At 43.0% G+C, this 122,698-nt stretch overlaps 5 protein-coding genes across 21 annotated transcripts; 1 reads left to right on the forward strand and 4 right to left on the reverse strand.

The window, feature by feature from the left end:
- Nucleotides 1-2,047: 2,047 nt before the first annotated feature.
- Nucleotides 2,048-8,473, reverse strand: REEP2 (receptor accessory protein 2). 2 transcript variants are annotated; one of them, XM_036315267.1, is made up of 8 exons: nucleotides 8,211-8,473; nucleotides 6,445-6,517; nucleotides 6,081-6,157; nucleotides 4,372-4,492; nucleotides 4,040-4,153; nucleotides 3,542-3,683; nucleotides 3,320-3,450; nucleotides 2,048-3,236 (listed from the first exon to the last, which is right to left on the reverse strand). In XM_036315267.1, exons 1-8 carry the CDS (start codon nucleotides 8,240-8,242, stop codon nucleotides 3,168-3,170), a joined length of 759 nt encoding a protein of 252 aa, XP_036171160.1. In that variant the 5' UTR covers nucleotides 8,243-8,473; the 3' UTR covers nucleotides 2,048-3,167. The 2 variants fall into 2 exon arrangements, with proteins under 2 accessions (XP_036171160.1, XP_036171159.1); XM_036315266.1 differs by having other exon boundaries at nucleotides 3,542-3,689; nucleotides 8,211-8,424.
- Nucleotides 8,474-10,319: 1,846 nt separating this feature from the next.
- Nucleotides 10,320-72,750, reverse strand: KDM3B (lysine demethylase 3B). 5 transcript variants are annotated; one of them, XM_036314747.1, is made up of 24 exons: nucleotides 72,479-72,748; nucleotides 55,004-55,171; nucleotides 50,728-50,841; nucleotides 49,059-49,164; nucleotides 45,254-45,378; nucleotides 43,331-43,405; nucleotides 40,055-40,654; nucleotides 35,039-36,275; nucleotides 33,986-34,187; nucleotides 30,559-30,773; nucleotides 29,645-29,797; nucleotides 27,111-27,218; nucleotides 26,106-26,233; nucleotides 24,325-24,598; nucleotides 23,340-23,596; nucleotides 20,443-20,709; nucleotides 19,279-19,450; nucleotides 18,759-18,849; nucleotides 18,497-18,627; nucleotides 16,816-16,935; nucleotides 14,788-14,927; nucleotides 14,356-14,532; nucleotides 13,537-13,671; nucleotides 10,320-11,741 (listed from the first exon to the last, which is right to left on the reverse strand). In XM_036314747.1, the coding sequence occupies exons 1-24, from the start codon at nucleotides 72,665-72,667 to the stop codon at nucleotides 11,661-11,663; spliced, it is 5,265 nt and encodes a 1,754-aa protein (XP_036170640.1). In that variant the 5' UTR covers nucleotides 72,668-72,748; the 3' UTR covers nucleotides 10,320-11,660. The 5 variants fall into 5 exon arrangements, with proteins under 5 accessions (XP_036170640.1, XP_036170641.1, XP_036170642.1 ...); XM_036314748.1 differs by lacking the exon at nucleotides 72,479-72,748 and adding an exon at nucleotides 56,973-57,110; XM_036314749.1 differs by lacking the exon at nucleotides 16,816-16,935 and having other exon boundaries at nucleotides 72,479-72,750.
- Nucleotides 72,751-75,798: 3,048 nt separating this feature from the next.
- Nucleotides 75,799-84,894, reverse strand: FAM53C (family with sequence similarity 53 member C). 10 transcript variants are annotated; one of them, XM_036314765.1, is made up of 7 exons: nucleotides 84,842-84,881; nucleotides 84,386-84,657; nucleotides 81,264-81,493; nucleotides 80,815-80,872; nucleotides 80,350-80,383; nucleotides 78,527-79,311; nucleotides 75,799-77,369 (listed from the first exon to the last, which is right to left on the reverse strand). In XM_036314765.1, exons 4-7 carry the CDS (start codon nucleotides 80,857-80,859, stop codon nucleotides 77,112-77,114), a joined length of 1,122 nt encoding a protein of 373 aa, XP_036170658.1. In that variant the 5' UTR covers nucleotides 80,860-80,872; nucleotides 81,264-81,493; nucleotides 84,386-84,657; nucleotides 84,842-84,881; the 3' UTR covers nucleotides 75,799-77,111. The 10 variants fall into 10 exon arrangements, with proteins under 10 accessions (XP_036170658.1, XP_036170656.1, XP_036170653.1 ...); XM_036314763.1 differs by lacking the exon at nucleotides 80,350-80,383 and having other exon boundaries at nucleotides 78,527-79,308; nucleotides 84,842-84,863; XM_036314760.1 differs by lacking the exons at nucleotides 80,350-80,383; nucleotides 84,842-84,881 and adding an exon at nucleotides 83,694-83,862.
- Nucleotides 84,895-85,145: 251 nt separating this feature from the next.
- LOC118658934 (histone RNA hairpin-binding protein-like) lies at nucleotides 85,146-89,485 on the reverse strand. The gene is made up of 6 exons (XM_036314767.1): nucleotides 89,293-89,485; nucleotides 87,799-87,879; nucleotides 87,588-87,692; nucleotides 86,791-86,943; nucleotides 86,525-86,647; nucleotides 85,146-85,779 (listed from the first exon to the last, which is right to left on the reverse strand). The coding sequence occupies exons 1-6, from the start codon at nucleotides 89,334-89,336 to the stop codon at nucleotides 85,758-85,760; spliced, it is 528 nt and encodes a 175-aa protein (XP_036170660.1). The 5' UTR covers nucleotides 89,337-89,485; the 3' UTR covers nucleotides 85,146-85,757.
- Nucleotides 89,486-89,831: 346 nt separating this feature from the next.
- CDC25C (cell division cycle 25C) lies at nucleotides 89,832-116,595 on the forward strand. Of its 3 annotated transcripts, none has more exons than XM_036314752.1 (14): nucleotides 89,833-90,004; nucleotides 90,417-90,640; nucleotides 91,634-91,743; nucleotides 92,721-92,766; nucleotides 93,839-93,872; nucleotides 94,054-94,143; nucleotides 95,081-95,179; nucleotides 100,621-100,779; nucleotides 108,095-108,196; nucleotides 111,877-111,939; nucleotides 114,617-114,715; nucleotides 115,266-115,399; nucleotides 115,771-115,882; nucleotides 116,080-116,595. In XM_036314752.1, the coding sequence occupies exons 2-14, from the start codon at nucleotides 90,447-90,449 to the stop codon at nucleotides 116,230-116,232; spliced, it is 1,395 nt and encodes a 464-aa protein (XP_036170645.1). In that variant the 5' UTR covers nucleotides 89,833-90,004; nucleotides 90,417-90,446; the 3' UTR covers nucleotides 116,233-116,595. The 3 variants fall into 3 exon arrangements, with proteins under 3 accessions (XP_036170648.1, XP_036170645.1, XP_036170647.1); XM_036314754.1 differs by having other exon boundaries at nucleotides 91,634-91,728; XM_036314755.1 differs by lacking the exon at nucleotides 108,095-108,196 and having other exon boundaries at nucleotides 89,832-90,004.
- The last annotated feature ends 6,103 nt before the right edge of the window (nucleotides 116,596-122,698 follow it).

A 122,698-nucleotide genomic window follows, 5' to 3' on the forward strand; every position in this document is an offset into this window, starting at 1 on the left:
GGGGAGCCGGCTGAAGAGGCTCCAGGCCTGTGGCCATTCCAGCCAGAAACTTGAGGCTTAGAGGGCTGCCCAGTGTCCCCAAGGTGGTGTGGCTGTGGGACACAGGGCTAGACCTCAGCCCCCACTTCAGAACTAATGATCCCTCAACGCCCACTGGGGACCCAGGCCGTGATTGGCACCCTCCACATAGCTCTAGCCACACACCTCGGTGTGACTTCTCTGCCCTACTCTCCTGGCCTAGAGGGACCTACTAGGGGAGAGGGCAGGTGGTCCCAGGGAATGAGGTAGCAAGGGCTCACCAGCCTGCTGCCAGGAGACTTCCCACTCATTTTTTGTCACTCTCCATCTCTCTTCTCCTCCCCTGCACTACAGTGGCCAGGCCTTGTGCCAAGTTCTAGGAGATGATTGTCTCCATGGCAACAGACCAATGAGCTTAGAAATCTGAGCATGTCTCTGTTGACACAGGGAAACCCAGATGTGCATGGAGAGCCTGGCAATGCTGAGTCTGGGCAGTGAGGTCCTTAGCTACTGGTCACTGTGGGTGCAAGTGTGTGCCTGTGTGTGTGTGTGTAATGCAGCAAATAGAATTTAGGTTAGAGGGGGCCTAGCCTGGTTTCCTGGCCTTATGGTAGCTGCTAACATGAGACTTTAACATCTTGCTCTCTGGAGATCTTTCTAGAACAAGGGAGTCCCTCCCCTGAATTCTGCCCTAACCCTTCCTCTCCCTTCTGACATGGAAAGGGGCCCATTTGCTCAGAGGCCAGTGGTGAAAGGAGTGACCTTGAGGCGGCTGTGGACTGGAAAAGGCATCCCACACCTCCCCTCCCCGCAGCCTCAGTCTGGCCCTTCGTGGCCAGCGTGGCTCAAGTGCGGCTGGAGGTCATACCCTATGGTGCCAGGGAGGAAGAGAAAAGCCTGGTGTAGGGGCACCTTGCCAATCTTGGAGCCAGAGGCTGGGGCTAGGTCCCCGCACTCCCTACCCCAGACCGTGCTCTGCTTCCTCCATTTTCCTCCCATGAGGCTGAGCCGTTCTTTCTCTGCTCCTTTCTCCCTCCCTCATCCTTCCCTCTCCATTCTTTTCTTTTATATCTTCTGATGCTGCTTCTGCTCCTCTGCCGTCTTTTCCGTTCCCTCGAGTCCTGCCTTCCAGGGTCTCATCTCAGCCAGTTGGGTCCCTTGGCCCCTGGATCTTCTTCCCAAGGGCTCAGATCCCATGTCCCGCCGTCTCCCCCTGTCCTCCCACCTAGCCCAGCAGCTCAGGGCTCAATCCCTCGCTTCTGGGGCCACATGGACGGCTTCTTTGGCTCCAGTCCTTGGGTACCTGTCTCCTTGTCTGTTCCCAGGGTCAGACATGGGCCTTGGGACTGGTTCCTATCTCCACCTCTTTCTTCCACCCACCTGTCTCCTCCTTTCAGTCTCACATTCCCCCTCCAACATTTCTTAGCCTTTGTAGGCACTGCGGCCATCCAACCCTCCTGTCCTGCCTGGGAGGCCTCATTGGGGTCTTTGTCCCCAGAGTTTACACCTGGCACTTCTCATGAGGTACCAGAAAGTCCATGTGGGGAGGGGTCTCAGGGCAGGAGGCCCTAGAGCAGTGGTTCTCAACCTTCTGGCCCTTTAAATACAGTTCCTCATGTGGTGACCCAACCATAAAATTATTTTCGTTGCTACTTCATAACTGTAATGTTGCTACTGTTATCAATCGTAATGTAAATATCTGATATGCAGGATGGCCTTAGGCGACCCCTGTGAAAGGGTCGTTCACCGCCAAAGGGATCGCGACCCACAGGTTGAGAACCGCTACTCTAGAGGGTTGAGGCCCCTAACTGTTCTTAATTCCTGACCCCTCTTGGTCCCCTGACTCTATCTTGAACCCAAAACCATTTCCCCGGAACTCTTGATGCTCACATTCTGGTCCTGAGTCCCACTCCCTCCCACGGCTGGGTCCTGAGTCCCACTCCCTCCCACGGCTGGGTCCTGAGTCCCACTTCAGGTCCTTCCCCCCGGGACTGGGTGGGGCGAGAACAAGCACAGAGGCTGAAATTAGTCAAGTGCCAGAGTTTGGTTTATTGGCTCATCCAGTGCCAGAGGTCCAATGAGCATCCACTCTCCACCAAACTGGGAGACCCTTGGCTCCTGAATTTCTTTTTCTTCTTCCCATATTCCTCCTGGCTCTGACTGAAATGGCGGCAGAAGCTGGGGCAGGGTGTGGAGCACAGGCTGGGCTCTGACAGGGTCTGCTCACATGGGGCCTAGTCTGCTGGGCACAGGAAGAGGACCCTGGGAGAAAGGAGGATGGGCCTCTGGGTGTGGAGCAAAGGAGCTGGCTCCCCAGGGGCCTCTACTGTGGGCCCTGAGGCGTAGAGGAGCCCAGTCCAGGGGCAGGAAAGGGAAGAGGCAAAAAAGAACTGAGGGCAGAGAAGGAGGTGAGCGGCTCCTCGCAGCCCCATTACCTCATGGGCTGTAGTCCTCTGAGGCTCAGAGACTAGGAAGGAGGGCTGAGGGCGGGAGGAGGTCACTGCTGGAGGGAAAGTCCTTTACCCCAAATACCCACAGCCCTAGACCCAGAAACACACACACGCTCATACGCACACCCCTGGAACCCCACCTCTGTTCAGTGGGGACACGTAGCACACAGTTCATCCAATGCCCCAGCTCCAGCTCCAGCCTGGCCGTCCCGTCGCTTAAACACACACTAAGGCCCTGTCCTCCCTTCAGGGCCGTGGCCTGGAGCCCCTGCCCAGGTTCCCCGAGGCTTCCCCACTCCCGCCCTCCCCAGGTGCCTGCAGGCCCGGCTCTGGTCCATGGGGGCTATGACTGTCCCCGACCCAGGGAGAGCAGCAGGTGCACAGTAGGACCGCAGAGAAGCTGATGGCCATGGCTTTCAGCAAGGCACTGGGTGGGCACACAGAGCTGGAGTGGGGACAATGGCAGTTCAGGTTCTGAGGAGCCCCCAACTCCTTGGGTGGCTCAGCCCTCAGCTCCAGGCCCAGCCTCTACCTTCAAACCCCACCCCCCCCAACAGGACCTCCCTCCTCTTTTCCAAGCCCGTCCAAACAAGTGGCCTCTGGGCAGGCACCAGAAACAGCCGTCTGACGGCCCTGGGCCTGAGACACACGGGCGGGCACAGTGTGGAGCAGGGCTCTGTGGCCTGAGGGGTCGAAACCTCAAGCCGAGTCACCCCCGCCAGAGGTCTTCTTCTTGGGCCGGGTCTTCACCGTCTTGGAAGCCAGTGGCTGTGGGGAGGAGGGAGGAAGACAGAGAACGCTCAGCCTGGAGACACAACCCCTCCCCGTCTCCCCCACTTCTGGGCTCTCACCTCGGTTTTGGGCACTTTTTTGATGGGTTTGAGCCTCTTAGGGGCCTTGTCTCCCCCATCATCCTCAGAGGTTTCTGTCCGGGAATCTGCCTGGTTCGTGCTAGACCTTAAACTCAGGGCAGGGTCGTCTCCTGGTGGTGAGGAGAAAAGGAGAACAGGGGTCCCGGTGTCTCTCCCACCGGGTCACCTCCGTGCCCTCATGCCCGGCTGTCCAGCCTATACCTAGGTCCTCAATGGTGTCCAGGAGGCTGCCGGGGCCGGGCCGGAGGTGGCCTTCAGGCCCGTGCAGGGGCAGGGAGTCCTCGTCCCGGATCAGGGTCAGGTCCTGCATGCTGAAGCTTCGGAGCTTCTCTGACAGCACCCCCTGGCCCTAGGGTCGCCACCACGCACCGGGAGAACCGGAGGAAGGGGCGGGGTGGAGAGAGTGGTCACCAAGGGGCACTGGGAAGCCATTGGGCTCAGTGCCTTCCCCACGCTGTCCCCATCCAGTCCTAAGGTGGCACTGACAGGCTGGGGCCACCCTTTCCCTTTGGGCAGATGAGGAAACTGGCTCGGGGAGCGGAAGTCACTTGGCTGGAGTGTGGGAGACCTAGGACTGGCACCCCAGCTGCACAAGCCCCAAACCTTCCCAGCCCTGAGGACAGCGTGGAGGCAGGACCTAACCAGGGGGACGAGATGAACAGGTGGGGCCCCAGGAGCTTGGGTCTGCCCCCATCTCACCTTGGCAGCAGCTGTGACCGCAGCATTGGCGGCCAGGTTCAGGCCCCTCTTGCCCACCCTCATCATGGTCTCATAGCTCTTGTCTCGGGCCTGAGTGATGTACTCGTCGATCTCCTTGAGGGGTCAGAGGGGAGCGAGGAAGAGGTGAGGACTGGCCCCCTTGGCCAGGGCCTGCCCTGCTCTCGTTCACACCTGGGCAAGGCACCGCCTGCTGCAGAAGGCCAGGGCCCTGCCAGGTCACTTCAGGCCCTGGGAGGGCCAGGAATGTACGTGGCTGCAGGCACAGGGCTGCCTTGGCCTGTGGCGGGCGGGGAAGCAGAGTGGGAGCAAACCTTCTCCTTGTTGGACAGTGTCGGGTGCACGAACTTGCGGTAGAGCACGCTGGAGCCCTTGGTATAAGGGGACAGCAGCCATATCACAAAGGCGATCTTGAGCTCAAAGTAGAAGGGGAACCTGTTGTGGGGACAGAGGCAAAGCCGGGGCAGGGAGTCAGGAGGTGCGCTGATGCCCCGTATGACTCTGGCGAGCCCCCCACCACTAAGTGCACTGGGGTCCCCATGTGGCTTAGGAGACTGGTCATTTCAAATCTCAAGGGGACTGGGAGGCCCAGCCATGACCCCAGTGGGAAGGTGAGAAGTGAGCCCAGTAGGAGGTCCCCTTGGCAGTGGCTCCCTTGCCCTCTTCTCTCTTGGGAGACCCCAGTCCCTCTCACCCTGAAAGAAGACCCCCTACTCCTCTGTTCTGGGGTCAACACCCGGGGTGCTCCCTAACCTTCTAGGTCTACTGTGCCCTCACCCCCTTCTTCCCTGCCCTTTCCCCCCATGAAGACAGGGGCTTCTCCAGCTGTGATCTGGGTGCTCTCTCTTGCTGCCAAGACATGCCCCTTGCTTTTAAGGACTATCCTCCTTCCCCACGGTTCCCTCTCTCAGAGCACAAACTCCTTCAGGCATGTCTCCTACAGCCTCACAAAGCATCCATCAAAGCTCTCTCCTGTGCCTGTGTTAGTCGAGAGGCATCTATACTCACTGCCCTCAATTTTCAACCCACTTTCCTTCCTGTGCTAAAATTATTCTTCTCACAGGCCATAGGCCCTTGTACAGCAGGTCTTGAAATAACTCCTCATTCAATGCTATTTTGTTATAACGTTGATGAGCTGCTCTAGGAACTTAATTCTTATTAATATATCAATTAGCCTGTGGTAAAATTGGTTTTGTTATATGTTGCTTCGCTTAAAGTTGCAGAACCTGCCCTAGCCAGTTTGGCTCAGTGGATAGAGCATTGGCCTGTGGACTGAAGGGTCCTGGGTTCGATTCCAGTGAAGGGCACATGCCCAGGTTGTGGGCTCCATCCCCAGAAGGGGGAGTGCAGGAGGCAGCCAATCAATGATTCTCTCTCATCATTGATGTTTCTATCTCTCTACCCCTCTCCCTTCCTCTCTGAAATCAATAAAAATATATATTTTTTAAAATTGCAGAACCTGTCAATGATGTTAAGTGAGGGATAACTGTAATCTATAAATGCAACCATCTTTTGTCCTCTACCTCTCCCTAAAACTCCCTTGACTTCCAGTGTACTGTGTGTGCTATGCTAGTCTTCTCTTCCAAACGCATTTGCCCATCTAATAAACATTTTTGAGCTCCTGCTGTGAACATACAGATGATTAAGACATGCCCTCCCTGTCCTCACAGTGTTTATACATAGTCTAGTAGTGTCTGAAAAATGTCTTTGAAGTACAATCATCCAATGTGTATGGGACTGAAACATTTATAAATGGGGAAACTGAGGCTAGAGAGGTGTGGCCTGCCAAACGCCACAGGAAGCCTGGCAGAAACAGCTTTCCTGAATTCTATTGTGGTGCTCTGGCTGCCACCAAAAAGAAATGTGAAGGGTATGTTTGTTCTTATTCTGCTGATCAAGGCAGGCCTGGATGGGGTGGGGGAGGGCATCCGGGACCCCACAGAACTGTGGCCTCATGGCTGGCTGGGCAGAGAAAGCCAGATGCCCTGGACCCAAGGTGCAGGGGGGGGTTGCTGGACCTCACCAGGAGAGCACGATGTCCGTGAGCGTCTCGGCCGTGGTGAAGAAGGCAAAGACGATCCAGTACATCATCCATTTCACCTGAGGGGACAGAGGGCCGCGTTGGCTGGGGCCGGGGAGGTGGGCGGGGGGGGCTCTGCCTGCCAACGACACTGGGCGTTCTGTGGGGAAGGGAACACGCAGGACCCCAGCTTTGCCTGAGGGTCACACCTGGGCCGGGGGAGAGGAACACACAGGAATCGCCTTTGAACCAGGGTCTCATTAGTGCCAATAGCATTGGGACAGTCCCCCCCTTTATACGATGACCCACTGCCCTCCCCTGTGTCTGCCATGGGGGTTGGGTGGGAGCGGAAGGGTCATACACTCACATATTCCTTCACGTTTTTAGTCTTCACGGCTTTGTAGGAAGAATAGGCGGGGTACAGTGTGCCAAAGACAAGCCTAGGGAGGCAGGCATGGTTACTGGGCCCTCGGCCAAGGGCAGGGCCTCTCCCTCCCAGCTCTGCATCAGCCCCTGGGTAGGTAACCGGAGCTGCACTGATGAACTCAAGGCCAGGTCACACACAAGCATGGAAGTCCTAGCCAACTAAGGTGCTGTCCCTTCCCCGCTCTATCATTCAGTTTCTCTCCAGCCCCTGAGATACAGAAAGACCCAGAGGCCAGAGGGTCCCATGTGGTCTCTTCAGCCATGATCCTTTGTTATGCACAAACCTGTGTGGGAGTGGGTGTCTAGTTACCGCCATAAGGGTGTCTTCCTTCTCCAAACACCATGTTCATTCGTGCCCATCTGCCCTGTCTCACAGCCATACCGGGCATGGCCAGGTCGGCAAGGGTTCCCGATACTCTAACAGGGCACTCACTCTACCTGGCAGTCAGTGGCACCACTGTGGCCCTGGGAGCAGAGGGCATAGGGGCAGGAAGCCCTGTGAGGGGCAAGGAGGTTTATTGCCCCATGCAAACCCTCCTGGGACCAGTCTCAGGGGAGGACCCGGGCCCTCGCTGGAGTGGACCTGGTGGTGATCCCACTAGAGACCACACACAGGCCTCAGGGGAGGGGAGCAGAGGGCTCTGCCCCTCAGGGAGCTCATCCCGACAAGAGAGCAGCAGCCACTCCGACGGCCACATGAAACGAGGCCCCTGGATTCCCTCTGGGTGGGACGGGAAAGAGGAAGGAAGGGGATTCTGGTCTAGAGGAAGCCAGGACACAAACATATGGCAGCGCTGAATGGGAAGAAGGCACAGGGAGGGGATTCTGGGGTGTCAGTCCCGTGGAAGCTGAGGGCCAGGGTCCTGAGATAGGGCAGGGCTGGCTGAGGCTCCTGTGGAGCCCTTGCAGGCCCAACCCTTCCACAATGCAGGGGCACTGCCTGTTCCCACATGGACCCGCCTTACAGACCGGGGGACTTCCAACCTGGCCTGGAGGGCTGGCTGGGCGTGGGATCCCCAAGGACAAAACCTGGGGTTGTGGGAACACGTTCCTCCTGGAGCGGGATGTGGAATGAAGGCCACCCAACGCCCGGCTCCTGGCTTTCTCAGTCCCAGGCTGAGCACATACATCCTCTCTGGGTCACCTCCCACACTTTGTCCCCAAGCGTCTCTGCTTCCCCACATCCAGATGGGACCCCTGGGGGGCCTTCAGAGAATGTGCCCTCCTCCCCCACCCCTGACAGTCAGTGGAAGAGGGAGGAGGGACCCAGCCCTTTGGGGAGGCCAAGGCCGCTGCCATGGCCCTAAAGTAGGGAATGACGAGGCCCTGCCCTGCTCCCCATCTTCCATTAGCTCCCCCCAGGGAGATGAGGGCCCAGACCGAGCAGCTCCTGCAGACATATCTGTCAGGTGGGGGAAGGGCCATGCCCGCCTCCCCCATAAATCAATCCATGCTGCCCAGCCCTAGATGAGGGCGGGCGAAGGAGCAGGGAAATTCAAGATAAAAGGGGTAGCAGCCAGGCCTGCCAGGCTCCTCAATATCCCCCCGCCCCCCGTCCTGGGTCCCACCTCGATGTCTCTGGGGACCGCAAATGGGGGCGATGTGTCTTTAGGTGCCTGTGCGGTGGGAAGCCCCAGCGGTCCATCCCGGCTCCAATACCCGCAGCCCCCACCCAGGCCCGGCCCCTCCGCCCGCCGCGGCACTCACACCACCAGGCGAGAGATGATCCAGGACACCATGGCGGGCGCGGGGCGCGGACCCCGCCAGGGCCGAGGATGCAGCTGCCGCGGTCGAACTGTGACAGCAGGAGCCGCAGTAGCAGCAGCAGCAGCAGCAGCCGCGGCGGCCGCGGAGCAACCAGCCCCTGCGTTAAAGGGGAGGTCCCTGCCGCAGCGGCGGGCCGTGGGCGGTGGCGGTTCTTAAAGGGGAGGCCGCGCGCCCCCCGCACCTGCTGTCCCGGGCATGCGCCTTTGACCTGAGCCTGGCCTTCCCCTCTGCTCTCGCCTTCTTGGGTGCCAAGCCCAGGTGGAGGTCCTCCGAGGCCTTCGCGGTGGGTCCCTCCTGAGAGCCCAGCCCGCCCCCTGCCCTGCCCACATCGTGCCTCGGGCTCAAACATCCCACGAGGAGTAACAGCCATGGCTTTGAGTGCTTGTTGTGTGCCGGGCCCTGTGCTAAGAGCTTCGCATGCATTATTTCAGTGAATCCTCACGCCCATCCTCTGAGGAAGAGGTTATAATTATCCTTATTTCAAAGATAAAGAAATGGGAAGCTTATGGAGGTTCAATAATTTGCCAAGTGTCACAAAACCACTAAGTCATGCGCTTGAGATACGAACCCAGGCTACTTCTCCCAACTGATGACTTGCAACCCCCCCCCCTCCCCCATCCCAAGCCCTGTAAAGACATCTACCCAAGAACTCCTGAAGTCTAAGGTATAGCTGCACCTGTCCACCCCCCAATCTGACCTGCTTTTTTTTTAGCACTGTCGGTTCCTAAGCTTTGCAGGGGAGCCCTGTGCTCTCAAGGTGAATACTCTGGGGGAGGGGAGTCAGACCTTCCTGGAAGGCCTGGGGTCCTAGGTAGGAGGTGGATCCGGAAGCTCCATCCAGTTTCACTTCCATCAGCAAGCACTGGCAGCTGTGTATGCCCTAATTCTGGACTTTTATATCCAGAATGTAGGCTAGCCCTAGCCCGCCTTCTGACTTTCACCAAAGCAACAAAGCACCAACCTGCACAACTCCCCTTCTCCCCGCTGCTTTCCTTTCCCGGCCCATTTCAGAGCTGCATTCATCTACCCTTGATGTGGAGGTGAAATCAGGGTGATCAGAGCATCAACCCGTGCCTGTCCAGGCTCAAAGGATATGCTCAGAGCTCTGTATTTGTTATGGTCCTATTCAAACTCGTTATCTTTGAACCACACAGCCATCTATTTCCACCCTGATAATTGTATTTCCAGGCTTAAACACGTTGGAAGTCGTTTTCCAACAGGCTTGAGAAGTGGCCTCTAATGACCCCTCTTGCTATTCTTTACAACTTCCTCTTAAAAAGGCCTTTTCTAATTAGAGACTAGTCTGTCCTAACTCTTCAAGCCATTTTCATTGCTGCTTGATTAAAAACAAATCCCTTTTGGGTCTTCTCCCGCCAACTCTGAAATGGATCTAGAACCACGTTTCCTATGTGGGCAGCCCGGCTTTCTGCTTTGAAGACACCCCCCCCCCCCTTTCCCACTGATTGCCCAGAACCTTATCAGGTGGTCCCCATGAGCCTTCACCCCCCCGCACCCCCCCCCCACGAACTTCCCCGGGAAGGTAGGACCCCACCTTCCCCACTCCATTCCTCTAAATATAAATTACCCCTCCTCCCATCCTCTAACTGATGTGGCGCCCTTCCCTTCACCCTACGCCCTCAAACCACAATGACCTGGCACTTCCCTCTCCCAATCAGGAACAAATTCAGAAGCAAAGGATAATAATTGGATGTAGTAATGTAATGAAGATCTGAAAACAAATCATCCTCCACTTCCAACCCCACCCTCTACCTGGCCTTGCTTATTATTTTTTTTTGGTATTTTTTATTGATTTCAGAGAGCAAGGGAGAGGGAGAGATAGAAACATCAATGATGAAAGAATCACAGATCAGCTGCCACCTGCACTCCCCCTACTGGGGACTGAGCCCACAAACCCAAGCATGTGTCCTGAATGGGAATGAAACGGTGACCTCCTGGTTCATAGGTTGATGCTCAAGCATTGAGCTACAACAGCCAGGCTGGTCTTGGTTTTAGAATGGCTGGCACAAGAAGAATTTAGTCCACTCCAAATAGATTTGTTAGATTTTTAATAAGAACATGGAAATCCCAATCAGCCCTTCAACAAAATTAAAATACAGAAAGTGAAATTAAAGGTATTCTACAGTAAATGACTTTTATTTAAAAAACAAACAAACAAAACAAACAAACAAAAAAAAAAACTGTGAACATATAAACAAGCCTTCAGGGCACTACAGTACAGCCAGAAAGAAGATACATTTTCCAATGTACCCATGGGCCAATGAATTCCATTATTTTCAAATAAATTCTTAATAAAACTCCACTGCGTTTTGCTGAAAATATTTCTGGACAAAAAACAAAAAGCCTCATGTAGGAAAATCACTTTCCCTCGAATTTGGAACTGTTAAGAGGAGTCCGTCCCAAGGGAACGCTGGTAACAGATGGAAATGGTTCCTGGAGTCACCAGTGTCTGTATGTGTGAAACATACCACAGCTCAGACAGGACAATGTTCTCAGATGGCTGTTCCCTCAAGATAGGACTGAGATGGGAGGGGGAGAAACAAAAAGAATCCTAAAACGCCAATTCTTTTAAATTCTGCTTTGGCTGATTTTGTGCTATAATGGGCAGTTGATTTCTAAAAATCATATTTCTTCAAAGTGTTTTATCGAAAGGAAGACTAAATGTAATGTGCCTTTCCTCATAATCCAGGAAAAACTGTGGTATTTCAAAAATTCTAAAAATATCTACTTTCATGAAATAGTAACTATTTCACTACAAACCTATTTTTCACTAAATACACACGTTTCCTAATCCTGGAGCCTCCTGGGAAAAGCAGTGGGTCCTCCCTGGGTCCTGCAAGACTCCAGTGTTCATGGGAGAGATTGTGGGGAACGGCTTCACCCTGTCTCCTGGGATGGGCTGTGTCAGAGGTCGCGTGCAGAGACACTGTCAGGCTTCCACCAGGCATGTTTAAGCAATTAGCCCCTACGTGTAACAGTTATGTGATTCCCCATACCTCCAAACATTCCCAATTAACTAGGCACGAGAGAAAAAAAAAGAAAGGTGTGCCCACATTCCTGGTTTCCACAAATCCCAGATCATAAGACTTCAGGAAAGCCCAGCGATGTTCAGGCAATTCAGAGTCCCAAAAGACCACAGGATGGGCATGTGGCACCCTCAGCTTGGAGTCTGAAACTGTGTGTGAACAGTGCGACTTTCCTGTGTCAACAACCTTCAGTGTTGAGGCAGCGTAGAAAAGAGTGGCTGGAGAGTTTGTAATACTGACCACACTGGCTCCAAGTGAAGCACCTCTGCTCCAGCAGAGAACCCTGCCGTTCCCTGTTTGTGTGAGTGAAAGTCCTGCTTCACGGGGGAGTTTGGAATTTCTCCGCCTAAGACCTTGCCAGTTTGGATTCATGAGCCTTGAGGGTGCCAACAGCATCTTTCACTGCATGATAGATGATGTTCTTCACCTGGAGAGAGCAAACAGCAGTCAGCACGGCAGCCCCCTGTTGTCTTCTGCAAGTGAAAACGTGTGCTCTCAGTTGCCTATAAGCCCCCTGGTTAGTGAGGAAGCCCCTCAACCAGGACTGGGTGCTTCCCATCCCCATCCCAGACCACATGGGACATAATGTCTATATTCAAAAAGGAATGATGAAATCATTTGAAAGGCTATGTGCTTGCTATGTGCTGGGCACCTGCTAAGCTCTTTATGTGGACTTTCATTTACTTCTTACCATAATCCCATGAGGTACATCATATTATTTTCTCCCATTTACAGACGAGAAACTGAAGAAATCAAGATTCTATACCTCAGAACCTCGCCTAAGGTCCTGCAGCGAATAAGAATGCGCTCAAACAACGTGGGCAGGTAGGATTATTGGCTATTTTTCCCTTTTGTGCTTATATGTATTTTCTAATTTGTTTAAAATGAGGTAAGAAGATAGAGTAGGAGTTACTGAAATAAAGTGAATAAACTAAAGATAGTTTTAAACCAAGATGGTGATTATTCTGAGGAAGGCAAGTGGGGAGATGGAATGGAGACTTCAACCATGTTTATCTTGTATATATGTATGCATATATATGTTTTATTTCGTAAGCTGTGTGATGGGCACACAAGCCCCCTTGTGCTACTCTCTACTACATTTTTTGTATTAATTCAACAAATATTTACTGAGTACCTACTATACAACTAATATTGTGCTAGGGAAAAGCAGTGAATAAAATGGTAAAAATCCCTGCCTTCATAGAGTTTAAATAGCTTACATTCTAGTAGGGATAGAAACCAACAGATAAAATACAATATTAGGTGGTAAAAAAAATACCACAGAAAATATAAAGCAGAGGATGGGAAGTGCTGGAGGTAACCTGGTAGAAGTTGAAACCTAATGGAGGTGGGGTCTGAAATATGTATGCCTGAATATTTGCACTATGTCTATAATGTCAATGTTATCTATTTATCAATATGATTATACTTTGTATAAGAACTTGAGGGTTGAAATGGTTTATAATTTTGAAAAAGGAACAAGGTGACTGAAAATACCAACAACCAAGAAAAATCTCCAACTTCACTGGTCACTGACCAAAGAAGCACCTGAGCCACAGGCTGGTGGAGGAAACGAGCCCTAAGCGAGAGGCTGGAGTGTGCACTCAGACTGCTGAAGCTCTGCTCAGGCTATCTTGCTTCTTTCTTCTTATGTGCTACTAACGCACCCAAATGTACTCACAATGAAATTCTGCCCTTAAAGTTCTAATCCACTTTAGGTGCAGAGGAAAACCGAATCTGATTGTCTGGCTTAGGTCTCCAAGGGGAGAACAGTCCCCACTCCCTTTAGGGCCATAGACTGCAGTCATTAGCAGAGCTCTAAGGAACTGAGTCTGCACAGAAATTTGCTCTGAGAAGCCACTCCAGAGAAATATCCCTTCTCAGAAACATTCTCAGAACAAACTCCCACAGTGCTTTTCTCACCTGACTGGGGAAGTCAGTCTAGTCGCAGTTAACACGGAAACATTCTATATCCCAGGGGCGGAGAAATAGAAGACTATTACACTGTAAATGATTAGGTTAAAACATGAGTATTCTCTAAAACCAAATCTGAAGAGGAGTGATTAAATACTTCCTTGGGGGAGGACTCCATACCCCCAGACATAGTTCCCTTTATCATCTCTCCACAGTTTTACCTCCCAGAGAATATCCTCAGAAAACAGAATGTGCCTCCTGTGTATGTAATCCAGTAAGAGATGGGAAGTGAAGGAGGAGCTATTTACCTGCAGTTTATCCTCATGATTTGTATGAGTGTTAGAGAGATGCCTGAATTCCTGCGTTAGGCGGAAACAGTGCTTTACATGTTCTGGAGATACAAAATCTTCTGCTACTTTTATGCAACTGTATAGATTGTGCACCTGGGAGGGGAAAAGTACAGAAGGAAAATATCAGGCATTAGAAATTTAGTAACACATGCAAAATTATATAGTTAAACAACTTTAGAAATACTTATAATAATTTCATTTTTATAAAGAATACTTGTGGAAAAACTGCAATATAAATTTATAAATAAAACATTAGTATATGCATAAAAAAGTATCTAGAAAAATATATACCAAACTATTAACAGTAGGCTACCTCGAAGGAAGGCAGGATCAAAAAGGGGTATGGGAGCCCGACTAGCATGGCTCAGTGGTTGAGCGTCTACCTATGAACCAGGAGGTCACGGTTCAATTCCGAGTCAGGGCACAGGCCCAGTGGGGACATGCAGGAGGCAGCCAATCAATGATTCTTTCTCATCATTGCCGTTTCTATCTCTTTCTCCCCCTCTGAAATCAATAAAGCTGAGCCTTTCATTTTTTCTTTAAGAGTCTCCATTGTTTAAAAAATTCTAAATGAGCATTTAAAAACCAAACATAAGTTGTAGTTTAAGAGCAATCTATCTTGCCCTAACCGGTTTGGCTCAGTGGATAGAGAATCGGCCTGCAGACTGAAAGAGCAATCTATCTAATCCAGCCATTTATATTTATTGTCAGATTAGTAAGAAAGAAATAAGGAAGCTCATGGAACTGTGAGGCCCAGCTCCCGAAAATGGAACCCACCTGGTGTGGGGCTCCAGCAGGTATGAAGACGGCATCTCCCAGGAACTGAACAATGGCCCAGCCTTGCACGCCATACTCTTCATAGAGTCGCTTACGGAGGGTCTGGTCCAGGTACCAACTTTGGTCATGAATTGGGTCATGATCAGGGGGATTCTCTTGGCCTTGCTCTTCTCCAACCTGAAGCCATGACCAAAACACAAAGACGGAAAAATCAATAAATTATGAACAGCGTAAATCCAACTTGTTGCAGCAGTGTCCCTCGTGGGCCAAAGCTTTATTCTAAACAACATCCTCTTGGTGTAGATTCAGGCCTTTGGGGAATTTTGACAAGAGGTACAGGTCTGTAATTCTAGGGGCCCCACGTGAAAAACCCTAGGCAGGCTGTCTCTGCATCCCCAGATCTTTAATCTGTGAACTGGGTGCCCACCTCACCTTTCTGAGCAGCTCTCGGATCTTTTCTGCATCCTTGGCTGCATAGATGTGCCACAAAGCACCGGGCTTCTCCTTTCCATCGTGAATCCTCTGCTTTGTCACCTCATCAGCATCTCCCTCGTCAATTGTCTTGAGTACTTCTGAAAAGAGCAAAATGCCACTTTTCAATGTAACCAGCCATTTTAGTACCTCTGAGTGAAGCAAAATGTCTAATTCAAACAAGTTTAGTCTCCACTATTCTTATGTCTCTGGAATAATACAAGGTAGAATCAAAGAATCAAAACTCATATAGGTCTAAGCTTCCTAAACACAGGAGGAGCAATCTTAATCTTTCTTACTTCACAGAGACTCAGCATTTTTTGGAGGCATAGCTTTCCTTTAAAACATTTCTTTTTAAAAAAATATTTTTATTGATTTTAGAGAGGAAAGGAGGGGGAGAGAGAGAGATAGAAACATCAATGATGAGGGGGAATCATCGATTGGCTGACTCCTGCATGCTTCCTACTGGGGATTGTGCCCACAATCCGAGCATGTGCCTTTGACTGTAATCGAACCTGGGACCCTTTAGTCCACAGGCCGATGCTCTATCCACTGAGCAAACCGGCTAGGGCCCTTTAAAACATACCTCTTGTTCAAACTGTGAAATCATATCTCATGTTCAAACTGCAGGTTAGTTCCTGCTGCAAGTAGATGAACTCTGTACTTTCTCAAGACCTCTTCTAAATGCTATGGATTCTATAGGTTTAACGTCATGAAGCATAAAGCTTCTCTTGCAAGTTAAGAGGGCTGGCTTCTAATGCTTATATATTACAACCTCTCAAAGGACAACACAGTGGAAGGATCTGTAGATGTGCAGCATCAAAAGCAAATCTATGGCAGGACATATACCAAAGTAATGATACTGATTATCCCTGAACCTTGAGATTTTGTTACTTATTTTCTTCTTTAAAATTGCCTATGTTTCCTAAAACTTCCATAATTAACACATATTAATCTTATACTGAGATAGCAGGGAGTGTAACTGCAGCAAAATACACTTTTATGCTTCATTCTGTGCAAGTGGCCTGTCTTCATCATCTGTCATTTACAGCTGATCTGGCGGATGACCAAGTAGGCTGGTTTGCCGTTCCTTCCTCATTCCTCTTTGTGGTGCTACACATTCTCCCAGAAGGAGAATGACTGGTCAGATACACAAGAAGCCTCTTCTCTGCTAAAACCTCCCTTTGTCTAAAAACATCCCCTGGGCACCATATTAGGCTTGGCAGAAATTTAAGAAAAAGCCACTGCCTGGCTGGCATGGCTCAGTGGTTGAGTGTTGACCTATGAACCAGGAGGTGATGGTTTGATTCCCGGGCAGGGTACATGCTTGGGTTGCAGGCTCGATCCCCAGTGTGGGGTGTGCAGGAGGCTGTGCCATGCCAGCACGACCAAGGGTGATCCCGAGTGGGGGGGGTGAAAGGATTAAGGAAAGACAGACAAGAGAATAATAGCTGGGTCTAGGTGGGACGCTGCTCCCTGATGAGGAGACACTGACAGCACCCACAATCCGTGTCTTTATTTTATAGCAGATGCCACAAGGCAAAGTAGGGCGTGACCACGTTGTCTACAGCATTCTCGTGAGTTTCAACCTCACTTAACTACATGCACCTGAACTCTATCACAAGGCACGTGGGGCTACGTGTTCGGACCATAGGTTCAAGCTCCCAACCACAGCCGTTAGCTATGATTGTGCTGGGAGGGCCCTGCCCTCCAGCTGGGACTTGCACGTGGCAATGAGAGGACCCTGTCCTTTCATTAGTCCGAGGCTTGAACCTGGCCAAAACACCGTAACCACGCCCCACAGGAGGCAACCGATCAATGATTCGCTCTCATCATTGATGTTTCTGTCTCTCTCTTCCTCTCTGAAATCAATAAAATTAAAAAATAAGTAAAAGAAAAAGCCACTGGCCCTGACTGAGGGGAAGAAACCCAATTCTATTCCCAAGGCCAGGCCTCACATCCTGAAGCAGTGGATTCTAGAAATCGTACCTTCATCATGAGCACCCTCCCCGACGGGGATCCCAACATACACCATCACGTTAACTGCATCAGACACATCCAAGTGAAGATTTGTTGTGCCAACTCTTCTATCTTCTGCTGTTATCAAGCCTGAAGGCAAAAGATGTGCAAGGTAAAAGAGAGCATTTTGAAGAATCCATATAGACCCTGCAAGTGAAAGCATACTCAAAGATACTTTTAATTGAGTAACATTGGAAGAATGAAGAATATCTTGTTTATGACTTTCATCTCTTTTCTAGCATTTTAAGACTGATTTCTAGCTTGGCTAATACTACTGTTTCACTAGCTTTGGCCACTGAACCAATTTCACCCCTCAAAAAATGACCTTTTCATTTTTTAGAAGAGGGAGAGAGAGGGAGAGAGAAAGAGAGAGAAACATTGATAGGTTGCCTCCCATATGTGCCCCGACTGAGGACTAAACCTGCGACCCTTCGGTGCATGGGAGGATGCTCCAACGAACTTCAGCCACACTGGCCAGGACAAAAATTATCACTTCTTTCTTTTTTAAAGATTTTAAAATTGATTTTTAGAGATAGGAAAGGAAAGGGAGGGAGGGAGAGAAACATTGATGTGGGAACAAAGCATTGATTGGCTGCCTCCTGCATGCTCCCACTGGGGAATCCAGCCCACAACTTGGGCATGTGCCCTGACCAGGAGTTGAACTGGCAACCTTTCTGTGCACAGGATGATGCCCCACCAACTGAGTCACTCCAGCCAGGGCAAAAATGATTTCTTCTTCAGAAGCAAAACAGATATAGGCATTAGGACATATACCAAATATAGCTTGGGCCTAGCTGGTTTGGCTCAGTGGACAGAGTGTCAGCCTGCGGACCAAAGGGTCCTAGGTTCAAATATGATCAAGGGCACGTACATCAGTTGCAGGCTCCTCCCTGGCCCAGAGCCCTGGTTGGGGCTCGTGCAGGAGGCAACCAATCGATGTGTTTCTCTCATATCAATATTTCTCTCTGTCTTTCCCTTTCTCTAAAAATCAATGTAAAAATATCCTCAGGTGAAGATTAAAAAAATAAATAAATAAAATAAACACATATAGCTTGGTTTTCACAGTGATTTAGGGCATTATTGAAACTTCACAAAGAGCTGGTTGGGTAGCATGGTACTCAGACTTCTTCACTGTTATTTTACCAAGTCTCTTAAAAAACCAAGAATCATGTCTCCTTGGATAGAATTTTTTTTTTTTTTTAATTTCTTTTTTATTGATTTCAGAGAGGAAGGGAGAGGGAGAAAGAGATAGAAACATCAATGATGAGAGAGAATCACCGACCGGAATGCCTCCTGCACGCCCCCAACTGGGGATCGAACCCACAACCTGGGCATATGCCCTGATAGGGAATCGAACCAGTGACCTCTTGGTTCCTAGGTCAACGCTCTACCGCTGAGCCACACCCAGCTGGGCTGGATAGAATTTTTTTGAGAGGATACTTTCTAACCACCACAGCCATACAAGCTTCTGACTGGACCCATATGGATATTACGCAAACTAGTATGACGAAAGCAAACATATTCAAAACCATCTTGGATACTATTAACTTCTCTAGCACCTGACACTGCCCGCTATCATCTCTATACTCCCTTTATAGGTGAAATGGGAATAATAATGTCCAAAAAGAGCAATATGGCCTCACTCTCATACCATAGGCATTGTACATCTTGGGGCCCAGATCAGGCCTTACAAAGTAGCTGGGTAGCCTAGAGGCCAGATTGAGTCTGCCATCTCGTTTGGTATATTCTGGTAGAGGAAGGTTCTCCATCAGATCTTCAAACCTACAAAAAAAGCAGGGAAGATGACTTAATTTGTTAACCGGGGAAAAGGCAAAGTTCATTTTTCTGTAATGACTCTGTGATGGCTTCAGCAAGGAAAGGTCTCTCAAGATGACCCATTGTAATTCACTAACCTTGTTGGCATCATGTCCCGAAAATCTTCCCCAGGAGGCCAGTCCTTGAGTTTGAGCACCATTGGCTGTCCATCTTCTGACCTTAATCGTTCTGGAAGACAGAAACACTCTCACAAACATCTGATGGGTTGGCTGTTGCCTGATTTTCCAGGGACTACAAAATTTAGGAGACTAAGAGAAGACTAAGCTCTTATTTTAAGACTTGTCAACTTCCATAATGGACTAGATGGGCTGTTTTCTCACCCACTGCTTTAGTACACCCTATAATTTTCCACCTCAGAGGAATTCTATCTCCCTTACTTAGGGTGAAAATGTGCTCCACTCACTCTGTGGATCACATGCTTAAGCTCAGATGAGCTCTGGGAGTCATGCGATTGCCAAGCTAGCTACCTGGTTAGCACCAGGCAAAAATGTTCCTCCTGCCAGGAGGCTATACGTTGCTATTCCGTGGGCATAACTGAACACAGAGATGCTTACTTCCCAGTTTGCCATTACTGAACTAGATATAAGAGCTACTTACTACATATGATCTCGAAGCCATCCCAGAAATCCCGAACTTTCACATCGGAAATTATAGCACAGTTCCTGCAGTTCACCAAGTCCACATCCTGGTCTCCAAATTCTTGGCTAAAGGCTTCTGGCTTCCAGAGTTCAGACTTGAGCTTTTTATGTACCCCTGAAACCAGCACTGGCTGTGGAAAGAAAAATATCCCACTTAGCAAATATTTTGAGCTCAGGGCTAAGGAATGAAATAGAAGGGTTTCCTGGGGGCCAACTTTTCTTGTCCATGATGATTTATTGTTCCTTCTCAGTTTCAGAATCTATTTCAACTTGTCACCTACAGCAAATGAAAACTACTCCTACTCCATTATACTTCACTCTCACCCCTGGGAATGTGCCATGGAAATCACTTCTGTTGCCGTGGTATCTATCACTATTTTGAGGTGAGAGGACAAAAGCTGACACATGCAGCTTTTAGAATACTTCCTCACAGTGAGAATGAAAAAAAAAAAAAAAAATCCAGACAATTCCATAACCTTTCCCTTCCTTAAGCAGCTTCTAAAGTATAAAAATTAGGCAGTGTTACAAAAACAAAACAAAAAAGTCTTTTATAATAAAAGGATAATATGCAAAGTGTCCCACTGGGAGTTCGACACCTCGCTATGACATGCGCTGACCACCAGGGGATGGCGCAGAACAAAGGAAGGCCCTGATCGGCCCTGATTGCCGGCCAGGCCTAGGGACCCTACCTGTGCACAAATTTTGTGCACCTGGCCTCTAGTAAGTAAGTAAGTAAGTAAGTAAATAAATAAGGCAGTGTTATCACACTATCACAAAAACTTGTATGGCCTTAAAATATTTACCTAGAAAAAGTACCACTGACTTCCACCCACCTTGGTCTCACCCCACACATCACACTTAAGGATTTTCCCCTAAAGGTGTCATTAATGCTAGCTCACCACCTAACAGGAATTTCAACTGCCCTATTAAGAACAGAGCTCTACAGCTTAGAAATAAAAGAATCCATAATGTATTCTCAGGAATCTTTGATTTTTAAAAATCCAAGAAAACTCGAAGTAGCAAGACTGTCTATAATGAACTTACTTATAGCTCAGAGAGACCTGCAACTTTCCTGGTGGCTGTGGCAGACAGGCAGCACAGGGAACTGCTTATTCTTGCTTACCTGGCCTTGCTTCCAACACTCTCGGAAGATCTTCCAATTGTTTTTGTTGCTGGGGTCATGGAGACAGAGAAGTCTCCCATCACAGAGCCAGGAGTGAGAGGTATGGGGGTCCAGCACATTTAACCCCATCACCATCTCCTTCACCTCCTTTTGGGTATCAGTCAAGTTGCAGGCCCGCTTTGCAGCATCTGAGGTTTTCTTATTTTCTACCACTGAGGCAATGATGTGGTCAAGGAAGTTGGGTAGACTGGCCTTGTTCTTCACTCCCTGCCAGACACAAATCCATCAGGTAAGTTTGACTGAGGCAGCATGAAAAGAGCATTCACAAATTTATCTAACAGTTGTATTCATAAGAAGGAGTTCTACCTACTTGATTAGATTTCATAAAGTTAAAGTGTCTTTTATAATTGGAGGAGGAAACCTATGAAGTCAGTATCTTAAATTTCCCTTTCCTTCATATTTGCTTCATGTAATGAAAGAAAAGTACAAATTGATCCCCTGTGCCTCAAGAGATTTGATACCTAAGAATATCTTTGCATTCAGCCCTTACTTTGTATTAAGCATATGCATGTAGACCAGGGGGAATCACAAAATACTGTAAATGAGTGAAAAAGATAATACCCAAGGGATACATAAAATAATTGGGCTTTAATAAACTTAATAATCCTATGCCTGCTATATCTGAAGTGTTACTAATCATTATCTCTATAGGCTACACGTAATCATAAAACATCCTGAGAAAATTTAAAAATAAAAACTGGAAGGGGGAGGGGGACCTAAGAGCAAGTATAAAAAAAAAAAGCGCCAAAGTAATTTCTTTAAAGTCATTTATCCAAAAGAGACAAATAACCCACACTGTACAAGGTTCAACCACTCACAGTTCATCACATTTCAGCTATTAATCATAAAAATAGGCCGAAACCGGTTTGGCTCAGTGGATAGAGCGTCAGCCTGCAGACTGAAAGGTCCCAGGTTCGATTCCGGTTAAGGGCATGTACCTGGGTTGCGGGCACATCCTCAGTGGGAGATGTGCAGGAGGCAGCGGATCGATGTTTCTCTCTCATTGATGTTTCTAGCTCTCTATCTCTCTCCCTTCCTCTCTGTAAAAAATCAATAAAATATATTAAAAAAATAAATAAATAAAATAAAATAGAATAAGAAACATGTTTATGTACTAAGTTTGAAATGATCTTCAAGATATATAAACTGGAAACAAAAAAATACTCTGTAGAACATTTGTGTAAAAAGAGGGGAAAAAGCTATGTACACACGATAACGTCCCTGAAAGGACACAACAGTGACCTCTAGGCAGGGAAACATGTGGCTGGGAGACACCAGGGAAGGAGATTTTTCACTGTATCTTTAAAATTGTGTACCTTGTGAATTCACTTGTTCAGTAAATGCTTACTAAACACCTACTATGTATCAAACACTGTGGCACTAGGGATATAGTGGGGAATAAAACAATAAAAAATGCCTTTAAGGAGAGGCGATCAGACAATAAAACATACAGTAAGTCAGATGGCAATTAAGTGCTATGGTAAAAATAGTAAGTATAGAAAAAAACAAATATGAGTGGAGGATGGGACTTTTTAAAAGGTGATCTAAGAAGTCTTACTGAGAAGGTGACATTTTGGGAGGGAGGAGAAGTTGATGAAGCAAGCCATGTGGTCACCCGAGAAAGAAAGCTCCAGGTGGAGGAAAGGACAAGTGCAAGGGCTCTGAAGAGGTGCATGCCGGACCAAGTTCAAGGAACAGCAAGAAGATGTTGTGCGTGGCCGGAAGAAGGTGAACAAGAGGGATAGTGATAGTTGAAGTCAAAGAAGTGAGGAGAAGACATACAGATGGTGTGGAGCCTTAAAGTCCACTGAAAGGACACTGCTTATGAGAGAAACAGGAAGTCCATAAAGGATTTTAGGCAGAGGTGACATGATTTGACCTATATTTAATTAATTAATTTATTTAAATATATTTTTATTGTTTTCAGAGAGGAAGGGAGAGGGAGAGAAACATCAATGATGAGAGAGAATCATTGACCGGCTGCCTCCTGCATGGCCCCTACTGGGGATTGAGCCTGCAACCTGAGCATGTGCCCTTGACCAGAACTGAACCTGGGTCCTTTCAGTCTGCAGGCTGACACCCTATCCACTGAGCCAAACCAGCTAGGGCTTGACCTGTATTTTAAAAGGATTACCTAGCTGCTGTGTAAAATAGACTGCAGAGTGAAAAGGGAAACAATAAAGAGGGCCTGAATAAGGAATTCACTGCAAAATACACTCAAGAGGATGTTGGCTCAGACCAGAGGGAAAGTAACGGACCTGATGAGAAATGAGTGGACTCTATACATTTTGAAGATCAAACTGAAAGGATCTGCTGACAGATTAGTTATGAAATGTGAGAGAGGGGAGTCCCAAATGACAGCAAAATTGGAGAATGGAGATCCAACTGACCAATAAAAAAACTAAAGGAGAAGCAAGCAGGCTTACAGGTAGATCAGGAGTGTGGTCTTAAGAAGTGTTAGGTTTGTGCTCGCTTTGGCAGCACATATACTAAAAAGAAGTGTTAGGTTTGAGGTATCTGTTAGATATCCAAGAGAATACAATACCAATGTACTGCCTAGATAAAAAAAAAATAAATAAAAATTAATGCCTGTAAAGAAAACAAAGTAGTTTCTACGAATGATAGATAATTTCAATGTCTCATTTCTACTGACTTCCTAACATGGCACAAAAGGTTCACTACTTAAAAGGATCCCAAACTTTACGTGAAGAAAGATTGTTGGCTGGACAATCTAGCGAACACAAGTCACCCACATCCGCTCTAACCCAGTTATCAGATTTCTGATGGTTCTCTCATGGAAAAGCAGCAACAGCTAGAGTTGTAGAGAGGACACTTACTGCTGAGGATGTAGAGAAGACCGGGGGGAAGGGTATGCCTGTGTCCAAGGGGGTCTGAGGAAGCTTTCCGGGACCGGAGTGAAGGAGGTCTCGAAGGCTAGAGCCTTCGGTTTTGTTGTTGGAGGCAGTGGGACCCAGTAACAGACTGTTAAAAAGCTTTGGAGTCAACGGAGAGACCTTTGCAGTGGAGTTGAACGAGTCCAGCCCAAAGGGTGAATGAGACTCTTTACTGAGCACCGACCTCAGGGACCCTGCTTCTGTAAGAACATAACCGGGAATAGCATTAGCACAACAAGAACACCCAGCAGACAAATGACTCCTAAAAATCAGCCAAGTGGGTAGGAGGAAAGACTTCCTCTCCCCTGCCCCCAGACTATGTATGGTTTGTCTGGGCCAGGCCTGATGAGCTGTAACTATGGTAGGGTTCATGGCCAAGGAGAAGCTCTCCTACTTCTTCCTTTCTTTTCCAGATCTGGATTTCTAACTTCTTTTGTTCCCATCCACCTTTCATTTCCCCCACTTTCTAAGACAGTGTTTCTTCCAGTGGGTCTCCAGATCACTTGAAGTGGGGAATCACCTGAAGTGCTTGTTAAAAATGGAGATTCTTGGTCTTATCCTCATTTAATAGTTCTGGTGGGGCACATGGAATCTGCATTTTTAATGAATCCCCAGGTAATTCTTGTGCCCATTGAAAACTGTTTAGCCCTCAGCCCTGGCTGCATAACAGAGCCATTTGGGAAGCTTATTAAAAATCTTGCATCAATTTTGATGAAAAGGGGTCTGGGGTAGAGACCAGGCATGTGCCTTTTTTTAAAAGCTCCACTTTTAGAAAAAGTCACATGAGATTCCCTTGTTTTATGCGATCAGCCAGAGAAAGCAAGTGGCATGTTTCATAAATGTGGATGGTAATGTGTGAGTCTGAAGAATCCAAGAATAACTCAAGTGTTCCACCCACAGGCAGGGCAGAGGCTTCTGTTCATCTCACCTTTTGTTTCTTCTTTAGCTTTCTGAGTTGCCAAATCCGCCAACCAGTGCAGGGCAGAGGAGGGTGGGGCTGTGTCAGGACAAAGGGGCCTGATGGCTTTTAGCTCACTATTGCTGTTTGATGCCAAGCTGTCTGCTTTTGGAGGCTCATCAGCTCTGATGTCAGTGCTGTCGGCTTTGGGATCGGGCTCTGGAGTTGTTACTGCTGCAGTTCCTCCTCCACCTGAGAAGGTAGTTTCACTTCCAGAAGAGGCACTAGGGTTTACACTAGGAAGCTAAAACACAGAAGGCCAACATCGTTAGAGTGCTGTCCTTGTAGAGCAAAAGTAATGGCTACATAGGTCTATTTAGAGGACTCTAAGTCAGGGAAAACAATCAAACTATCCCATAAACTGTTCATTCATTCATTCATTCAATATATATTTATTGAGTCATATGATGTGACAGAAACTAGCTAGGTTCTGTGGAAAGAGCAATGAAAAAGGCTTGAAAATAAAACAGGGTTTTGTTTAGCATGTCTAAAGCTCAAATTTGGCAATGGCAAATTGGTGATCAGAATTTGATCCCATAGAGCTGTTTTGAAGATTAAATGAGATAGTATATGCAAAGAGCTTAGCTTATTTTCTGGAACACATAATTCAATAAATGTTTATTATTAAATTATTGAAACTTCCATATGATTTGCTTTAATATGGCAACTCTACTGAAAATATATCTTTTTTTTTTTTAAATATATATTTTATTGATTTTTTTACAGAGAGGAAGGGAGAGAGATAGAGAGTTAGAAACATCAGTGAGAGAGAATCATCGATCAGCTGCCTCCTGCACATCTCCCACTGGGGATGTGCCCACAACCCAGGTACATGCCCTTGACCGGAATCGAACCTGGGACCTTCCAGTCCGCAGGCCGACGCTCTATCCACTGAGCCAAACCGGTTTCAGCTGAAAATATATCTTGAGGTCCCTCAGCATTAATCCCCGTGCCTCTTATTGACTAGGTGTTAATAGTAGCATTCCTGGAAGGGCCTCCAAATGTAAGCAGTTAGTTGTGTATATGTATGTTTAAACACACACACACACACACACACACACACACACACACACACACACACACACCACAAAAAACCCAGCCTGCATGGTTCAGTGGTTGAGTGTTGACCCATGAACCAGGACATCACGTTTTGATTCCCAGTCAGGGCACATGCCCAGTGTTGTGGGCTCAATCCCCAGTAGGGGGCTTTAGGAGGTAGCAGATCAATGAGTCTCTCTCATTATTGATGTTTCTATCTTTCTCCCTCTCCCTTCCTCTCTGAAATCAATATAAATATAATTTAAAAAATAATAATTAAACACACACACACACACACCACCCAGCCTCTTGTTCAAAATAGTCACAAATAGGAATGACCTCGACCTTTGAAAGCAATGAGAAAACCAGACTCTCTTTGGGGGTTGGGATTGCTCTCAGGGTAGAATGAGCCCAGCTCAGCAGGCCAATCTTCCTATCTCTGTCCTTTGTACCTAACATGACAAGGACAGGATCCATGCACACAGAGAGGACTGTATTCCCAGTAACCTTTTCTATACTCTTCACCTACACTGGACCCTGAGGTATAAATCTTGACAAGATACAAAGAATCTCTTTGTATTATTTATCAACTAAAATGTGAATTAACTTTAAAGATGAATCAAGAGAAACTTGTACCAATCAGAGGGAATTAAAATCTCTTGAATAACTCTTATTAAAGTTTCACTCAGTTATAACCACACACACCACTTTACCTGTGACATCCCATTGGTGACAGCAGGTCTCAACACAGATTTGTTTTGCCGACTAATACAAGGGCAGTTTGCTTTAATTCCCCATTTGCCCCGGGCAGCATGTACCATATCTCCAATATTATAAAGAGCTGGAAAAGAGACACAATAACATTAGAATTCCCGTATGTTCAGTTGTTGTGCTAAAGACCTTACTTAAATTATCTCCCTCAATGGTAAAGAGCATGTAAACATTTTGAAATGTACACAAGAAATTTATGTACTTTATGTTATACCTAAAAAACAACAAAAAAGCCCCCCCCAAAACCACAAACAAAAACAACACTAGCAAAAGTGGGGAGAAAAAAAAAAAGACCAATGTAAACTTGACACAAACCTTTAACTAATGCTTGGACCAGAAGGGAGCAGGCATCCTACCACTGCACTCAGGGAGCCCTTCTGCTTAGAAGCACTGGGTATACAGGGTGCAAGGGTGCCCCCCCAGCCCCAGCTTTCTTTTGTGAAAAAAAATATAGGCGGAGTTTTGCAGACTCGCCACCTTTATTGCATGTGTGTTAGTGGAAGTGTGCAAGCTGGAACAGACTGTCCAGGGGATCAGTGAAGTAAACTGGGACTGGGTGGTGAAGTAAACATGGCCAGTGCTCCTACTGTTAAACTGCCTTCTTCAGTTTGATTAGCTTCAGCTGGATTTTTAAAAGCCTAAAACCAAAGGTCTTTCTGACAGCATGGGACAGGATTTTTCTGTTTTGGTCCTGCCGACCATAAAAATGTAAAATGATATGTGGAAAAGTAATCAAGCTCCCCAACCAGAAAGGTGAAGCAAAATGCGTGTAGTGGCTGCAATCTAACACCTCTCTAAAGATGCAAATCCTTGGAGAAATCTGGTGAGGCTTAAAAAAATATAAGGCTGACATAAACTATTTCACCAACTTTATGATGTGTAAATTCTATCTTTAAACACCCCCCACCCCCTTCCACACACCAAATCTAAAACAGGAATTTCCTTACCTGTGCCAGGGATAATCTGCGTGGGCATTAGATTCTCTGGCTCATGGGACTGCCCCTTTGCACATTTCAACCAGGAGAAAACCTCTTCATCACCCATCTCTTCTGTTTCTGAAGTAAATAAAATGCCTTCACTTAAGAGGTCACAAGAAATAGCACATTTCCATCTCCCTTCCTAAAGTTCCCTTGGAGTCTTTTGCAGTCAATACCGCTTTCTCAACCCTTGGCCACCAATGATCAACTTTCTAACACTAAAGTTTTGCTTTTTTCTAGAATTTCATATAACTGGAAGCATACAGTACGTAGTTATTTGTATTGGGTTCCTTTTATTTAGCATCATGATCTTGAAATTCATCCATATTGTTGCATGTATCAGTAATTCATTCCTTTCTGTGGCTGAGTGGAATTCCAGCTGAGTGGAATTCCAGGGTATGAATGTACCATATTTTGTTTACCCATTCATTGGCTGGTGGACATTTAAATTGTTTCCAAATTTTGGCTATTATGAATAAAGCTGCTATAAATATTCAGGTACAAATCTTTCTCTGGACATGTTTTTTTTGTTTGTTTTTTTTTTTAATATATTTTATTGATTTTTTACAGAGAGGAAGGGAGAGAGATAGAGAGTTAGAAAGATCGATGAGAGAGAAACATCGATCAGCTGCCTCCTGCACATCTCCCACTGGGGATATGCCCACAACCCAGGTACATGCCCTTGACCGGAATCGAACCTGGGACCCTTCAGTCCGCAGGCCGACGCTCTATCCATTGAGCCAAACCGGTTTCGGCTATCTCTGGACATGTTTTAATTTCTTTTATAAATACCTAGAAGTGGGATGCTATGTCTTCATCTGGTTTTGATATCAGTGTAATGCTGCCTTCATAAATGAGTTCCTAAGCGTTTCCTCCTATTTTCTGAGTTTGTGTAGAATTGGTATTATTTCCTCCTTAAATGTTTGATATAACTTTGGGCCTAAAGTTTTCTTTGTTGGAAGATTTTCTAAACTACAAATTCAATTGGTTATACTTCTTCTTGAGGAATTTTGACAGTTTGTGTCTTTCATGAAATTTGTCCATTATATTTGTCAAATGTTTCAGTATATAATGATCTACAGTAATGTCCTATCATTCCTAATATTGGTAAAGTGCATCTTCTCTCTCTCTTTTTTTCTTTTTTACTAGTTTTCTCAAGCAGAAGTTTAGCTGTTTGAAATACTGCTTCTTTTCTAATATAGGTGTTTAGTGCTTTAAATTCCCCTCTAAGTACTGCTTTAATTGTATTCCACAAATGTTGAACCACTGTGTTTAAACCTTAAAATACCTTCTCATTTCTCTTGTGATTTTTTTCCTTTGATCCACTGGATATTTAGAAGTGTGTTGTTGCCCTGGCCAGTGTTGCTCAGTTGGTTGAGCACTGACCATGTACTGAAAGGTCATCGGTTTGATTCCTGGTCAGGGCACATGCCCAGGTTGCTGTTCGGTCTCCGGTAGGAGTGTGTGTACAGGGGACAACCGATTGATATTTCTTTCACACCGATGTTTCTCTCTCTCTCTCTCAAATCAATAAAAAAAAATTAAAAACAAATGAACCAAAAAACCCCCAGAAATGTGTTATTCACTTTATAAATATTAGATTTTCCAGATAGGTTTTTGTTTCTAATTTATTCTTTTGTGGTAAAAAAAACATATTCTATATCAGTGATGGTAAACCTATGACACGCGTGCCAGAGGTGACACGCGGACTCATTTTTTTGGTTGATTTTTCTTTGTTAAATGGCATTTAAATATATAAAATAAATATAAAAATATAAATCTAAAAAATATATATATAAATCTTTGTTTTACCATGGTTGCAAATATCAAAAAATTTCTATATGTGACACGGCACCAGAGTTAAGTTAGGGTTTTTCAAAATGCTGACACGCCAAGCTCAAAAGGTTCACTATCACTGCTCTATATGAATCACCTTAAATTTATTAAGATTTATTTTATAACACAAAATATAGCACTTATAGTCTATTTTTAAAATATATATATTTTTAGCCTGGCGTGGCTCAGTGATTGAGCATCAACCTATGTATAAGAAGGTCACAGTTCGATTTCTGGTTAGGGCACATGCCCAGGTTACGGGCTTGATCCCTGGGGGTGGGGGTGGGGGTAGGGTGGAATGTGTGTGTGTGTGTGTGTGTGTGTGTGTGTGTGTGTGTGTGTGTAAGAGGCAGCTAGCTGATCAATGATTCTCTCTCATCATTGATCTTTCTATCTCTCCCACTCCCTTCCTCTCTGAAATCAATAAAAATATACATATAAGAAAATCATAATACTAAAAGCATAATATGCTAATTAGACCAGATATCCTTCCTGACAAAGCTGCAGTAGGCGGGGGCCGAGGCAGAGGTGGCTGCCACAGTGGCGAATTTCATGCATCAGGCCTCTAGTAAATAAATAAAAAGGGCACATAAACCTATTCAATTTCCAAGTGCCATACCTCCATTGACAGGTTACCTGTTGAACTGCAAAGGACAGTATTTGCTTACCACTGCGTGGACGGCTTTTCCTGAGCCTGTAACAGTCAAGGCAGACCCCAAATCCACATTTGCGACAAACCCAGTGAATGTTGAAGAGAGTTGTTTCACACACATCACACATTTCCCGTACACCACGCACTGCACGCTTCCATGCCACTTTCTCTGGTGGGAGGAGGAAGAGAAATATTGTTGGCATTAGATGTACTAAACAACAGCAAAAGACCCTACATACACTGAGTCCTACTCAGGTCATTTTGTCCAGCAATAAAGCTCAAAGATTTATGAAGTGTGTCTTTCTATAATTGTAAGAGAAACAAAATACATGGAATTTTTAATATTTCTGAACAAGTGCCAACAGAGAATAAATGTTACATGTTGTTACTTAAGATACTGTAAAATTTTCAATTTGGAATAGTTTGAAATAAGAGGATTCTTCTCTTGAAATGTAGGGAATAATTTCATAGTACAATTTACCTTGGCCTAGAAATAGGATCCAGTATCTCACAGGCATGGGAATACCTTACATGTTTGAATAATGTGGGTTCCAGTGTAAAGCATAGCATCCCTTAGAACTTCTTCTATTCACATACCATAGAATATCATTTACTAATACAAGTGGGTTCAAAGCAAGGTGAAAGCATTCAGAGTGAACCAAACCCAAGTAGAGATCAAAATACTTATTATGGAAGCTCTGCTACAAAAATGAAAAAGGCAAGCAGGCAAGGAGTTTTTGGTTTGTCAACTTTCAAAGACTAAAAGAATGAGGTCTGCTGGATATTGTTAGGGCCTCAAGTTATATAGTTTGCTACAGTGAAGTCTTATCAGTCTTAATTCATCTATAGAACATGCCATCTGTCACTCCTTTCACTCCTCTCCTTAAGCAAAATATAATGAAAGTTTCAACAAGGAAGATGGTGCCTTACGGTGTGGCTCTACCATCATCATGGCCTCCTTCTCGGACATCACAAGCTGACAGAACTGGTCCCCAACATTGGCCAAGATGTATTTCGAGGTTTCTAGGTCTATCCCTTCTGCTAGGGAGGAAGAGGGAATCCACAGGTTCATGGCATCAGGGTCACTTTGCTGGGGACTCAGAAACCCCTCCACACGGAGTACCCCCTTTCGAGTGAAGATCAGCCTGAGGCAAAAAGGTAGACAATCAAATACACAGTAAATAGCAGCAGCCATGCAAACTAACACATACCTAAAATCCTAGGACCTAAAAGAAATTAAATGAGACTTAACAGGAATTAGACTGAGTTAAGAATTTTCATCACATTTGATCAATGTAGTATGTATTCTCTGCACTAATAATTTTTTTATACCTTTTAAAAATATATATATATATATATATATATATTTAAAATATATTTTATTAATTTTTTACAGAGAGGAAGGGAGAGGTATAGAGAGTTAGAAATATCGATGAGAGAGAAACATTGATCAGCTGCCTCCTGCACACCCCTCCCCTACTGGGGATGTGCCCGCAACCAAGGTACATGCCCTCGACTGGAATCGAACCTGGGACCCTTCAGTCCGCAGGCCGACGCTCTATCCACTGAGCCAAACTGGTCGGGGCACTAATAATAAATTTTTTTAATACTTACTAGGCCTAGGTTCTTTAAAAAGCTGTCCCAAGAAATGCCTACTTGTTCTACCATCTATACCCCCACCATTAAATGTACCCAGAGGAAAACACAGAGCCATGCTATCACCCTTTAAATTCATGTCTACCCAAATTAAGTGAGTCCTTAATATTGCCTGGCAGTCACATCCCAGATGCCTGTTTCGTATCTTCTTTCAAACCTCCAATATTATTTTCCCCATGAGGACCTTGCTAAGCTTCCACTGAGAAAATACTAGGAGCCAGAAGAGAACTCCAACAAACTCTCACCACCACACCTTCCTGCAACTGGACCCATGTGCTCCATCTGATCTGCTACTATGAATGAACTAGGTCCAGGGAAGACCAATCGCTCCGCCTATTGCTCTATATCCTATCATCTTTCAGACATCTCTCCACAAGTTCTCTTTTAAATTATCTATTCTCCTCTCTCCTGAATCACTGTATTTGAAACTTGCTATCTCAAAAATATTCTAACATTTTACATCTCAAAAGTCCTTTTGATCCCAAACTATCTTCCATTTATTTGCTTGCCAGAGCAGTTTCCTGAAAGAGTTGTCTGTACTGGTTGTCACCAGTTCTAGTTCTTTTCCCTTCTCTTAGTCCACTCCCATCAAGCATTCCCTCAGCAATCTACCAAAACTGTTTTTGAAAAGGTCATTACCCCTTGTTAAATCCTATGGTCACAGTCCAGTCCTTATTTTACCTGACGCAATCAGCAGCATTTGCCACAGTTCATTATTCCTTCCTGGAAATACTTTCTTCAGCTGTCTTCTAGAATATCTCACTGGCTGTCTTTCTCAGCTTCTTCTACCAGTTCCTCATTTTTCCCATCTCTAAATGTTGGGAAGCTCTAGAACTGTCCTTAAACTCCTCCCTTCTCTAACTACATTCCTTAAGTGATCTCAATTAGACTCATAGTTTTAAATACTTGGGGACATCCAAATTTTTATCTCCTGGACCTCTTCTCTCAGCTCCAGCATTGTCTATCCAGCTGCCCTTTCAGCAATTCCATTTGGAAATCTATAGGCATCTCAAATATAACATGCCCAAATTAAAGTTCCCCAATTCCCTTCCCAAACCTGCTTCTCCATGAGAAATCTCCTTATCAATATATGGAAATTCCATTCTACCAGTTTTCAGGCCAAAAGCTGTAGAATTAACCTTGACTCCATTCTTTCATACTCCACACCTAACCCATCAGAAAATCATGTGGGCTCTATCTTCAAAACATATCCTTAATCCAATCACTTCTCATCATCTCTACTGCTACCTCCCCACACCAAACCCCCATCATTTCTCATCTAGATAATTGCAACAGCCTCTTCTCTCTGCCTTTGCCTCAATGTAATCTAGTCTCAAACAGGGAGTCTAGTGCTCCTTTAAGACACTCATTAGCATCACTCATAAGCTTAAAACCTCTAATGACTTATTCCAGCATGAAAGTCGAGGCCCTTAGAGTAGCCCTTTAAAATCTGGACCCATCATTAACTCTTTTTCCACCCCCCTATGGTTATAGGTATTATTGTTTTATTTAGAAAGGGAGGAAAGGAAAGAGAAAGAGAGAGAAACATCAAAACATCTCTACGAGAGATACATGGATCAGTGGCCTCCCCTTGTGCCACGAGAGGGATAGACCCAACAACCAAGGCATGTGCCCAGACTGGGAATTGAACCCACGATCTTCTGGTGTTCAGGAGAAAGCTCCAATCAACCGAGCCACACTTGCCAGGGTTATCATTAACTCTTTAACCTCAACTCTTTTCCTCCCTGGCTTACTCTATTTTAGTCACCCTACCTCCATAAACATACCAGGTATATATACTCCAGCCTCAGGACAGTTGCTCTTGTTATGCCCTCTACCTGGAATACTAGTCTCCCAGGAAAATGTGCGGCTCACTCCCACACTTCCTCAAATCATCCTATCTAGCCTCCCCACACTTCAATCCTCTTTCCCTTATTTTTTTCATAGTTAGTATCAGCTGACATACCATATTTAAGCTTTTTTCTTATTTACTGTCTGCCTCTCCAACTATAATACAAACCTCTCAAAGGCTAAAATTTGAAGGTTTTGTGCACTGCTGAATCCTCAGTGCCCAGAACAACGACTAGTACACATTATGTGTTCAATAAACATTTGTTGAATAAGTGAATCCACACCAAGTGGATAAATTATTTAGATTTCTTTATTTTAAAAATTAAAGCTTCTTGAAAGATATAAGAAATTCCCCTTCTATTAGGCAGAAGTGATTAATAAGGTTTTGTTTGGTAAGAGCAGGGGCTATTCCTAGGATTTTCATCAGTTTTCTCTATTTCAAAGATAATTCACATCATCTCCTAATCTTACTTCTCCTCCTTTCTAGGGAACTCAAGTTACTCTAGCACTGAAGAGGGGAGTAAGTGGCTAGGCAGATTCATAATCCAAAATTGAGTTCTGTGTATACCACTGGTTTCAAGTGGAACCCAAATTAGGAATAACTCAACATAGGTCAGGGGCTGGCAGCTGAGACTGTTCAACTTCAGTTCTCTAAGGACAAGGCTACATGTCATTTCACAATCCAAACTAAGTAGTTACTGTGGCAGAGCCTCAGCACACACTTGAGAGTAAAGGGGTAAGGAAAACAAAGAGAAAGATGGTAACACATACTTACAGATTCAGAAAAACAGTGGGAATTATGTTTCACTAATGGAAACTGGGAAAGAGACAAAGAGAGAAGTTTGGGTACCTCCGGAAGTGAAAGAAGCGGCAAGCCACAGTGGAATCATCTTGCTCCTGTTCCTTAAACTTCCGATACCGCTCCAGGCGGCACTCACGGCACTTGTGCAGGTGAGGGGCTACGTTGATGCACGACCCATCCTGCAGGAAGGGCTCCCCGGACTGCTTCAGCTTCTTCACCTTGCTTACATCTTTCAGCACTGACTGGCCCACTGTGGCAGGGGAGAAAGAAGAAATGGTTGGCTGTGACAGGTATAAATGAGACTCAATAACATGATCCTTTTGTGGACAGATACTTGTACCAACCTCGACCACTCCTCTTTACACCGTTTGGGCATGTGCCCATCAGGTTCATCCTTGACAGAAAGGGAGCAGAGGGAGCAAAAAGGCTTCACCTGGGGGCTAAGGACCATGGAGAATTTGAAGGAAGTACCTTATTATAGTAAAAAAACTCTGGTCATGAAGGAGGAAAACTCAAGAAGGCAGAAGGTAGCCACCACCTGTCTCTGGCCCCTAGGGATATGACTATTCTAATCAAGAAGTCTTCTAATTGAGCTCCCATGGGATACCAATTCCTAATGACAACAGCTACTTTTACTACCAGACTTCCTTGTTTTTTACCATCAGCTCTTACACACTTCTGGACCATAACTTCATACCACAGGATTTAATGACTTTTAAAAATGACATTAAAACCTTACATATGTGTCAGAGAGAAGCAAAGTGAGGGGTGAGTAGAGAGAATGGGCCAAAGGAGAGCAGAAAAGGATGAGAAAAACACCAGGAAAGAGTTCCTGAACAAAGAGACTACTAAGGAAGGTCAAGGACTTCCTTTATGGGACTATCATTATACTAACAGATACCCCTCTTCCAGTGCTGATTTACATGCAATCCTGCCCTGAAACAGGTCTAGTGAGGGACCTTTGTTAGGCCCTCTTGGCTACGTAATTTTATGAGGTTATAGAACTTTCCATCAAAGGGAGGGTCTCTGCTACCCAAGAGCACAACAGGCATTCAAGGCTAGTGCCAAAGCCAAGCCACTGTATAGCCCCAGCAGGATCACCTTTCAGGGGTGCAGTCCGAGGCCGGCCCTTGGGGGCCTGCTTCCCTTTGCCTTTGCCCAGCAACAGCTCAGCACTGCGTTCCCCATTGGGGCCCAGCTTCCCTATCAGGTGCTCTGGAATCCCCTTCAGGCCAGTCTTGGCCTGCAGCTGCTCCTCAGAGTCGCTCAAATCTGACAGGTCACTGTTGGTGCTGGAGTCTGAGTCCTGTCTGCAAGCCAAGCTTCGCTCATCCAGTGAGAACCTTTTCACAGCTTCAAAAGGAGCTTTGTTCTCCTGTGAAAAATCTGCTGGGGAGGACAGAAAGCTGCCTGAGTGCCTGCCAAAGACGTTACTAAAGGTTTTGAGGAGGGGATTGTCCTGCTGCCCAGGCCCCACAGTTGGTCTCTCCTCTGTGGGGCTGGAGGAGAGAGTAGGCATCTCAATGGGCTGGGTGAGGCTGCTGGTGGGTGAACTGGAGCGGCCATTTCCCATAGCAGAGAGGCTTGGACCCCCAGTGGTAAGAGCTGAGCCCAGAACACCAGACACCAGTTTGGAGGAGTCAGTTGTGATGAAGAGGGTTTTCTTCTTTGCTAAAGATGCTGAATCTGAAGAGGAGTGAGACTCGGGCCAGGTGGGTGCTGCCTTGGAGGTGACAGTGGTAGCAGAGGAAGAGCTACCTGATGATGCCTGAGATGCAAAGCCGCTGAAAGGGCTATGTTCAACTTTCTCCACAAATGCCAAGAAAGGGTTAGAGGGCTCTTCCCGGGACAGTTTAGGGGGCTGTAAAAATAGATTTTCATGACTCTCTGGGGTGCGGGCATTGAGGAGGCTCCGTGGGAAGGCTGGTGTGAGGGTGGGCATGGACTCTGTAGGCACTTTCTGGTCCACAGAGCCAGCCTTAGAGCCTGATTTAGTGTCTGCTCCAAGAGTGGATCTGCCTTTACACAGGCTCTCAAGGCTTTGTTTGAATGAGTCTCGACTGGAGGAATCATCAGCCAAACTCTCTGAAACGGTACTGAAGTAGTTACTGGTTGGTAAAGTTTGGGGCATGCATTGAAAAAACAAGTTTTTGGAGAGATCAGAGTCTTTCTGAGACTCTGGCGCAGAGCTACTGCCAAAAGAGAAGCCCAAAGTTTTGTTCTCCGTGGCTAGAACCCCATTGGACTGGCTCCTTCCACTTCCAAAAGTCAAAGGTTGTGATAAACTTGGGAGAGAAGCTCCAAATCCAGAAGAGGCCAGGACTGAATTTCTTGAATTCTGAAAAGAAGATAGCCGGAGTTAGTGATGTTGACTTCTCTTGACAACCTTATGATCTCTTTCTTAGACCTAGGCCAACATTCCTTGAGTCAATCAACTTTTCTTTCCTACAATTCCATGAAAACTGCTCTTACAACTAGACTTCATCAGCATTAGGGAAGAAACCTGCCATAGACCACACAGAGGAAATCTTTAGCAAGGTAAGCTAGAGATAGTAAGATGTCATTCATCCTTCCATTCCCTTGGTTGTCAGCCATTTGGTTGTCATGGCACTAGGAGTCTGTGTAGGCTTCTTGGTATCTATTTGGAAACAATGACTCTACCAGGGAATTGGTGAAAAGGATTCCTGAACAGACATCAGCTTTTACTTTAAAACATACCAAGTGACCATGTAATACTAATCTACCTCAATGACCTTAGGCTATTGTTAAAGTTTTAATTTATTTAAGCTATTACAAATTTTTTATCTTACAAAAGTGACTTCAGCCCCTTAACAAGCCCATTGTACATTAAGGAAAAGTATTCTTTTATTTAGTCTGAAACTCCTGAAGATGGACCCTTTTAGAAATTAGCCATTTATTTATGGGTTTAAGTCAACCTGAAAGTTGACTATCTGTTTCAATTAAAGTTAAACCTAAAGACACTAAATTAAAAAGAGCACATTGATTATTGAAAACTTGTGTTATCATTAGGATCTAACAAGTCTCCAACCAGGAAAAGTAAAAGATTCTGATATGCCCACCAAACAAACGCATTCAGCATAACAAATTGGACAATAAAAAAATACTTTCCTTTTGCGTGTGCATAAAGAAAGTAGGATCACTTTCATATATATTACACATCCATTTACATACACAGAAATATCCATAGGTAGGTATGAGCACTTTTGTAATACTTTTTAACTGAATAAAACCCAGATCCTAGTACTTGACTAACAAATCGCAGTAGTAGATGATGATAACCCTAAACATTCACTTTAAAACGCTGGAAATAAATTATTCCATGACTGCTTAATAAATATGATGCTTCCTTTTGGGGTAATGAAAATTTCTGGAACTAGATAGTGGTCGTGGGTGCACAGCATTGTAGAAATACTAAATGCCACAGTACTATATACTTTAAATGGTTAAAATGGTAAGTTTTGTTATATGTTACTTATCACAATTTTTTAAATGTTCCAGATAGGAAAGGGCTCTATAAAAAAAAAAAAGAAAAAAAAAAAAAGGGAGTTTCAATTTACTTAAAGCATTCTTTAAATATTCAAGAGAAGTTTACATTAGGACTTTCCTTGAGGGTGGCACAGAGGCAAGAGAACAGGCAGGCTCCCATGGTTTGCCCTCCTTTGACATTTGCTATAGAGACAGTTTCAGGGCATTTTAGGGTTCATAATTCTGTTTTCTTTTCTTTTCCACTAACCAACAACCATTGACTTAAACCCGCTCCAACTAAAAAGAAAAGAATAGACAGACGCAGCACTGAGGCGTTGCAGTTGCTTCACTTGCAGGATTTGGCCAGGAGCCTTGACACCTGCATGACTGCAAGGAACCAGCATGGGTAGCTCAGGTTTCACTACTAAAGTTACCCTTTAAAAATAAATACACACATGAATGAAGAACAATTTGGATGGGGCTTATTTTCCTTCAAGTGATTAAATTCCAAATCCTTTTCTTATACTAAACTGATGACAAGCTGATTTCAACTCAATTTTAAGGTCAAGAAATTTTTTGGATGAGGTTGTGTCCGTATTTTAGATTCAACATCATAATGGAAACATCCCTTTCTGTATTTTAAAATCCTACCCCAAGGAGAATACCTAGGCTGACACCTTAGCAAAATTACTGATGTAGCCACAGAAATTTCTCCAACCTGTTTAGAATCCACATTTCATCTATTAAGCTTTGCTACTCTTTTAAGAATAACAGCACTCCATGGAGCTCTTCTTGTAGCATGTAAAATTTGGTCTATTTTACAACTCCCCATTTTTTTCCACACTGCCTTTGACATGGAATTCATTTTAATTAATTTGGGCAATATGATGATATAAAATCTAGAAATCCACATAGAGATCCTCACCTAGTTCTCTTGGGAATGCTGGTCATTTAATAAAGGACAAACCATGAACAGTGTAAAATTTGCATTTACAGTCTGCCTGGACATTTCATCTCCTTCCTCATCCCTGCACACTAGGGATTAACAAATTGCATTTTCTAGGGAGAGGAAGAAATCAGATGAAATGTTTATGCTATGTTTTATCTGGCATTGTTATACCTAAAATTATTCCATTTTAGGATGTGAGCTCCTTCAAACAGGGATTTCAATTCTTTGTTTATAATATATGGTACTTAGCACACAGTAGTTTCCTATACATAATTTTAAAAAATTATTTAGTATCTTAGTATTTCATACTTCCAGCTTGAAAAAACTATGACTAGAATCATAAATCATACTTTGGTGACCAAAATAGGAGTCCAAAGATTGTAAGAACTGTTTTTAATATTGCCTCAAATTTGATTTGGGAGCCAACTTAATGTTAATTTATATTTAACAAAAGTTCCATTTTGTAAGAAAATAGTAGCCCTGGCCAGTGTGACTCAGTTGGTTGGAGTGTCATCCTGTGCACCAAAGTCTCAGGTTTGATTCTCAGTCAGGCCATATACCCGGGGTTTCAGGTTTGGTCCCTGTTTGGGGATGGCACGTAAGGGAGGCAACCAATCAATATTTCTCTCTCACATGGATGTTTCTTACTCTCTCACTCTCCTTCCTCACTGGAATCAATGAAAAAACATATCCTTGGGTGAGGATTTAAAAGAAAAAAGTAAACTGGATACTGTGATTAATTCCATCAAATTTTCCAGATTAGGCTTTAAAAGATTAAGCCAGGCCTGGCCATGTAGCTCAGTTGGTTAGAGCATCATCCTGATATGCCAAGTTTATGGGTTTGATCCCCAGTCAGCGCACATGCAAGAATCAACCAATGAACACATAGGTAAAGGGAACAACAAATCAATGTTCTCTCTCTCAAATCAATAAATAATAAAAACAAAAATAATAGATTAAGTTAGGAAAAGATAATTTTATGACCATATCTAATCATGGGAAAGAAGCCCAACCTCAAGGGAAAATATAGAAAATGATAAACTGAAAACATGGGTTGGTAATAGTGGCTTTCACATAGCCTTAATTATAGTGCCACTATTACCAACACTGTAATTCGTTAACCTTGCCTCTCACATGCCTGGTGGCAGTTCAACCACTATGTGAAATAAAAAGATAACTGAATTAAAAATCTATCTTAGCCGAAACCGGTTTGGCTCAGTGGATAGAGCGTCGGCCTGCGGACTGAAAGGTCCCAGGTTCGATTCCGGTCAAGGGCATGTACCTGGGTTGCAGGCACATCCCCAGTAGGAGATGTGCAGAAGGCAGCTGATCGATGTTTCTCTCTCGTCGATGTTTCTAACTCTCTATCTCTCTCCCTTCCTCTCTGTAAAAAATCAATAAAATATATTTTTAAAAAATCTATCTTAATATATCATTAAATTGGGTTGCAATCAGTTTTGATTAGCCTAATTGTTCAGGTGACTTTTAAGAGCTAATAAAATTATTAAAATATATACATTTGTCCAATGAGCAGTAAAGGTCCATCCACAGTGTTTAATTTAAGCACATCTTAGATATACTCCTTCCCTCTAGCATTTGAGATGCCTTTTAATGTGTTACCAAGAAATAAAGAGTGGAAGAATGAAACCAAGTCTTGCAAATCTGCCTCTGAAACAACTCACCTCTCCTGGGGCCTGCGACCAGCTGCCTTTCTGTTTTTCCGGCCCAGTCCCTGCTGCAAGGCCAGTGTCTGAGATCCTCACCGTGGTTGGGGTAGAGCTGGCGGTAGTGACCATAGCTGCTGAAGCCACCAGGCCCTGACCAACTTGTTCCAGTGTTTTTCCTGCCTCTTTGCTTTCAGCTCCACCCGCCTCTGGGGCCAAAGGTGTCTGCCCTGGGGCTGTAGGATATGGAGTAAAAGGTGCAGTTGTGTCCCCACCTACAGGTTCATCCTGCACCACCAGAGTCCTGCCGTTTTCTTTGGTGTAAGTGGCAAAGCGAATGTTGCGGTTAATCTGGGGGACAAATGTAGTCGGTGGTGGCTTGGTTCTCTGATCCAGCCCTGGCTCTCCACTGGCATTCCCTCCTTTCCAGGGCCCTCGGCTCGCCTCACCTCCATCGCTCCCATTACTGTCTACTTCACCCCTGTCTCCTTTTAATTTCTTTGATGCAGAGTCACACCCAGAGTCCGAAGCACTTTTTCTCCTCCGGCCATCTTTCCCCTCTATGCTCTCTCTCTTCTTCTTTCCTTTGGAAGACTTTACTGCTTTTAACGTACCCCCCTACAAAACAAAATTCAAAGAAGATTTATTACAAGGGACTTTCCATCTTGTGAAAACCATAAACCATTAGCTCTTTCCCATCTCTAGAAGCAAAAAAATCAAAGCAGGCACAGACTACTAAGTTCCAATGCCAGCTCGAAGACATTCCCTGTGTCAGAAGCTCAGTCTTCCTGTGACTTGATTTACACACACATACACAAGATAATGGTCACTAGAGATTAACTCACTTGGCAAACCTTCCCTTAAATAAAATGCAATACTTCCTCAAATGAAGGAAGGTTTTAAATATCTGTGGAATTTCTTTTACAAAATAGACTGCCAAAGCTAACCTGGGAGCTCATTTGCCCCTTGATGAAAAAATCAGCTTTATTCCATACTTAACTCCTTGTTTGACAGAAACTGGCATTTCAAATACTGAAATATAAAATCTCTTCCTCCAGAAGTCACTAAAAACTGGTGGCAATAGGAAAACCGACATTTGTGATTCTGTGACCAAAGGAAAAGTGATCCCAACAGAGGCAGGTTTGGATTACTCTTACAGACTTTAAAAAGATGCAATCTCCAAATCTTATTTCAAAGCATTAGACAGAAGAAAGGGAAAAAGGCACGCTACCATAGCCCAAACAGTCAAATCTCTTTCTTAGCTCTTTCAATAATTTCAGCCTAGCTCATGAACTCTTACTTGTGCTTTACTTGAGAGGCCGGATAACCTTAAAAGATACAGGTTAGAAGGGGCAATTCCTATTGTCTTCCCTGAGAAGGACAAAGGGAAGGGGGCCTGGGACACAGCTAACATTCTTGCAAGCAACCTTTGTGCAGCAAAGGCTTGTATCTGAAACATTCTTAGATTGGTATCCCACCAGGAAGCAGGTATTCATTTTAGCTTTATTCAGATAACTTTCAGATAGTTTAATTCAGAGATAACATTTGCTAGGGTGGCAATAAGCTAGTAACACACAGTTATTTAGCTATTAGCATTATCTAAGAATAAATCTACTCTTATTGCCATTAAATATTTATAGATTCTTTGTGCAGATCTGTATTTTTGTTGTAATCATTATTATAGGTGTTATAACAAACTTTTTCAAATTTTATATTTCTTTAGTCAGTTCTAGTTCTGTATTTTTCCCCTTCCCTCCCTCCCTCCCTCCCTCCTTCTTTCCTTCTCTGCCTTCATTTCCATTTTTTCTCCTTTAATTTCCTTCTACAATTCTTAACCAAAGCCCAAGATTTCTTTCTGTTTTCCCCATACTTCTGTTAATATTAATCTAAGTTTCTAAATCTTTCATTTAAGAACTGTTTCTGTTTGCTAGAAATTGTTTTCATTTGGTCCTTTTAAAACTTGTTTAACCCTTCTTCAACCTCTACCACCACCCAGTTTTCATTGTTGTAAACCACAGAAGTATGATCAGTGAAATTTCTGCTTTCTTGCGTACTCATTCAAGAGATGAGGTGGATCTCTAAGGATGATTACTGTAAAACTTGGCAGAACTGTCAATAATAATTATTCTTTGCTAGCTAAGAAGATAGTCACATCATGGCAAAGCTGAAAAGGAAAGAATCAACATCTATTGCTGAAAACCGCCAACTTACAGAGCCTGGCTCACAGCAACATCCCTGAGCAACAACTTTTATATGTCCTCCTTACAGTGAGCTACTCACATGAAACCAGTACTCCCCAGCTACATATCTAACCAGTTGAACAGTACCTGGCACATAATAATCGAATAAATGAAATAAGGAAGGGAATAAAAAAGGGGCCCAATATACCATAAAAGTAATAGGTGTTTTCAGCCATGTAAACAAAGTCAAGAGACTTATCCAATTTGTGGCAATATTATATGTTGTAAAGAGCCATTAAATTTAACCCTGATTTTTCTTTTCCTACCCTCATCTTATTTTATGAAGTAAAAAATGACTGAATAAAGAAGATGAGGAAGAACTATATTTAGCATGAGTGGCCAAGATAGCAATATTACAGAGGTGCTAAGAGACTATGAGGAATATTTGGACAGCTGGCCATCCTAGTCAATATTTTACTGAAGGGAAATTGTACAGAATTCCTTGATTGGTTCAGGCACTGATTTAAAATGTATGTTTTTTGGACAATGATAATTTTGAATGAACCAAGAGTTTGTCTGGTTCATAGTAATTATAGAGTCATCCACTGTGTGCTGAGCACTGAACTAGGCACCTGTTTTATTTGACCTTCTTGGGATAAGGAAAATCAGATTCTTTTGGAGCTCAATACCACCTAATGGAAAGAAAAAGAGGATGTAACTTCTCTTCCATTTCTTATTATTGGGTAGGTCATGAATGTTACTTTATATTATGCTTATTATAGCTTTAACTATCTACTGTATCTTATTATAGCTTTAACTGTCTACTGTATCTTTCAAATATACCTGTTCTGGAAGAATATAAGAAGAAATAGTTAGGCTATGGAGTTCAAAACAGCTAGGCAACCTGGCCATGATTAAAAGAGTTTGCTCAGACTAGGTCTTTTTCTTGAAACTATTCTTCCTTAACTAGGCAAGACCATGAAAAAAAAAAAGAAATGTACAGTGGCCAGAGCTGAAGTCCAAAGGGTATCCATGGACAATACACATATAAGAAATCTACATAATAACATAATGCAAGGTCATGAGTCTACTCAGAGACAGTCTATTACTGTACCTCGTTCTGAGGCGTTGAATTATCCGTCAGCATCACATGAATCAGTCTGGGATCTACAGACTTGATCTCACCACTCTACAGTAGGAGCAGGATAACAGGTAATATGAAAAAGAAGGGAAAAGATTTAATACATTGTCTACCAAGAACACAATAATGTATTTTTCTAATCTATGTAATTATCTTTGTACTTTGGTAGAATAAAAGCTCTACCAGAGCAGGGATCTTTACTATCTTACTCACTGCTAGATAGCATCTGAAACAAAGTCTGGACTATGGTAAGCTTTAAGCATTTGGGTCTCTTTTAGGGATATTAATTTCAAATTCTAAAACCTTCATATTCTGTACATTAGAGAAACCAAAAACCTTCAGAACCAATAATCATTCAAAGCACCACTCTACTATTAAAGAATAAAAGCTTTTGGAAGGGGCCAATTTGACACTGTCAGATTTAATGTACATATACTTTGACCTAGCAATTCCACAACTGGGAACTTACCCCAATAAATAATGTGAAACAGTGTACAATGATATATGTTCAAGGATATTCACTGTGGCATTATATATATTATTGAAAATACTGTCAATGATTTAAATGTCCATCAATTTTAGACTAAGTTAGTCATGATACATCCATCCAGTTAAATATGTATCTATTTTAAAAGAACAAGTCAGATTTCTATATATTTACACAGAAAGATGTTAACTTACAATTAAGTAAACAAAAGTAAATTATAGAAGAATATATAATATACACCAAACAGTTAATAGTGGTTACTACTGTGGGTAGTGATATTTGACTAGGGGAGGGGATAGCTTTTAATATCTACTTTATATATGTATATTGTTTAAAATTTTAAATGAAAATTAAATTAATAATTTTTTTAAAACTCAAAAAAATAAAATAATTACGCTTATATTTACACGTGACTGCCAAGGCCAAGTCTGAAACGAATTCAAAGGTATATAAATACAAATCTGTTTGCTTCAAAACACTCATCTAGTGCTTTTCTGACACAATTCTCCAGGTTGCTCTAGATCAGTGGTTCTCAACCTTCCTAATGCTGCGACCCTTTAATACAGTTCCTCACGTTGTGGTGACCCCCAATTTCATTGTTACAAATTGAACATAATTAAAGCATAGTGACTAATCACAAAAACAATATGTAATTATATATATGTTTTCCGATGGTCTTAGGCGACCCCTGTGAAAGGGTCGTTCGACCCCCAAAGGGGTCGAGACCCACAGGTTAAGAATCGCTGCTCTAGATGCTATGCTTCTGTTTACTTCATTAGAAACAATTTTTCCGCCAAAACCGGTTTGGCTCAGTGGATAGAGCGTCGGCCTACGGACTGAAAGGTCCCAGGTTCGATTCCGGTCAAGGGCATGTACCTGGGTTGCGGGCACATCCCCAGTGGGAGGTGTGCAGGAGGCAGCTGATCGATGTTTCTCTCTCATCGATGTTTCTGGCTCTCTATCTCTCTCCTTTCCTCTCTGTGAAAAATCAATAAAATATATTAAAAAAAAAAAAAAAAAAAGAAACAATTTTTCCAATATCTAAGGGAGAGTGGCATAAGTATTATAAAACCAAATGCTAACTAGATTTTTAACTACTACTAACCTTTATGATAAAATTATAATAGCACTTCACATTTGTATATTGTTTTTACAGATTTTAAAACATTTTCAAATACATTATCTCACTTCCCAACAGTGCTGGGAGATCAGTGGGGAGGAAGGGGGTGCCTAATTAACTCTAATTTATATATGAGAACAACGAGGTTAAGAAAGTTGAACAGCTTTTCTTCTCAAGGTCATACGGTCATTAAGCAATAGAGCCACATATGGAATCCAAGTCTTCTTACTCAGGATGTTCCCTTTTTCTACACCTGTAAGATGAAATAACACATAACACAAAGCCTTACCTCAATTATAGACACATCCATAAGACGAGTAATGGAATCTTGATGGTTTACAATACCATAGAGCCAACTTTCTTCCCCCTCTGGCTGATATACTTTGACCCTGTGACCTTGAACACTGTAGGGACCTAATGGAGAGATAAGTCAGTATAAGATATTTTTGGCTATGCTATATTTCATAATTGTTTCTAAAAGCAGAAGGAAAACCATATAATGTAGATATATGGCACTTTTAGTCTTCTTGTATGGAGTTGAATGAGCAATTTCAGATTTACCATACTCAGCAATTTAAAAAGAAAACATAGCCCTAGCCCGTTTGGCTCACTGGGCAGAGCGTCAGCCTGCAGATTAAAGGTTCTGGGTTCGATTCCGGTCAAGGGCACATACTTGGTCCTAGGCCTGGTTGATGTGTTCAGGAGGCAACTAATTGATGTATTTCTCTCACATTAATGTTTTTCTCTGTCTTTCCCTCTCTCTTCCACTATCCCTAAAAATCAATGGAAAAATATCCTCGGGCCCTGACCAGTTTGGCTCAGTGGCTAGAGTGTCGGCCTGTGGACTGAAGAGTCCCAGGTTCGATTCCGGTCAAGGGCATGTACCTTGGTTGCAGGCACATCCCCAGTAGGGGGTGTGCAGGAGGCAGCTGATCGATGTTTCTCTCTCATCGATGTTTCTAATTCTCTATCCCTCTCCCTTCCTCTCTGTAAAAAATCACAATAAAATATATTTAAAAAAAATATATTCTCAGGTGAGGATTAACAAAAACAAACAAAGAAAAATAAAACACAGTTTTCCCAGTGACCTTTGTAACTTTAGTTTATTTAGAAAATTTCTTAGAATCTCCCAGGCCTCTGATTTTACCTTATCTCAATCTCCCCATTCTAAAATACAAGGAAGAGGAAGGAAACTTACAAATAAAAAACTACAGGTAGTATGAGAATGTACTCAGATCTGACACATACATATAAAAAAGTTGGAGGCCAGCCGAAACCGGTTTGGCTCAGTGGACAGAGCGTCAGCCTGCGGACTGAGGGGTCCCAGGTTCGATTCCGGTCAAGGGCATGTACCTGGGTTGCGGGCACATCCCCGGTGGGGGATGTGCAGGAGGCAGTTGATCGATGTTTCTCTCTCATCGATGTTTCTAACTCTCTCTATCTCTCTCCCTTCCTCTCTGTGAAAAATCAATAAAATATATTTAAAAAAAAAAAAAAAGTTGGAGGCCAATAAGTTGAATGTACTATTTTGTTAAGTGATCATATGAATGATATATAACCATTTACATGCTACTATCTGACTTTCAATGACAGTAGGTAGAGAGTTCAATTTATGAGGTTACCAACCTCTATACTAATAATAGTCTGACAAATATAGCACCTGTCTTCTTAGGAACACAGTTTCAAATATATTACTTTATCAGCTGGTAATGTTACCCTGCAATATCAGCTGGCCCTCATTACCAGCTGATAAATATATTCTCTCTCTTGCATATCTTATACATTTGAGACTATATAGCTAAATACTACTTACTTTAAGTGATCTTTGAGCTATAATTAAGCTTCCTTAATTTTTCTGTACGTACTCATATACACCTCCATCTCTTATTCTGTTCATTTGATTTTCTTCTCTCTGCTATCAATTTTTCCACACATTCTTTCTTCCCCATATCTTTCCTTGATTATTAAACATCATTTTATCTTGATACTCTTTTTCCCTAAATAGGCCTGTGTACCTATGCCTTCCTTTACCTACTTAGATTTAGTTTGATAAAAGAGAACCAAGGACACTATTTCACTGAAAATCATGATCATAATGAGGTTCAGAAAGGAAGAAGTTGATGTACAACATGAAGGGAAAGATAAATGAAGTAACAGTCTACACTTTGTATAGAATCTTGGGCAAAATCTGTATCTGAACATGAAGAAAGTAATAATTCTTTCTGGTTTTCATTCATATTTATTTATTTATTATTGACTACAGGCCCGGTGCACCAGATTCGTACACTGGGGCGGGGGAGGGAGGGTGCTCAGCTCAGACTGTGCCCTTTTGCAGTCCGGGAGCCTTCAGGGGATGTCTGCTGGCAGTTGGACATTCTTAGCACTGCTGCGGAGGTGGGAGAGACTCCCGCCACTGCTGCTGCTGCACTAGCCAGCCTTGAGCCCGGCTTCTGGCTGAGTGGCACTCCCCCTGTGGGAGCACACTGACCACCAGGAGGCAGCTCCTGAGTTGAGCGTCTGCCCCCTGGTGGTCAGTGCACATCATCATAGCAACCGGTTGTTCTGCCGTTCGGTCGATTTGCATATTAGGGTTTTATTATATAGGATTTCAGAAAGGAAGGGAGAAAAGGAGAGATAGAAACATTAATGTTGAGAGAGAATCACTGATTGGCCACATCCTCTCCACCCCCACCCTGTATGCCCCACACTGGGATCAAGCCCACAACCCCAGCACATGCCCTGACTGATTTTTTAAAAAAATAACATGCTGTTAATGTGTTGTAGGTAGTTACAAGAGCAGAGCAAGGATGATGGGGCAGGTATAGAAGGTCACCAGGGAGGAAAGCCACAGGTACCTAGCAACGGACAATCAACTGTAGGGTGGGACCTCACCCCCAGGGTGACTTGTCCTCCCCATGCATAGTCACATGGTGACTCCCTGACCTTTCCTCCTTAGAGATAACATCTATGCCTCAGTTGTATTTTTAGCTCCAGGTCCAGATGAACAACAAAACTAGCCACTGCTGAAGCCAGGATCCGCTGCATTGAATAAGGACCCCTTGCCCTGGTGTTGGCCAATCAAACCAGTGTAGACCAGAACCCTGAAAGGACAGGGTTTCCAAGCAGAATATTCCAAAACTGCTGAATATTCTATTAAGATCTTTTCCTGAAACCTCCCCTAAAATCTCTACCTATAAAACCCTTAGGATGGAGGACCCAGGGTGCTCTCCCTCCCAGGAGCACACCCTTGCCTTTCCCTTCTCCCACCCTATCCCTGCCCAAGGTACATTACCATTAGCTTCTTCACTCCAAGCTCCAAGGGCCCTTTCTTTACCTCTATAACTTGTTTCCTAAAACCATTTCTTCTAGGAATTACTTTTTTACTTCTGTGATTTACCAAGTAAGTGTTCTCTTATAGTTTTGGTCTTTACTATGAATTCTTTCCTAGCCAGAACCCAACTACCGAGGTTGCTGAACCCAGGTTTGGTCTGACCTTGCTGATTTGACACATTGTGCCATTCCTGCCACCTATAACAAATGGGAATGAGTCTGTGGACACCTTCCTTTATGAATATATCTTGCACTCTAAGTTGTTATTTGTTGGTGTCAACAGTCTTTAGTCCTTGAGATCCTTACAGACAGTAGGCTCAAGAAAAGCAGAGATATTCTCTAGCTCATGGTTATATCCTCAGTACCTTAATATTGTGTCTACTACAAGATTAGTCCTTAATAATAATATTTAAGAAATGAAGAAATAGCCCAGCCAGTGTGGCTCAATGGTTGACCCATGAACCAGGAAGTCACAGTTCGATCTGGTCAGACACATGCCAGAGTTGTGGACTTGATCCCCTGCAGGTGTGTGCAGAACGTGGTTGATTGATGATTCTCTCTTATCAATGATGTTTCACTCTCCCCTCCCCCCACTCTTCCTCCCTCTCTCTGAAACCAATAAAAACATACTTAAAAAAACACACATAGGAAAAGAAGAAACAACAAAACAAAACTCACATCACAACAAGACTATGTATTACAGCCCTGGCCAGTGACCATATACTTGATTCAGAGTTCAGGAACAGAAGACTACCTGTTCTTACCTCGGCTAAATATCTCTTGTAGCTTTTGGTCACTGATCAAAGCATTAACTGTTTCTCTCAGTGCAGCATGTTCCAAAAGAATCTGGTTTTGGCTCTCTGTTCCCATCTGGTAAAGATAAGAGAAGAAAATAACTGAATATTAAAATGAATACCAATAATATCTAACCAGATGAGAAAAATCATACCCATGAGGGTATGACTTGTCAAAGAATGTTCTATAGAACCCTAGTCTTATGAGATCTCTGTAGAAAATAAGGATGCTAAGATCAATTAGGTTTGGAAATATTATATGTCTTTCTATATATAACAGCATATTAAAGGCTCTGAGAAGGCATAGGAAAAGAATCTGTTTATGTCAGTATTTCTCATACTTATTTGACCACAAAACATTTTCTTGCATATAAATCTTTTTGCTTATTTTAATATTTATCCAACATTTACCAAGTGCTTACCCATATAAGCACTAGTATTAAAAGATGGATAGCCCTAACCGGTTTGGCTCAGTGGATAGAGTGTTGGCCTGCAGACAGAAGGGTCCCAGGTTCAATTCGGGTCAAGGGCATGTAACTTAGTTGCGGGCACATCCTCAGTAGGGAGTGTGCAGGAGGCAGCTGATCAATGTTTCTCTCTCATCGATGTTTCTAACTCTTTATCCCTCTCCCTCCTCTCTGTAAAAAATCAATAAAATATATATTTTTTAAAAAAGATGGATAAAGCAAGGTTGATAAGAGAGTGAAGCCTTAATGAGGGAGAAAAAAAAATATTGACAAAGAAATCATTATTAATATGTCACAGAATATAGTTTAGAAAATATTTCTCTTAACTGCCTCAATAAGACAGCAAAACTCTTCTAAGCCTTCTAATTTTTATTTTATTTTTTAAATTTAAATTCGTTATTGTTGAAAGTATTACATGTCTCTACTCCCCCTCCCCCCACCCCAGCACATGTCCCTGCCCCTCTACTGTCTGTTATGTTTATATGCATGCATACAAGTCCTTTGGTTGATCTCCCCCACGACCCCCCACCCCCACCCCCACCCCCAACTCCCATCCTCCCCTGCCTTCCTTCTGAGGCTCGACAGTCTGTTCAATGCTTCTGTGTCTGGATCTATTTTAGTTCATCAGTTTATGCTGATCATTATAAGGCCTCCTAATTTTTAATCTTCAGACAGTAACTCTTATTAATGAGAAATAAATATTAGCATCCCTAAATTTTTAAACTCTAACTCAGATGTTAGTTTGTTTAAACTACTAACTTATCCCTTTTCTTTGTAACTAAAGATATACCTAAGGTCTTCAATATTTAATGCTGCTCAGAATCAACACAAACTCCCAGCTTCCATGCCACTGACACAAGTGTAGACCCCCTCAAACTCAAGTTATAGAAGTAACCACTTCTGGGAAGCTGCCTCTTCTGAGAAAGCAAGCAAAATTGTGGTCTTAAGTGTTGAGTGATTTAAGGGTGGGGTGGAGTTGTGTAGAAGAAAGAAGCTTCAGTTAAAAATTGTACTTTTTAAGGGAGCAGAAAAACACTAAAAGGCACAGGGAATTATTGGAAGGAAATATTTTATTTCAATGCTAAAAGAAAAATGGAAACACCATATTTATAACCAACAAAGAAATTAACAAACAGAGAAACAAGTTTAGGACTACAGCAAGTGTTAATTACCTGGAACAGATGCAACCCATTAGTATCTGACAGGAAACGAAGCTCTCGATCCAGAAGGTATTCAACTGGAACCACAGAACCCAAACCGAGTTTATCTACTAAGGGAGTGAAAGTCTGCGAAGTACAATGACAAGAAATTTATTAGAACTTAGAAAAGAAAATAATAATTGAACCAAATCTCTAACTTTAGAGAAAATATCCATTATTAATAAATCTTTCACACTAGTAAATATAGATAAACTAAAGCCTAAGTCCTTGGAAACATTCCTAACCTAGCATCTGGCCCTCAAATAATCATAGAAAGCAAACTAGAGCAGAAAGTTAGGTTGATACTCTTTACAACTAAAAAGGAAAAGAAGAATGAGAAATTCCTCATTTTCTCCAGGGATCTGACTAATCTTAAAGCCTGGCTTCAAGAAGGCTAGTTTAACATTAAATTCCCAGAATAAAGAGTTACACCATTATCATCTCTAGAACTCTTAAAATCTTTGTGAGATTTCAAAAATAACCACTGGTATAAATATGCATGAGCAAATTCCTATTACTATTTCATAAATAAATAGCCTACAAAGTCACCCAGGAACCCATATCTGTTTGAGCTTCTTCTAAAAGTTCAATTGGCCCTGACTGGTTTGGCTCAGTGGATACAGCGTCGGCCTGGGGACTGAGGGGTCCCAGGTTCGATTCTGGTCAAGGGCATGTACCTTGGTTGTGGGCACATCCCCAGTACGGGGTGTGCAGGAGGCAGCTGATCGATGTTTCTCTCTCATTGATGTTTCTAACTCTCTATCCCTCTCCCTTCCTCTCTCTAAAAAATCAATAAAATAGCCAGAACCGGTTTGGCTAAGTGGATAGAGCGTCGGCCTGTGGACTGAAAGGTCCCAGGTTCGATTCCGGTCAAGGGCATGTACCTGGGTTTCGGGCACATCCCCAGTAGGGGGCGTGCAGGAGGCAGCTGATCGATGTTTCTCTCTCAACGATGTTTCTGGCTCTCTATCCCTCTCCCTTCCTCTCTGTAAAAAATCAATAAAATATATTTTTAAAAAAATCAATAAAATATATTTAAAAAAATAAAAATAAAAGTTCAATTGGTCCTAGCCGGTTTGGCTCAGTGGATAGAAAGTCGGCTTGTGGACTGAAGGGTCCCAGGTTCGATTCCAGCCAAGGACACATGCCCGGCCTTGCAGGCTCAATCCCCAGTAGGGATGTGCAGGAGGCAGCTGATCAATGATTCTCTCTCATCATGGAGGTTTCTAACTCTCTTCCCCGCTCGCTTCCTACCTGAAATCATTAAAAATATATTTAAAACATAAAAATAAATAAAAGTTCAATTGGAAAGTGGCCTTAAAAACAAATGAAAAAAGTGTAGCAAGTGATATTATATTATCAACAGGTAAAAAATATTTGTTTGTAATATTATTTAATTTGGTTAACCACAGAATTGATTTATGTTTTTAGATTTTTAAAAAAATGTAACCTTGCCCTAACCGGTTTGGCTCAGTGGATAGAGCATTGGCCTACGGACTGAAAGGTCCCAGGTTCGATTTGGGTCAAGGGCATGTACCTTGGTTGTGGGCACATCCCCAGTTTCTAACTCTCTATCCCTCTCCTTTCCTCTCTGTAAAAAATCAATTAAAAAAAATAAAAAAGTAACCTTTTATGCCAATACTTTGCCAACAAGGATTGATACAAACGGATACTCTCAGAATTAAATTTTATAGCACTATTTTGTCTGAATTAAGAAATCAAAACTTAATAATAATAAAAAACAAACTTTAAGCACAAAAAGTGAAAATAAACAAGTGTGACTATATCAAACTAAAAAAGCTCTGCATAGCACAAATGACCAACAAAATAAAAAGGCAACATACAAAATGGGAGAAAATATTTGTAATCATGTATGTAGTAAGGGGTTAATATCTAAAACATAAAAAAGAAACTCATATACAACTCAATAGCAAAAAAAAAAATCTGATTTAAAAATGAGCAAATCACCCGAACAGACATTTTCCCAAAGAAGATATACAAATGGCCAACAGATACCACAATGAGCTATCACCTCAAGCCAGTCAGAATGGCTATCATCAAGATAAAAGATAAGTGCTGGCAAGGATGTAGAACAAGCATGTCAAACTCGAGGCCCACAACGAATATTTTTGCAGCCCAGCCAATATAAAGGTATGTAAGAAATGTTTTAATTCCAATTTCATAATCTAATTTTTACAATATCCTGTTATATATAATTATTAATAACGAACTACAATGTTCGCTAATGACTGATTACTACAATCGTGTTGCATTCATTTCCCTTATGCGCAGGCGCACCATTTCTCTCCACTAATACTAGCAGTGAATATTTTAGCAGCCGATGGCCACGTCATTAGTCTTGGACTGACTTGTTTGGTGCGCAACAGGAAATATTTCGCTTTCTGAGAACAAGAAAAATAGGTTTATTTGCGTTATACTTATTAATTTGTGCAGTTATTCAGTGTCTGGTTAAGTTAATGTTCAAGAAAAAATATTAATTTTTATTAAAATGTTCTATTATTTTATATTATTGATTACTCATTTATTTCAGCCCTTTGTATTCAGCATGTCTCTCTCAAAATCAACCTATTTCTATGAAAACTGAAGCGTTTGTTTTTTTGCAGCCCACATAAACTTAAACCTTGTTTATTTGGCCCGTGTTAGCCTTTGAATTTGACATGCTTGATATAGAGAAAAGGGAACCCTTGTGTACTGTTGGTAAGAATGTAAACAGGTATAGCTACTAAGGAGAGCAGTATGGAGCTTCCTCAAACGTGTTTAAGTAGCCCAGCTGTATTTAGTGGTTGAGTATTGACCCATGAACCAGATCACAGTTTGATTCTGGTCAGGACACATGTACGAGTTGCCTGCTCGATTTCTAGGAGGAGGCAATGCAGGAGGTAGCCAATCAATGATCCTCTCTTATCAATGATGATTTCTATCTCTCTCCCTTCCCTTCCCTTCTATGAAATCAATAAAAATATATTAAAAATAAAAGATCCTGGCCAGTGCGGCTCAGTGGTGGAGCGTCAACTCTGGAACCAAGAGGTCACTGGTTTGAATCCCAGTCAGGGCACATGCCCGGGTTGCCGGCTAGATCCCCAGGAGGGGATGTGTAGGAGGCAGTAGATAGATTATGTTCTTCCTCATTGATGTTTCTCTCTCTCTACCCATCTCCCTTCCTTTCTCTAAAAATCAACAAAAACATTCATTTATTAAAAAAAGAAAAGAAACTACCAATATATATTTTTTAAATTTTTAAAATAGAACTACCATATGATCCAGCAACCCCTCTTCTGGGTATGTATCTGAAGGAAATTAGATCACTATCTCAAAGAGATTTCTGTACCCCAATGTTCACTTCAGCATTATTTACAATAGCCAAGACATGAAACAACATAAGTGTCCAGTGATGGATGAATGGATAAATAAAATGTGTGTGTATACAAACTAATATTAGCCATAAAAAAGTAGAAAATCCTGCCATTTGCAACAACAGGGATGAAACCTGAGGGCATTATGCTAAATGAAATAAACCAGAGAGAGAGAAAGACAAATAGTATATGATCTCACTTATGCAAAATCTTAAAAACAAAACAAAACTGAACTCATAGATATAGAAAGTAGACTGGTGGTTGCCAGGATTGGGGGGAGTGGAAGAAATGGGTAAAGGTGATCAAAGGATACAAACTTCAGTTATAGGATGAATCAGTTCTGGGAATCTAATGTAAGCATGGTAACTATAACTAACAATACTGTATTGTATACTTTAGAGTTTCAAAGAGAATAAATCTTAAAAGTTCTTACCACACACACACAAAAGTAACAATGTGAGTCAATGTACATGTTAATTAACACTGTGGTAATCTTTTCAGAATATATTTGTATATCAAATCATGTTGTACACTTATACAATGTTAAATGTCAATTACATCTCAACAAAGCTGGGGGAAAAAGTTTCTATGGAAAAAGTATATTTTAAGGATTATAAACATTGTTTCACAGTCTTGCTATGAGAAAAGAACAAGATATGAAAAATTGAGAAACAAAAAATATAAAATATTGTGTAATATACAAATTTTCAGAGGACACAGGAGAAAACATGTCTCCCAATTTTTGCTTTGGTAACTTCAGAATAAAAGTATGTTAAGGACAAAACTTGGTGTTTGGGGAATTCAAAAGAGTTCAACCATAGTTCATAGTATAAGAATAAAGTCCAAATATATCCCTAGCCAATAAAGTCACTCACCAGGGCTGGCCACTGTGCAATTGAGACTCGAGTGCCCTGGACAAGGACAGGATCCTTTCGGGGTGCCCATACTAGAGAGCCTTCCAACAGAAGAACAATAACTTCTTCAGCATGAACTTTAACCCAGGAGTGCTGCTTCCAGTTACAGCCATCAAATTCTACAAAGATCTGCAAAAAGATATAAAAAGAAGTTTGGAAAAATCCCACACTGTAACATATAAACAAACATAAACCCCATTTTGAACAGTGACTAGGAAAAATTCTACTAACTTGTTTTTATTTTAATGGATTTCAATAAAAACCAATCTTACTTCAGAGCCAGGTAGCTAGTAGTCTCAGCCTCACTCTGAAAGCAGGAACAGAATGAAGGAGGCATGAATTATCCACAGTTAGTAAATTTTAGCTGTAATCTTAATGAAATTTGTAACTCTTAGTTTCCAATTCATATCTATGTACACTAGCTGGAGGGCTTACTATGTATAAAGGCACTGTGCTAGGTTCAGGAATACAAAGAGAAATCAAGTACATTTTCTGCTCTCAAGAAGTTCATAATCTAATAGATAGGAAAAAAACATTTTACACTTCTAAAGTGACCATGAACTTCTTAAATAATTTTTTGAACAGGTGATATATGCACATGATACAAAATTCAAAAGGGTAAACAGAGGGGCGGAGGAGTTGCCCTCCTAGTTCTGGATTTTTAAAATACCATGTGATCTCATATCTGCCAGCAGAGGTATGCTGTCGTCACAATGATGCTTTGCTTCCTCCCAGAAGAGACACTCCACTTTTTGAGATACACTTAAGCACATTACAAGTTACTGTGTTTTTTAAATGAAACCATAGTTTTCTAATAAATAGTATGCTTAGGTTTGGCTTTTCCATATAAATTCTGACTTCTGAGTATGTTCAACAAACACAGCATAAAGAGCAATACATGTGCATATAGGTATTGTTATTTAGAATAGATATGCCCAGTGCCTAAAATATACCTGGTCACAAAAGACGGGCTAGAGTATTTATTTATATTCCACTCATTTCAAAGAATTTTAGTTGGCTTTTGGGAAATACATGCAATCTATAATAATAATAAAAGCGTAATATGCTAATTAGACCAGGCGGCCTTCCGGAAGAAGCCGGGGTGCGAGGGAAGCCCAGGTCCTGGGTGCCAGAGGGAAGCCAGTGCCAGCAGCCGGAGGAAGGAAGGCCTACTCTTGCACAAATTTCATGCGTTGGGCCTCTAGTAAAATGATAAAACATAAATTTAAATATCAGGGCCAAGCAAACTACATCAGGAAGTCACTATCAAAGTATAAAAAGGGAAAACTTAAGCAGGCAATAAGGATCTATTCAGTTACATAATTGAGTGATGTATTTGGCTTTGAGCTTCCTTTTTAAAGGCCAATCTGAAAATGGAGAGGTCAGTTGCATAGTTCTCACTGCCTTAAAGGAAAACATAAAGCAATTACTCAGGGAAGCAACCCTTTCCCAACCACGTGGCTCTCTTTTTTTTAAAATATATTTTATTGATTTTTTACAGAGAGGAAGGAAGAGAGATAGAGAGTTAGAAACATCAATGAGAGAGAAACATCGATCAGCTGCCTCCTGCACATCTCCCACTGGGGATGTGCCCGCAACCCAGGTACATGCCCTTGACCGGAATCGAACCTGGGACCCTTCAGTCCGCAGGCCGACGCTCCATCCACTGAGCCAAACCGGTTTCGGCCCACTTGGCTCTCTTAAGAAATTTCTCACATGGCCCTAGCTGGTTTGACTCAGTGGATAGAGCATCTGCCTAAAGACTGAAGGGTCCTGGGTTCAATTCTGATCAAGGGCACATGCCTAGGTTGCTCCCAGTAGGGGGTGTGCAGGAAGCAGCCAATCAATGATTCTCATCATTGATGTTTCTATCTCTCCCTCTCCCTTCCTCTCTGAAATAAATAAAAATATATTTAAAAAATTTTCTCACATGAAGTTTCCTAAGGCAACAATGAGTGATGTAGGACAATGTCAGAATCCCCACAGCAGTGACTCGCAACTGGGAACCATGGAATAACCAGGAAGATCTGTAGGTATTAAGGGCACAAAGCATTTCCTGCAGACTGAACACTAGAGGTCTGTACATGCATGTATTATTACTTTTTAAACATGATTATGTAATGAATAAAATTCAAATCCATTAAAATTGTTTCTGAGTTCCAAACAGCTTTTGTTTGTATATATGTTGTCATCCAGTCAACATAAAAATTAGTTACAACTATATGCAAATTCAGGATAGTTATATTTAAAAAGTATGGAACCATTCATTGCTCAGTAGTCTAGCAAGGTTTAATTTTCTCACAGGCAAATACTTGTGAAGTGCATTGCTGAAAAGTTATCCCAGAAATTAAATTCATTATGTAAAGTTGTAGTTTTATTATTTGTAATATACCACACAAGCTTCACTTCTACTTAAAAAAATAAGCCCTGGTTGGTATGCTCAATAGTTAGAGCATCTGCTGGCACTCTGAAGGGTCGGGGTTGGATTCCTGGTCAAGGGCACATACCTGGGTTGCAGGTTTACTCCTGCCCCTGGTCCTGTGGGAGGCAACCAGTTGATGTGTCTCTCTCACATCGGTGTCTCCCCCCCCCCCCTTCCACCCTTTCACTCTCTAAAAAGCAATGGAAAAAATATCCTCACGTGAAGGTTAAGCAAAAAATAAAAAATAAAAACCATGATGGGGAAACAAGGCTCAGAAAGGGGCAGCATGATTTTTACAGAGAACACTGAACTGCATTATATTTAATATATTAATGTATTTAATATAACATATACATATATATGTTCTAAAGGAATAAAACAATTTAAGTAGCTTGCAGGCAGCTAGAAGAGTTGTATTTAAGTGCAGACCCAGGCACTAAGAAAGGTAGTTAGTAGCATAATGAACAAAGCTTGGGGTTTATGTTCCAGGAGGCTTGGATTTGAGTCTTGGCTCCACTCTATATTAATTGCAAAACTTGGGCAGGTCACTTTTCCCTCCTCAAGTCTTGGTTTCCTCCCTTGCGATAAGACACACCTGTCTTACCTCATATACTGGTTGTGAAAATTAAGTAAGTGGATTCAAAAGCAGTTTGGTTAATGGCAAAGCATAACTTGGGAAAACATGCCATCAGATAAACAGAAATAAAATAAAATACATTGTGGGGGATGTTCAGCGGCAGGAGAGATCACTTCAGGTGTGCAGAAGCCAAAAAAAGTCCCAGCAAGTTCTAGGAGGCCAGGAGCTACAGCACACTGTGGGGGAGGAGAGGGAGCTGAGGCTAAAAAGACTAAGAATCAATGGGAAAGATCTTGACTACTGGGATAAACAAAACTGGGCTTCATTCAGCTGCCAATGGGAGATGTGTATGTGTTTAAGTGTGTTTATGCAAGTGCCATAAAAAGAGGTCAAACTGAGGTAAAGATATGAACAGAGCAGTTGGTTATAGGAAAACTCAGCTAGCTAGCAGTAGGTGTAGATGGATTAGAGAGGAGGGGGAATAAAGAGTAGTTTTTTTCTTTTTATAAAAAATATGTTTATTGAATGTACTGGGGTTACATTAGTTAATTAAATAGTTTTCAAGTATACAATTCTATAATACATCATCTGAGTATTGTATTGTGTGTTCACTACCCATAGTTTGGTATCCTTCCATCACCATTTATCCCCCTTTTACCCTCTTCTACCAACCCACACCCCCATTAGGGAGTGTTCTTAACTAGCATGACCTAGAGTGGGAGCAGTGAGACTAGGAGTGAAGTGACTCGTGCCCATGAGAATCCATGACTCTTTTTCAAAAAAATATTTTTTTATTGATTCCAGAGAAGGGAGAGGGAGATAGAAACATCAATGATGAGAAAGAATCATTGACTGAGTGCACAACCTGGACATGTGCCCTTGACCAGAATCGAACCCAGGACCCTTCAGTCCATAGGCTGACTATCTACTAAGCCAAACCGGTTAGGACTCCATGACTCTTATCATAAATAAAGATTGATGGCTGATGACTGGCTGGATATAAGGAAGGGAAATTTTTTAAATGACCTGGATTTTGAATCGGACATAACTGATGTCAGAAGGCAATGGCTGGAGGCAAATCATGAAAAGGAGCATGGAGTGTTCAATGCCCATGCTGAATCTGACCCTGAGTGACAGTACTCTACTGGCCATCACTTAGAAAACCAGAGGCTGAAGCTCCATGGTGACCAACAGCTAGGTGCTACAGTTCCAATCTGCCAACCACTTTAAAAGTCAACATATGAGTCACAGAACTCTAAGTCATACCAACACACAGATATAAGAACAACACTAAAAGAAGTCGTTGTACTACTAAAACTGTCACAATTTTTATCCTTTGTACATAACAACTTAAACATTAAAAAAATTAATATTCATGCCCAGCTGGCATGGCTCAGTGGCTGAGGGTTGACCTATCAGCCAGGAGGTCACAGTTCGATTCCTGGTCAGGGCACATGCCTGGGTTACAGGCTCAATCTCCAATTGGGGACGTGCAGGAGGCAACCAATCAATGCTTCTCTCTCATCGTTGATGTTTCTATCTATTTCTCCATCTCCCTGCCTCTCTGAATCAATTAGAAAATATTTAAATGAATAAATAATATTCAGGAATCCTATCATCACCTAATTGAAAACATGAAGGAAAAGCGGAAATATTTGAAAGCCAGATTTCACCTAATTTAAGGGCAATTATCTCTTAACCTACCTGGGCAAAGGATATGGAACAAAGTGTTTAACTTGACAACAATCACAGTACTGTTTGCTCTGAGATCAAACAACAGCTCCAGGCTAATAATGACTTTGTTTTGAGAGTAATATGGAATGTGGACATATGTAAACATGTTTTCCCAACAGTGAGGCTTACTTCTGGCCCTAGAACTGTCCCCCACCTCCAACTAGAGCAGCGGTTCTCAAGCTGTGGGGCGCGACCTGGTTGGGGGTCAAACGACCCTTTCACAGGGGTCACCTAAGACCATTGGAAAACACATATATAATTACATATTGTTTTTGTGATTAATCACTATGCTTTAATTATGTTCAATTTGTAACAATGAAAATACATCCTGCATATCAGATATTTACATTATGATTCATAACAGTAGCAAAATTACAGTTAGCAACGAAAATAATTTTATGGTTGAAGGTCACCACAACATGAACTGTATTAAAGGGTCGCGGCATTAGGAAGGTTGAGAACCACTGAACTAAAGTAATGGGAAAGAGTTAAAACATGTAAGGTAAGGAATCATATCAGATCAAAGTACATAGAATACAAACTTGTAAAATGGCTGTGACCAGGCCCCAGGACAGGAAGAAGGGATATAAACCAACAAAAATCAATGGTAGTGGTTGGATTGAGTCAAAGATGGTCAAGGCAAGTTGATAATCTGAACACAACAGGACTAATACAGTTTGAGTTGATTTTTAAAAAGTCTTAAGCCCTGTCTGGTTTTAAAAAGTCTTAAGCCCCGGCTCAGTTGGTTGGGGTCATCCCGTGCACTGAAAGGTTGCTAGTTACATTCTTGGTCAGGGCACATGCCTGGGTTGTGGGCTCGATCCTTAGAAGGGGGAGTGCAGGAGGCAGCTGATCAATGTTTCTCACAACTCTGTCTCTCTCTCCCACTCCCTCTCTAAGAATCAATTTAAAAAATGTTTTTTAAGTTTTAAACTTTTTTCTATTAGAGTAGAAGTAGTATACAGCACTTCATGCTACAGCTAGAACCCAAGGATGAGATGTAAAATATTTCATTAGTTAAGGAGAGCTAGTGGTTAAAACTCTTGCTTTCATCTCAAAATTCCTTTCATGGCCTATATGTGATTTACATTCATTTTATTGACATTAAACTCAAATCAATTTTTAAAAAAATATATTTTATTGATTTTTTACAGAGAGGAAGGGAGAGAGAGAGTCAGAAACATCGATGAGAGAGAAACACCGATCAGCCGCCTTCTGCACATCTCCTACTGGGGATGTGCCCGCAACCCAGGCACATGCCCCTGACCGGAATCAAACCCAGGACCCTTCAGTCCGCAGGCCAACGCTCTATCCACTGAACCAAACCGGTTTCAGCTCAAATCAATTTTTTAAAAATATTTTTTAAAAATTAACTTCAGAGAGGAAAGGAGAGGGAGAGAGAGATAGAAACATCAATGATGAGAGAGACTCACTGATTGGCTGCCTCCTTGACTCCTTTTAATTATCTTTTTTTCTTTATTGCTTAAAGTATTACAAAGGGTATTACATATGTGTCCATTTTACCCCCCTAATTATCTTTTTAACATGCCAATCAGAGCCCTGTACAGCTTACTTAGTATTCTCTTCCTCAGTGGATAGAGTCCTGGGTTCAAATCCAGTCAAGGGCACATGCCTGGGTTTCAGGCTCAGTCCCCAGTAGGGGGCGTGCAAGAGGCAGTTGATCAGTGATTTTCATCATTGATGTTTCTATCTCTCTTCCTCTCCCTCTCTGAAATCAATGAAATATATTAAATAAATAAATAAGTTCTGAAAAATAAAATAAAATTTAAAAAAGGAGCAAGCTGCCAAACCGGTTTGGCTCGGTGGATAGAGCACCGGCCTCCGGACTTGGGGGTCCTGGTCGGGGGCGTGTACCTTAGTTGCGGGCACATCCCCAGTGGGGGGCGTGCAGGAGGCAGCCGATCAATAATTCTCTCTCATCATTAATGTTTCTATCTCTCTATCCCTCTCCCTTCCTCTCTCTAAAAAATCAATAAAATATATTTTTTAAAAAAAGAGCAAGTTGCCGATTATTAGAAAGAGAGAGGGGTGGTTGGGGGACAGGAGGACGATTTGCATAGGAGAACTTCAATGAAGGGGAGAAATAAAAGACATCTATTAAGATGGGCTCAAATTAAAAACAAACAAACACACATCAAAAACAACAAAAAAAATCCCAATAAACAGTCTAGCAGTCATTTCTATGCAGGGGCCTCTCACAAACTGCACTTCAGGGAAAAGCCCTGATCTTCTTGCCTGCACTGGGTCACTGCCATTTGAGCTAGGCCTTTTATAAAGGAGTTTCTGGAATCCTATTTCAACCAATAGGACTGAGGCTTCCCCCATCCAATCAGAGCTGTGCAGCTCTGGCCAATCAGAAAAGACTCTATTGTGACCAATCAGGACAATGCCTTTTGGATCAATCAAACTGAGGATTTGGAGTCCTCATTTGCATGAAAACGGACCAATCAGGGATCAGGGGCAGGGACGGCTGTCCATATAAGCCAGTTCCCTTCTGGCTAGGGGAGTGCAATTTCCCTGGCTGAGCTGAAACTCCAAAAGTAAAGAGATGTTCCATGGCTGCGCTGTATCACAATTGAGCTGTTTTACACTGTTCCCCAAATTGGGGATTCCCGTTGGCACTGAACTGGCGCCAACGACCATCAGTTGGCAAGGGGTAATACTTTTAATACTTTTTATACCTTAACAGGAAATGTTCCTTAAAAAAAAAAAAAAAAAAAATACATGCTTTTATTCATTTCATTGAGAGGAAGAGAAACATCAATAGTAAGAGAATCATTGACCAGATGTTCTTTTTTTTTTCTTTTAAAATATGTATTACTTTTATATTTCAAACATTTTTAAAGGAAAGACCTTTGGGATTAGGTTGGAAGATAAATTACAGAGGGAAGAAACTGGAGCAGGCAGACCAATTATAAGCCAACGATAGCTTAGGAAAGAGATGAAAAAGACCTATATCAATTAAGACTGTATGAATGGAAAGCAAACTATATTTTAGAAATTAGAGATAAAAATAACTGGATATGGTGATGATTGTGAGAGGGTAAGGGGAAATGGAAGACTAAGTCCCAAGGGTCTTAATTTTTCTTTTCCAATTTTCCTACCTACATTCTAAAAAATATAAATTGTTACAAATGATTTTATAGCCAAGGCGAGGAATAACTGCATGTCTAGAATACTGCTGTTTTCAAATAAAAAGTAAATTTCCATGGGTTCTTGATCAAGAGGTAGCTTTCTGAGAGTGCATCTTCACTACAGTACATTTAGAGAAAAGAGATAGCTTTCTACCAATTATCCCCAATTTTTCCTACTTTCTAACATTCTCAAATTAAATGTTAAGTACTTGAATAGCACAGGGATGACCTGAATCAAAACTCAAGCATATATAGTACTTTTAGGGGCTGTGGATGGAATCATAAAGATCTAGGTTTGCATCCCAACATCCCCATTTTCTTAGCATGTAGCTAGGAGCCAGTTACTTTAGCCTCTTTGAGCCTCACTTCCTTTCCTAAAAATAAGGACAGTTTAAGTACCTCAAAGGATTGTCATAGGATTAAATTAAAGCACAAAACGACTAGCAGACCATGGGTTCCTGATAAGCATGCATTCCTTAAGCAAACTCATAATACTGGTCAGATTATAAATTGGTACGACAAAAAAATAAGAAAATTGCTATAACAAGCATTTTAAATATGTGTATATCTTTCCATAATACCACTCCTGGTATTAATCCTAGGAAATAACTCTAAACATATGACGAACTTTATTCACAAAAATGTTCATCACAGAATTATTCATAAAGCCTAGAATCTGCAACAATTTCAATATCCAATGAAAAGGGAACAGTTAAATAAATTACTCAGCCAATAAAAATTATAAGATTTTGCTACGGAGCACTTATTGTTTTCCTTTTAGTTACAAAAACAATACATGTTACCTGTGAGAAATACAGAAGCCCAAGAAAATTGAAATCACCCATAATAAAAGATTAGTAGAATATGTATCAAAATATAAACAACAGTTTCTAGTAAGTTGCAACACCCCAGGAAATATTTTTCTTTAAAAAAATATATTTTATTGATTTTTTACAGAGAGGAAGGGAGAGGGATACAGAGTTAGAAACATCGATGAGAGAGAAACATCGATTCAGCTGCCTCTTGCACGCCCCCTACTGGGGATGTGCCCGCAACCCAGGTACATGCCCTTGACCGGAATCGAACCTGGGACCCTTCAGTCCGCAGGCCGATGCTCTATCCGCCGAGCCAAACCGGTTAGGGCTATTTTTCTTATTATTAAAATAATTTCTACATTTTGTATAATAGGCATGGATTACTTGAGAATCAGAAAAACAAAGTATCTATAGCTTCTAATTTAACAACTCGGATGTAAATCACAAAAACCAATGGCTAAGGTACCTTGGGTTGGGGTCCCAAATATGAGTCCAATAATGTCAAGATAAAAAAGTTAGTAGGCCCTAGCCGGCTTGGCTCAGTGGATGGAACGTCAGCCTGCGGACTGAAGGGTCCCAGGTTCGATTCCGGTCAAGGGCATATGCATGGGTTGCCTGCTTGATCCCCAGTAGAGGGTGTGCAGGAGGCAGCCGATCAATGATTCTCTCTCATTGTTGATGTTTCTATCTCTCTCTCTCCTTCTCCCTTCCTCTCTGAAATCAATAAAGAAACATTTTTTTTAAAAGTTAGTAGTAAGTCCATATTAAGAAAAATTATATAAGAAAAAAGCTTAAAGATCAATCATAAATATCTCACAACTGGGGATCTTAGAGTAGAAATTCCATAATAAATCAGAAGTGAAAGTTAACCTAATACTGGCTTCTAAATATTTTATTTTTTAAGATAGGTTGGTCAGAGAAGGCCTTTTAAAATAGTAAGAGCCCTGACCAGTTGCTCAATGGTTAGTGTTGGCCCGAAGACTGAAGGGTCTTGGGTTCAATTCCTGACCCAGGGCACATACCCCGGTTGCAGGTTCAATTCCAGCCTGGTAGGGGCTCGAGAAGAAGGCAATGCATCTCTCTCTAATGCATCTCTCTCTCTCTCTCTCTCCCTCCCTCTCCCCTGTCCTTTCCACTCTAAAAATCAATGGAAAAAATATACTCGTTCCTTAGGTGACAATTTAAAAAGCAAAAACAACAACAAAAAAAACCCAACTTGCTAAAAGGAAAAAATAAAATTCTAAAAAAACCCCAAACGAACAGAAAAATGCATGTGCTCCCTATTGATGAACTTAAAATCTTGTAGGGGAGATAAGTTATATATTTTGTTATATATTTATAACAAAAAAATTAGATAAATATTCCAAATGAGATATCCACAAAGTGTTAACGAAGAATAAAAAAAACATAGTGGGGATTCAGAAAAGCTTTATAGAAATGTTGGAACCTAGAATAGACAAGCTTTCTTTTCTCTTTATAGGATTTCGATGGATGACAACATTAAAAGCATAGAGTAAAAAAGGGGAACAAAGCAATGGAAACCGGAGAGTCTAGGAAAGTGGAGGATCACCAGATCAGGCCTGCTTATTCTAAATATCCTTTTGGCAATACCCAATTTTCCTTGTCTGATATCTTTGCACACTAGGGATCCTTCTTATCTGTAATTTGGTCTCCTGAGTAGACTGTGAGGGGGCTCTGTGAATATCTCTGGATAGGTATATTTCTCACTGTAAATTAATAACCTTACATATGGATTTATAAATCAGTCTCCAGAGAGTTTGGTTAGTGAGACTCAGTCTCCTAGGGCCTCATTACCCCTGAAGACACACTAAAAACTGAGTTTCTGCCCTTGATAAACCGAGATCACGCTATATGAGTTACTACTAAACAAACAAGTAGATTTTACCCATTTATAGATGACGGTAAAAGATGTTCTGGCGGTAGGGATAGTGGGGGGAGAGCTTAAAAACCACCAACCTGTCAAAGGCACTGGAAAACTGAGAAGCAGCAACAGGTGCTATGTCCCCCAGGCCTTGGGGAAGCACAGCTTACAGGAGCCCACCCCAGCTGTTGTTGAGAAAATCACTAACAGAAAACAACATGATACTTACCCACTATTTAGGAGGGTAAAGGGGAAACTAAATCAGAACAAGTTGGGGATGAGAACCAAGGAAATACTAAAGAAAGAAATAAGCCCTTGTCAGGTAGGGAGTTAGTAAAGCAACTCTTAGAAACAAATTAGTAATTAAGAGGAGAGATTTGATTGTGTTAGTAAAGGGAGAGGACAAAATGGCCAGTTTATAATGTGCACAGCGCCAAAACAAATAGAATGAAAAGACAAATTAAAATAGAGCTATTAAAAATTACACATACATATAAGACAAACTTAAAAACACACACACCTATATGAAGCACTTCAAGTGCCTGAAAAACTCAATGGTGGCTTAATGTTTCCAAAATAGACCCTTCTAAAAACAAAACAAAACAAAACCAAAAACAGACCCTCCTGCTGTAAAAGAGTTAAGATGAAAAGTGTGCTTAGAAAGGTTCAGACTTAAATGTTAAATATTCCTTTGTAAAGTCTCATTTTATTTAAAGTTCTCTAAATTGTACACTGATCCATAAAAAACACATTCTATTTAGTTCAATAAACAGCATAATTTCAGCTATCACTCAGATATTTATTTAACTTGAAATTATAGGCAATGAAAGGACATTTAAGGATAATTATTAAAAGCCATAAACTCCCATTTCAATTAGGCTTAAGTTTAGGTTTGTATACACTGAAAACATGGTACTACCCGGGACACCTGACTATAGTTATTACATAACTAGAAACAAAGTAGAGAGTTTTTATTTTAAAGGCCAGCTAACCTGAGACAAAGAGGAAAGGCTGGCAGATGAGGTAAAAAGTAAGTATGTAAATAAATAAATAAATAAATAATAAGGCAGATATGCTTTCTTTCCTCTTGGAAGACTCTAGATGAGCCGTGGGCAAACTAAGGCCCGCGGGCCGGATCCGGCCAGTTTGAAATGAATAAAACTAAAAAGACTGTACCCTTTTATGTAGTGATGTTTACTTTGAATTTATATTAGTTCACACAAACACTCCATCCATGCTTTTGTTCCGCCCCTCCGGTCCAGTTTAAGAACCCATTGTGGCCCTCGAGTCAAAAAGTTTGCCCACCCCTGCTCTAGATAGAAGAAACATGGTACTAGCCCAGACACTGGTATAATCACTACATTATCTCAAATTAAAGGAAAGAAGTATCTTAGAATCCACTTTTCTCCCAGGTAAATATGAAATATCCTATCTAACAAAGAGGGAATATGCTAATTGACTGCCCTGCCCTCAAAGATGACGACGCCCATAGCCAATAAAAAGGGAATATGCTAAATGACTGCCCCACCCTCAAAGATGGCGGCGCCCACAGCCAATAAGGAGGGGATATGCTAATTGACTGCCACACCCTCAAAGATGGTGGTGCCCACAGCCAATAAGGAGGGAATATGCTAATTAATTGCCATGCCCTCAAAGATGCAGCACCCACAGCCACAAGATGGTGGCGCCCAGTCCCCTCAGCCCCACCGGGGTGGCAGGCACTCAGCAAGACTGGGCCTTCCTGCCTCTGGAGTCCCCCAGTCCCCGGGGCCGCCTGAGGCTCAGGTAACCAGGGCTGGCTGAGGCTTGTGCTGCCGGCAATGGCAGCAGCAGAGGTGTGATGGGGCTTTGCCTTCCCCTGATCACCAGGTCGCCTCCCACTCCTGAGGGCTCCCGGACTGTGAGAGGGGGCAGGCCGAGCTGAGGGACCCCTCCTCCAATGCATGAATTTTCATGCACCAGGCCTCTAGTCTGTATAAGAAAAGCCTAAGTGCCTGTTACAGAAAAACGACCAGTTGCCGTGATGCGCAATGACCACCAGGGGGCAGATGCTCAATGCAGGAGCTGCCCCTGGTGGTCAGTGCCCTCCCACAGGGGGAGCACTGCTTAGCCAGAAGCCGGGCTCACAGCTAGCAAGCGCAGTGACAGTGGCAGGAGCCTCTCCCGCCTCCGTGGCAGCACTAAGGAGCAGTGAGCAGGTGGGAGGTAAGGAGCGAGGGCTCCAGGACTGCGAGAGGGCACAGGCAGGGCTGAGGGACGCCCCCCCCCCCCCCCGCACAAATTCCGTGCACCAGGCCTCTAGTTAAGAGAGAAAAAATAAGGCAGAGCTTGGCGGGTGTTGCTCAGTGGTTGAGGGTTGACTTATAGGAGGTGTGCAGGAGGCAGCTGATCAATGAGTCTCATAACTGATGTTTCTCTCCCTCTCCCTTCCTCTCTGAAATCAATGAAAAACATATATTAAAAAAAAAGTAAGGCAGGTAGATATGCTTTCAGTCTTCTTGCAAGTTCTGGTAGCTGAGATAGCTAAGAAATGCATTCAAAATATCAATGCTACCAAAGCATCATTTAATTCTACCATACACCAACGAAAGGATGGTTTATTTAATAAAATGGTGCTGCTACAATTGGTTACACCTTAAGAAAAAAAGTCTCATCCCTCCACAACCTGTCATTTACAAAAATATTTCACATGGATCAAAGATCTAAAATTAAAAATAAATACATGAAAATATTTAAAAATTTGAAGAATCTTTATATAGACTCAAAATGTAGTAGCTCTACCCAAGCAAGTAAACCCAGAAGTCAATAAGAATGGTGATATAGCCCACCGGCATGGCTCAGTGGTTGAGTGTTTGATCTATGAACCAGGAGGTCAAGGTTCAATTCCCGGTCAGGGTACATGCCTGGGTTGCAGGCTCAATCCCCAGTGTGGGGTGTGCAGGAGGCAGCCGGTCAATGATTCTCTCTTCATTGATGTTTCTAGCTCTCTCTCCCTCTCCCCTCCTCTCAGAAATCAATAAAAGTTTCCTTTCCTCCCTTCCACTCTCTATAAAAAATCAATGGAAAAAATAATCCTGGGGTGAGGATTAACAACAAAAAAAGAATGGTGAGATAAAAATTTTATTTTTCTGTGTGGCAAAGCAACTCATAAACAAGCCAAAAGACAAATGAGAAAATAATTGCAACATACTTGACAGGTAAAGGCATTAATATCACTAATATGCACAGAAGTTGTACAAAGTGATGACAACTCTCATTTTTTCAAATGGACAAAGGACAGGCATAAATAACCATGCAGGAGGCAGGTTATGATTCTCTCTTCATTGATGTTTCTATCTCTCTCCCTCTCCCTTCCTCCCTCAAATCAATAAAAATATATATTTAATAAAAATAACCCATAAAAGAAATGTAAAAGGCCAATAGACATAGAAGACTAGTGGTCATGAAAATGCTAGGTACTATTTTTCACCCTTTAGATTACCAAAAATGACAAAGATGATACAGAGGATGGCAAGGGTTAGGCGACACAAGCATTGCATGCATACTCTGCTGGTGGGAGTATGAAATAATATAATCTTATTGGAAAATAACTTGGCACTACCTAATAAAATTAAAAATACATAGATTCAACCCAACAATCCCACTCCTGCATCGCTGAACTACAGAAACAAAAACCGTAATTAATTACACAGAAATAAATACAAGTTTATTAATCACAGTATTGTAGTGCCAAAAAATTTAAATAACTTGAATGTCCTTCGTAAAGGGGGAATAAATTATGGTACAGCCATATTATGGAATATAATGTATTATGGAATATAATGTAGTTTTCTAAAAGGATGAGTAAGAGCTATAGGTACCGATGCCCATGATATGTTAAATGGAAAAAAGAAAATAAGCAGGCTTTAAATATTGTGTAGCATCCCATTTGCTTTAAAAAGCAACCATATATATATATATATATATATATATATGAATGAATGGTTTTATATTTTTTGTAACAGTATTAAGAAAAACAAGTGAAACCTTCTTTGATAAGTGGGAGCTGGTTTAAGGATGAATATTGTTGGCTTTTCCCGGTATACTTTTGGTTGTTTGACATTTTGCAAAATGTAAGCTTTGCTTTCATAACAATAAAAGGAAAATCCACCTTCTTTGGTGTGTTTTGGTGGTGGGGCTTTTTAATCAACCATGCCAACATCTGTGAAGGTCCCAAGGTCTATACAACTTATATGGACCAATAATGATTCAGGAACACAAAGAGGACAGTGAGTTAAAAGAGGTAAGAGATAAATACATATAAATCCTTTAAACTAATTTTGCAACAAGACAAAAAAAAAAAAAAAGACTTAAAAACCCAGCAGGCTTATTTTGAACTACTATAAATAAACTACTCTTAGGGGGGTAGGGGAAGCTGTTTTCCTACTTAATCTAAAAATCTTAGTAGTTGTCAGCATGGCTTTGATGATGAAGATGCTCACCTAGTAACTTATCAACAAATCTCCCAATCAACAGGATCCTGACTCTCTTTTTCTTCATAATTCAACTTAAGGTAGCACATGGCTTTGATACTGTTTTCCAAAAAAAGTGTTCATTAAATGGATCAGGGCTATATTTTGAAAGATTTCTGAATCAAAAAGTATTTATAAAGAGGATATGAATGGAGCCTAAAATTGAGAAGTGTTTTCAATCACTTCAAAAACTCATTTATCCAACCCTCACTCAAACTTAACAGGGGGCGCCCTGCTATGCATTACTCAAAACCAAGCATGCCTGAAAACATCTTAAACATAACTGAATGAAGATCTGCCCAATCACAGGCCAGCTGCTTGCAAACTCCACCCTTGAGTACAGGAAGAACACTTTTGATTGGAAGATGGTTGTGTTTACTACGGTGTGGTGCAAATTGGAAAGGCCCACATGTCTAGGGTCCAAAGGAAAGCTCTTTAATGAAAAAGGAAAACAAACGGCCAATTCTGATCCTATATTAGTCATTGTCAATAACAGAACCTCATCATAGCAACAGCAATTCTTGAGCAATTTTGCAAACTGGTGAAAATTTCTGAAGAGTATTTTTGTTGGCTGTTTTCTCATCTATGTCCCTTGATATTCATACAAGCACAGTGTATTCTCAAAACCCAAATCTGCCTTTGCTTCTAATGCATACAGCACCATGCAAGACCTCAATATCTAAGAATCACTGCAACTTTCACTTGGTGTGAGAAACAAATTCCATGGGCCCAGTAAAAATCATTCAGTATTGAGTTTAATAGGTGTCCAGCATCTCAGTGAGCTTCTAAAACCTCTGCCCTTAGGGAGCCCAGTGAACAATAACCTGCAGGGGTAGCCATTTCAGGTGCCGAGCTTATTAGCAATTCATGTAATGGAGGAAACAACTAGAATATAAAATTCAGAATGAAAACCTAGGCCTGTGGTCAAAGTTTGCATATAATGGTGGATCTTAAGTATGTTTTACATTCAAGGGGGCAAATTACTGGATCTCACAGGGACACTTCTCCCCCATCCCAACCTAGAAAGCAATCTTTTAAAGAAAGCACAGAGGAATTTAAATGCAAATATCCTTAATCCTCCTCCTCACACCCTTATATTCCAGACATCCTTTTACAAATTTGCCCCAGGCAAGCCTCACAAACGTCCTCAAGCAGCCTTTTCTTATGTAGCAGGGAGAAAGATAAGAGCAAATAAACTCAAACAGCAGAAGCAAAGCCTAAGCCGGTCACCAGTCAAGCAACCCATAAAGCTTGTATATGGGGGAGGGGGAGGGTGTAACACCACTGATCAATAGGAAAATTAATAACAGAAACCTACAATATTACGACCCAATCTCCTAAAATGTGTCCGCGTTTATAGCGAATACAAGTTCACCAAGAAAATGTACCTTCTGCCTACTGATCCATTACACTCCAAAAGATTCCTGCTATTTTTCATAGCCTCATTTCACAAGAGAAGCTAAGGCTGCTTATCAAAATGAGGAACTCAAGAGGCTTGCCAAAGCTCAAAGACAGTATTTTTTTTACCGCCACATTAGCAAAAATAGCACATCCTGGTCCCGAATGCCAGTTAAGTTCTATTACTGAACAACTTTAATCACAAAAGACACCAAGGCAAGTACTCCAGAGCGGTCAAGCCCCAGCACAAAGTTTCAAAACAAAACCTCTCCCTCCCAAGGTTAGGAGAGTAGCCGAGTGGAGAGCAAAGACGGGTCTCAATCGTAGCAAAAACTGCAGCTCCTGTCACCAGCGGGGCCAGGAGAACCGAGCCCCGGAGCCCCGAGAGCCGGCTTTCTGGACCCGCCAGGCTGAGCCCGGCTCAGACGAGGAGGAAGTAACCGCCAGATAAAAAGCCCGGAGCAGCTCCGGCGGCAGCCTCGGCGCTGCTCACGACTGCCCACGTTCCCGCCCCACTCGGGCTCCGGGAGGGGAGCGGGGAGCAGGGAGCGCCGGGCACCACAGCTCCGCGGCTCCCAGGGGCGGCGGCAACACCGGCCGAACTCGGAGGGGCCCGGAGCCCGGGTTCTGGAGCCTCTGCCCCGAAGGCGTGGGAGGGGGGCTGCAAAGGGGTCGCTCAGGAGGCGGGGCCTGCGGGTGGAGGCAGCAGCCTCGGCGCCCTGGCCGCCCCCCCCAACAGGGAAACCGGGGCGCGCACCCCGACGCGGAAGCCATGCTGGTCAGAACTCGGGGTGCTGAGGAGCCGGTGGGGGGCGCTAAGGAGATTTGGGGGCGCGGAACTGGGTCACCCCCACCCCACCGCCCCCTCACAATGGCCCCCGGGGAGGCCGCCCGCAGGCCCCGCAGCCCCGGCCTCGAGTGCCCGCCTCGGCCGTCACTCACCGCTAAGTCTTGGGGCACCGCCCCGCTCATGGCCCGCACCGTGCCGGCCCGCCAGGCCCGAGTGCGCAGCGCAGGCCCGGGATCTCCGCCCGCCGCCGCCGCCGGCACCGAGGCCGAAGCCGAGGCCGTGGTGTCCGCGAACAGAAGCAGCAGCCGCTTGCCCACCGGGGAGGCCGCTGCGTCCGCCATCGCCAGGGCCGGCCGGACCCTCGCTCCCGCCCGCCGCTTCCCACCACCTTCGCCGCCGAGCGCCCGATCCGCCCGCAAGGCCTCCCTCCGCACCACCCGCGGCCGCGGCTCCCCCCCACCCCCCCAACAGCCACCACCAACCACCAGCGCCGCGCAGCGCCCCCGGTGGCCGGGAGCGGAGCCGCAGCCTGGGCCCCGCACAGCGCCCCCCGCGCTCTGGAGCGGGGTGGCAGCTCCGGGCCCCTCGCAGCGCTCCGCCCCAACCTCCCCAGGGCCTGCAGTGCCTCCTGCGTCGAGGAGGGGAATTGCAGTTTCGGCAGGGGTGGGGAACTGGGCGGGTCCTTCAGTCCCCCAGGGTACCATCAGGGTCCCAACCTTCCTTCAGGGGGTCCCATATCTTAGAAGGCTTGAGCTTACCCTCCTTGCACACTAAAGACTTTTACTGGGGTGGGGAGCTGAGGGGCAAGGTACCTAGAATGTTTTGAGCTGAGAAGTTAACACCCCAATTCCTATTCATTTCCTATCCTGAACATGCACTACCCTATCTGCCATTGTCTTTTAGGAAACTTTCTCGCCATTGGTCCATCAGACAGTATCTTTCTACTCACGGGCCCATAACATGGTATCATCCCATTCTATATTACCATGACTTCATAGGTTCCTTTCCAATTGACCAAGGTATTACATCCATTGGATATGATACTGCCACTCTTGCCACTGGCCAAAGGCCAATAAGCTTCCAACATCTTGGTATTGTGACTTAAACCCATAGAGCTTTTTCCCCTTCCACGTCTGCCAATGTTATTAAGTCCAGGTGTTTCTCAACTCAACTTTTAGGGGAATTGGAAAGGGACCAATGATGGGGATTCTTTTTTCTGGTTCAGCAATAGTACCATCTTACCATGGAAGTAGTGGGGCTGGGGATAAAGAAAACCCCACCACCTCAATCTGAATTCACATTAAGTGTGGGAGATCTATAGCTCCTGTTAGAAAGGGGATGTAGTGAAGAGATACTGAATTTTTTGCTTAGGTTGTTTTCACTCCAGGCAATGGAAAAGCTCAATCATTAATGTTGGTAATGTCAGAGACTAGCACAGGTTCCATGGTATTATGGATGCAGAGACTGAGTATACAGACCAGAAGGATAAAGGGTCTAGTATTAATTCATGATTGTTACTCTAAAAGTGGCTATTTCTTTCACAGATCTGCCCTACAGACAGGAAAGAGCAGTAGCTGGTTCTTTCACCAAAACTAATGTACCTACCCAGTAATCTGTCCATAACCTTGTCTTTACCCTTGACCTACTTTACTTGTAGCAAAAAATGGGGGCAGGGATGGGGAGTGGGCACCAACTATTGACTTTAGTAAAAGTACAAAACATTTAGGGAAGTGAATCTAAAATTAACCCTGTGGAGCACCAAGGAAACATTTCTTTGGATTTTTTTCTCTCCCTATTTCTTGTAACTTCCATTACCTATCGCGAAGCTGGGGCCTAAGAATGCTTTCCTTGGCCAAGAGACACCTCTTAAAGCACATGGTCCACAAGTTGTAGTTAGTTAAGAAGGAACAAGGGTGAATCCATACAGGATCTGGCTTGTAGCTTTTCTATAAAAATCCACCACTAGAATTTTCTCCCATGTGCAGCTCTATTTACTACCCATGTTCAAAGCTGGCTTCTCACAGAACAGAAACAGAAATGTGCCTAAGCTCAGGGATGGGAAGGCAAAGGTGGGAAATTCATTCAACGAATGTGGCAAGCACTTTTCATGTGCCAGTAACTTTTTAAAGTGTTGGGGATACAACACTAAATAAAACAAAACCATTGCCCTCAGGGAGTTTACATTCTTTTCTACATTATGACTGGTAAATGAAATCACATTTGGCCTCACAAGTCAATAAACAGTAGAAAAACCCAACAGAAAAATTGAACAGAAAGGAAAATGGTTGAGGAAGAGTCATTTTAGATGTTCAAACTTTAACCCTGCTCAAACAGCAGTTTTGAGGAAAGAAAAAAACCTATAATGATGAGCTTCTTTAACTACATTCCATTGCCCCATCCCTTCTAAGCCCCTCCCTTTATCTCCAGGGCAGTAATAGTACTATCTTTTTAGAGTGTATTTTCATCCCCTCTAAGGTTCCTGCTCCAGGTAGTCAAGCCAATCCTGTCCTCTTGCACACTTCATTGGTATTCAATAATGAGTGCCACCAATTTGAAGCAGGAAACTGGGACGGAGGCTAAGCAACTTGACTCTTCTTGTTGCCTGGCAAGTCAGCACCAAACTGGTAAAGAAAGGCTATGCCTTAGGGACAGAGGCTCCTGCCTGGATCTCTAAGCAGCTACACTTCACCCACACACATTGGAAGAATGCTAACGTAGGAAGAAGAAAGGGTGGAATAGAAAGATCTAAAGAAAGAGTGAACCACACAGCTTCTTTCCACAAATGAACAGTCAATGGAAGCATCAGGGAAAATACCATCTTCTAGGGCAAAAGAGAAGCTCTGCTGGTAGGATAATTTTACAAAAGTAGTTATTTTTAAGATGCAGAAATTACCTAAGTCTTTGAAATCTGAATTCTCATGACTAAATCTCCATCTTTTTAAAAAAGATTCCCGGTCAAGTCTCCATCATGACTTTTCCCCACTTCCCAAAGCCTACAAACCAGTCTGGACAAGTCCCTGCCTATACCATCAAGCATTCTCAGGAAGCTAGAATGTATTAACATTTCACTTCAATCTCTTAGAAGTAAGAGTGATAGTTGAGAAGAGGAGACAGAGACCAATCAAGACTGCCAGAAATAACCCAGGCCTTAACAGAAGCCTAGGCCATAGGATATGATTGCTGTGGCCACATAGGACCTACGGACCAGATACTGCCCTTGAAGGGCAAAGGCCCAGCCATGCCGTAGAGAGGAAGGGGCTGGAAGAGTTAGGTGGCCTTCTCCCTGCTTCCTCTTTGCCTTTCTTTGTGGTGATGGGAAGAAGACACTGTAATACACAAGGTTGCTTGGGAAAATGGATTATTCTAATAAAACTTTATTTTTTCAAACACGGCCACAGAGGCAGGACCTCATGTTTAACACACACACAGACTTATGGATTTTTTTTAATATAAAACAAAGTTTACGAAAAAATTTTTTCCACTTTTTGTATTTGTAATCCCATTAGCACAGGGACTTTGGCAGCAGGTGGGAGTGAAGGGCAGCTAAAGCTGCCACTGGGCAGTCACCGGGCACAGGAGGAGAGCACCAGCCTGGGAGTGGCTTCACTCACACACGCAGGAATACTCACCTACTGGTCAGCCACACCACACACACAACACAGATGCAGATGTCTACCCAGCGTCAACCACAGCCCTGTAGAGATGCGCTACACTCTGGGTAAGCCCAATGTGTGAAAATCCAAATAGTCAAACAGCTAAAGTAGAGGGAGGTTGCTTGCTTGCTTTACAAAAGAAGCAATCACAGGCTGCTTTTAAATGGTCAGCAGTCCAAATGCATCAAAGGTCAGAGGGTGAGGGGAAAAAGGTCCCATCAGTAAAGAGGGAAAGAAAGAGATGAAGCCCTTCAACCCTGCCTCAGTTACCCACATGTGCTTGCATCTACTTAGAGAGTGAGAGAGGCAGGTGGTATACAGCCTAGGCAATCTGATAAGAAGAAAAGGCCAGCTCAGAATCAATGTGAAGAGCCCTCTCCAGCCCCAACACTAAGTCTATCTAGGGGAGGGGGGGTTGGGCCTGAGGAAAAAACCATTGGCTGAGGTCACAGCACTTAAAAGAGCTTGCAGTACCCCCAAACAGAATCCTTTGCGGAGCCAGTGGTGCTTATGGATCATAAGCCTGGTTCCAAAGCTACTTAGGAAAAAGAAAAACTTGGTGCCCTCCTTTTGACTTCTTTAACAAGCCCACAGCCCCATGAAAACTCAAGATCCTGGGGGTATCATGATGCTCTATTAAGGAGCAACTGCCTTCCTTCCCTAAGGCTACGCAAACACACCTTTACACCTTTCCTCAAGTATACTCCCAAGCACACACACACTCACACACAATTTCTCCGAGGAGGCTGAATGAACCCCCCACCCTGGCCAAATTCTAAGACACAAGTGCCCTTTGAAGCAAAGGGGCTAGTGAAATTCCCCGAGCAGGGGTCAGCTGACCCCTTCCTTCCCTGCCCATTGCTTTCTCATTGGCAGGGATACTCACACTCAGGGCCGCCATGGGAAGGGTCTGCTCTGGGCTGTCCCTCCCGCCACCAGCTCTGTTTATCTTGTCCCGGCCAGTCTCTCGGCATGGTCGAGCTTCCTGGAGCGAGATTTCCAGCTGCCCTGAGTGGGAGCCCTCCACTCATCCCCATTCCCAGGCTGGGCCCCAGTCTTGGAGCCTCGACACTTGTTAGTAGCCATAAGAGAGTCAGTCTGTGTGGCCCCAGGAAGTAGTAGCCTCTCAGTTTTAGTTCTCCTCAATCAGATTTAAGTCCAGGTCCCCAAAGTCCTGCTGGCACAGTGTCCGCTTACTCAGCGCCTGCCGCCCCCACCGCACGGACCCCTCCTCCTCCTCTTCGCTTTCACTCAGCACCTGGGAGGAACCCCCAATGGGGCTGCAGGAAGCAGAGAGGGGTGGGGGGCTACAGGCCATGAACCACGGTGGAGAGATGCTGCTGCCTTCCCGGGCTGTTTCTTGGAGACAGACACCTCCTGAGTATGGTTTCTGTCAAATAAACAACAAAGTTAAGAAGGCAAAGGAAGATAATAACATCCCAGAGCACCCTGGCCCAAGCTGTATTTCAAAGTGTCCTGTCCCTTAGTTACCCTCTAAGGCACGAATCCTAGGCTTTAAGGTGAGGTTTATGAACTCACTGATATCAGAAAATTCAGTGACCATGTAACATTTCTTTGAGGAGAGATCTCAGTTTCTATCCAATTCAAAATTAAAGACTCAATTATAAGCTTCATGTGGGCAGAAATATCATCTGCCTATTTCACTACTGTAATGCCAGGGCCTATACAGTCAGAGCCAGGTACATAGTAGGTATCCAAAAAAAATGTTTGCTGACTGGTTAGATCAGTGATGGCGAACCGGTGACACGCGAACTCATTTTTTTGGTTGATTTTTCTTTGTTAAATGGCATTTAAATAGATAAAATAAATATCAAAAATATGTCTTTGTTTTACTATGGTTGCAAATATCAAAAAATTTCTATGTGACACGGCACCAGAGTTAAGTTAGGGTTTTTCAAAATGCTGACACGCTGAGCTCAAAAGGTTCACCATCACTGGGTTAGATGGATGATTGTCAATAAGTGTGTAAGTTCGCAGAGGTTTGTGACCCAGTGGTATAGCAGGAAGAATATGAAAAAGTGGGCAAGTGTATAAGACGACTGCACTCATACTGGGAAGTCAAAAACATTTGCTGAACATATGAATGTTGCAGCAGCCTGTTTTAAGCTCTCCCAGACCCACTTAGCAGTGAAGGGCAAGTGGCAAAACCATCCTTGAGCACAAGGAGGGGGTGGGGCAATGATGATGGCACTCTGTGGCTTATGAGTTCTAAGAGTAGAGGGAAAGGGTCTCTAGCAAAACAACCTGGGAATCCCTCTTGGGACTTTCAACATGGGTCTCACCCCAGTTTCTCTGGAACCCCCAGGACTGAGGAGTTTCACAGGACATGGGACTTCAGGATTCAGTGCTAAAACCAGGACAGTGCTGGGCAAACTGGGATGGTAGATCACTCTAGTGAAAGCTCAGACAGAAAGGAGCTCCGGGGGAGGCCCTGCCAGGAAGGCATGGAACTAGGGCAGCTTAAAAGTGAAAGAGAACACAGTCCCTCTGCTCCCATTCAAGCTTCCTTAATCCGGCTGGTCCCACCTGATTCATCTTGTCAAAGTCCAAGGAAGGCCTTAGCCGCCGGGGGTCCTCCTCGTGGCGCCGCTTCACTCCAGCTTTTCGGGCATCCAGATCACAAGGCTGTGAGCGGCTTCGAGGAAGGTTGCGGAGGCCCCGGGGTCGCCAGGGCAGCTCTGGGGAGGATGCAGGGGAGCTCCGGGCAGAAGGCAAGAAGCGGCTTGCCTGTGGGCCCAGGCTGGGTGATAGGGAAAATCGACGCTGGGGTGGGCAAGGGGACAGGGATTCAGCATCACTCTCCCAGGAGCCACTTTGGGGGGAGGCAGCGCAGGGTTGAGAGGAATCTTGGGTCAGGGCCAGGCTGAAGAAAGGTGGACTGTAGGGTCTGTGGGCTGGGGCACATTGAGAAGAGGCACTGGGAGCTTGGAGGAACCTGAGGCTGGAGACCCGCTTTGGAGGGCTCTGGTGAGGCACCTGCGGCCCACCCCCTCCACCACTGCCTCGGTGCTTGATGGGAGTCCACAGCTTGGAGGGGGCAGGCCGCCACACTGGCTGCCAGCGAGACAGGTCCACGGGCACTGAGAGTGAGCGGCAGTGCCTCTTGGATGGAGGGGTTGGGGGCACAGGAAGCTTCTCTGGGTCGGGGGGCTCAGGGCTTAGAACTTGGGAGAGGGGCTGCTCCAGTGGGGAGCTTCCCCGGCTGGGTGGTCTGAGGTGCAGGCTCAAGCCTGACGGGTGGTAGCTGAGGTTGAGGCTGTCCTGGAACTCGGCACAGGAACAGTGGGGCAGGCCCCTCCAGGAAGCACCTTCTGGAAGGCATTCATAGTAAAATTAATATTAATGATAGCTAATATATTTTTAAGAGCTTACTATGTGCTCATAATGTAATGAACACTTTATGTGAGGCTTCCCAAAAACCTATTATTATGCCCATTTCACAGATAGGAAGTCCAGTAACTTGCCCCAAGTCATGTAGCAATCAAATGACCAAAAAAGGATTCAAATCCTGGTCTGTCTGATTCTAAAGTTAGGTCTTTTAACCACTATGCTATTCTGCCTCCATTATGACGAAACACATGAAATTGAAAGTACACTCATACAGCGCCTTGCCACTCCCTCTCAAAGGTAAAACAATAGAAACAAACGTTGTCTGTGTGCCCTGCTCATCCCTCACTCCACTCAACCTAGACCTACTTTGTTCCCCAACCGCCCAGCTGGCCTATCCTCTCCTTCCTTAGCCTTTCCCCTTTCCATGTCTCAACAGCACCAAAATAGGAGCTAGGGTTACCAGGGAGTAAGAGGTAATCAAACAGGTAAGAGATCACTTTTATTGCTAGGGAGGGCAAACAGGATGCAAAAGGCCTTTGATAGTGGAACCATGCTTGGGAAACCCTAAGACTTTGTGCTACTCGTGTTCCTGTGTCTGGTCACCCAAATATGTTGACTCCTTTCCCATAGGCCTGCTCTGAAATTCAAACAGATTGGTGGACTGAGGGGTGGAAGAGAAAATGGACTAAAATGAATGGTCCTCACTGAATTCTAACCAAAACTCTGACTTCTGGGAGGCAGCTCATTAAGAGACAAAGGACCTACTCCAAGCTCCTCTAGCTAGCTGACTGCATTCTGCAGAAACTAGATATTTGGAACAACTGGTAAGTATACGAAGTCATGCTTGATGGAGAAAACCCACACTTAACATTTTTAGTCAACAGTTCTGCCCCCTACTAACCTCCATGAGGGCAGGGACCATGTATCCTATTATGTACTTAGAACATAATACCTGGCTCACAGCAAGTATTTAATAAATCAGAGGAAGAAATTAAATGAAGATGCTTTTGCCAACTTACTTTCCTGGCCAGGTATCCTAGAAAAGAAAATGAGCTGCACAGCAGCCCAGCATCATGGGTTAAAGTTCTGGTTGTACAATAGTGATGCCTGCCCCCATGATCACAGACCCTTTGATTGAATAATTCATAATTTATACCTCAGATACACATTCACATGTGTAAAATGACTAACATGTACAAGGCTATTCACTATGGTCTTGTTTGGAAATAACCTAATGTACATTAATAGGAGACTGGTTAAATAAACTATGGTACACCCCTACAGTGCAACAATGTAAAACAAGGAAATGTTCAACATTACATAATGATATGTAAAACAGAGACAAGTGCCCATCTCAGAAGGTGACCCTGGAAAGAATGTTAGGGAGGTAGGCTACCTAGTCCTGGTCACTGGAAACCAATGAAAGAAATATGTGGATGGAAGCATGGGCATACACACATATATGCAAACACACAATACCTTACCAGGCACAAGCTGGAAAGGGTTCCCACAGTTGGAGATGTCTGCATGATCAGGCAAAGGCTAGGAGAGAGACAATATCCACCATGATTTAGGTTCAGGACACAGATTTCCAAGAAGCTCTGTTCAGCTCACCCCTGCAATTCCTGGGCTATAGGGATGTTAGGGACTCTTAAGTGTTCTCTTCTTGTCTTCCCAAAGTTAGTGAGTAAAATAATGCACATCTTCCAATATTTCAAACCCTTCTCCACCCAAGTTTTGGTGTCCCTTCTCTATCAGTGGAAAAATCCCTGCTCCCTTCCTTTTGGGCTGGGTTTCTTGAGCTTTTAGTGGACTCTTCCAGTATAAGTACCATGACTCATATGGCATAGGACAAGGGTGAAGTAGTAGCAACAAACAGCCTCTGTAAAAAGGGGAAGGGGGTCGTGGAGAAGCAGGAAGACTGGTCTTTTACCAGACTGATGCTGAAGCGTGTGCATTTCAGCTCATCCAGAGTCTGTTTCTGTAGCTGCTCAGTGATCAGGGTTATCATGATTCTCCCCAGGATCTGACTTGCACACTTTGGAGCAAATGATGGATGTCTTCCCTGTTGTTCTTCCAGACCTCACTCGTGAGCCGTCTTCTGCCACTGCAGCACCATTCTAGCACCATTGGGACTTCCCTCTCCAGTCATGCCTGCTGAGTCTGCCAATTACAGAGGGACCAGCCCCAAGTGATATTAGAGATGTACCTGGTCCAGAGATGGAAAATGCATGGCACACATAGCACAGCATCCCTATGCCAGGCCTCTGGCAGACATCATTAATTGATCACAGCTTTTTCCTGCTAAGCCTAAACATAGCCTCAGACACATTATAAGCTTGGCAGTCCAGATATCTAGTAAAATGAACTGAAGTTGGCAAGCAAATTGAAAGCTATTTGCCACTCCTAACTTGGTTCATGCTCTGCTGTCTACCCAGAATACAGGCACCACTTAGAAAACAGCTCAGGTGAGAAAGAGGAATGACCAAATGGTTATTTCCATCCTGATTAGCCCACTATTTTCTTTATCAGAAGCAAAGAGGTACCTTTTACCTAGACTACAGAAATAATAATAGGAAACAGGAGGAGCAGTGGTTATAGGAATGACTTTCTGCTTCAGACAACAGTCAGTGAGGTTTTAAGTTTTTCCTTAGCCTGACCGGCTGATATAATTTTCCAACAGATACTGTATATATTCTCTTATAAAATGAGAAGAGGATAAGGAAATGGTACTAGGGTAATTCCAATTACATTTCAACTCTATAGATGTTAAAAACTCTGTGACTTTATTCAACTAAGTTTTTAGCCTGATCTGACTCAAAAATCATGAATACAATTAATCAAGACTCTTTCTCAGGTCAATTTTGGTAAAAACAAACTAATTCTATCAGATAACAGGCTTTAAGCCCACGTAATTACTCAAGGGAGGAGGGGAGGTTACTAGTGTCTTCATACTATTCTGCCTATTCCCAGAAGTGACTAGCAGGCCGACCGCTCACCAGAGGGTATATGTAGCATTTGCTAGTAGAGAGAATAAACTATCTAGAAATCTCAATCCTGGTCCTATTTGCTGTGGCAGTTTTGGCAAATCATTTAACCTGTCTTAGTCTCAATTTACACATGTAAAACAGGCTGAATAATCTTAATCTGTCACATCCAACATAACAGACAATACCAAAATGTAAGCAGCATACCATCTGGCCTGTACAAACCAGTCCACATAGGCTGTTTCTCATCCCTCCTGTTTGTTGCTCTACAAAGCCTCAGGCTGCCACAGGTGATGATAACATTAAGAGGAAGGCAACCAGGTTCATCTATTTGATTAGATGCCAACCGCCATCACCTCAATACCCACAGAAGCCCAAAAGGGCTCTTCTGTGACCTTGGGGGGCAAGATCACTTTCTACTTTTACAAAAAAGGGATCATCTCTACCCCACACCCACCTCAGAGGGAGGCAGGCCACAAGGAAAAGCAAAGAAATACACGTGGACATACTTGGAGTTTTTTGGAAGAAACGTGTGGGAGTAGTCAATCATCATTATAGTTAACTATCATTTTCACACATAATTATTACAACCCTGAGCGAAGTTCCAGCTTCTTGAGAGCTCTCTTCAGCCGCTTCCCCTACTATGTTCTTGTGGGAGAAGCTAACGCTTCTATCACTTCTGCTCTTGGTTTCTTAACTCTACCCTCAAAGATGAACCAGAGAGGAAACCGAACTGCAGGCGTTTACCCTCGAGACCCTAGGCTTCAGGCTGACAACAGGCTGACCAGGCATGAGGAGCAGAGTGTGAAGCAAAACTCTTGCAAGCTTTTCATGAGGCATTTGGCCAAACAGCAAACTCCCAGTCCTCTCTGGGATCAAGTGAAGAGAGTGATTTCGTGTTGTTGTTTTTTTTGTTTTCTTCTTCTGCGTTTTAATTGTTGGGATGTGGCCACACACGGCGGTAATTGGAACAATGCAACTACCACCACGCAACTGATCCTCTCAGCCTGAGTTTCCTCAAACAGGCCAGGCTGAGAGGGGGAACAGAACGGAAGCCATAAGGAATCCAACCAGGACACAAAAGAAGGCAAACCAGCTCCGCGAGGGGCCTCCTCTTTCTCGGGCAGGCAGAGAGAAAAAGTGCAAGAAGCCCTCTCTTGAGCCTTCCTTCCCCTTCCATTTTGTGTCTCCGAGGGGCAGAGACTACCCTGCACGTTCACTTAAACAAGTTAAAACTTCTCAGCTGAACTGGCACGGGGCTCAGCCCTGCAGAGAGCAGCAGGCCGCTAGGCCCTCCCCACCATCCCACCAGGCCCAGCTCTCAATCCAGCTTCCCCCCCACCATCGGCCCCCCGAAATAAAGGTCGGACCCTCACCCCGCGCCCTATTGGATGGCAGTCACCCCTGACATTCGGGTTGCAGGGATGCTGAGGTCGTACTGAAGCCCGGAGAACCCAGCATCAAGTCAGGCTCATGGGGAGGAGGCGAGTCACAAATCCTCCGGGGACCTTCCCTCGGGTCCCAGCCCCAACCCTCCTGGGGAGACTGAAGGAAAACAGGAGGAAGCAGGGAGGTGCATGAACAGGTAAGCGGGGGTCTGACTGCTCTTCCCCCGGATGGCTCTGGTGGAGAGAGGGGCGACAAGTGGGGCGAACCCCTCCCCCCCGCCCCGATGAAGAAGCAAGAGGCTAGGGCCCCCCCCCCCTCCAATTTCCAACCTCCCCCTCGGTTGCCCTGCCTGTCCCCGCGGGGTGGGGCATGGGTCGTCCGCGGGCCCCTATGGGGGCGCCAGGGCTCGCTCGGGAGGGGGCTTGTCGCTCCTCTCTTCCCAATGAGCCTCCATCATCCGGCCGCGGAAGCGAACTCAGGACGCAGGGGATGGGAAGGGTCTGGGACTCAGCGCTCCGCCACCCCTCCCCCACCGGGTCCCGTGCTCTCCCCGCGGAGGCGGCCGGCGAGGCCCAGGCGCGCGGGAGGCCAGGCTGGGGGAAGGGAGAGAAGGAGAGAGGGAGGGCCGGCCGAGGAGCCCGCCCCGAGGCCCGAGCGCCACCTGCCCTCCGCCACCTACCGCGGCTCCTCCAGCTCCCAGGGCCGCGGCCGGAGCAGCTCTGAGCGCTCCGTTCACCCCACGGTGCCCTTAAAAGGCGCCGGCGCGAACCAACGGGCCCCTCAGGAGAGTGGGGGAACCACTCCTGCCCCCCGAGTCCCCCCGAGCTGTTCGCGGGGGCTCGAGACTCGCGTCGCTTCTCCCTCGAAGCCTTTCTTAGGTAGTGCTGTCAGGGAGGAGCCCGGTTCTTTGGTTTGAGGATGAGGGCGGTTTCCTCACTATGGAGTCACCCCCTGCAAAATATGGCAGAAGGTGGACAGGCCCAGTTGGAGGCACGTCTCGAAAGCCGCGGGGGAGGCCGCGTCAGACGAAGGTAAACAAAGCTATGGCTCCCGTCCTCCATTCCTCCATCGGGCCACGGACAGCCTTCTGATCGGCTCGGGCCGCTTAATAAGAAGTAGCCAAGGTCCCTCTCACCTGCTCTCCTCTCGCACCTCCTCCCGCCGCCTCTCTGGAGGAATCCCCATTCCCCCAGCAGAGGACCCGTCCGCGGCGCGAAGGCTTCTGGGAAGTGTAGTCCAAGCCCCGATTAGGGCCTGCTCTAAGTCCCAGGAGCCCCTCTTCTAGCGGCCAGATCGGCTCGAACCTTATCAACCCAGGACTTACTACAGTTGGGGGGCTGTTCCCGTTTGGTTCTGTGATTAGCCCTCAGCCAAAAACTTTGTAAAGCTGAGGAGGGCCCAGGGCTGATCACTTCTTTTCCTCCCTCTACGCACCGCCCCCCCTCAACAGGATGAGGTAATGGGATTGTGATTATGACATCATAGGCGGCTCAGGAACCCGCGTGGGCGGGTGTCGGGGGGAGTACGGTAGTTACAGCTGGACCACTTTCCTTAAGACGGGGAGGGAGGAAAAAGGCAGATGGGGAAAAGATGTGGATGGTGCTATATTTCCTCTTCAGGTAGAGTAAACCACCTTTTATTAAACCACCACCACTGCCACCACAGCCAAAGTTTAAGTCCTTTTTGAAGACAATGTCGACCTTAGTAGGTGAAGAGGTTGGGGAATAGGTTTCTGGTTCCTATGTGAATTTGAGTCTCATCAATCAAAGAAGGTTGAGAGAGACAGGCAAAACATGGAAAAGGAGAGGTTTTAAACAATGCCTTCGTGTTGTGGTCTCTTTGTAGGGCAGAATTTTAGATTTTTAATCGATGGGAAAGTAACAGTTGTGCAAGTAAATCCTCACTACTACATTTAGCAACAGGTCCCCTGAAAGGTATCTTTTTCCTAAATAATGTGTACCCCACTCAAATCCGGGACAGATAAGTAGCTGTGATCAGTTAGAAAGTAGAACCAGTGGTGGGGATCTTCACAGAGCCTGGGAAGGGAGGAGTCAGAGCCACCTAGTCTGCAAACTGAAAAAGAGGAGGAAAAGTTAGGTACTTAGTAAGAAAATGGGGTCAAGGGAAGATATACCTCACATTTCCTTTGCCTTGCCCATTTCCCCTGGCAAAAGAACTGGCAGGGGCCTGAAGTTACAGGACATATGGTTTCCAATAATTCCTGTTGTGGCGCACTTACGTGCCAGGCACCTTGCTACGTACTTCAAATATGTATTCTCATTTTTGCTTACAATCATCAAATGGGGAAAAATCTTATTTGACATGAAATGGCTGGAGAGGTTAAGTGACTGCCCATGTGGTAGACAAAGGTAGTATTTTAAAAAGCAGTCTGAGGCTCTAAAGCCCTTGGTTTTCACCACTAGATCCCCCCTTTTTATTATTAACCATACTTATTAAAGTTAAATGATTGAGTATAAGAAGTTAAGTTAGCATTGGCTCATTTGAAAAACATTGAAATTGAGAGTTAAAAAACAAATCCTGCAAGTTAGGTCTCAAGCTTCACTTCAAAAGAAGATTACAACTCTTTCATCAAGTATAAAATAGCCCCCAGTGCAGCCCATTACAAACTATAATTAAATATCCTTATGCCATTTTTAGTTCTCAAGTTTTTTTACTCATATCATGGTATTTTTTTCCTGATGCCTCATTTTCCTTTTTTGTTCTTGGGCTACTAGCTTGAACCCCATCTTAATTGTGACCTCATAGACCAGACCCCATCTCTGACCCTACTCTAGTGGGTTTCAGCAGAAGATACTACCTGGGCTCCCTTCTGGTCTCCATCCAGATTCTCTTAGGGTTCCAGGGGCTGGATCCAGTCATCCGGAGGTCATCCAAAGGGGTGGAATCCATTGGTTCTAAGAGACGAGTCTCCATTCCCTGCCTAGGAAGGCAGCAGAGTCAGAGGAGCATGCAACCTCATTCCGACTCTCCCTTTTTAGCCAGTGAAAGTTAAATCTCTGCAAAATGGGGAGAGGTGGGGCTCAGTCCACCACTCTAGGAAGAAATCAAGAATAGTGCACATACCCCTCAGCCCGCCTGCCCTGCAGAGCCTGGCTGGGCGGGTCCCAGGAATGTAGTGCTTTTCTCCATTGCCTGATCTGGGCATCCCAGGAGCGGCGGCTATATCTCCTGTTTTTGTTTGGTGTCTGAGGATGAAGTCCTGGCTGTCGTTGTGCCCTGGCAACAACAGTTATGAGTCGGACTGAGATCAAGGTGTAGGGGGCACAGCTCACTGCTTATCATGGTGAATCAGGAGACTTATTAGGGATTCTCTGAGAATTAGGTATGATCAATGCCCTCAATCCAACAGAAAAAAATCTTCAAGTCACATTAAACATCATACTTCCTAACTCCCAATATTCTTTCTTCTGGGAAGGTTAAATTAGATATTCCAATTCCCTCAGAAGTCAAGATAGATATAAAAGACAGTATTTGGCATCCCTTTTAAACACACTCTACCTTTCATACGTTTAGTTTGTATGTGTGCAGGTACACTTTCATGTGATTAGGTAAATACATTTCAGTTAGCCAAGTCAGCTGGAGGCATGAGGTAAAAATGGTTGGAAAGAAAAAACTTCATAAGCAAACATGGATAGAGGGTTTTTGTTTTGGTTTTTTATGGTGTTTTTTTAAGATAGGCTTTTAAAAAAGCCTTATCTGGACTAAGTGTGACTTAACCTTGGGGCTAGGTTGCAGGAGAATTTGTTTTAGTAATACTCCAAGTTTGTGAGAGCACTCACATTCTAGTATATTCCCATCACCTGACATTGAACCAAAGCCACTTGACTGAGACTGTTGTGACTACCCACAACAACACTCACTTGGGGACCTGCTGCAGAAAACACTGGTAACCAGGTGTGCGCTTGCCATAATCTATCTGCTTTTGCCGCCGCTGTAGGACAATTTCATCTGTTTCTACCTTCCACCTGTGGGGAAGTATATAGTGGCCACATGAAGTGTCATTATAATTATCAAAGCAGAAACCAACTCATCCCACACTCCCTTAATCCCCGGTGTGATTTTCAAACTCACCTGGCATGGCAGGGCTCTGTGCTGACTCCCACACTCACCATTTCTACCCTATAAGGTAAAAACTCTTCACACTGCTCCTTTCTGGGGAAACAAATTCTACAGATGAAAAGGGTATTTTAGGACAATACCCAACTGACTATACTGCACCTCCAAGCCACTACTATCACCAAGATCCTGAGACTAGATAAAAGTTGTATTTCTGACTGACTGTTTTTCAAAGATAAAGGTTGCATTTCTGATTTGTTTCCCAAAGTGTAGTCTGCAAGCCATCTGCATGGGTAGCACCCAGGGACCTCGATAATTCCTTGGCCCCATTCTAGACCTATTAAATCATCATTTTGGGGACCTGTATTTTAAATAGCTCCAAGTTTACTTTAAGTATTTTTTATATTATTATGGAAAATTCCAAATATGCAGAGAAGTAAAGAGAATAGCATCATGTTTTGCTACTCAAAGTATGGTCCCTGTAGCACCTGCATCAGGATCAGCTAGAAGTAAAGAATCTTGGGCCTCAACTCAGACCTACTGAATCAGAATCTACATTTTAACAAGATCCCCAGGTGATTAGTATACAGATTAAACTTTGAGAGCACTGATATAATGGATCCCCAGTTACCTATCACCCAACAGTCATGGCTAATTTTGTTTCATCCAGACCCACCACCACTCCCACAGGAGTATTTAAAAACAAGTCCCCAAAATTAATAATAATTCTTGCCCGGCCTGTGTGGCTCAGTGGTTGAGCATGGACCAGTGAAGCAAAAGGTCATCTGTTGGAAGCAAAAGGCACATTGCAGGCTTGGATCCCCAGTAGGGGGCGTGCTGGAGGCAGCCCATCAATGATTCTTATCATTGATGTTTCTTTCCCCCTCCCTTCCTCTCTGAAATCAATAAAATATATATATATATATATATATATATATATATATATATATATATATATTTAAAAAAATCGCTCATCATTGAGGTTTCTATCTATCCTCCCTCTCTCTAAAATCAATAAAATATTTATTAAAAATTAGATTCTTTTAATATCACCTAATTAATGTTCAAAGTTCCATAAGCAACCAAATTTTGAGATCCTTTGAATTGTGATAAGAATTATGCCAAGATGCCGAAACCGGTTTGGCTCAGTGGATAGAGCGTCGGCCTGCGGACTGAAAGATCCCGGGTTCGATTCCGGTCAAGGGCATGTACCTGGGTTGCGGGCACTTCCCCAGTGGGGATGTGCAGGAGGCAGCTGATCGATGTTTCTCTCTCATCGATGTTTCTAACTCTCTATCTCTCTCCCTTCCTCTCTGTAAAAAATCAATAAAATATATTTAAAAAAAAAGAATTATGCCAAGAAATAATTCAACTCCCCTGCTTTCCCTGAAAAGGCATTTCCTTTACTCACGTAACTTAGCGTCTCAGAGCTGCTGCGCGCTAACCAGGAGCTCTAACTAGGAAAAGCTCTTGGAAGGGGCCCATGCCGCTTAGCATAAACACACACACCTGTTTCGCCCCAGCATCTGCCACTCCCGCGGCAAATGCTCCATCTCCAGCGGAAGGGTAGCAGACTAAGAGGGGTAAAGTCCTTATAATACACGAGAAAGAAGCAAGGAAAAAAGAAACGTCTAAAACACCTTCTAGCCAAACTAATTCCTCCAAGTATTAACCGCAGGACGTCGCCACCGCTAGCGAGGTGCTATTTAAATCTCCCCGGGTCCGAGGGGCGGAGCGAAGGGAAATTTCAGGAAGGGCGAGGCGATTGGCCACAGGTAAAGCCAATGGTACGCCAGACTCATGTGGGGCGGGGCTGACTAAGCCGCTGGCCGAATTCTGGTGGGCCAATCGGCATCCTGCTCTGGCTGTGGGGTGGGGCAAATTGTGCTCCTACCAGCGCAAGCTCACCCCCCCGGGTGATGTACGAGCCAAACGATTGGCTGGTAAGGTTCTGGGCGGGCGCGGAGATTGGCTGACGCAGCTTAGAGGCGAGCGGGATAGGTTATTGGGAGGGCGGTAGGTTTGAATGGTCAAGACCTGTGGCTGTTGTTCTGCTCCGAGGCGGTAACTTCGACCCTCAGCGGAGAGAAGCGGCAAAGCCCATCCCGTCGGGAAGTAAATTTGTAGTGTGGTTCAATTGCCTCCTTTCCCCCGATTTTCTTTAATTCTGCTCCAGTCTTCGCTTGTGACTGATCCCCACCCACTTCTCTTTCTCCTGAAGGTAAGTAAATCTCAGACTCAAACTTGAGGCAAGACCAGAGCCTTCTCTGCGGGAACCACGCCCCACAAACGGAAAGTCAGGGGACCGAAGGTGCCGTCGCGAGTTAGGAGAACTGAGTTCCTTCGGGTCAGGAGTCACGAGCTGCGGCTCCAAACAAGTGAAAGCCTTCTTTTTATTTCCGCTTTAAAGTCTTGGGGTTTCCTCCCGGGAAGTTCGGGTTCCAACGAACAGGCCAGGCCGCTTCGGGCAAGTGCGATTTCACCTTCCAGCCAAGTTGTGCGTCTCCGTTTGGGGATGCCCATCCTCCAAGACCGCTCCACGTGGCCACTGCTGGGAAGGGTGGATGAGGCTGTGACAGCTGAACCCTCTGTGATGGGCCTGAATAGATGACGGTCTCCTTCCTCTTTGCTAGGCTTTCTTTCTTCCTTAGTCCTCGGAGACCATGTCTGCAGAACTCACTTCATGCACAAGAGAGGAAGGAAGTCCTGGCACAGGACCCAGTTTTAGATTCCACCAGAGGAAGATACTAAACTTGCTCCTGGAGAGAGACGCTTCCTTCACCATCTGTCGAGATCTCCCTGGAACTCCAGTGGACAAACTCTTTGGTGATTCTGCAAACCAAAGCAGTTTGTCTGGGTAAATCCCCCTTTCACATCTTACCTACTTTGTTTTTCTAAACAGTTTTGTGTTTAAAAAAAAAAAGAAAGAAAGAAAAATTATCCTGGCTCAAAGATCTGAGTTTAAGTCTTAGTCCCTGACCAGCCATGTGACTCTTTGGACTCTCAGACTTCTTTTCTGTGACATAGGACTATTCTTATCTTACTAGGATCTTGTGAGAATCAAATGATGCGATGTCCGGGAAAAGTCTTTGAAAACTCTATTGCATTATATGAGTTGGTCACTTTATTAATATTAATGTTACTGTACTTTAAATTTTGTCCTTGCCATGCGCTGATGCCTCAGCCAGCAAAGTTGGAGAGTTATTGACTTGAGAAGTACTAGAGACTCCAGGGAAAAATCAAATCTGTGTGCCCTTGGTATACAGAGCAGACGTTGTGGGGTCAAGACCCATCCCAGTCAATAAACTTTGGTTCTCAATTTTAAAAAAAATACTGTCTCAGTATGTTGGTGAGGAGAAAATTGGGTACAGATTATCGGAGTAGAGAAAATGGGAGAGATTTTCCTCATCCTAGTCTAAAATATCTCCAAAAGCAATTGCTTTGTTTGGACGCTGTTCAGATTATGTCATAATCATTGAGAGGTTTTTTTTTTAAAGAAGTTTCATGTGAACGGGAGCAGAACAGGATGGGTGTTTTCTTACCTTCTTTTTTTTAAAAAAAAAAATCTTTATTAATTTCAGAGAGGAAGGGAGAAGAAGAGAGAGAAACATCAATGATGAGAGAGAATCATTGACTCGCTACCCACACGATCGGGGGGGATCGAGCCCGCAGCCCGGGCATGTGGCCTGACCAGGAATCGAACTGTGACCTCCTGGTTCATAGGTTGATGCTCAACCACTGAGCCACCAAGGCCGGAAAGAGGTGTTTCAAATCGAGGATAACATGATCTTTGCCTTTTAAGGATATTACATTCTAATGTGATTATTGATGTACTTTTATGTCTCAACAGAGGAACCCCAAAATGTTGCCTTGATCTTTCGAATCTTAGCAGTGGGGAGATGTCTGCCACTCAGCTTACAGCTCCTGCAGACCTTGATGGAACTGGTAGGGAGAAGGGAGGTATAGGCTTCAAGAGAAAGAATAACTTTTAAGGGAGAGGTCAGGATAATAAGATAGACATGGAAGGTGGTAAAAGTAAGTAGAGAGCCTTGAGGTTGGAATTCTATGGGTACCTTATAGGATTTATTTATTTATTTAAATATATATTGATTTCAGAAAGGAAGGGAGAGGGAGAGAGAGAAACATCAATGATGAAAGAGAATCATTGATTGGCTGCCTCCTGCACACCCCTACTGGGGATCAAGCCCTCAACCTGGGCGTGTGCCCTTGACCGGACTCAAACCTGGACCCTCCAGTCCGCAGGCTGACGCTCTATCCGCTGAGCCAAATCGGCTAGGGCCCTGTAGGATTTTTTAGGAGAATGAGCAAGCCAATGGGAAGAGAAAAGTAACATTAATAGATGTCACTTTGCATTTGAAAATTTTAGACAGGAAGGAGTATTTTGTTGACTGATTAATAATATGAATTGAAACCCACTGAATGATGGGAATGGAAATAATAAGATGAGAAGTGGGAGAGGACAACGGGAAAAGGGGACATATATAATACTTTCAACAATAAAGAATAAAAAAAGAAGATGAGAAGTTTTATAACCTAGTCTACTATCAGCAGAGGCAAAGAAACCCACATAAATAAATACTTTGTCAGTTAATTCTTGTATTTTTATAGGGTCTGAGCCCTAAAGGAATGTGTTTTACTATTCAATCATTTTAGTATTTGTTGTAATTTCCAATTTCCTGAGTGATAAGCATTCTTTTCTATTCATGAAAAAAACCTCTGTAGCTTAGTGCATTGTTTCCTAGCAGTTTGTCTTTCAGTGACACACGTAAATTCTTAAGAATCAGATAACTTGTACCATGAAATTGGTACCTAGCAATTTCAGAGGTCAGCTTTGAAATTTATATGGCTTACTGGTAAAGAAAATCAGAAGGAAAGACAGGATGCGTGGACAAGAATAATTTCATATCTGATTGCAGGTCTTTTGGATTCTTCAGGATCTCAGGAAATACAGTTAGCTCAGAGGTAAATTCTTTTGCTAAATGAACCTCATGCTAAAGCCTTTCAGTGCTGGCACAGGGATTTTATCCTATGCAAACTCTGCAGAGTATGGAACATTCACTTTGGAGGCCTAGATCCTTCCCTTGAAAGGTTGTTAAGTTTCCCAGAGTGTTAGTTAATTTTACCATCACACACAATCAGTATTATCTTTAAAAATGGAGGAAAATAGTGTACTGCACTTAGACATAGGCTGTTACCTGCATGTGAGTAGTGCTGTACCTTAGTGCTTAAAACTCACCGACTTAGTGTATCTAGTGTAGGCTCTAGAATCGGTGTCTGGATTCTCGTGGCCTATTACTTTACCAACTGTGACTCTGGCAAGTTTCTTAACTTCACTGCACCTCAGTTTCTTAAGAAACAATGATAATGGAGATAATAGCACTTCTTATAAACAGCTATTGTGAAGATTAAATTTTCATTTAGTCCTTAGCAGCACCTGCCAAAGCGTTTTATAATATTTATTATTACTCATGAGGATTCTTTGTTGGAGATCTTAAAGTGTTCAGTCAGGGAATACTCAAGGAATGAAAAACAGTTCTAATTCAACTTCTTAAACTTATTGTAAGTTTTCTATTTGACTGTATTTTTACCAATACATGCAAAAAACTTCACTTTGTATTGCTTGTATTGTCTTTAAATTGCTTAAAATGCCCTAACTCATGTAGATCAAATGAACTTCTGCGAGGGGTGATAGAAATTCCTAAAAAAAAAAAATAAACATTTGCTCTCATCAGTCACTGCTTGAAAATTAGTAAATTATAAATTGTGTCTACAAAAGATGTAGAACAAACTCATCATCTTTGATATATATATATATATATCTTATCTCCAGGATGTCACTCAACATCTTAGTATTTACCACAGAGATCACCCTACGTATTGCTATTGGACGAGACATATCAACTAGGTATAGGGATTCTAGAATGCAAGAAAGGACAAGTTGGGATGCCCCAAGCCACTGATGAATAACCAAACAGTATTTGGGGCTAAACTGACTGGCTTTTTTTTTTTTTTTTTTTTTTAATCTGATCTGTAGGAATCAACACAAGCACCTTATAAAATGCAGCCCAGTGAGTAGCTCCTCTTTCTTGGGTTTGGGTTTGTTGCTCAGGGCACATCCCACCTTCCCAGACCCCACCTGACCCTTCCCGCATGCTGAGGGAGAGTTAGATGTCTCAGGTGGAAGACAGGGGTTTCTAGCTTACTTGTGGCTGGAGGTGTTGGATGTTCTCAGAAAACTATCTTTTGCAGGGACGGCCGCTTTGTAGCACTCCAAAGGCTTTGGACCATGGCAACAAGAACAAAGATGCAATATGTAGCTCATCCACAAATAAAGAAAATGTGAGTCTTGAAACCTAGATACATTAGCAGTTATCTTCCTTTGAGTAGAGCAAGTCATCCCTATCTGAGACCTTGAGCTTGTTATGCTTCAGTATGCTAGACAAACAGCATTGCTATAGGGAAAAAAGTATGGTTTTTGTTTTGTTTTGTTTTGTTTTTTCTTTAAGATTTGACCCTAGAACAGAAACCTATCTCTAAGTCTTACACAGTAGGACATCATTACACTCATGTTTAGTTGATTGGTTTCCTTAACAAAAATCTGGAATAAGGAATTTAGGACTTTAATAAAAAACAGATAAGAATAATGTACATAACTTGTTCACAGACTATTTATTTGCATGGTTTCATGTACAAGTCTAGAGTTCTTAATTTCTTATTTCTCCTGTAATGTAGCTTTTTAGTTCCTTTTCTAGTAAACTATGGTCCTTTTTGGTCTTAGCTTCAGGCCACCCTGAGTTTCAAGTTGATATTGACCTCTCCAGAATCACTGACTCTCTAATCTCTCCAGCTAATCTCTTTTTCTAGCCATATTTTTCTTTACCCTGTCTCTCATCATTTCTTCCAGGTGATTGTCCATAAAAGATAGCTGCTGTTCTCCTTTTCTCACATTAACTAAGTTATGCCCATGTTTTTGTCTGTCCTAATCAGCTTTTTAAAAAAATTTAATATTGCCCTTTTTAATCTCCCTTTACTCATTTTTAAAAAATCTCACCTCCTCCCTAGTCAGGCTCCCCTTTTCCTTCCTTCCTTTGGCTTATGAACATAAAATTAGTATCCCCCAAAGTAAATCTACATAACATACGTCAACTTTAAACCATAATTTGTATCTTTGGGATGGAGGGTCAACTTTGATTACTTATGTTACATCAAATGCAATGTTTTTGGCAGGCTTACTGACATTTGTCTTCCTCCAGCCAATGTAGTTTTTCTTATGCAGGAAAACAACACTTTGAAGCCCTTGGAATGCTGGGCACCCAGGAACCTGAAGTTTCCAAAGAAATCAGGGGGGCCTTACATGTCTCCCCTTTCTCTACTGGTGAGTCACTGGACATCGTTATCAAGGGTCAGCTGAGATGTTGTGGGATATGGGATGGTAGATCTGGATTTATGACCATTTGAATTTTTCTAAGCTGGCTTGAGTGAGAAAAGGGGTCGGAGAAGTAATGTTTGAACGGAATGGGAGGAGACATATGTCCTCTGATCTTTTTGTTTAAATTTAAGGAGGAGAAAAAGTTCTTAGTCCTTTTTAAAATTTTCTACCTTATTCTTGAACTCTTTCCCCCCTTATTTTAAGAGTACTATGTGCCCAGTGTGAAAATGATTTAAAAATATAGGAAAGTATAAAAAAGAAAATCTCTACCTATAGAGAAAAACGACTATTAACATTTTACCTCATTTCTTTTCAATCATTTAACTATATGAACAGTTGTATGAAGTTGAGGTCATACCATATTTATAACTTTATATTCTGTTTTTGTAAGTTAATATTAAAACTCTTAGTAAATATTTTTTATTAAACTTACTGGGGTAACATTGGTTAATAACATTATATAAATTTCAGGTGTACAACTTTATCACACGACATCTGTATACTCTATTGTGGGCTCACTGTGTCAAGCCTAGTTTCTTTTCATAACCTTGTGTTTGACTCCTTTACCTACTTGGTCCTCCTTCCAATTCCCTTCCCCTCTGATAACCACCATACTGTTGTCTGTATTTTTTAGTTTGTTTTTTTGTTTGTTTTGTGTTGTGTATTTGTTTGTTGCTTTTTGTCTTATATCCTACATGTGAGAGAATTCATATGGTTCTTGTCTTTTCCAGCTGACTTAGCATGATAGTCTCAAGATCCATACATGTTGTCAAAAATGGCAATATTTCATCTTTTTATGCCTGAGTAGTATTCCATTGTATGTATGCACCATATCTTCTTTTTTTTTTATTTTTTATTTTTTTTATTTTTTATTTTTTTTTTAGTAAATCTTCATTGTTCAGATTATTACATTTGTTCCTCTTTTTTTTCCCCCATAGCTCCCCTCCAGTTCCCACCCCACCCTCTGCCCTTACCCCCCCCACCCCCCCCACTGTCCTCATCCCTAGGTGCACAATTTTTGTCCAGTCTCTTCCTGCATCTCCCACACCCCTTTCCCCACCAAGAATAGTGAGTCCATTCCCTTTCTATGTCCCTGATTCTATTATAATCACCAGTTCATTCTGTTCATCAGATTATTTATTCACTTGATTCTTAGATTCACTTGTTGATAGATGCATATTTGTTGTTCATAATTAGTATCTTTACCTTTTTCTTCTTCTTCCTCTTCTTAAAGGATACCTTTCAGCATTTCTTTTTTTTTTTTTTTTTAAATATATTTTATTGATCTTTTACAGAGAGGAAGGGAGAGAGATAGAGAGTTAGAAACATCGATGAGAGAGAAACATCGATCAGCTGCCTCCTGCACATCTCCTACTGGGGATATGCCCGCAACCCAGGTACATGCCCTTGACCGGAATCGAACCTGGGAACTTTCAGTCCGCAGGCCGACGCTCTATCCACTGAGCCAAACCGGTTTCGGCACCTTTCAGCATTTCATATAATACTGGTTTGGTGGTGATGAACTCCTTTAGCTTTTCCTTATCTGTGAAGCTCTTTATCTGACCTTCAATTCTGAATGATAGCTTTGCTGGATAAAGTAATCTTGGTTGTAGGTTCTTGGCATTCATCACTTTGAATATTTCTTGCCACTCCCTTCTGGCCTGCAAAGTTTCTGTTGAGAAATCAGCTGACAGTCGTATGGGTATTCCCTTGTAGGTAACTGAGTTTCTTTCTCTTGCTGCTTTTAAGATTCTCTCTTTGTCTTTTGCTCTTGGCATTTTAATTATGATGTGTCTTGGTGTGGTCCTCTTTGGATTCCTTTTGTTTGGGGTTCTCTGTGCTTCCTGGATCTGTAAGTCTATTTCTTTCACCAGGTAGGGGAAGTTTTCTGTCATTATTTCTTCAAATAGGTTTTCAATATCTTGCTCTCTCTCATCTTCTGGCACCCCTATAATTCTGATGTTGGTACGCTTGAAGCTGTCCCAGAGGCTCCTTACACTATCTTCGTATTTTCGGATTCTTTTTTCATTTTGCTTTTCTGGTTGGGTGTTTTTTGCTTCTTCGCATTTCAAATCTTTGCCTTGATTCTTGCGCTCCTCTGGTCTGCTGTTGGGAGTCTGTATAGTATTCGTTATTTCAGTCCGTGTATGCTTAATTTCTAGTTGGTTCTTTATCATAACATCGAGGGTCTCATTAGATTTCTTGAGGATCTCAGTAACTTTATCGGCGGCTTCTAGACAGTTCTTGAGAGACCTTAAAAGTGTGGTTCTGAACTCAATATCCTCCATTGACAGTTTTGTCCTATTTCTTTGTCTCCACATTTTTTATGCTTTCTTGGTGCACCCCCTAGTGGTCTTTGTGCGCAGTCTTGTTGTAGTTAAGCCTTGATTGTTGTAGTTAATACTAGGGGGATTTGACCTCCAGGCCAACTGGCTGTGAGAATCAGCTGTGTCTGCAGTGGGAAAACTTCTGTCCTCTAGGGCGGTGCTAATCTAGCCTTTGCCTGAGGCTATCTGGCAAATGGCTCTGTGCAGGGCTTGGGTGGGTCACATGGGATCAAACAGGGCGGGTGGAGGGAGCAGTTATGGCTGCTCTCAGTCCCGTCCCCAGAGGCTCTGCCTCTCAGAGTCCCAGCAACCACTGCAAACCTCGGAGAGAAAGCTGCCCTCATGTTCCGACCGATGCTAGACAGCCCCGCTTTTCCTGTTTGAGACTAGGTCCCTAGAGACTTGCCCAGAACTGGAGCTCAGAATCTGAGACTCCTTCCCAATTGAAACGGACAACCGCGCCCTCAGCTACCGGCCCGCTCCGCGCATACCTCCACACCTTTGTATTTTCCGCACTGCACCTCCTCTGAGTCTCGTATGCTGTTCTCTTTCCTTCCAGTTGAAGAATTTCCCCTCAGCCAGCTTTCCCGTGGTTCTGGGTGATGTCCGTTCAGTCTTTTACTTGTATTTGTGAAGTGGTTGTTCGAGGCAGCTAACTCCGGTGTTTACCTATGCCGCCATCTTGGTTTTCTTCCACCATATCTTCTTTATCCTATCACCTATTGAAGGATCCTTGGGTTGTTTCCATGGCTATTGTGAATAAAAACATCATCATTATTTTTTTAATCCTCACCCGAGGATACATTCAGTGATTTTAGAGAGAAAGGAAGGGAGGGAGAGAGAGAGCATGAGAGAGAAACATCGATGTGAGAGAGAATCATCAATTGGTTGTCTCCTGCATGCGCCCTGACCAGGGATCGAACCCTCAACCTAGGTATGTGTGCTGACTGGGAATCGAACTCACAACCTTCCAGTGTATGGAACGATGCTCCAACCAACTGAGCCACCTGGCCAGGGCTAAAAACATTATTTTTAATGGATGTTTTTATTCCAATAAATGGACCATAATTTATGTATGTACTTCGCTATTGTTGGATACTTAGTGCTATACAAATTTTGCTTTTATAAATAATGCTATTACATAAGTTCTTGAGCATAAATCTTTGCCTACATTTTAGATATTTTTTCTTTAAGATTAGTACCAAGAATTATAATTACTGGGTTAAAGGGTATAAATATTTTAAAGATTTTTTATACATATTGCCAAATTCCTTTCAAAAAAGTTATGAGTTTACATTTTTATGAGCAGTCCATAGTTCATGTGGATAAATTGTTTGTTTTTAATATATTTTTATTGATTTCAGAGAGGAAGGGAGAGGGAGAGAGAGATTGAAACATCAATGATGACAGAGAATCGTTGATTGGCTAGACTCCTGCATGCCCCCTACTGGGGATCAAGCCCGCAACCCGGGCATGTGCCCTTGACTGGAATCAAACCCAGGACCCTACAGTCCACAGGCCGACACTCTATCCCAGTGGTTCTCAACCTGTGGGTCGCGACCCCTTTGGCGGTCGAACGACCCTTTCACAGGGGTCGCCTAAGACCATCCTGCATATCAGATATTTACATTACGATTGATAACAGTAGCAACATTACAGTTATGAAGTAGCAATGAAAATAATTTTATGGTTGGGTCACCACATGAGGAACTGTATTTAAAGGGCCAGAAGGTTGAGAACCACTGCTCTATCCGCTGAGTCAAACCAGCTAGGGCTGTTGTTTTTTAAGTAGCTAACTAGATAGGTAAAATGTTTTATAAAATTAATTATTAGTGATTTCACATGAAATTAGCCATGCATATTTTCCTCTAGTGAATGGTTGTGTCTCCTTTGTCCATTTAGTTACTGGAGTCTTTTTTTTTTTTTAATTTATTGATTTGAGAGAGAGAAAGAGAAAGAAATATCCACTTGTTGCTCCATCTATCCATGCATTCATTGGTTGATTCTTGTATGTGCTCTGACTGGAGATTGAACTTGCAACCTTGGCATATTAGGACGATGCTCTAACCAACTGAGCTACAGAGCCAGGACTGGCTATTGGAGTCTAAAGTTACCCAGGCATTCATGTACTTTTAGTATACCATGAACTCAAGATACTCCAGAGATTGGATTCTAAACTCTGTCCTATGGGAAAGCCATTTAAGATATCCCAGCCTAGGTAGATAAAGTTGAGCATGTTTCAGATTTTTTGTTTATAGAGGAAGGGAAGACTTGAAGCAAATTACTACATTGTCTTTCCTATATGTGTGTGATTTTTTTAAAATGGTGAAACATATATCACATACATTTACCATTTTAACAATTTTTAAGTATACAATCCAGTGGCATTAAGTACATTCACAATGTTCTACAACCATCACCACTATCCATTTCCAGAATTTTTTCATCATTCGGAACAGAACCTCTGGCCTTGACTGGGTAGTTCAGTTGATTAGAGTGTTGTCCCTATATACCACGGTTGTAGGTTTGATCTCTGGTAAGGGCACATATAAGAATCAGCCAATGAATGCATAAATAAGTGGAACAACAAATCATTGTCTCTCAGGTCAATAAATTAAAACACACATACATACACTCACAAAAATACAGAAGCTGCTGTTGGGATATATATATATATATATATATATATATATATATATATTCATATACTTTATCTAATATATGATTTGCAAATATCTTCTCCCATTTTGTGGGTTGCTTTTTCATTTTCTTTTTTTAAAATTTATTTATTTTGCTTTTTCATTTTCTTGGTAATATTCTTAAGCTTTAAATTTTAATGAAGTTCAATTTATCCAGTTTTAAAAGAAAAATGTCATATCCAAGAAATCATTGCCAAATCCAATGTTGTGAAGCTTTCCCCCTATGTTTTCTTCTAAGAATTTTATAGTTTTAGCTCTTTTAGTTTGATTTAGCTCTTTTATCTTTGATTCACTTTGAGTTAATTTTTTATATTGTGTAAGTGGCCAGGATAATTTATAATATTGTCAATGTACTTGGCAGGACAATGGAAACTTGGTGGAAAGTGAAATGAAATATCTGGGCAGTCCCATCACTGTAGTTCCAAAATTGGGTAAAAATCTAAAACTAGGAAAAGACCAGGCAGAGGAGATTTCAGATGAATTGATGGAGTTTTCCCTGGAAGATCAAGAAGAGGCTAAGGTAAAGTGCTCTCTGATGGTATCTTTGCATTTTCATTCCTTCATTCTTAAATGAACAATACTGCCTACCTAATATTTTGCAGTCACTATACTAAGTGGTAGGTCTGCAGAGATGAAGAAGACATGTTCTCTATATTCTAATGGCTACCTGACTGATAGGGTACCAGGTCACTATGGGACTCTTCTTAACTGCTGAGTGAGAAGTTCTAGTTAGTACTTTGACTAGATTACCATCAGTGTAGTCTGGTGTAAGTGATAATAGTAATGGATGGAATATACCTATTAATTCATTCACTTAATGCTGGGGATACAATAGTGACCACAATAACCCAAACAAGTCCCTGCTCTCAAAGAGCCTACATTCTAGTCCAGAGGAAACAGACAAGTAAACAAATGACATTATAATATGGCAGATCATAAAAATACTGTGGTAAAATAGGGTAAGGAGCAGAGGGAGTATCTGGATTGGGGTGACAGATATTGGGAATTGATAGGTTGCATAGGTTAGAGAGGAAGACCTCTCTGAGAGTGACATTTGAATGACATATGAAGCGGTGGGGGCCAAACAAACAGATATCAGGAAGAATGAGTTCTTCCAGGCAAAAGGTAAAGCAAGTGCAGTGCTCCTGAGGTGGGATTGTGCTTGGCATATTCATAGAACAGCAAGTAGGCCATGGCTGGAACAAAGTGAGAAAGTGCAGAATGGCAGATGAAGGCAGAGAATAGGCAGCAGAAAGACAGGTCATGTAGAATCTTGTCAGCCATTGTAAAGACTACAAAAGCTCTGACTCAGATGGAAGCATCTTGTCTGCTCCTGCAGTATATCTTCACTCTCTCCTGTATTATCAATTTCCTCCTCTCTCCTAGATTAATGGTTCGTTCTCTCTCTCTCTCTCTCTGTATCAGGACTCCTTTACAATCTTTATATTCTTTAAATTTTATTTTGTATTGGGTTCAGGTGTTACAATCTTAAAATTCTTGAGAACCTCTTGCTTTGTACCCGGTCTTACAGGAAAAGCACCCAGTTTTTTTCCATTGATTTTGATGTTAACTATAGGTTTGTTTTTGTTTTTGAGAGAAAGGGAGAGAGAGAAAGAAACATCGATTTGTTGTTCCACTTATTTATGTATTCATTGGTTGATTCTTTTTTTTCATTATTAAGTTGAGACATTTTATATATTTATTTATTTTAATTCTCACCTGAAGACATGCTTAGAGAGAGAGGTCAGTGTGAAAAACATTGATAGGTTGCTTTCTGTATGGGCCCCAACCAGGGATCAAACCTGAGCCACTCCAGCCAGGCCATTGGTTGATTCTTGTATGTGCCCTGACTGGGGAATCAAACCTGTAACCTTGTGATATCGGGATGAAGCTCTAACCAACTGAGCTACCTGGCCAGAGTAGCTATAGGTTTCTTGAGATAACCACAAATGGGGTTGAGGAAAGTTCCCTTCTGTTCCTAGTTTGCTGAGAGATTCTAGGAGGAACAGATACTAGATTTTGTTAAATAGTTTGCATCTCTTAAGATAGTTATACTAGCCGAAACTGGTTTGGCTCAGTGGATAGAGCGTTGGCCTGCGGACTGGAGGGTCCCAGGTTCAATTCCGGTCAAGGGCATGTACCTGGGTTGCGGGCACATCCCCAGTGGGAAATGTGCAGGAGGCAGCTGATCGATGTTTCTGACTCTCTATCTCTCTCCCTTCCTCTTTGTAAAAAATCAATAAAGTATATTTAAAAAATAAAAAAAAGATAGTTATACTAGAGGTCTGATGCGGGAAATTCATGCAAGAGTAGGCCTTCCATCCCCTGGCGACCCGGGCTTCCCTCCAGCCGCCAGCAGGCACCCGGACCCAGCCCCGGCTTTGTCAGAAGGCTGTCCAGTCTAATTAGCAATTGTGCTTTTATTATTATAGCTGGGCCTTGGCCGGTTTGGCTTAGTGGATAGAGCGTTGGCCTATCTGACTGAAGGGTCCCGGGTTCCATTCCAGTCAAGGGCACATACCTTGGTTGCAGGCTCCTGGCCCTCGTCGGGGGGTGCAGGAGGCAACCAATCAATGTGTTTTTCTCACATCGGTGTTTCTCTCTGATTCTCCCTCTCCTTTCCCCTCTCTCTGAAAATCAATGGAAAAAATATCCTTGGGCGAGGATAAAAATAAATAAATAAATGAATAAATAAATAAATAAAAGATTATCATATGGCTTTTCTAACTTGTTAATATGGTGAATATATTGATTTTTGAATGGTAAAACAACTTTGTATTTCTGTGATAACCTTATGTTGTCATGTCTTTTTATATAATTTTTTACATTTGGTTTGCTAAAATTTTGTGGAGAATTTTTGTGTTTATGTTTTATAAAATTTATTTATTTATTTTTGGAGAGAGAGGAAGAGAGAGAGACAGACAGTGATTTGTCATTCCACTCATTTATGCCTTCATTCATAGGTTGATTCTTACATGTGCCCTTATCGGGGATTGAACCCTGGCATATAGGGACCATGCTCTAATCCACTGAGCTACCCTGACAGGACAGAGATTACTGATCTTTAGGGTGTTGTTTTTTTTAAAAATATGTTTTTATTGATATTTAGAGGGAGAGGGAGGGAGAGAGAGAGAGAGAGAAACATCATTGATGAAAGAGAAACATTGATCAGCTGCTTCCTGCATGACCCCCACTGGGGATGGAGCCTACAACCCTGGGCATGTGCCCTGACTAGGCATTGAACCGGGAAATAGCATGATTCATGGGGATGATGCTCAACCAACTGAGCCACACTGGCCAGGACTGATCTTTATTTAGTGTTTTGTTTTTCTTGGAATGTCTTTGGTATTGGTATTAGTGTAATGATGTCATCATTTGGAAAGAATTCTCTTTTTAAATTTTCTGGAAGAGTTTGTGTAGAATTGGTTTTTCTTTTTCTTTTTTTTTTTTAAATATATTTTATTGATTTTTTACAGAGAGGAAGGGAGAGAGAGATAGAGAGTTAGAAACATCGATGGGAGAGAAACATCGATCAGCTGCCTCCTGCACATCTCCCACTGGGGATGTGCCCGCAGCCCAGGTATATGCCCTTGACCGGAATCGAACCTGGGACCCCTCAGTCCGCAGGCCAACGCTCTATCCACTGAGCCAAACCGGTTTCGGCGGTTTTTCTTTATTTAAAAAATATATATATATTAGGCACAATTCACCAGTGAAGCCATCTGGACCTGGGCTGTTCTTTGTGGGAAGTTTTTAAATTACTGATTCAATGTCTTTACTTTTTGTACATATAGTCAGATTTTCTGTTTTTTTCTTGAGTCAGTTTCAATAGTTTTTGTCTTTTAGGAATTTGACCATTTAATCTAAGTTTCCTCATTTATTGGTATATCATAAGATTCCCTTATGGTCTTTTTATTATTTCTATAATGCCCTCTTTTCATTTTTGATTTTTGGTATATCATAGGATTCCCTTATGGTCTTTTTATTATTTCTATAATGCCCTCTTTTCATTTTTTATTTTATTTTATTTTTTATTATTATTTTTTAAAAATATATTTTATTGATTTTTTACAGAGAGGAAGGGAGAGGAATAGAGAGCTAGAAACATCGATGAGAGAGAAACATCGACCAGCCACCTCCTGCACATCTCCTACCGGGGATGTGCCCGCAACCAAGGTACATGCCCCCGACCGGAATTGAACCTGGGACCCTTCAGTCTGCAGGCCGACGCTCTATCCACTGAGCCAAACCAGTTTCGGCTCATTTCTGATTTTAGTAATTTGAGTCTTCTCTCTTTTTTTGTCAGTCTAGACCAGCTGACTTTTGGTTCTGTTGTTTTTTTATTCTCTACTTCATTACGTTTTGCTCTAATCTTTTTTTATTTCTTTCTTCTACTTGCTTTAGATTTAGTTTCTTCTTTGGTGGAAGGTTAGCTTATTGACTTGAGGTCTTCTTTTTTTTTTTTAATATATTTTTATTGATTTCGGAAAGGAAGGGAGAGGGGAGAGAGAGATAGAAACACCAATGATGAGAGAGAATCATTGATTGGCTGCCTCCTGTACGCCCCCTATGGGGGATAGAGACCACAACCTGGGCATGTGCCCTTGACCAGAATCGAACCCAGGACCCTTTAGTCTGCAGGCCAGCGCTCTAACCACTGAACAACCAGCTACAGCGAAGTCTTCTTTATTATAGGCATTGACAACTATATATTTTCATCTAAACACTAATTTAGCTGCATACTGTAAGTTTTGGTAGGCTGTGTCTTCGTTTTCATTTATCTCAAAGTATTTTTTAATTTCCATTGTGCTCTTTGTTGATCCACTGATTATTTAGTAGTTTGTTGTTTAATTTCCACATATTTGTGAATTTTCCAGATCTTTTTTCTGTTTTTAATTGCTAATTATTCCACTGTAGTCAGAGAACATATTATATGATTTCAATTTTTTAAAACGTATTGAGGCTTATTTTATGACCTGGCTATGGTCTATCCTGGAGAATGTTCCAAGAATATTTGAGAAGAATATATATTCTTTTGTTGTTGGGTACAGTGTTTTATCGATATCTATTAGGTCTAGTTGGTTTATAGTATTGCTTCAATTTGTTTTTGCGCTACTATTGCCATACTAAATGTGACCATCCATGATCTTGCCATTCTCACCTGGGCCTTTCCATTTGTAGTTCCTTCAGCCTGGAACATTGATCCCATAGGCAACACATAATTTTCTCCCTCATTTCAGTCTCGTTTTTCCACATATGTCACCTTATCTGAAAGGCCTTTCCCAACAAACTTTCCAACCTTAATATTTTTTCTATATATTTATCCTTCTTTACTTTTTTTTTAATATATATATATATATTTTTTTTTCTTTTTATATATTTTATTGATTTTTTACAGAGAGGAAGGGAGAGGGATAGAGAGTTAGAAACATCATGAGAGAGAAACATCGACCAGCTGCCTCTTGTACACCTCCTACTGGGGATGTGCCCGCAACCAAGGTACATGCCCTTGACCGGAATCGAACCTGGAACCTTTCAGTCCACAGGCCGACGCTCTATCCACTGAGCCAAACCGGTCTGGCCTTCTTTACTTTTTACTTAAAGCATTTATCACTACTTACAAACATAGAGTATATTTATTTGTCTGTCTCTCTTACTCACTGTTATGTCACCTAGTAGGCCCTCAAAAATTGTTAAGCAGGTATGTGGATATGGAGATCTGGAAGTAAGAGCAGAGGTCTTGACTGGTGATAGAAATGTGAAGGTCATCAGCATAGAGGAGAAATTTAAAAGTATGGGTTAAAAAAAATCACCTATGGCAAGAGTGAAGAGATAAAAAAGGACCAGTACCTAGCCCCGATGAATCCAACATCTATTAGAGATTTAATAGGCGAGGAGGCCCAACCAAGAAGACTGAGAAGGAGTAACAGAGAAGTAGAAGCATCACAGTTCTTTTAGTATAAGGGTTCCCAAATTACAACTAAATTAAAAAACTAGGAGGTTTTGTCATTGAAGCCGAGGAAGGAGGGATTAGCAACTCAGTGGAAGCCTCTGTGAGGTTCAGAAAGACATATGGCTAAAGAAGTGACAGTTAGATGTGGGAACATGAAGATTGTTGATGATGTTGACAAGAGCATCAGGTTGGTGCAGATAGTAGAGGACCTGTGTGTATTGAGGAGTGCATAAGCCATGAGGAAATGGTGATGCCTTCTCAGTTTACAAAATCCTTTCCTTAAAAAAATAAATCTAGCCGAAACCGGTTTGGCTCAGTGGATAGAGCGTCGGCCTGCGGACTGAAAGGTCCCAGGTTCGATTCCGGTCAAGGGCATGTACCTTGGTTGCGGGCACATCCCCGGTAGGAGATGTGCAGGAGGCGGCTAATCGATGTTTCTCTCTCATCGATGTTTCTAACTCTCTATCTCTCTCCCTTCCTCTCTGTAAAAAATCAATAAAATATATTTTAAAAAATAAAATAAAAAATAAAAAAAGAAAAGAAAATCTTTGGAGAGTCTATACAGGACCACATGACATAAAATTTGAAATAAAATTAGATTAGTATATTAAAAAATAAATAAATAAATCTAAATATATTTGGCTACTTTATAACATAAGTATATGATAGTAAAGAAAGTGCAAATAAACAAAAAGAAGCTGTTGCAAATGTCCATAGTCCCACAGGCCAGAGATAATCACTGGTAACACTTGACGTTCTTCCAGGTACTTTCCTATGCAATAATTTTTCTTTTATTGAAGTAGTATTACAAAGTATTTTTCAAACCTATTTAATGATAGCATGAACTTATTTTTATGTCAATGAAATTAATCTGCAACATATTTTTTATTACATAATAGTAATCCTATATAATAAAGAGATAATATGCAAATTAACCCTCATGCCCTCACAAGATGGCTGCCTATGACCAGGCCGGCACGGGGGTTAGTGAGTGACAACCAAATGACTGAACAAGAAGACTGCGTGGTGCGACCAGGTTGGTGGGGGGGCTGTGAGGGGCGACCAGGCCTGCAGGGGGGTCAGTTGGGGGAAACCAGGCTGGTGGGGGGGCAGTTAGGGGTGACCAGGCCAGTAGGGGGGTTGCAGTTGGGGGCTACCAGGCTGGCAAGGGGGGTAATTGGGAGCAATTAGGCTGGCAGGGGGGCAGTGAGGGGCAACTAGGCCAATGGGGGGGTCAGTTGGGGGTGACCAGGCTGACAGGGGGGAGCAATTAGGGGCGACCAGGTGGCCAGCAGAGGGGAGCACTTGGGGGTGACCAGGCCAGCAGGGGGAGCAGTAAGGGGTGACTAGGCCAGCGGGTGGGGGATAGTTAGGAGTGACCAGGCTGGCAGGGAGGGGGCAATTGGGGGCGACCTGGCTGGCAGTGAGGGGGCAGTTAGGGGCAACCAGGCTGGCGGGAGGGCGGGGTGGGGGCAGTTAGGAGCAACCAGGCAGGCAGGCAGGTGAGTGATTAGGAGCCAGCAGTCCAGGATTGTGAGAGGGATGTCCCGGATTGGAGAGGGTGCAGGCTGGGCTGAGGGAAACCACTCCCCCATCCCCCATGCACAAATTTTGTGCACTGGGCGTCTAGTCTAGTATAATATCTGATACATGATTTATTTAACCAAGACCCTATTATTGAACATTTAATATATTAGTAATTTTTTTCTATCCATCCTTATAGGCAAATTTTTTGTGCATATCTTTATTTCCTTAGGAAAACAGGTGGAATTATTAGAACAGAGGGTATGCAATTTTTAAATGATTCTCCACTTCTTCCATCCCCTTATTTTTAAACTTTTAACATGAGAATTAAGGGTGTAGGGAATCTTGTCGTTTTCAGGGCTTAGGTCTAAAGAAGACAGTCTCTCTCTGTGACATTAATGCCACTCAGATGCTGGAAGAAGCTTCTAACCAGGGGTACCTGACTGGTGATTTCTCCAAGGTGAGTGTGCGTGCACCCTTTCTATATTTGAGTCATTTGGGGTCTGAATCTTTCCTTCTCTGCTTACAGAGGACACTAGGTATAATTTTTTAAAAAATAAAGAAAATGCATGTGCTATCCTGGACATTTGAAGACTATCCCTTTTATTACCATTTCTTTAGCTTAATAAAGCATTTCCATTTTTGTCCTGTAGGCTACTCTTTTTAAAAAAAAAACACACACACCACATTTTTTTTTTTTTTAATATATTTTATTGATTTTTTACAGAGAGGAAGGGAGAGGGATAGAGAGCTAGAAACATCGATGAGAGAGAAACATCGATCAGCTGCCTCCTGCACATCTCCCACTGGGGATATGCCCGCAACCCAGGTACATGCCCTTGACCGGAATCGAACCTGGGACCTTTCAGTCCGCAGGCCGACGCTCTATCCACTGAGCCAAACCGGTTTCGGCCACACCACATTTTTTAAAAAATTGATTTCAGAGAGGAAGAGAGAGAGAGAGAGAGAGAGAGAGAGAGAGAGAGAGAGAGAGAGACATCAATGATGAGAGAGAATCATTGATCGGCTGCCTCCTGCATGCCCCATAATGAGGATTGAGCCCGCAACCCAGGCATGTTCCCTGACCTGGAATGGAACCATAAACTCCTAGTTCACAGGTCAATGCTCAACCACTGAACCACACAGGCCAGGCTAATTAATCTTTAGAATTCCCAAACAGAAAAATGTCAAAGCATTTCTTAAAATCTTAGAGGCATTTTTTTCTCATATTTGTTTCTACAAATTTGTTTGTAGCAAATTAGTTGTTTGTAAAAGGTTGTTCCTATTTTTGTTTTGTCCTAGTTTTGTGATTTTTTGTTTTTGTTTTTTCCCCCCCTAAGAAAAACCATGGTACAGAAAGTTTGTTAGGCTCTAAGCAGATATATCACTAGTGAATTTTCTCTCTTCAAAAAAAAAAAAAAATGATTGATTTTAGAGAAAAAGAGGAAGGGAGAGAGAGAGAGAGAAACATTGATTTGTTGCTCCTCTTATGTGTGCATTCATTGGTTGCTTCTTGTATGTGCCCTGACTGGGGATTGACCCCAAAACCTTGGCATATGGGAATGATGCTCTAACCAACTCAGCTACCCATGTAGGTGGGCACTGGTGAATTCTCTTGATACAGAGAATGAACTCACATCTGAAATAATATGAAAATCATAGTATGCTAATGACATTGGTTAAAATTAGTTTTTTTCTTTTTTTTTTAGTTACTAAATTATTCTTGTTTTTTATAAGTTTTTCTTTTTTATTGAATTTATTGGGGTGACATCGGTATGTAGGTTTCAGGTGTACAATTCCATAATATATTGTCTGTATATTATATTGTGTGGTCGTCAACTCAAGTCAAGTCCCTTTCCATCACCATTTATCCTCCCTTTAGCCTCTTCTTCCTCCCCCAACCCACCTTTCCCTCTGGTGATCACCATGCTGTTGTCTGTTGTCTATGTCTATGAGGTTGTTGTTGTTGTTTTGATTACTCCCTTCACCTTTTCACCCAATCCCCCACCCTCTCCCTTCTGACAGCTGTCAGTCTGTTCTCTGTATCTATGAGTTTGTTTCTATTTTGTTTGTTAGTTTATTTGTTCATTAGTTTGCACACATAAGTTAAATCATAAGGTTATTTATCTTTCTCTGGACTGGCTTATTTCACTTAGCACAATACGCTAAGAGTAAAGAGATGGCCTGGCCGGCATGGCTCAGTGGCTGAGCGTTGACCTATGAACAGGAAGTCATGATTCAATTCCTGGTCAGGACACATGCCAGGGTTGTGGGCTCGATTCCCAATATGGGACATGCAGGAGGCAGCTGATCAGTGATTCTCTCTCACCATTGATGTTTCTATCGCTCCCTCTCCCTTTCTCTCTGAAATCAATAAAAATATATTTTAAAAAAAAAATAAAGGGGTGGAACAAGATATTCATGCAAATGGAAATGAAAAAAAAAAACCGGGGTAAGCAATACTTATATCTAACAAAATAGTCTTTCAAACAAAGTTAAAGTAAGAGACAAAGAAGGACACTCCATAATTATAAAGGGAACAATCCAAAAAGAGGATATAACTCTTGTAAACATTTATGCACCCAACATAGGAACACCTAAATATATAAAGCAAATCTTTTTTTTTTTTTTTTTTTAATATTTCTCTATTGATTTCAGAAAGGAAGGGAGAGGAAGAGAGAGAGCGAAACATTAATGATGAGAGAGAATCATTGATTGGCTGCACGTCCCATCTGGGGATCGAGCCCCCAACCCAGACATGCGCCCTTGGCCGGAACCGAACCCGGGACCCCTCAGTCCACAGGCCAATGCTCTATCCACTGAGCCAAACCAGCCAGGGCTATAAAGCAAATCTTGATGGACATAAAGGGAGAGATTGACAGTAATACAGTCATAATGGGGGATTTTAACACCTCGTTGACATCAATGAATAGATCTTCCAGAGAGAAAATCAACAATGAAACAGCTGTCTACTCCAAATCTTATCAACCAGAGTGTAAGTGCTGTTAACATCTTGGTGTATATCCCTCCAGACTTTTTTTTTTTCTTAATTTATTTCAGGGAGAAACATCAATGATGAGAGAGAATCATTGATTGGCTGCCTCCTGCATGCTCCACACTGGGGATCAAGCCTGCAACCCAGGCATGTGCCTTGACAGATCCATTACCTTCTAGTTCATAGGCGAATGCTCAACCACTGAGCCACTGCGGCCAGGCACTCCAGACTTTTTTTCTGTGTGTTTTCACAAGCACACATGTACACACACAAGTACATTTTTTGGTTATCCACAAAAAATGTTTATACTGTTTTGTGACCTGTTGGGGTTCTTTGTTCTCATTTATTAAATCAGGAACATTTTTTCATGTCGGTAAAGAGTTCTACTTTAGCCCTAGCTGGTTTGGCTCAGTGGATAGAACATCGGCCTGCGGACTGAAGGATCCCAGGTTTGATTCCGGTCAAGGGCACATGATCCCCAGTAGGGGGTGTGCAGGAGGCAGCAGATCAATGATTCTCATCATTGATGTTTCTCTCTCTCCCTCTCCCATCCTCTCTGAAATCAATTAAAAAGAAAAAGTTCTGCTTCATCATTTTTAACAGTACAGTATTTTATTCCTTTTTTTGGCTACCCATAATTTCTTGATAAATCCCTTCTTCTAAAATATTTTATAATTTTTCTTTGTGAAGTATACCAGGGTGGACAGACATAGTTGTAGCTACATCTAAAACTTTATACACATTCTTAATTAGTTGCTGCAGTTTTTAGAAATTGAATGCACATTATAGAGACCATTGGTGGAGTATTTTTTGTTTTTTTAAGTCATCTGGGGTTTAAAGTTCATTTGGAAAGGACAATGGCCCTAGCTGGTTTGACTCAGTGGATAGAGCATTGGCCTGCAGACTGAAGGGTCCTGGGTTCGATTCTGGTCAAGGGCACATGCCTGGGTTGTGGGCTCGATCCCTGGTGTGGGATGTGCAGGATGCAACCTACCAGTGATTCTCATCATTGATGTTTCTGTCTCTTCCTCTCTGAAATCAATAAAATATTTTTTTAAAAAAGAAAGAAGGACTATATATGGGTGTTTTTTCTCAAATTTGGTTATAGAAAAATTGCTGTTATTTCATCTCTTTGGTATTTCTAGGTATGTGCACTGCCAACCGTGTCAGGGCGACACCAAGATCTGAAGTACATCAGCCCAGAAACAGTAAGCAGATTTCTGGAGATGGTAACTGGTTACATAAGATACCATCTGGTCTGTTCTGTCCCTAAAATCCCCACTTCCGATTGTATTTCTTTCACTGACTGTGTTCACTAACAGATTCCTTATTCAACTGAAACTGTATTAAAGGGCTTACTTTTATCCCATTCTTCTGTCACCTTCATTTTTAATTAAACAGATGATATGTAATTTTTATGAAAGGAAAAAATGAAAGAAGGCAAAAAAGGAAGGAAGGAAAGAAAGGAAAATTAAAGAAAAGGACAAAACCCCAAAAGGAAAAAACACTTCATTTGAGTGATCTTACATCCTGGTTTACATGTTACAATTTCATTTATGCCTACTAGTGTAGGGTAATTATTAACTGTTCTTTCACTCTAAAAAGTGTCTCAGTGCCTGGCCAGTGTGGCTCAGTGGTTGAGCATCAACCTCTGAACCAGGAAGTCAGGGTTCAATTCCTGGTCAGGGCGTATGCCCAGGTTTTGGGCTTGATCCTTAGTGGGGGATGTGCAGGAGGCAGCCAATCAATGATTCTCTCTCATCATTGATGTTTCTATCTTTCCCTCTCCCTTCCTCTCTAAAATCAATAAAAATATTTTTTAAATAAATAAATAAATAGTGTTCCAGTCTGTGCAATTATTATTTGGTCACTCTACCCATAATCTTCCCACCAGAGACAACCACTAGTAATATTTTCCTGTGGCCTTCCAGATTTTATTCTGGCATATTCTTTATAATAATAGGATCATGATAAACATGTACTGTTACAATTAGCTTAGTAAGACATTGTAAACATCTTTCTATATCAATAAAAAGATTGCCTTAGCTGATTTGGCTCAGTGGATAGAGCGTTGGCCTGTGGAGTGAAGGGTCCCGGGTTCAATCCCAGTCAAGAGCACTTTGCTGAGTTGCGGGCTTGATCCCTAGTAGGGGACATGCAGTAGGCAGCCAATCAATGATTCTCTCATCATTGATGTTGTTATCTCTCTCTTCCTCTCCTTTCCTCTCTGAATTCCATAAATATATATTTTTTAAAAAATTGATTGATCTCTATTATCTTTTTAATGGCTATCTAATATTCTGTTACACTGACATGTAATTAATTTAAACAAACCCCTATTATTATTATTTTTTAATTATTTTTTTAGAGAGAGTGGAAGGGAGAGGAGAGACAGAGAGAAACATCAATGTGAGAGAAACACGTTGATTGGTTGCCTCCCTCATTCACCCTGAATGGGGCCTTGACCAGAATCGAACCCGGACCCTTCAGTCGGTAGGCTGATACTATCCACTGAACCAATCTGTCTAGGGCAGTGATGGCGAACCTTTTGAGCTCGGCGTGTCAGCATTTTGAAAAACCCTAACTTAACTCTGGTGCCGTGTCACATATAGAAATTTTTTGATATTTGCAACCATAGTAAAACAAAGATTTATGTTTTTGATATTTATTTTATATATTTAAATGCCATTTAACAAAGAAAAATCAACCAAAAAAATGAGTTCACATGTCACCTCTGACACGCGTGTCATAGGTCCACCATCACTGGTCCAGGGCATCAAAACCCTATTATTGAATATTTATTTGTAATATTTTGAAAACTTTATACTGAGATGAATATTATTGTGCCACATATTAAAGTACTTTTCTGTTAGAAAAGAAATTGCTGCCCTAGCCATTTGGCTCAGTGGCTAGAGCTACGGCCTGCAGACTGAAAGGTCCCGGGTTCAATTCTGGTCAGGGGCACATGCCTGGGTTGTGAGCTCGGTCCCCAGTGGGGGTCATGCAGGAGGCAGCCAATAAATGATTCTCTCATCATTGATGTTTCTATCCCTCCCTCTCCCTTTCTCTCTGAAATCAATAAAAATATATTTAAAGAAAAAGAAATTGCTGAGTCAAAGTGTAATTACATTTATTTTATTTTTCAAAATATTTTTTAAATTGAATTCAGAGAGGAGAGGAGAGGAGAGGAGAGGAGAGGAGAGGAGAGGAGAGGAGAGAGAGAGAGAGAGAGAGAGAGAGAGAGAGAGAAACATCACGTCTCCTACTGGGGATCAAGCCCACAACCGGGACATGTACCCTCAACTGGAATCGAACTTGGGACCCTTCAATCGGCAGGCCAACGCTCTATCCACTGAGCCAAACCAGCTAGGGCTACATTTATTTTTATATGTATTGACAGTGTGAGTGTCCACACGGGGTAGGCAGGTGATGGAAAGTGTCCTCTGGGTGTCAAACTTTTTCTTCTATATTCTTTTCTAAAAGACTTGCTTTCTTCCTTTATAATGGAGGGTGGGGAACCATTTCCCATCTCTTGCAAAATCTGGATCTTTAGCTGCTACCTGTACCACTGCAGAAGTCTTTGTGTGTCTTCTGAAAGACTGATTCCAGCCATGCTTGCCTCAAGAATAGTAGCTTCAATATGGTTTTCCCCAGTATCCTGGCAATACCAGCTATTTTGGTTCTCTAAAAAGGCCACTTCCTATTCCATCTTATGTGGGGTGGGGCTGAACCATTGCCACATTTCAAAATAGGGGGACTTTGGAGGCTAGGCCTTCAGTGGAATCCTGGGTGACTAAAGGGAGTGTAAATCAGAAACTGTAAAACTGGCTCTTTTTTCCTTCAGAGTGACAGTGAGCAGGGTATTCAATCATAGCTTCTATGCAGGTGGCTGCCTTACTGTTGGGGAAATTCCAGGGTCTGATTGAAAAGTTTTATATCATCGATTGCCGCTATCCATATGAGTACCTCGGAGGACACATCCAGGTGAGGTTACGTTGGGGACATTAGCAGGGAAAGGGTTGGAGGTAGCTCTTTTTGAGAAGAGTCTGTGGGCAAAGGATTCTGTGAACTCTAGAACCAGGGCAGACATACGTTTGGAGCACATCAAAGCTGTAAGTCTTCACTGCTATTCTAATTCTGTATACTTTGAGCAATTTACTTTCCCCTTCCCTCCTAGACCAATCTCCCTCTTTTCTGTAGGAGCCAAGGGCTCTTACATGGAAATAAAAACATTAATCCAGGGGCTGAGCGGCACTATACAAACATTCTACTGCTCATAGACATTTCTCACATTGATCCTATACTTCAGGCAGTTCAGTTCTATGAGCATTTATTGAGTAACAACTACACACCAAGCTCTATGCCAGGCCCTGGGGGTAGATACAGAGATACAGTTAGGTCTCTTTGAAAGTGCTTATAGTCTAGCCTTCCTAGCCCAAATTTCCCAAGGTAGTATGGTATCCCAAGTATTTCTAAGTGTTGGTTTTACTGTCCACAGGCCCTTGAGGAAATACTTATTAAAATTTTTCTACAGGGAGCCTTAAACTTGTTCAGTCGGGAAGAACTGTGTAACTTCTTTCTGAAGATGCCTATTGTCCCTTTGGATACCCAGAAAAGAATAATCATCGTGTTCCACTGTGAATTCTCCTCAGAGAGGGGCCCCCGAATGTGAGTGTCTACATGGGGTAGGCCAGGTGATAGAAATTGAACTTGAGTTGAGACTTACAAGGGAACCTTCCCAGACTGAATGAATGAGTGCTCTCTCCTGAGGTTTGAAGAATGATAGGGAGGTGTAAGAAGGGGGTTTCTACAATTCAAAAGTTTGGAGCTGTGAAAGAAAAAGGATTGGGAATTAGGCACTAGTGGAGGGAAAGAGAAAGAATGGTGCTACTTAGATCTTGTTTTGCAAAAGGAATGAGATCTGGAAGTCCTTATGGAGTTAGCAATAGTCTATTCTTTCTTCCCTTCCCCAATGAGTGGCCCATGGAATCCTGACCTTACTTCTTTTCAACTCACCCATCTCTGTGTTTTCTTTAAAGGTGCCGCTCTCTGAGAGAAGAGGACAGGGCCCTGAACCAGTATCCTGCATTGTACTACCCAGAGCTGTATATCCTCAAAGGGGGCTACAGAGACTTCTTTCCAGACTATACGGTAAAGGATGGGACATGTGGGCCAATGAGGGAGCCTAGACTTGGGGAAGCCAACTTGAGCGTGCAGCTCCAAGGGCATGCAAGGCCCTCCAAGAAGAAATTGCTGATCCTTCTTAGCTACTACCATCAGCCTCTCTATTATTCTGGGTAGGCATAACAATAGAGGATCCCTTACTCTGTCCCTGACTTTTCTTTCAGGTGCTGTGTGAACCACAGAGCTACTGCCCTATGCATCACCAGGACCATAAGGCAGAATTGCTGAGGTGTCGAAGCCAGAGCAAAGCATGGGAAGGGAAGCGGCAGCTGCAGGAGCAGATTGCCTTACTGGTGAAGGATGTGAACCTACGATAATAGATCAGCTGCTGGCTACTTAGGAGTCACCAAAAGAATGTAGAAAATCTGGGCAGAAAGAGGCCAACAGGCTGCCAAACTGATGCAATCCTAGGCTTGGGAATTGGTTAAGTTTCAGTAGAGTTGCTGGCTGGTGGAGCTGGCTGGCTCTATAAACTGTAGCCTTGGGTTGTATTGAGATGTGTGTTGCTTAAGGGAGTGTTTGCATTCTCTTTCTAACTATAAGCCAGCCAGCTAGCTCTTTTTCTCCCTGAGCTTCGGGCTATGCAAGAGAGTTGCCCACCTTCTTTCTCTGTATTTTCCTTCTTTGTTTTCCCCCCCTCTCTCTTTATTAACTGGAAAAATAAACATTGTAGAATGAGAGATGTGATTGTGAGCCTAATCTGCTCCTAGAAGATTTATATGAGGAAGTGATCACCAAATTAGATTCTTTCAGACATAAAGGTATAATCATCTCAAATTCAGAGTTAAGACCACAGTGCTTTTCTCAAGATCAGCTGGTGGATCTCAGAGTAGACTCTGGCCCTAGCTGGCTTGGCTCAGTGGATAGAGTATCAGTCAGTCCAAGGACTGAGGGTCTCGGGTTCAATTCCAGTCAAGGGTGTGTACCCTGGTTGCAGTCTTGATCCACAGCCTTGGTTAGCACATGCGGGAGGCAACCAATTAATGAGTCTCTCACATCGATGTTTCTCTTTCTCTTGTTTAAAAATGTATTTTTAATTGATTTCAGAGAGGAAGAGAGAGAGAGAGAGAGAGAGAGAGAGAGAGAGAGAGAGAGAGAGAGAGAGAAACATCAATGATGAGAGGGAATCATTGATCAGCTGCCTCTTGGGATCCAGCCCACAACCAGCACATGCCCTTGACTGGAATCAAACCTGGGACCTTTCAGTCCATAGGCCAATGCTCTGTCCACTGAGCCAAACCGGCTAGGGCTGTTTCTTTGTGTCTCTCTCTCTCTCTTTCTCTCCCATGTTCTTTAAAAACCAATGGAAAAATATCCTCAGGTAAGGGTTAACAAAACAAAAAAAGATTAAAAAACAAAAAAGTTTAGACCTTGGACCATCACTATCATCTGAACTTATTTAAAATACAAATTTTCAGGCCTCACTCCAGACTTAGTAAATCAGAATCTCTGAGTTAGGGCCCAGAAATCTGAGTTTTAAAAATCTCCCTTGTAGGTGATTCTGTTGCCCACCAAAGTTTGAGATCCACCGCTGTGGAATTAAAATCCTTTTGTGCATTCTTTTTTAAAAAATATATATATTTTATTTATTTTTTACAGAAAGGAAGGGAGAGGGATAGAGAGTTAGAAACATCAATGAGAGAGAAACATCGATCAGCTGCCTCCTGCACACCCCCTACTGGGGATGTGCCCACAACCAAGGTACATGCCCTTGACCGGAATCAAACCTGGGACCCTTCAGTCTGCAGGCTGACGCTCTATCCACTGAGCCAAACCGGTTAGGGCTTTTTGTGCATTCTTTAGCAATATTCCAGGCTTTCCTTTCCTAAAGAACATTTCATGGTATGAGTTACACTACAGTGTTTCCTAGACTCGGCCCTCTGGTATCTCGGCGTAGAAAACCAGATGAGTGGCATTCTCTCCAGCAAGTGATAGGTTCAGTTTGGCTCAAAAGGTTACTTGTCTATAGCCTCAATGGAGTTTTGGCTTTTTCCATTTCCCAAACTCTTCACTCCATTTCACAGCTCAAAAATACAAGTTTAGATTTAATGAGGTTGGAAGTAGAGATTTGCCCTAAATTTATTTTATTTATGGAATAAGAGAAAATAAAGTACCAAGTAAGATCAGTTAGACTTAAGGAAAACCTTTTATTTTTAAAAATTACTTTTAGAGAGAGAGGGAAACATCAATTTATTTCACTTATTTATGCATTCATTGGTTGATTCTTGTATGTGCCCTCACCAAGGACCAAACCTATAACTTTGGCAAATCGTGATGAAGCTCTAACCAACTGAGCTACCCACAAGGGCAAGGAAGACCTTTTAAATGGCATTCTTCATCAGTATCCCAGGTTTTCCTTTCTTAGAGTTTTTTAAGGTGAGTAGGCTTTTGTCTGCTTAATGAGATACAGCCCTATTTAAAAGTAAGCAGGTGGAAAGAGGGCTGGACTGATTTTTTTCAAGGTTTGCTGATGCTCCTCTGGAGTGTAGTGTGCATGCCTCACAGCAGAGGGCACCGTTGTATTTCCCTAAGCCAGCTGCTGGAGCCTGCATCCTTCACTCCTAGCAAATGCCTGTCTGACCAGAGGGAAAATACCTCTGGTCTCCCTGAGCCCTTGAGCTCAGAGCTAGAAGAGGTAAAGGAGAGAAAAGCTGCTGACCTACCCCACACACCCCCACCAAGCAAGAACTCTTCATAGCCCAAGGAGGAAATTGCTTGAAGCACCTCCACTTTCAATTGTCAGGAGGGGCCCCTGACTCATTGCCTACCCTAGTGGATTATTTTCTGATAGTTCTTCCCAGAAAGGTAGAACCAAGCTCCCACCTGTGAAGAGACTGGTACCCATGTGTTCACATTTCAGTAATAATAATTGGAAATTCTGAGTTACATAACAAAAAAACTAGGGCTTAATTATCTACTTTGTGAAAAATTATGTTTGCCTAAAAGGCAACATTTTCCCATGTAAATTTTATTTGTTTATTTTATCTATTTTTAGAGAGGAAGGGAGAGAGAGAGAGAGAAACATCGACATGAGAGCAAAACATCCACCTGCTGCCTCCTGCACGTGCCCCAATGGGGAATCGAACCTACAACCCAGGCCTGCACCCTGTGCCCTGACCGGGAATCAAACCAGTGACTTTTCAGTGCACGGGACAATACCCAACCACCTGAGCCACACCAGCCAGGATCCATATAAATTTTATAACATCCTCCTACTGTATAGGTACTATGTGGTTTGATTCCTCTTATTTTCAGGAGGTACTTATTGCATGCAAAAAATTTTTTATGACCTTGTGTATATGTAAACTAATTTTCACAGTAATTCTGAGGCAGGTACTGATTATTATGTTTTATAGGTAAAGAAATTATTTTAAGATCACACAGCTAGTTAATGGTGGAGTTGGGATTTGAACCTGGACAGTATGGCTCCAGAATCTGTACCTTAATGGATTTTCCGTTACCAGATCCTCATCAAAGAACAAAGTGCCTTTCTAGAGTTGGCATTGTGTAGCATGTAAGCCTCAGTTGTAGGTTCTTGAGAAGTCAGAGCCATAAGGATTGCTTAGGCTTGGGAGGCTAAGAGCAGACACTATGACCCTAGCTAGCCCCTAGACCTCAGCACAAGGCTATTTAGGGGGTTAGTTCTGCACTATTATCCTTGCACAGCTAGTATTCATCATGAAATCAAGCAAAAAAGCATGGAAACTTTTGGGCCTAAAAACTGCTGCTGGTTGTCAGTCTCAACCTAGGACCTGGCTGACCTCTGCCATAAAGAAGGGAGGAGCAGCCTTGGCTGGCGTTGCTCAGTGGTTAGAGTGTTGGCCTACGCACCGATGGGTTGTGGGTTTGATTCCCGGTCAAGGGCATGTACCTGGGTTGCACATCCAACCCCCGCCTCCAGTCGAGGTGTGTGTGGGGGAGGCAACCAATCCATTTGTCTCTGTCACATCAATGTTTCTCCCTTTCTCTCTCTCTCCCCGCCCCCCGCCTCCCTTCCACTCTAAAAATCAATGGGAAAACTAAAGGGAGGAGCAGTCTGGTCCATGTGGTTCAGTTGCTTGAGCATCGTCCTCTGCACTGAGAGGTTGCTGGTTTTGATTTCCAATTAGGGCACATACCCGGGTTGTGGGCTCAATCCCCAGTAGGAGACGTGCAGGAGGCAGCCCATCAATGTTTCTCTATCTCAAAAAAAAAAGGATCCTTTCTCTTTCCTTCTCAGGGGTATAAAGTGGGAGACACATAGGATTCTCTTTCAGGCAAATGTTAATGAAACACCAATTCCTTTATTTTTTTAAAATATATTTTTATTGATTTCAGAGAGGAAGGAAGAGGGAGATAGAAAACATCCATGATGAGAGAGAATCATTGACCGGCTGCCTCCTACAAGTGGGAGCCAAGCCCACAACCCAGGCATGTGTCCTTGACCGGAATCGAACCTGGGACCTTTAAGTTCACAGGCCAACATTCTATCCACTGAGCCAACCCAGCTAGTGCAACACCAATTCCTTTAAACTTACATATATCTGGAGTTGTTAATTCTGAGTACCAGAGATATTCAGATATGAAACAAGCATGGTCCTCAAAAAACTGACAAGGTAGAAAATTATTTTTAGTTTCCATCCCTGGCTCACTAGTATATTCAGCAAAAAGAAGAATTATGTGTAGTCTCCAGCTCCAAAGCAGTAAGTTGGGTGATAGGGGCTGGTCAAGTTCACAGGTGTTTAATTTCTGCATGCCACTTGGGATGATACCACTTTTAAAAATATTTTAAAATATTTTTATTGATTTTTAGAGGGAGAGGAAGGAAGAGGAAGAGATAGAAACATCAATGATGAGAGAATCATTGATTGGCTGCCTCCTGCACACCCCCTACTGGGAATCGAGCCTGCAATCTGGGCATGTGCCTTTGACTGGAATGGAACCCAGGACCCTTCAGTCCGCAGGCCGATGCTCTATCCACTGAGCAAACCAGCTAGGGCAGGATGATACCACTTTATTCAGTGCTTGGCATGTGTGAGGCACTGTGCTAAACCTTTTATTCAATATATACTATTTAATCCTCAGAACTGTTACACATATGAAGTAGATACTGTTATTAATTTTACAGATGAAAAAACCAAAGCACAGAAAAATCAAATGGCGTGCTCAAGTCACCCAGCATGTGTTAGAAATGCCATTTGAACCTAGGCAGTCTGTAAAACTTTTTCTCTTAGCTATTCACTATATTGCTAATATCCTGGGCTAGGAAAGCAGCAGGAATTAAAGCTTAACAGTGAGAGAGGACTTGACAGAAAGCAGAAAACCAAGATTACAAGTGAAAGTGGAGTTCAAGTACAGGGTCTTTGGACCTTTGAGCCCCAATCAGTGGGCTGCAATTCCTCCCAGGGCAGGGTTTGTGTCTGGATAATTTTTGCATCTGGCACAAAGCTGGACCCATAATCAGTCTCAAAAGACATTGCATTGAATGATGGCTGAGTAACATCATCTTTGTAGAAAGGACTGGCTCACGTCATTATCCACAAGGTTCCCAACGGCAATGCTCTTTATCTAGCAGGTGTTGGCAGTCCTAGAGGACATGTTTGGTGGGGAGAAGGGTATGCTAGAAGAGTGTTTAACATTAGTCTTGGAGTCATATTTATTCGTAGAGGCTTCCTCAACCCTCCCCTAGTTTGGTTATCAGTCTCAATAAAGGCCCAATGATGTCAGGCTCTCCATCACTACCCCAGCCCCACCTGTGCCCAGAAATATGCTCCAGGCATCTCATTTACTCTCACAAAAAGCCTGGCCTCTTACAGGTAGAACGGGGCATTGCTCTTAGCCCACCTGTTTGACACTGTTCCTGCGTTCCTGGTCCGTTCCATGGGGATAGCATTGTGTAGACCAGCCGTGGGCAAACTACGGCCTGCGGGCCGAATCCGGCCCATTTGAAATGAATAAAACTATTGAAAAAAAAGACCATACCCTTTTATGTAATGATGTTTACTTTGAATTTATATTAGTTCACACAAACACTCCATCCATGCTTTTGTTCCGGCCCTGGCCCTCCGGTCCAGTTTAAGAACCCATTGTGGCCCTCGAGTCAAAAAGTTTGCCCACCCCTGGTGTAGACACTTTCAGTAGGCACCCTGAACAAATGCCTTTTCCCAACCTACCCACCCACCCCAAACTTGATTTGGCTTTATTGCTGAAGGAGAGGGACAGCAGAGGTGATACCCCTTGACCACACCACATCTTTGTTGATTTGTAGGTCTCGGCCTAAAATTGTTAACTTTTGTTTTGTAAATTCTGTTCTGAGACTGTTGCCAGAGTGGGGGCTATAATAGGCTCCCCAGCTACAGGTTTTCTAACCTTAATGGAGGGGAGGGCTTGGGAAAGGTACATTAAAGGTAGGCCACCCTGAGGGAAAACAGGCCTTGTACAAAAGCTGAGTAGCCAGATGTTCACTTTCATAGTTCTGTAAGACTGGCAAGGCAGATATAGATTAAAAAGAAGCACAAACTCCATTTAAAGTGCATTACAGCTCAGGAACCAGCTCCCCCTGGGCAGGAGAAGGGAGGAAAGGGCACAAGAGGCCACATCAGTTTCTCTCCTTATCTAGGGCCACATGTCTCTCTCCTGGCTTTGTGAAGGGTGATTTACACCCCTGGCTGGAATGACTCTCTTTCTGTGCTGATTACATTGGCAAATGCCCCCCAGAGGCCACAGCAGGATGGCCATATTCAGAAGCAGCAGCCAATAAATCTCAGAGGTTTATGTTGTGCTGCTCAGTACCCTCCTTTCTGG

Source organism: Myotis myotis, unplaced genomic scaffold, assembly GCF_014108235.1.
Source record: "Myotis myotis isolate mMyoMyo1 unplaced genomic scaffold, mMyoMyo1.p scaffold_m19_p_6, whole genome shotgun sequence".
NCBI lineage: Eukaryota > Metazoa > Chordata > Mammalia > Chiroptera > Vespertilionidae > Myotis > Myotis myotis.

Bases quoted from the DNA above. Each gene is read 5' to 3' on its own strand.
- REEP2 (XM_036315266.1), bottom strand. From the start codon at position 8,242: ATGGTGTCCTGGATCATCTCTCGCCTGGTGGT. The intron at 3,690-4,039 runs GTGAGATGGGGG...TGGCGACCCTAG, and splicing joins CGGTCACAGCTGCTGCCAAG to GGCCAGGGGGTGCTGTCAGA. The intron at 3,237-3,319 runs GTGAGAGCCCAG...TCCTCCCCACAG, and splicing joins AAAAAGTGCCCAAAACCGAG to CCACTGGCTTCCAAGACGGT.
- KDM3B (XM_036314747.1), bottom strand. From the start codon at position 72,667: ATGGCGGACGCAGCGGCCTCCCCGGTGGGCAAGCGGCTGCTGCTTCTG. The intron at 19,451-20,442 runs GTAAGCAAGAAT...TTCTTTCCACAG, and splicing joins AGTGTTGGAAGCAAGGCCAG to CCAGTGCTGGTTTCAGGGGT. The intron at 14,533-14,787 runs GTGAGGTGGGCA...TCATGGCTTCAG, and splicing joins TCCGAGAGCTGCTCAGAAAG to GTTGGAGAAGAGCAAGGCCA.
- FAM53C (XM_036314762.1), bottom strand. From the start codon at position 81,341: ATGATAACCCTGATCACTGAGCAGCTACAGAAACAGACTCTGGATGAG. The intron at 80,873-81,263 runs GTAAAAGACCAG...TCTCTCTCCTAG, and splicing joins CACGCTTCAGCATCAGTCTG to CCTTTGCCTGATCATGCAGA. The intron at 79,312-80,814 runs GTAAGGTATTGT...AATGCCTTCCAG, and splicing joins CCCTTTCCAGCTTGTGCCTG to AAGGTGCTTCCTGGAGGGGC.
- LOC118658934 (XM_036314767.1), bottom strand. From the start codon at position 89,336: ATGGAGCATTTGCCGCGGGAGTGGCAGATGCTGGGGCGAAACAG. The intron at 86,648-86,790 runs GTATGTGCACTA...CTGCCTTCCTAG, and splicing joins CAGGGCAGGCGGGCTGAGGG to GCAGGGAATGGAGACTCGTC. The intron at 85,780-86,524 runs GTAGTATCTTCT...CCTCTTTTTCAG, and splicing joins GAGACCAGAAGGGAGCCCAG to TTTGCAGACTAGGTGGCTCT.
- CDC25C (XM_036314752.1), top strand. From the start codon at position 90,447: ATGTCTGCAGAACTCACTTCATGCACAAGAGAGGAAGGAAGTCCTGGC. The intron at 114,716-115,265 runs GTGAGGTTACGT...ATTTTTCTACAG, and splicing joins ACCTCGGAGGACACATCCAG to GGAGCCTTAAACTTGTTCAG. The intron at 115,883-116,079 runs GTAAAGGATGGG...CTTTTCTTTCAG, and splicing joins ACTTCTTTCCAGACTATACG to GTGCTGTGTGAACCACAGAG.